General features: G+C 44.7%; 9 protein-coding genes across 16 annotated transcripts; 6 read left to right on the top strand and 3 right to left on the bottom strand.

The window, feature by feature from the left end:
- Positions 1-10,237: 10,237 nt before the first annotated feature.
- On the bottom strand, positions 10,238-27,428 carry BUB1 (BUB1 mitotic checkpoint serine/threonine kinase). Of its 2 annotated transcripts, none has more exons than XM_074578633.1 (25): positions 27,383-27,428; positions 27,075-27,134; positions 26,852-26,996; positions 26,293-26,489; positions 25,243-25,283; positions 24,872-24,978; positions 23,398-23,450; positions 23,103-23,293; positions 21,440-21,600; positions 20,755-21,089; positions 19,841-19,893; positions 19,189-19,326; positions 18,330-18,425; positions 17,566-17,656; positions 17,086-17,167; positions 16,226-16,406; positions 15,586-15,664; positions 14,856-15,064; positions 14,200-14,340; positions 13,423-13,538; positions 11,927-12,088; positions 11,568-11,725; positions 11,297-11,474; positions 10,946-11,052; positions 10,238-10,527 (listed from the first exon to the last, which is right to left on the bottom strand). In XM_074578633.1, exons 1-25 carry the CDS (start codon positions 27,397-27,399, stop codon positions 10,332-10,334), a joined length of 3,294 nt encoding a protein of 1,097 aa, XP_074434734.1. In that variant the 5' UTR covers positions 27,400-27,428; the 3' UTR covers positions 10,238-10,331. The 2 variants fall into 2 exon arrangements, with proteins under 2 accessions (XP_074434734.1, XP_074434735.1); XM_074578634.1 differs by having other exon boundaries at positions 10,395-10,527; positions 10,946-11,030; positions 27,383-27,411.
- Positions 27,429-27,887: 459 nt separating this feature from the next.
- Positions 27,888-44,215, bottom strand: LOC141740262 (uncharacterized). Of its 2 annotated transcripts, none has more exons than XM_074578638.1 (19): positions 44,006-44,215; positions 42,108-42,190; positions 40,056-40,170; positions 39,265-39,393; positions 38,895-39,011; positions 37,651-37,769; positions 37,369-37,470; positions 36,297-36,423; positions 35,043-35,244; positions 34,213-34,357; positions 32,443-32,628; positions 31,930-31,994; positions 31,537-31,624; positions 31,166-31,235; positions 30,386-30,605; positions 30,074-30,164; positions 29,660-29,773; positions 29,163-29,281; positions 27,888-28,403 (listed from the first exon to the last, which is right to left on the bottom strand). In XM_074578638.1, the coding sequence occupies exons 4-19, from the start codon at positions 39,277-39,279 to the stop codon at positions 28,258-28,260; spliced, it is 1,926 nt and encodes a 641-aa protein (XP_074434739.1). In that variant the 5' UTR covers positions 39,280-39,393; positions 40,056-40,170; positions 42,108-42,190; positions 44,006-44,215; the 3' UTR covers positions 27,888-28,257. The 2 variants fall into 2 exon arrangements, with proteins under 2 accessions (XP_074434739.1, XP_074434738.1); XM_074578637.1 differs by lacking the exon at positions 44,006-44,215 and adding an exon at positions 42,402-42,513.
- MTLN (mitoregulin) lies at positions 42,434-43,126 on the top strand. Its single transcript, XM_074578649.1, has 2 exons — positions 42,434-42,726; positions 42,826-43,126. The coding sequence occupies exon 1, from the start codon at positions 42,533-42,535 to the stop codon at positions 42,707-42,709; it is 177 nt and encodes a 58-aa protein (XP_074434750.1). The 5' UTR covers positions 42,434-42,532; the 3' UTR covers positions 42,710-42,726; positions 42,826-43,126.
- NPHP1 (nephrocystin 1) lies at positions 44,165-64,599 on the top strand. Of its 4 annotated transcripts, XR_012585936.1 has the most exons (21): positions 44,193-44,354; positions 44,450-44,514; positions 44,876-44,936; positions 45,358-45,494; positions 45,879-46,083; positions 46,401-46,502; positions 47,338-47,429; positions 47,903-47,945; positions 48,483-48,567; positions 49,209-49,303; positions 49,961-50,089; positions 51,305-51,379; positions 52,087-52,197; positions 53,908-53,990; positions 55,166-55,242; positions 56,081-56,180; positions 56,585-56,697; positions 58,973-59,046; positions 62,016-62,160; positions 62,403-62,447; positions 64,257-64,330. XR_012585936.1 is itself a non-coding variant. In XM_074578641.1 (20 exons), exons 1-20 carry the CDS (start codon positions 44,286-44,288, stop codon positions 64,533-64,535), a joined length of 2,040 nt encoding a protein of 679 aa, XP_074434742.1. In that variant the 5' UTR covers positions 44,165-44,285; the 3' UTR covers positions 64,536-64,599. The 4 variants fall into 4 exon arrangements, 3 of the variants coding, with proteins under 3 accessions (XP_074434742.1, XP_074434741.1, XP_074434740.1); XM_074578641.1 differs by lacking the exon at positions 62,016-62,160 and having other exon boundaries at positions 44,165-44,354; positions 64,257-64,599; XM_074578639.1 differs by lacking the exon at positions 62,016-62,160 and having other exon boundaries at positions 44,192-44,354; positions 56,084-56,180; positions 64,257-64,599.
- A 1,750-nt stretch (positions 64,600-66,349) lies between these two features.
- Positions 66,350-69,133, top strand: MALL (mal, T cell differentiation protein like). The gene is made up of 4 exons (XM_074578648.1): positions 66,350-66,594; positions 67,747-67,914; positions 68,276-68,404; positions 68,753-69,133. Exons 1-4 carry the CDS (start codon positions 66,493-66,495, stop codon positions 68,813-68,815), a joined length of 462 nt encoding a protein of 153 aa, XP_074434749.1. The 5' UTR covers positions 66,350-66,492; the 3' UTR covers positions 68,816-69,133.
- ASB3 (ankyrin repeat and SOCS box containing 3) lies at positions 69,130-102,615 on the bottom strand. Of its 3 annotated transcripts, none has more exons than XM_074578642.1 (10): positions 102,570-102,615; positions 82,355-82,568; positions 81,901-82,059; positions 80,269-80,381; positions 79,544-79,679; positions 78,586-78,763; positions 76,999-77,196; positions 73,663-73,914; positions 71,737-71,870; positions 69,130-69,854 (listed from the first exon to the last, which is right to left on the bottom strand). In XM_074578642.1, the coding sequence occupies exons 2-10, from the start codon at positions 82,551-82,553 to the stop codon at positions 69,571-69,573; spliced, it is 1,653 nt and encodes a 550-aa protein (XP_074434743.1). In that variant the 5' UTR covers positions 82,554-82,568; positions 102,570-102,615; the 3' UTR covers positions 69,130-69,570. The 3 variants fall into 3 exon arrangements, with proteins under 3 accessions (XP_074434743.1, XP_074434745.1, XP_074434744.1); XM_074578644.1 differs by having other exon boundaries at positions 79,628-79,679; XM_074578643.1 differs by lacking the exon at positions 102,570-102,615 and adding an exon at positions 82,907-83,334.
- CHAC2 (ChaC glutathione specific gamma-glutamylcyclotransferase 2) lies at positions 83,121-97,493 on the top strand. Its single transcript, XM_074578646.1, has 3 exons — positions 83,121-83,293; positions 89,426-89,461; positions 95,756-97,493. Exons 1-3 carry the CDS (start codon positions 83,159-83,161, stop codon positions 96,137-96,139), a joined length of 555 nt encoding a protein of 184 aa, XP_074434747.1. The 5' UTR covers positions 83,121-83,158; the 3' UTR covers positions 96,140-97,493.
- On the top strand, positions 102,603-116,677 carry ERLEC1 (endoplasmic reticulum lectin 1). The gene is made up of 14 exons (XM_074578645.1): positions 102,603-102,857; positions 103,491-103,595; positions 104,862-104,942; positions 105,829-105,906; positions 106,045-106,108; positions 108,148-108,188; positions 110,528-110,751; positions 113,172-113,301; positions 113,746-113,907; positions 114,595-114,654; positions 115,084-115,208; positions 115,632-115,709; positions 115,909-115,984; positions 116,390-116,677. Exons 1-14 carry the CDS (start codon positions 102,618-102,620, stop codon positions 116,459-116,461), a joined length of 1,536 nt encoding a protein of 511 aa, XP_074434746.1. The 5' UTR covers positions 102,603-102,617; the 3' UTR covers positions 116,462-116,677.
- An 8,128-nt stretch (positions 116,678-124,805) lies between these two features.
- Positions 124,806-127,430, top strand: LOC141740261 (toll-like receptor 2). Its single transcript, XM_074578636.1, has one exon. The coding sequence runs from the start codon at positions 124,806-124,808 to the stop codon at positions 127,428-127,430; it is 2,625 nt and encodes an 874-aa protein (XP_074434737.1).
- The last annotated feature ends 2,925 nt before the right edge of the window (positions 127,431-130,355 follow it).

Here is a 130,355-nt window from a genome sequence, read left to right as displayed (position 1 = left end):
CCCCACCGCGCCGTTGCACTGCGCGCCCCCATCTCTACACAACCCCCCTTGCGCTGGGGAACGCGCGCCTCGACACCCCTCTCGTCCACTCGCACCCCCCCCGCCTTGCACTGTGCACACGTACATCCAGGGACCCCCCCCGGCCTCGCACCGCGCGCTCGCAGCCCCTTGGCACGCGCCGTGTGCGCGCCCCTTACGCGGGCTCGCTCTGTACACACGCACCGCACGCGCCCCCAGGCGCGCCTTGTCGCGCACCCCCCCCGCTGCGTGTGCACACCCGGCGCCGCACGCTGTGTGCTCTGCACACACACCTGTACACGGCCCCCCCACACACCCCAGACACACACAGCCCCTTGCACGTACACGTTACACATGGCCGTCCACAGCCCCGTGCACGCACGCAGCCCAGGGCACACGCACGTCTTACGCATACCTGCCCGCAGCCCCTCGCACACACGCTGCCCGTGCACACACAAGCGTTACACACGCCTGCCCACAGCCCCTTGCACGCGCACACACACATTACACATGCCTGCCCACAGCCCCTTGCACACACACACATTACACACGCCTGCCCACAGCCCCTTGCACACACAGACACACACATTACACACGCCTGCCCACAGCCCCTTGCACACACACACACACACACATTACACACGCCTGCCCACAGCCCCTTGCACACACACACACACACACACATTACACACGCCTGCCCGCAGCCCTGTGCACACATGCGGCCCCTGGCATGCACATGCGTTACGCGTGCCTGTAGGCAGCTCCTTGAAGACACACAGCCCCGTGCACACACACATGTAACACCCGCACACAGCCCCACGCACGCACACAGCCCGTGGACGACTCCCCAGCACTGTGCACACACACAAACACATACACCCCCCCCCCGCACCCTTGAAGGTGTGCCCTTCTTGCACCCTGCAAACACCCAGCTCCGTACGCTGCCTGGTGCACCCCCTGCACCGCGCCCCCTTCCCACTGCCCCCCTTTGCACTGCGCGCACACACACACACACGGACGTGTGTGCACCCCCCTGCTCCCCACCTCGTCCAGGCTGTGGGCGCATGGCATCCGCCTCAGCTCCCACGCGGTGCCAGCGTTCCCGGGGCAGGAGGGAGGCCAGCAGCCCCGGCAATCAGTGTCACCCAGCGGAGCCTGATTTTACCGTGGAAGAAAAAAAAAAAAAAAATAGAAAGAAAAAAAAAAAAACACACAACAAACCACCACCACCCAGAAGCCTCATTTACGATATGTTTTGCATGAACAATCACAATATTATTTTGTGGTGACTAACTCAAACCTGCGCCCTGGCAGCCGGGAGCTACCGACCACAGCTTCCTCCAGCCCCATCGCCCGCGTCGGGAGGTGATCGGGGCCACGCCACTCCATCTTCTACCTCTCCTTCCGCGGGTCCATCACGCTGGCAGGTGGCATGGGACACGAGGCTTCAAATAAAGGCACTGGCTGGAGAGGGGGATGGTGCAGGGGTAGCACCCCGGAACACCCCAGCCTGGTGCGGGGATGGGAGCTGGGGCATCCTTCGAGCAGCAGCATCACCAGCTGGACCCACCGCAGCGCAGAGGAGGGGGACTGGGCACAGCCGCCCCGGGGACTGAGCTTTGCTGATGGAGTGGGTGCTGGGGGGACGACACATGGGCTCCCTCATCCCACCCAGCGTCCCCCTAACCAGGCAGCGGTGCCCGGTGCTTCACCAGCCCGAAACTATGGGGACTCTTCTCTGCGGCCACCACCTCACCTTTCAGCGCCTCGCCCCCAGCTACTGTGCAAATGTTGACTTGCGCGTGGAGCCCGAGGACGGCGGTGGCGTCTGCTTCGACACCCAGCCCTTGCCTGAGTCAATAAACACCCTTATAAAAACAGAGATGCCCGACACTTTTGCTAACGCCGGGTGCTGTTCACCTTCCTCCACTGCAAGGGAGGGAATTTCGTCGGGGAAATTAAAATAAACCCCCCAGGAGCCCTGGTGAAGCAACCTGGCTTGCGGCGGGCAAGCTGTGCCGGCTGAGATCTCGGCAAGCAGCCTGCAGCGCGTGGGGACATCTTGTCCCCCGGCTGCCGCCGCGAGGGTGTGCCTTTATCAGCCGAGGCCGGGGCTCCCCTGCCCTGCAACCACCACCGAGGCCACTGGCACCGAGACGGGCTGCAGGGGTTGACTTTGCTGCAAACCTTTGGGCAACTTGCTTCGGTCCCTGCTGGCCTCGTGAGGGCTCATTAGCCCAAGCGCCTCCTCCTCACTGCTGACAGGGTCGCACGCTGCTCAAGCGCCTGGATGATAAATGTGGTCCCAGCTTTCGGGGTGACCTTGCCCTCCATGATGGATGCTGCTCCGTCCGCTGGCACTGGCACCTCTGTCACCAGCGGGAGCTGGGGAGAGCACTGTACTTTCTCTAGATGGATCGCAAAACTGGATCGGAGAGAGACGGGAAGGTGGCCCCAGCCAGGTTCCAGGAGGTTCAGGGTGGAAATTGCCTTGTCCAGCCCCCAAAACAGCCCCACGTGCGCCAGATGTGCAAGACCCTGGGATAGTCTGACACGCTGATCTTGCCTGGAGCCAGGAGTGTCCCTGGCTGCCCTCCTGCCAACCGCCCCAGCTACAGCGGCTTCCATCCCCTTCATGCCGCTCTGACGGGATGGGAAGGAAAAGGACCTGCAGCGGGTGCTTGCGTGAGAAAAAAATATTTTGGGAAATTCATTAGGAAAACTCATTTGGGAAACAATTTGAAGTCGGGGACCAGCAACAGGAGGGAAAGGCTTGAGGGTCCCTCCTGCCAGCTTGGCAGTACCGTCGCCTTTCCACACTGGGGTCCCGCCAGCAAGGGAGAAGCAGGGCTGAAATTTAGGCTTGTGCCTCCTTTCCCGGCCCTCCAGCAGCGGTACCCGTGGCATAGAGCTGGTGTGGCTCTGTGAGGGACCACCTGCTTCCCGAGCGCTTCCCCTGGGATCTAGGAGCCGCCCAAGGCTTTGCCACTTCGTTGGGGACCGATGAGCATCCTGGGGAGCCCATGGTGTTGTGACAGAGTGATAGGGGGGGTCGCTTGCAGAGGCGCAAGGGCTGCCGGGGGCATGGGGCCAGCAGGCAGATGCTGCGTCTATTTTCTCCTCCTCGTTCATTTTGGTTTCTGTGTGGGTGGCTCATGTGAACAGAAAGGTGATGGGGAAAGCATTGTGCGAGAACAGCCTGTCCTTTCAAACACCTAAATTTAAGGCAGCGATTTTGGTGCCTTTGCAGGGCTCACCCGTGCCCACAGTTTTTTGGAAAGTCGCGACAGCCACCGGCTTCACCCCCTCTCTCTCCGAGTGCATTTTTCTCCCCTGAATCATGGCACCAGCCTCCTGGAACAAATCTGTTTCGACTTTGTCCTCGTTCCTATTGTTGTGAAGCATCTAAGAGGTATTTGCACCTAAGCCACATCCCAAAGGTCGTCTAATTTTCATCAGTCCGGCACGGCACTCGTCGGTGGACGTGGTTGGAGAGAGGTGGAGTTTGCAAACCTTCCTCTCGCCGCTGCCTCGGTCTCCACAGCATCTGTCCCCCAGCCCCCTGGGGACAGTGGGTCAGGGATGCCACGTCTCAGCCCTCATCCTGCACTAACAACCAATTAGCAAAGCTCCCCTTGGACGTGCTGGCATCTGTGTCGCAGAGATGCCACCAGCTGTAGGGCACTTTCTTGTCTCCCAGGTGGAAATTAGAAGGGAGAAATTAGAGGGGAGGTGGAGAAGGTTGAATAAAGAGGATGGTGGGGATCCCGTGCCATCGCAGCATCCCAGTCCCTCAGCGATGGCCGGCACTGGTCAGCTGCATCTCCCACCCAGCCCTCCCTCTGCACTCTCCCAGCAGGCTGTCACTGCCACCGGGAAGCGTGAGGGAAGGAGGGATGGAGGAAAGGAGACAGTGCCCTGCTGGGGTGGAAGGACCCCTGATGCTGCCAGCACAGCCCCAGTGAGCTGAAAACCCCCAGTATCGCAGAGAAAAACCACCCCTAAAACAACCCCCTCCCAACAAGCAGCTGCTCACCAAACCCATTTTTAACTATACAACACACCAACGGAAAAATGCAACTTCTTCTTCTTCTCCAGCCCGTTGCGATAAATGTTATTTCACTTGGCGCTGGCAGATAAAATCAAGTTTTAAGCCACATGCCTTAAGTATGAAGCTTTATCTGAGCTGGGTTTGGAGCCTGACCTTTACCGCGGCATAGTGCCGTGCTCTCTGCTGAGCACCGCCGGCTTTCAGCCCCGGGGAGCGCCGGGGCACATACAGCACCCGAGGCACCTCCAAGGGGCCAGGGAAGGAGAGAGAGGAGGGAGAGGAGGTTTTACTGGCCAGGGACGGGAGAGAGGGCTGGAGGGGCTCAGGGACGGACGAGTTGCCCGGCAGAACAGGAGGCACACGTGGGTTAGGGCAGCCAGCGCCAGGGCAGGCAGCTGGGCACAGATGTGGTGAGAGCAGCCGCGAGACATGCACAGAGCTGCCACCGGGCTCAGGCACCTGTAGGTGATGTCACCAGCACCGAAAAGCTCCAAAACCTGCCCACCCCCACCCAAAGGGTGACTCTGTTGGAATGACCGGGCGTCACCTTCCCCGCGCCTCAGGTCCACGTCCCCTGTGTCAGGCAGGGACCAAACCTGGGTCTTCCACATCCCAGGTGAGCATTGAGTCATTGAATTTAAAAAAAAAAACCCAAATCAAAACAGAACCATTACTCCCCCATCAGCTTGCTCCGCGTCCCTAGTGGCTACTGTGAGTATGCAAAAGTTATATATATAAAAATAGGGTTCTTTTAAATATATATTTTTTTTTTATTAAAGAAACATCTAAACCATCTCTATGTTGGATGTCATTATTCTTCACCCATCTGCAGTGGTGATAGTGACATGGTGATGGACCAAGAGGCTGTCAGCAGCAGCAGCCGCCTCTTCCAGAGGCAGGAGTGGCTGAGAACGGTCCCATTGTGACCTGAGTGGTCCCTGGGCTGGGGCATCACCTGGGGGGACGGTCGCTTTGATTCACTGCCGGCCCCAGGTAGTTTGTTACCTGGTTAATGGGCATTTCGAGCTCAGTGAAGTTATTTGTTGTCTCTAATGGTGCTGAGTGACGTTGCCTTGGGTGACATTAATGCCTCACCTGTACGTGAACCAGGACCACTGCTTCATTAGTGTACGTCTAACTAATTAGCGAAGCACCTGCAACTTTTAACAACTTCAAAATACCACAATTAAGAAATTTGGCTTCTGTGGAGTGATGGTAGAGAGATGCTGCCGGCAGCAAGGGCTTGACCAAGGGTACTCGGTCATGGGTTGCCACCAGCAAGAAATGGAGGACTGGGGAGAGAGGAAGCCCTAGACCCTGGCTGGGGACACTGGCTTGCCACTGAGGCACGTTACAATGGCAAAGGGTGAAAAAAGAGTAAACTTGGGTTTTCTGCAGAAGAAAAAGCAAACCACCCACGCGCCAGGAAATCTCTCCTCTCTGTGTGGGTGGTGGAGGCCCCAAGATGAGTTATCTCTAAAGGGCGACTCTGGGGATACCTAGAGATCTTCATCAGTGTGGATTCAGCGCGCGCCGAGGAGGAAATATCAGCGTCGCCAGCTGGGGCTTTGGGTTGTTGTGTTGTTTTTTTTCAAAGCTCTTTTTTAGCAGCTCGTTTTAAAATCGGTTAGAAAACAAGACCCTCCACCACCCCCCCCCCCAGTCAACTCTCCACGGACCCGATCCCACAGCCATCACGCCACTTGGCCCCTCCCAGGGTGGTTTTACCCTTTATCCCTCCTGCTTCCCCACGGGATGCTCATGCGAGGGAACAGCAGGAGCAGGTGCCTGGCGGGGGGGGGCTTCTCTTTAAGGCTGTTTAGCAGAAAATAATGGGGGCACGGGCAATCTGACCCTGACCCTGCACCAGCATGGGCAGGCAGCATCGCCTCAGCCATCTCCACCAGCTACCTCATCTCAGACCTCCGCTCCCCGCACCGGGGTTCAGCTATAACCGTTCATAGCAAAACTAAGAGCCCGGAATGATAAAATCAAGTTTATCGCAAGCAAAAATTCCATCCCCCCCCCGCCCCGGCCCCGACGCATCCCCGCAGGCATCCTCGGTGCTTAAACCCATGCCCGGCTTCCCTCGGATGCCCTTAGCCATTGAGCAGGAGCTGTGTGGGTGCTCGCCAAGCGAGGAGGGACGCGCGGCGAGTTGTAGCGAACACCTATCTACCATATATAACAATGTGAAACTTCTACACCCACGTGAGCTCCTGCTCCGCTCGCAGGGGGGGCTGACATTTAAGCTGTAGAGGCTCCCGCACAGCTGGCGGGGACACACCTGTAGCACAGCTGAAAAAAAGATCACTACCCTGGGGGGGGGCGAGCAGAAATGAGCATTAATTTGGGGCAAAAAAGCAAGTAAGCGCTCCACGGCCCTCATAACACAGGGTCATACACCGCTCCGAAAAGTATGTTACGTTATGAGACGAGAATCTAAATCCATATGTTTACTATATATATATAAAAACTTCAGCCTGGCAGAGATTTTTGCCTGGACAGAGCTCTGGCTCGTAAGAAAATTACACGAAGGAGGAAGGGGGCGGGGGGGGAAGACAGCCCCAGCGCCGAACGTTTATATTTCCATCGGCTACAAGGAGGTTTCTCCAGCTGATCTCCCTCACGGCGCAGCTCGCTACAGCTGCCTTGTTAACCAGCTGCTTCGTATCAAACCCAAAGGCTTTTCCGTAGGCCACAGAACGCCTAACAGGAGGCAAAGCAGGTTGCGTGAAAGGGTAACCTGAGGGCTGCTTGCCGCAAGGGCAGGCAGAGGAGCCTCAGCTTGCAGGGAAGGAGGTGCTCCCTGCTGCTGGAAGGAAACCACCTGTATTGCTGCGCGGCATGGGAAAAGTTTTCCCAAAGCGAGGAAGGAGCAGCGCTGCCGGATCTCCAGGAACCGCAGGCAGGTGGAGAGGCAGCCGCGAAGGCCAGGCCCGCAGCACTGCGTCCTACGGGGAGGCGTTGGAGCGGGGCGGGTTTGCTGCGGGCGGCAGGGAGAAGAGCAGGAGCGCAACAGGAGACCCGGGAAGAGCAGATAAACAGCCAAATAGTTGAATTACCCCAAATGACGCGTTTGCTGGGGGTGGACGCCCCTCCCACCCGATACAGGCTTTTCTACAGTGCAACTGGACGGGTGGAAAAAACAGGGCGAGCATTTCCAGCACCTCTGGCACTCGGAGCAGCCAGCGATTCCGCTTCCCCACACGGCTGCCTTCCCCTCCGCGCTCCCCAGGCCCGAACAGCAAACCCTGCGAAAACCAACCCATCGGTCCCTGCTCGCGGTGAGCACGGCATCCCTGCCCTTCCTCAGCATCCGGAGCCGTGTTGGATGGCCTGGGCTTAGCTCACCTACCCAGCCCCTGCCTGGTTTGTCAAGTTGAACGATTTAAGCGGAGGGGAAAAAAAAAAAAAAAAAAAAAAAAAAATCTATGAAACGTTAAGATTTATTGAAAGCCTGCTGTTTGTCTCCCTCCTGTGGATAGATGCACAAATGGAGTTAATGCCCTTGCCTTCCCCAGGGCTGTGTGGGGACCAGAGCACCTTTCAGAAAGAGCCGGTGGGACATCGGTCCCAAGAGGAAAAGAGGAAATCTGAACCCCCGCTTTTTAGGGTATGAGGCTCCGAAAGCAAACCTTGTAGTATAATTTCTGCATATAGGATAAAGAGCCGCTCCCATCCATCCGAAAGCTTTAAAAGAGCCTCCACCCTGCTGAGAAAATATCCTTTTTTTTAATCCTCTTCACAAGGTTATAAACTAGAACACTGGGATGCAGTGCGTGCAGTTATTCTGCATCCTGGGGGTTGCAGTGGTTCAGTGAACTCCTCCGGGGCCCCCCCAAAGCGTGCCCCACGCGGGTCCCACTGTGAGAGCACTCTCCAGCTTCTGCATGGGTTAAGCCCACACGTCACTCGTGTAGTTTGAGCAAGGAAGATTTGCAGGCCAGCAGTCAGGCTGACAAAGTCCAAATGCCACGTCTTTTGCATGCTGCGCCCATGTTGGGCGCTGATTTCCCCGCACGGCGCTGCTGGCTCTACTCTCCCCCATACGTTATCTTCCTCACCTATCGCTCCGGGTCCCCTAACTCCTGGTTACGGCTCCCCATTTTATCCACAGGTGGGAAGAAGGTCCTCAGTGAGAGAAGCATCTTGGTACTGGGATCATCCCGCAATCCTGGCTTCTCGGCCGGGCGCTGCACCGCCAGCCATTCACCATTTGTTAAGGCATCAACGCAGAGCACCGCCAGCCTGCGAGGAGCAAAGCCCTGTACAGGTTTATTCCCCAAGATCCAACGGCAGCCAGGGAGGCTCGAGCAAAGGCAGCAACAAGCCGTGGTGCAACTTGCCCAGGGCCAGTGCAGTTCGCTCCAAGATCAGGCAGCCAGGGAGGTTTTGCCACCACGTGGGAATCCCAGAAGAGGAGAAGCAAGACAGGGCAGGTTCAGCTCAGAAGCTCTCCAAAGTGATGGCAGTTGTGGTTCCAGAGGAGGGTCGTGCAGACTAGTTTTAGCAGCGAGTCTCAGCTTAGCAATGCTGAAAGATGCGGAGAAATGAAACGAAGAGTTGCTCCATGGTAAGGGGAGCTCGAGAGGTGCCGTCCGTCTTTCCCAGCACCTATATCGGCCACGTCTAGCTATTCCCAGCCTCCTTTTCGATGTTAGGCTGCAAGAAGGAATACAGAAGCTTTGAAGCAAGGCAAGCAGAGAAAACCTCCACCTGAGACGTTTGTTTGATGTGAGTCAATGCAGGGATGCTGCTCCAAAGAAGCAACGTCCATTCTCACCCTTTGCTCCCAGGCCAAGGAAGACAGCCCAGCGCGGATGCCACCGGGGAGCTGGTGTGCCTCCTAGATTTCTGTGGAGTTTGCGTAATCCTGGTAATTCAAGTTAATTTGACATTATAGCTGTTTTGTCAAATCTTTGAAGTCAAGCCAACCTCGTGCGAACTCAAGTGAGCGACTCGCGTAGGCAGCAACGATTCAGTGCGTAGGTGTACGGCAACTGTAGTTAAGAAACATAAAAATAGATAAAAAGGAATAGGGAGCACTTTTAAAGGAAAGTTTTCCTGGCATTTCCCCCAGGGTTTTTTCACAGTATTCTGCCACAATAAAGGAAAACAAAACCTCCTAACGAACCGAAAATAACCCTTTCAATTCCAGTAAGGAGAGGCATTTGCTTCTTGGTTTTCCCGGTCTCTAATAATTGTGTTATGGCCAGTCAGAAATGAATTTAACAAAAGTGGCAAGTGTGATATCAGTCCTACCTAATCTAAATTTGATCCGCAAACCTCGGTTTCTTCCAACCTAGAAGCTCCCGAGAGAAAGGGTAGAGCAGGAGGGTTGTGAATGTAGGAGCCCCAAACCTCTAAGAATTGCAATACCAGCACTCAGGGCGCTGTTGCTCATCTACCCATTGGTCTCATCACTGACTCAAAACAGCTGTTCCTCCTATTCATTCGTTACCTGCAACAGCTCTTCTGGAAGAAGAGAGACCTACAGAAAACCTGTCCACCTTCCGCCTACCAACCATGGGTTTTCCCCTGATCGGGTGTGGAAAGCCACACCAGTTCACGCTCTCATGTAGCCCGTGTTACATACATGCCGTTTCACTTCCAATCATTGTCTTCACTTCTCTTAGAAGAGATGCTGAAGACTTCCACGACGGCAGGGTCTCAGTCTGGAATTACATTCCCGTTTCCAACAATCTGCTCCTCCCCAAAGGCCTCACCATCCTCTTCATCATCCTCAAGACCTCGCCGTATGCTTTGCATTTCAAAGACCCAGCCTGCCCTTCACCTGGCCGAACTGCATTTATCACCCATACGCTTCCCGGCCTCTGTAGGAGAGCTAAGTGTTGCCAGCGTAGTTGGGTCTGAACTCGGCCTCAACCTTGCTTTCAGGTCAGAGCAGCTGACTTCCCAAGGTCCCTTCAATGGGAATGATTCCATGGTCTTTTTCAAAAATCCCGGGGGAGGTTGAAAGCAATTAGCTCACCTGTACAATACTTTTCACCAGCTTTCCCCGCACCCCCCGCCCCGAAATACACAATATTATGAGAACTGTCTACAGTCTCCAGCATGCCCACGCCTCCCAAACTGGACAAGTTAAATTAACGAGTAATTTTAATGTCATTTTTTTTTCCACAAAAGCACAGGAAGAGGCAAGTTATCAACCCCAAGAACGTTTATTTTTATAGCAAGTTATTACAAAAAGATTTCACGTCAATAAAATGCCAGTCCTCAGTAACTGCAAACTAAATGCTTATTTTCGTGACCGTTTGTGTTCTATGAGCAACACAACAAATCTGTTCCGAATTAACTTTATTTCCTTTGCGTATGACTTGCAAAATAAGTCTGTCAGCTTTTTGCGCAAAACTCCTAGAGAAGGCAGGCTGTGGCAATTGGGGATGTTTAACATGCTCTCAAAGAACTCTTTCCACAAGTCAGCATTGGCAAACCTGCAAAGGAACAAAAACGCATCAAAAAAATACTGTTTCCTGTATTTGCCCTGCTCCCTCCCCAGTTACAGGTTGGAGCAACTGCAGACATGGCTGTAACATAACGCAGCTCCTGTTGTGGCACGCTGCTTAATGAACCAGTGGGATTTTTCCTCGTTAGTCGTTTTTCCTCCTTCCAGGCAGCAAGGAGCCGAGGACGCTGTGCAATTTGCCACGTCCGCTGCTGAAACACTTCCTGTCCTTAAGTCAGTGAATTTTATGAAGCAGTTCCCATGCACCGAACCCACAGTTCACAGGGCATGAGGAAGTAATTGCAAGTAACGCCAAACGCTGCGCCAGAAACTAACCTCAGAGAAACCTGGTACTAACGCCACATCTTTCTAGACAAGGGAGGATTTTGAAAAGATTGGACACCAACCTTCTGAAGCTTCCCTCAGGCTTCCAGATACCGTTTTCGTTCTTCACTTGCATGTAGGTACCAAAGAGCATGCAGTAGATCGTTGCTGCAATGCCAAAGTAGTCAGTCTAAACAAAGTATAAACAAGTCTTATATTAAAAATGTATTGAGACCACTAAAAATCAGCTGAAAAACACTCTGTGGAGCCAACAGGGCAAGCTCTGTAAGAAGAGGGTTCAGGATTGTGTTTTTAAAGTAACAAGCTGAAGCTACAACTCTGGTGCAAAACCCTAACGTTTCTATACTCCATTTATTCACAACAGATGCATACAGTAAGCTCCAAACGTTCAGGCTGTCTATGCAACCTCATACCTGGTAGTTCCACGGTTTCTGCGTCAGCATTTCGATACACTGAAATCCAGATGTTTCACACTTCGCAGTGAACGCGGTTCCTTCAGGAAATAGTTTCATGTCTATACTCTGTCCCAAGTCAATGAGCGTCAAGCCATGAGAGAGACCATCTATGTCACATATATCGTTGTCCAGAAACCTTCAGTCACGATGACATGAAGTGATCATGTAAGTATCAAGGCCATGATATCATAGTATGTTGGCATCTCAGGTAGCAAAGGGAAATACTTGCCTTTCTCCAAGTATGAAATTGTCAGGCTTAATGTCACCATGAATGATTTGGCAGCTGTGGAGCTCTTCCACCATATAAAGAATTTTTACAGCAAAGTAGATTACGAGTGCTTGAGGCATCACCTTCTCAGGAAGCTTTTTGTAAATATTTATGGCATTCTGTAAACAAAAAAGATAGGGAAGAACCATCAGCTACACAGAAACAACTCTGTATGGATTACGCATCCATGTTGATAAACACAGAATAGGCTCAGAATGAAGGTCTATAAAGTGGAGAGTAGAGGAGACATCCGAATACTGTAATTAATAGGACGCCAAAAAGAATATACAAGTTCCAGAGCACAAGCTGATCACACTTACCAGCAATGTTCCATAGTTGTAGAGCTCACCAACCAAAATGCTTCCATTTTGAAAGAAATGAGCAGAATAAAAGTGGATGTAGAGATGGCGTATACTTGGATCGAGCCTTTCTACCAGTTGTGTTGCTATATAGAACTCCCAAGGGTTGGCAGGCTTCTGGACCTGTAACCAAAAAATTGATTTACTAGGAAAATCTATTAGCATTAAAGCAGAAGTTCTTCTCAGATTGGGGTTTTTTGTTTGTTTGTGGTTTTTTTAATGGCCGACTAGGCATTTTTCCTCTTGACCAAATAAAGCACTTATATCTACAGTAATTAACCTCAGGTCAATAGTCAATGATTAATCTTCTTGATTCAAGACTTCAATTACACGCCACAATTCCACGCTGGCTTACACAGTCTTTTGTGTTCTTTAAAACGTCAGTCTTTCTGCAACACTGATGTTTCTGCTGGCAACAGACATTTTGTGTAAGAGAAAAAGCTTTTTTAGTCAAAACAGGAAAACCCTTCCAATTCCTTCCCCTACTATTTCCCCCACTATGTTGAATAGCTGATGCTCAAAAAAACCTAAAGCTATCTTTACATGCTAGGAAGCTCTCAGGTAAGGTGTTAACACGAAAACTTCCCCCCTCCACCCCGAAAGATTAAATGTTGGAATGGAGATGCACAAAAAGGTTCCAAAGATAGATCTGATCTGGAGAGGCTAAGGGTGGGGGTGTGGGTGTCGACTCAATCACGTAACCACGTTTCAGCCAGGCTGTAGTAGCTGCACGCATGCCCTCCCAGCCAGCAGCGGAGGCAGGGTTGCGTGACCTAGTATAACCCTCTTGGACTAAGCTGACCCCGCGGTTGCACAGACTTTCCTCTTGGCAGCGGTTCTGCTGTAAACACATGCTGTCATCTGTTGCTCATTCCTGTACTGGAGCAGCGTGGAACAAGACGCAGCAGAGCAGCGAGGGAGCTGCTCAATCTACAATCGCCGTCAAGACAAGTGTATTTATTAATAAAACTATACCAGAGAGGTATCACCCAGCGAAGTCGACGTAACAGCCAGCTGCCACCAAACAGGCTGGCTGCACAAAGCGCAAAAATGCTTGTTGCAAACTAGCGAGCACGTATCTAGTAGCAAGAGGAATTTTATCATCAATCCACGCACATTTTCATTTACTGTGTACTAAGCGCACTTGCGTGAGTAGCTGCCTTTGTTCAGCTGAGAAAGATAGCCTGGCCGTAAGTCTTACTCCTTAGGATACTTGTGACTGCTTTATAATGAGGAGATGAAGAGGCAAGTTGACTCAAAAGGATAAATAACTTCCCCGTGTAGAATGAATCAGACACCACAGCACTCAATCTGAACAAGGCTTTGCAGACAGACCAATGCGCTTTACTTCTTATTTATAAATAAGAAAACTCATCAGAATCCACCTAGGGTAGGTGTCATTACTGTTAAGACTCATGAATTTTCCAGCAGAGCTATTCTGAATCAACACTATTTACCTTGAATATTACTTTCTGATTGTTTCTAGGGTTACTTGCATCCGGAATGGAAGCCTGATACACTTGAGCAAAAGCTCCCTCTCCAACCAAGCAGTCCACGTGGAATGAGCCGGAACCTTTAAGAGATTAACAACATTAAGTCCTGCTTGCAAACTTCAGAAGAGACATCACTGCTCAGAAAAATAAAATAGAAAAAAGAAAAAGCACCAGCCTATCTAAGTTACTGCTTTAACTCAAGTGCTAGTCTTTCTCTACAAGTCTTTTCTTGCTAGCCAGCCTTTCCATAGAAGAGAGACCGTACTCGGTCTTGAGAACAAGAGCGCTGCGTAGTGCCGCGCGCACATAAAAAAAAAACAACCAAAAAATAAAAATCAGTGCTTCTATTTTAGCCCGACTCCCTGGAAGTAATCAAATTCCAAAGTGCATTCCTTAAAAAGTAAACACTAGTGTTTAAGTCATACAAGCATGTTGCAATTACTGTCACACAGATTTTGTTGACACGGGACTGCTGCTCTATACAAAGTTGGAGAGTTGTGTCACAGATTACTGGGAAAGGAAAACTAGGAAAATTCCCCTACTCAGAATGCGTAATCAAAAACGCTTATGCTACAAAAGACAAACAGAAAAACAGGTATAATTTCAAATCCGAGTTTTAGATAATCTGGAAGCTATCTGGGTATATGTGCAAGTAAACTGAATTAAAAAAAAAAATACTTCAGAGGTTCCCAGACAAACTTCAGAAGTGCTTTAAAGTGAAATGTTTGAAGTAGCTCTTACCCAGTGGCAGTTCAGCCTTCAGTATGATGGACGGAAGAGTAGATTTCCATTCAAAGTAGTTGGCATAGGTGTGGAGTGGTTTAGGAATCTCCGATAGGAACTTGCAAATCAATTCCTTATCCCAAGGGTTTTCAACAAGGACTTCATGGAAAGAAGAAAAATGATTAAGGTATAAGAAAACTGTCATTTCAAAGGGGTAACACAAGCTGTACTTGAATGGGTATCACTGATTAGAACAAAACAAAAAGACACAACACAAAAATCAAAGAGGGATAAATTAAGCATTCCTTAATTTTGACAATCCAGATTTTATACCTATGCCTTCTGTTAAAGTTGCCCGGAAATATTTTTTATTGCAAGTTGAAAACAGGGGTTCTGAAGTATAGTATTTGAGCCTCAACTAGCAAAGAACCCTTAGGTACTCCTGAGTACTCCTTTACTTCACAATATCTTTGGCATCATGTAATACAGGTACGACCCACACTTGTCCTTCCTTACATCAGTTCTACATACGCAGCGACCTCCTTGCAGGAGCTGTGAGACAGTTCGCTCACTGCAGTGACTACCTTCATGTTGGAACAAAGCACTGCTGCAAGAACGTGACACCGCTCTGGTCTTGGACTCGATGGAAGAAAACTGTAGGCAATGCTCCGTACCTGCCGCTCTAACGCTCGGGACTGTCCTGTCCTGCCCGACTCCAGACAGCTTTTCGTGGGAAATTCTGTCCACCCCAACAGACAAGGAATATTCAGTTCTGCTCATGGCAGTCTGCTCATGTAATCTTTGAGAAGCAGCTGTAACGTTTCCTTGTTTCAAGACATTTTCTTGAAGCTCTCCATGTTCTGCAACGTGTTCAAGAGCAGGGCTACATATTTAAAACAAAATATTGTTAATTGACAGTACTGCCATGGTATTTTTGCATCTTCGGTAAGCAAAAATATGTCAAATGTCCGCACTTGCAACTTTGGCCATAACCAACATTAATAAAATGGATATTTCTTGAAAATAAGATCTGGTCATATTGTGCTATCCATAGTCTAACAACTTTCAAGTCCATTGGCCAATAAGTTCAGCCACTATTGATAAGAAAGCAGTAGTTTTGCATAAACAGCCAGTAAAACTTTCCGGACAGTTAACTTTTAATTTAGAAGTGTTGGAAAACTTAAATCTTCGGAGCATTTTCAGGGGCATTACCACCATACCCAGGTTCGCGTAACTCCGCAAAATGCTGAGATGCGTGCTAAGCAGAGTCAGTCTGACACAAATACATCAGCTCTAGACTACTTGGAAAACTTGATTCGAGAGCAGCGTAGCAGACCTGCCTGCTCTAGTATAGATTTGCCCAGCGCTCTCAAGCCTTGAAAATCTCAGCAAGTCACGACATACCTTAGCTTCTTAGTTTTTGTCTGCTTGTGTAGTTCTCCAGAAAACTCCAAATCCATTTGTGGCAAGCCATCCCCACAGGCTGAACAAAAGGAGTAGCAACAATAGCAAATGTTCATTTTCCACAAAGGCAAGCCCATTTAGAGTACTCTTACCAAGACAAGAAGGTTAAGTCACACTGCAACTCGGAAAGATGCTAAGGTATCACAAGAACTAGAACTGAACAAGCCTATTTTAAAATATATAAGGAAAGACAACAGCTTGATTTCTTTAGGGAGTGTATTGCAAGATTAAAGAGGGGCAGACAAACATAAAGGTGTCCCCAGAAGAAGGTGGTGCTGGGACTTCAGTCAATTTTTTGACTATTTACAACCCCTCGGAACGGTTCAGAAGAGTACTTCTACAGCACAAAGCCTCTCTTGTTCCTCGCCACCTTCTCCTATTCTCCCAATTAAAAATTCTTGGCCATTTTATGTGTTGGGCCAGCCCATGCTCCCAGCTGCTGTTCTGCAAGGAATGCATACTCAGAGGTGGCAGCAGTGGAAGTGGTATTCAGCAAGGGCTGTGAGGTAATCGGGGCACAGAAATGGAGTTACGCAGTATTGAATTAGATGCTCTCAACCTGAAGTATTCATTATTTTACCTTTGTCCTCCAAAGCTTGTCGGGAATGTGCCGACAGGTAATTAAATGGTGTTGATACAAGCTGGGCAGCTCGTGCAAAGTCTCTTGTGTTGTTTGGACTGGGAGCTAATGTTTTATTATTACTTGGTACATTCCACACTGTATAATCATCCCTCAAGAACTCCGGTGTCCCTGTTTCTTCCTAGACAGGAAAAAAATATAGATTTAAAACTAAGCCATCAAAACTGCCCTGCCAGAGCCCCACTGTAACCTACCAGCAGCCTCCGCAGTCAGTATCAATAATATTGAGTTTGCCCGTGTCAACTTACAGTATTAGAAAAATAATGCAATGGCAATATAACTGCAATCACAGGTTTACATAGTTTTGTATCAGACCTGAATGTTGGCAATAATCAGTATCACAGCAAAATTCTAGACCAAAAAAAAAAAAAAAAAAAGCTGTAGGAGTCCTAAAAAGCCTATTACTTAGTGATCACTTATATCCAAGCAGCCTTAAGTTTTATGCATCTCCTTGGCTATGAAAACTACTAGGTGGTTATTAGAACATTAAGTGCCTCTTGCCCCCTGTCCTTCCTCCCCCAAACAGACGCCAAACCTGCACATCAACTGCAGTCAGCTTTGTTCTAGGGATAGAGGTCTCCACTATTAAGCTCCTAGAAGTTTTGCAAAAATTAACAACGGAAAAAGTTCGTCCCATTGTCAGGAAATGGGAAAGAGCATCTAGACTTCAGCTAGGTATCATTCATAAGAATGTTGCAGGATTGGGGTAGAACAAATGTAAATACAACTGGCTCTGACCTCCCCTATAACTACATAATCCATTTTCAAGGCTAATTCTTGCAATAAGATCAAACACTCACTTCTGTACCCACTGTACAGTCAGTCAAGGGACGTTCTCCAACAGTTCTGGGCTCTTCTGGCTTGTTTTTATGCTGCGGGATCCTGACAAAACAGGTAGTTTAGAATAGCTTTCCCCCAGAAACTTTCCCAGGCAGACTGATCATAACAAAGACTTGTTGTTACATTTATTTATTTTTTTTAAAAAGAATCCCATTGGCGGATACTTAGAGAAGTTGCAGTAGCTTAAAGAAACAAGCTATCCAGTTATGGAGACAATTAAGCATCTCAAGCACACTGTCCAAACAGGAAAGTTGCACAATTCCACAGAGAAGCAACTACAGCTTTCTCATGCCACTTCCACGCAGCTGCTAGTGATCGTATTCAAGCCTACCCCAATACGGCAAATACAGTCACAACAAAATTACATGGAACAGAATCAATCCTATATGTAATTCTTAATAAACTGAACTCAGCTGTTTCGTTTTTTTTTTTCTCCTTACCCACTGTTCTCTTTTTCATTCTCATCTTCAAAGATAGCAAATGCAGGCATGACAGGGGTAGCAACATTAGCTTTCAGGCTTCCATCAGGCTCTTAAAAACAAACGATAACCAATATTATCTTCACCCAACAAAGGTTATATAAATTGTCACATTTTCACCCCTAACCAGGCAACTGATGGTCATGGCTACATCCAGCTAGACCAGAAGCATCCTCAGAATTGCCACACGACTCATCTCTCCTAAAAGCTCTTGGAAACGTGGAAGATTTTTCCATTCCAAAACCAAGACTGGCCAGAAGTACAGAAGCCTTCTTGGCTGCATCTGACTAGTTGCGAAATATCTCTGTGCTCACTCTTGTAAGCCACTGCTACTGCCTGGTTTTCAGACAATTTTAACTGTTACGATAAGATGGCGATTCAGATATTAACACCCAGCCTGCAAAATGTTTTAGAAAAAAGCTTTACTCATATGAAGTACCGGCTGACCCCTTTTCAAAGTTCCAGTTTAAACACCAGAGAAGTAATGTGTTTAATACACACATTAATAGGCTTGCTAACGGTGAAGTGCTTCTGCTGTTCTCAGACTGTGCATCAAAATTTAGAATCTGTCAATAAATTAAATTCGACATCAGGCAATAAGTGGCTTCTTCACTCCACACCTAATCAAAGAACTACTTATCTCAAAATGACGAGGACTGGTGGGAGCGGTAAACAGAAAATAAAGGAGTGAAACATCATGGACTGAAAAAATAAGTAGTACTTACCACTTTTTCTGCAAAAGACTTCAAATTGATCCTTGCTTTCTTTAAGAGAAGGCAGTTCAGGCAAGATGGGCGTTTGAAACATACCCATGAGTAATCCTAAAAAAGAAATAAAAAACCACAAGAATATAACCCCCAGTATAAGAAAAGAAATTTTCAGAGGTTTTTCCATTCTGTAGTAGTCAAGTCAAATGCTAATTAATTATTATCACTTGTCAAGTGCCAATATAACCAATTATTCCTTCGGATTGCGTTTAAACGCTCCAGACAACTGAAGAAACAGGAAGATCCAAGTTGTCCAATACATTGGCACCATGACTTTTTTTTTTTAACTTTCTTCTCCAAGAGGAGATTTCAAGTCCTCCCGAAGGAGCAAATTCTCCTTTATCTTCTTAGATATTAGATCCTAAATATTTGGAAGACTAATGAATATCATGAGCTTTTTTTTTTACTTATTATTTTTACAGATATATATTCAGCTGCAGCAGTTTGCTACATGGTAGCAGTTAACATTCTTCCACATCAGTCCATTGTAGGTCATCATCTCAGAAACAGGAGTCCCTGACAGTACTGACCAGAGCAGCTCAGAGAACACGCTGCCCAAAGAAGCCTGGCAGGTGTACCACCAGTGACTTATCCAGGAGTTTACAGGATGTGGCTGATGGGACGTTATTAAAGCATCCATTTCTGGTCAAAATCCAGACAATCACAAAAGAAGAGTACCAATTTAAATCTTCCTCTTTGATTGAGCGGTGGACACGCCCATCACTAGGTAGCCTCCTTATAGATTCAGCACCACTAAAATTACCAGGCAAGATCCCATTAATTCCAGCGGAACTCATATGTTATTCCGGATGCTTACCCAATGCTTCCTTCGTATGAACTGTAGGTGAAGGTTGCACTTTGAATGGTGTTGCCTGCATTGCTCCTCCCAGTGAGGTGTTTGGGGTAGCTTGAGAAGCGTTGACAGAAGCAAAGGAGGAATTTCCAACCCTCGGTGCTAGAAATGAGAACAGCAAGATCATTGATGAAGTAGCCTGGGATTGTTTATTAACATTTCAGGAGCTAGCAAAATGTTAATACGAGAAGTAAACAAGATAAGTAGCAGAATGACAACCCAGAATTTTGGGAGAGCAGATTTTGGCTTGTTCAGAGATCTGCTTGGCAGGTTCCCAATGCAGACTGCCCTGAAGAGCAAGAGGGACCTCGGACAGCTGGGTGGCCTCTGAGGACTCCAAACGATCCACTCTGACCCAGAAAGTCAAGCAGGCAGGAAGCCAACAAGGACAAATAGCAAACCCCCAGCTGAGCTCAAACAAAAAGGAGTTGCACAGAAGGTGGAAACGGGGACTGGCTCCATGGAAGGGATATACAGACATTGCCCAAGCAATGGGACGGAGATAGGAAAGTCAAAAAGCTTAGCTACAGTTGGAACTAGAAGCCACAGGCTATTGATCCCCAGACAGTAACAGTCTACCAAAAGCACCAGTCTTTATCAAAACTGGACTTAGTACCTTCTTTCGTGTCCACAGAAGTATTTTCTCCAGTGGATCGCTTGTTAGGGTGCCTTCAAAGGAAAGATTAATAACATTAGTTTGAAATAAAAGCTATTATTTGAATTCCAGCTTCAGTTCAGGACTCGAGAGTACTGCACCTTACGCAGTACGGAGGCCTTCCCCAGCCTAGAGCAAAAGAAACATCCCAGACAGACAGCAATTAGTGATCCTACTTTTTTCCCCCCAGGAATGACTCCAGTCACACAATGGAGTCAAAGACCCTTTAGAATATTGAGATTGCCCCCCAGGAAGTTTCTCATACAGTTGCCAATAGGTATAAAACCTGAAAGGCAGAGTCCTTTAAAAAGGTTAAAATGCTGGCATTACATTCTTGGATACAGTTTGCCTCCAAGTACCTCCATAATATAAGTGAATGACAATTGGTTCCATTTCCTCTTGTTGGCCAAGCCTACGCAGCCACGCTTGCTTTGCCAACCTAGGTTTCTCCCTCTGTCCCCAATCTCGTTTCCTGCATAAGTTGAGTCACACAAGCAAGAGTGCAGAAGATAAATACAAGCACTTTTTTTCTTCTCTGGAGGCCTTTGCGGCCAAGATGTAACACATGGGACCTGCACGAACTAAGCATAACCTGCTGTTTATTTCAGGCACGCCAGTGACAGCAATGCTGAATAATTACTTCAGTTACACACTAAATTTCCTCGTGGTCATTAAAATTAAAACACAACATTAAAGGAATTAAAACGTGAGATGAGGACTGTAAGTTCTATAAGTTTGATCCGTGTCTAAATATTGGTTTCTACAGGCTACTTCAGAAGAGAAATAAAGAAATTTTTTTAGTTAATTCTCAGCTGAAGTGTAGATACCGAAGACTGGACAATTTGCAGAGCAAGGATTAGCTTGTTTATACATACTGCTCTCCAGTGCTCCAATGAAGAGATGAGTCAGGATGTGCCCGTTCCTGAGATGAAACATTATTGAACGGAGGGCGTAACAAACTGGTCTGAAGTTCTCCAAGCTCTAGCTGAGCTTTGACTGCATCCTTCTTATATGTCGCTTCCCACAGGGAGGTTGATGTCATCTGGCAGCCAACAGGTTTCACTGACTGCAGTGTAGGAGCAGTGGATGATAGAGTACTTGATCGAGGCTGGCCTGGCACCAGACCTTGGGCATTTTGCAGATCTGAACTTTGACAAGATGTCATCCAGTTCTGCTGTAGAGCTGCACTGGGTGTCACACGCGGATGCACCTTTAGAGAAAAGAAATGTTCTTTTATGCTCAAAAATACACCTCAAGTATAGTCATTGCCATTTTCCCTTTTATTTCTGCATAACTAGAACAGTTTTTCATGCATCACAGAACTTTCATATGCAACTACAACTAAATCGCAGCGATGCAAAAACGAACTTTTGAGTTTAACAATTAAAATATATTTCACCAGGCATTTAAAATTATACCAGGTATCTGTACTAATCAAGTATTGCAGCCTTGACTTCCAGATTTGGTTAGAAAACTATTCTGATTACCGTCTAAAGCATGGTTAAATTTTATGAGATACATTCATGAAGACTGCCTCTATTGATCATAGTACGTACTTACCACTGTTTTATTTGGTTCACCTGACGTTGTAGATGCTGGTTCCAGTCTAGTTTCCTCCAAGCTTTTGGTGAGCTGGGTGAGCTGTTCCAGCTTCTGCTGCAGGGCTTGCAGTTCAAGGACAGCTGACTCTTTTTTCCTTATGGAATCTCTCTCTTCTTCTTCTAAGGATAAAACAACGATAGGAAGTGAAACAGTTAATCAGTATCCAAATGAGTTGCTCAACACTGACATTACAAGCTGCTTGAGTTTAGAATTCAGATATATATATAGTCTGTGCAACTGCAGGACAACACTCAGATCTAGAGGCATAAGTTTGAACGAAGCAGGTATTTCCCACAGGACTCAGTGTCTAACCTCTCACTCCTGACCCCTCAAGGGAAGGCTACACAGCACTATCTCAGCGCTGGCTGGGTAACCAGTGGCATCCCTAATGCTATTTAGCAGAGTTCACAGGCTAGCCTGCCTCTCACCTGGCGCGCGCTTGTGGTGCCAGGCTCCGTGCTGCTGCAAGCACGCTAGTGGCACCCATCCTCAGCACAAAAGGAAACCATATCTGAAAGATTCTACCAATATGACCCTTCGGTAAAATCTGGGTGGGGATGGAGCCTGCTGTCCCCAAAGGAAGAGCTGCCTCTGCTGGGAATCATCACACATAACTACTAGATTAAAAAAAAATAAAAAAAATCCAGACTCAAACACTTGTTTTAAAAATGCATTACCATCTTCCCTCCCACTGAATCTCTCCTTGTTCCACTGACAACAACTTATCCATTTCTTCCATTACCAAATGAGATAATTAATTCTTTCATCCAGCAACATCCGCCGGCAATGTTTCCCCCCACCATAAATGGTCAGATACACAACTAACTCCCTTCTGAGCAGCTGCTCTTTTATTTGCAGTCAGTTTTGGTTTTGCTTCTGTAAGACCTAATTCGTCTATTTGAAAGCCCACTGCTTTTTCTCCAAAACGTCATCATTCACCAGACAAAAGTATTACTTCAAATTACAAACTTTGCCTTGAGACCATCCCAGCTACGAGCATGCCATCGCTGACTATACAAGCGGCACCCCACAGCTACGTTTGCCAAGGCGGCCAAGTGAAGACAGAGTGCTGCTCTCTTTGCTGCAGCGTGCCCTTAATTGACTTGGGCAAATTGTGGCGTCATATGTAACCATAAGACAGTTTAAAGCACACTCTGGGCTCCTTCTGAACCAAGACACTCTTGATCTTGAATTACAAGCGTCAGAGAGCCACAGCTAGAGCTCCCATCAGGGTAACTAATACTGCTTACTGCAGGGAGCGTTGGACTAGATGACCTTTAGAGGTCCCTTCCAACCCAACACATTCTATGATTCTATGAATATGAAGCTGCTCACACATCCCTCCTGTTTCCACAGAAGGAGGGCCATTCTTTGTGACAACCCAGGTCTCAACAGACAAACCCAAGGGATGAGCAGTAAACACCCATGTCAGTTGTTTGGCATGTTACCCAATGCTTCCAAGCTCACCCCACCCTATTTCTGTACGGGGATGCTAGCTTGGGCTTTGGGAAAGTGTTCAGGCTTCAATAGAGAAGCTGAAAAGAAACGAATGCAGCAAAGTACTAGTTTTCCAAGAATATGAGCATGCTTATGAAACAGCTAGACGGAAAGAGAAGAATACCCCATTCTTGCTGTCTTCTGAGGCGCTCATATTTCTTGAAGTATCTCTTGGCTCTTAGCTCCTCAAATGAAAGTTCAGAGCCTTCACATATGAGCAGGTTTTTGTCATACATTGCAACCTGCTCACATTCGACGACAGTAGATGACGACTTAGGAAGAACTTCAGATTTGGAGATGTACGTAACATACTTTCTGCGAGGAAAAATAAGAAAAAGCTCTATCCAAGTTTATTGGATTTATTCTGGGAGCGTGTTAATTTTCCCACAGCATGACTTTAAAAAAATCCAAACACTTACACTTCTTCTCTTCCACCAGAAGACCAGGACTGAGCACCAGCAGAATCAGGACCCTAAAGCAGGGCAGGGGAAACAAAAACATAAAAGAAAGAATTCCAATATTATAGTTAATCATCCATTTTGACAAGACCAGCAACCAAGAAGGTCCTGATATTTAATTCTGATTGAAGAGATGACAATTCAGACCATGAGCATGGCAAGAATAGATTAGAAAGAGAACTCTACAAGTCATCAGGGCCTGAAGAAGTTTATCCTGAAGAATTAGCCATAGAACAGCTTGCTGTAATCTCTGAGAGCTTTTGAAAGACAAACGTGATCCCAGAGAACCAAGAGAGATGTAGCTCTGGAAACCGCAGTCCAGAAGGACACTGGAAATAGCTGAACAGGCAGTTACTATTTCAAAAAACAGGAATGTAAGCTATAGAACACTAGGGTTTGTTAAGAACAAACTGGGTAGCCTCATCCGATTTCTTTGACAAACTAACCAACCTCAGGGCTAAGGAACAGGCAGCAGACGTAATAAGTTTTAAGCTGTACTCCATCATCCAAGACGTTTTTTGGTATTTGCAGGCAATACCAAACTCAAAGTCACAAGCACTTTAGAAAACAGAACCAAGGTGAGAAAGGTTACATCAGCTTCCTACCCACAGTCTTTAATTTCGCTCCCCATTCACTTTTCATCTGACTGTGCCAGAAAGGCCGTGAAGAACTGCAATTAGCTTTGCCGGACCTCAGAAGAAAGAGCGCTGCATTCTGGTAGTCAGCTAAAATGAGTTACAAGTAGTAGGTGGGGGGTGCGTGCTCTTTTTTGGTTTTGGATTTTTTGCTTTGTTTTTGTTGTTTTATTGTGGGGAAGGGGTTGAAGGAAGGTGACTACAGGGTGACAGGATCTGGACTGTAAAGTCAATTCAAGATCTCCACAAGGTACAAACAGAACCTCAGCTGGAACTTTCGTTAAAGACTGACCTGGCAAGCTACAGAGGGACTCGTGAACGGTGACAAAGTCACCTCCTAGTCATTTCCTAGCTCAACAGACTGACTTCTACAAGAAGCCATCATCCCACTGAGGACCAGCCCGGAAACTTCTCTTCCTCTAACATTATTTTTTGTTTGTTCTTAAAGAGAGTATTTAAAGAAGTAACTTGAATTTCATGAGAATTCAGTGTAGACAATTTCCAAGAAGCATGACTGGCAGAGAATCTATTGAGATTATTCCTCCAAAGAATGCTAACCAGCTGGATGGATCACTCTTAATCTGTGATTCTGGAAATGTGTCAAGTGACAAAAAACTGGGTCCCAACGTTTCCTAATTGAGATATTTCCATGAAGACATGAAGCTTACAGCACAAAAAACACCAGATATAGTTCGTATATCTTATCTTTCTTATTGAGTTAAGCTCATCAATCCAAATTTTATGCGAGGGCTCCACATGCTTCCCCACAACATCTAAGGTGCTTATTAATAGTCATTTACCTGATTTTTGCAAGCAGACACTGAGTCATTAAGACTTGAAACATCTTTTCGAGGAGCCATTTGATTTGCAGCGTGTGAAGTCTGAAGTGGTTTTATAACAGCAGTACCTGGGACAGATAATACAGGTTTGCATTAATGGGTAGAAATAATTTTCTCATTTATGAGTTTCTATAAAATTTAAGCACTGGAAAACTAATACCTCATTTTGAATACACTCCCCTTATGAATCTTAAATACGGCCAGAAAAACGGGACACAAAAAAAATTAGTTTCTGCAGGAAATTTATTTTCTTCAGTGACAAAACTCACTGATCAAGGTAAAAGATTTGCCAAACTGAGCTACAGCTCACGAGCAGGTATCTTTAGCCTCACCTTGCAAAGGAGGATTCCGAGGATCATAATTCTGCAGCCAGCTAAATTGCAAGAAACTTCAGTTATTATCATTAAGTCACCTGTCCCTCATTCTCCCCACCTCCCAGAAAACTTTAATTTCCCTGTACAGTCATCATGTCTTGAAAAATAATGCTAAAATACTCAGGTGAGTTACAGGACACTTATTATTGCATATGGACATATCCTGTTAACTTCACATTCTCAAAAACACAAAAAAAGCCTGTAATAGGCAGCAGTATATGGAAATCGGGTTCTTGCTTTATCATCACCAGAGGGAACACATACCATTATGATAAGCACCAACTCTAGCGCTTTCAACAGCTAAATGCTAAACTCCGACAGGCACCCCCTCTCAGCTAAGTACTGTAGGATAAGCACAAGAAACTGGATATATGTATTATTGTCAATATATCCCCAAAGAGGGCTGAAAAAAATCAAGCTCAGATCAGGAATTTGATACCCGATCTCACTGCGTTTTCAGCTACGGCCACCAACCAAAATAAAAAGGGGTCCAAGTCAAGCAGCAGCTGAAGCATGCGTTCAACTGGCAGTGTCAAGAGAAGCACAGGCAGCTACAGGGTGAGCTACAGCCAATTAATGCACTCTGGAAAGCATGCAAATGTCCCTAACTTGAAAACGTCATTAGCATGGCCAACTTGCTTGAGCTTCCAAGTAATAAAGCTCACACACAGTACTTCCAAGGCACGCTGCCTGAAGCGGGACAGGCTATGCATCTTTATACTCCAGATTTACTTATCAGAGACTAAACAGAAAATGAATCCATTAATTAAGGGATTTTCTTTCTGGGCCCTACTTCACTGAAGACACGCTGTTTTTTCTCAATACACCCTCCAAAACACCCAACAAATATTGAACAGCAAAGAAGTATTGTTAAGCTTATATCTACCTTTCACAAAAATCATCATCGATCTACCTCTGCTACAGCACAGGGCATATGCACACAAGAAAAAAAAAATTAACCACAAGTTATCCGAATAGCTCAACAAGTAAAAGACATGTCAGAATTACCAATACAGCTGTTGCAAGTTCTCTCGTGGCTGTGCCTGGTTGTGAAGTCCTTTTTGAAGGACAGCTCCGGCATACTGCACGTTGCCTTCATTTACAAGCTGCTGAGCCCAAGCAACATAGAAGTTAGATGCCTTTGCACCAATTCCCTGTCCATACAGGTAATCAAAATACTGACAAGGAGAAGTGATGAACTCCGCCTGCAGAAGATGAAGATGCATAAGCACTTTCAAAAACATCCAAGGAAACTAAAAGCAAAAATTCCAATAACAATTTCTTTGTTACCATTATAAGAAGGCATTATTTTCTAAAGAGAAGACCTTTTGATAGATAAGACACCTTTCATGAACTCAACAGCTTAATAGTTTTAAAAAAAATATGCTATCCTTCAACAAGGCTGAAAAGTTCTCAGAGCTTGGAAAGAGCAATACATCTGAATTCCACACCACATCCCTGAGGACTCCTATTGCTCCCACAGCTCTTTGCAGTCACAGAACTACAGAACGGTGGGACAACTTTAGTTTTTCAAGAAAGCTTAATTCCTAAAAAAGCGTATACCTACCAGCTTAATACAGTAGCTAATAAATCTTGGATCTTGGTGGTACCTCTTCTCGCTTAGGAACACCTTCACAAGCTGCTCCAGGAGATTGGGCAAGCAGCTTTGCTTTTCTTGAAGGGGAAGACATCCTTCTACCCACTGCATGTACCTGAAACACACACGAGCAAGTTACAATTCTGTCGTGCACCAGCAGCTCTGCTAACAGCCGGGCCTGGGGTGCGCTGACCTGTCCCATGGGTCCAGCGGGTCGGTCCCCTGGTAGTTCCGTATCTGAGCCTCGTAGCTCCTGCAAGGCAACAGGGCAGGTCAGGCCAGGCTGAGGGGAGACCGCCACAGCCCTCACTGAGGGGAAGCGCCCTGGGGCACAGGCCGAGACCCGCACTCCCCCCTCCCCTAGGCACCCCCGGCTCCCCCCAGCACCCGCCCCTCCGCCTGAACGCGCCCCCGCGCAAGGGTCCAGGTGTCCCCGGCGCCCTCCCTGCAGGCAGCGACCCCCGGAGCCCCTCAGCCCTGAGATGGGGCGTCCCCGCTCACCGCGCGGCCGCCTCCATCCTGCGGCCGCCCCAACGGCTGCCGCCGCCGATTCAAACCCGCCGCGCAGGCGCGCCGCGGCCATCCGCCGCCTTCCATTGGCCGCCCCGCTCCGCCAATCCCGCCCGCTTCCGCCGGGAGACCACGCCTCCTCTGTCATCCCATTGGGTGGGCGCGGCCCCGCCCCCCGGGCGGAGGCTGCTCCCGCCATCCTGGGGCGCGCCCGGGACGGAGGCAGCAGGACGCAAGAAAACGGGGCGGGGGGGGAATAAGTCAATATATAAAATACTAAATTCCGATTTAGCAAAGCTAAAGCTCGCCTAGGGTAGGTCTAGACAGCGGCAGGCGCTGTGCCTCGGTCTTGGCGAGCAAGAGCTGCCCTCGGCTTTGCTCAGACTACAAACAAACATGGAAGTCCCGTCCCTGTTCCAGGTTCAGGACTTTATGCCTGAATCGGGCATATGATACAGCACCATTATCAATCCTGGGACAATTAGTATTTTTTTTTCAGACTGCCGAATTTAATGTACTAAAGAGCTGTTTAATTGTGCTTACATCGGTCCATACAGGCATATAAAAGTGCTGTAATACAAGATTCCAGTTACAAGAAATAGGTATTTCATAACATACTGAATACGGCACCGTTACTTGACTGGCACAGTCAGATACATCACTCTCCATCTACTTCCCATGAAAGTAGTTCCAGTTCCAACATTTATACTGGACTTTCCATGGGATAAAACTCCTTTACATTACTTTCTGGCATCAGCTGCCCCTTCCACTAAGTAACCCGGCCCCAGACGCGGGAAGGCAGCCAGCGAGGGAGCACTTGAGATCCAGGCAGTGGAGAATTAGCTTCTCCTTGGCGACTGCCCCCATTACGCTGCACGCTCAGAAGTCAGATCACTGGGTACAGCTGGGGCGGGCGACAAGTTTAAGATCTCTTCAAATGAAGGGCCTTCATCCTCAAGGGGGATCTCTGCCTCAAACATACGCTGGAGCAGAGCATCAACCGTCCTGTACCCTGCAAGTGCCAAAAAAAAAAAAAAAAAAAAAAAAAAAGCGCTGTAAGCATCCATTCCTGTTCCTCATCAGAAAGCGGCTACCTTAAGATAGCTCTTGCTCAAAGACCGCTTCCCATGTTTTACACTAAACAGGCAAGAAAAAAAATGCCCCAAATTATGTTCCCTGGTATTTTACCCCATATACTTTTAAGCACTGCGAGCGCTTGCAAAGAAGACGACCTTTATTTTAAGATTTTAAGCACTTCTATTGCTGTGTGTCCTTCAGGGGATTTGTGATCCCAAAGAGCTGCCATGCTGAGAAGCACAAGACTGGGGAACTGCTAAGGTATAGCAAGAAATCCAGAAGAAAAAGTAGTCATTAAGCTAGAGAAAAGGAGCATATAGTCACCCCATGATCCAAGCCAGGAGGAACAGAGAGTGCATATAGGAAGGAGAAAAGCAGAAGACGAGTTTTCTTGGCAACAACAGGACCTCAGCCACCAAGGCAGCATCTTCATAGACTGGCTACTGAAGATAAGTGTGTGTAGGAGGGTCTAGGCAGGAAAGAGGAAAAGGAGGTGCCACAAAAATAGAAAAAACAGCAAACATTGAGTGTCCACGGTTCTCTAAAAATCTCCAGCTGGGGTTTAGTGGCTTTTATAACCCAAGGAAAGCAGAAGCGCATGGGAGCTTCCCCAGAGAGAGTGCTATGATCAGGGACAGTTCAGAGTGTTAGCCTCTTAAACCAAAGACTGGGCACGCTGTAGGGCTGCACTTACGTTTGGAGGCAATTTTAAACACCAGCCCTTTAGACTGTGGCTTTGTTCCACCTTCCCCCTCGAGGTCATGCTCGGCACTCTCCATGTTATCAAGGAGCTGTTCATCCTGGAACTCATCCCTACACATGAGGGACAAGCAGTTACACCAGGGGGACACATCTTACCTCAGGGGCCCACATGTACCCAGCAGCAATGGATTCTCTGGGGCAGGGCAAGCACCAGTCATCGTCTTAGTCTCCAGCATCTCTCCTGTCCTCTGGGCAACAACCCTGGGCTAGAAGAGCTCAGCAAGGCAGACAAGGCCAACGTGAGTAGCCTTCTGCTAACATCTAGACCAAGCCTACATGGTCACGATAGATTAGCAAGGATGTTGTGACAAGGAAGAGGAGTCTCAGCTCACACCTCGGGGCAGAGGGTGGCATTTTCCTGCAGTCCCACAGCCCTCATCGGATGTGCCAATCTGGCCACATCCACCATAACCCTTTCTGGAGGCTTACTCTTGAACTCCCATTCCCAGCTCCTGGATTTTCTGCTCAATGGCTGTTTCTACTTCACTCTTCTCTAGGGAGTACTCCACAAAGAAAGCTTCCAAAATGAATGACACAAAGATGCTGAAAGAAATGATGAGCAGAATTACACAGCAGCATTTCCTTACTGGCATCCCCCCTCCTTTTGGGCATCAGCTACTGTCTTAGTATTCCCAGGCCCGTTCACCAGCCCTCCATCCCCTCCTCTGCTGGAAATGGAGAGGTCTAAGGCAGAGCAGCACTCACTGGAGATAAGGACAGATGCAGCAGATTCTTCTATGACACATGTCCCGCCTGTCTCTAAGTGTCACACCGTGTGTCACCCTAGGACCCGCAGCAGAGCCCACTTTCCTCCAAAATGGATGAGAGCAACCCAAAACTTACTTGACAATAATTATCACCATCACAATGTGAAAGGCAATGAAATACAGCTTTGCAGGCTGAACCGTCACGTTGGCAAATCCATTGGCAAAGAGTATAATGGGAGTTAAGGGAAAGAGTGCTGAAGGAGGAGAACATCTTGCTGTAAAGTAGCACTACAGGAGGAACCAGATAACACTGCCCAGAAATGACTTTCTGAACAAAACCCTCTGCAGGGACCGTTTCTCTCTTGTCTGGCACTATGTGCATGGGCGTGTGCGATACAAGGGGAAGGGTGTGGATCACCAAGCTCGGACTTTCCACCACAAAGGATATCATGCCACTGATTGACTACAGTGAGCTCCATCAGGACAATGAAGGATGACACAAAGTTGTTGAAGTTGTTCTTGCAGTATTTCCCACGGGCAAACAGAGAATCCTTGAGAGCTGGGTTCCCACATTCCAGTGCATAAGGAGCATTCGAATTTGCAGGGAAGAACTGGATTTTCCCATGGAATAACTCCATGCCAATGATAGCAAATACACAGTACACAACCTGGGAAAAGAAACCCCATCGCCTGCTTTTCCAGCAAGCAGCAAGACCCATGGCAAGTTTAGAGTTCTAACAGTTTTTCCATTTTCTACCAACATGACAAGCTGTTGAGGAGCAGCATAGAGTCCAAGAGACCCACTCAAGAGCAATTACCAGTCAGAATAATAAGCCAAGAACTACAGCCCAAATACATGGAAATGAAGTATTCTCAAATCATAAGAGGAAAACCTATTTTTAGGAAATTATTTGAGAAACAGGTTTCTCATTCAGCTTCTTGCCCAAACCATAGTTTGAATCCTTACAGAGTGAAGCCCAGACTGCACAGAACATCTTCACTGCCCTGTGGAGCAAAGAAGGATGTCCTGACCTGGAAACCAGCAGGAACCCAACCCCTTTGCAGATGTCTACATGTGCAATGACCAAGAATCAAATGGACACTTACAGTTTCAAAGGCCTGCCATCCAGAGATTTACATTTATCCTCTTGGAAACAGCACGAGCACAAGACTTAAAACATTCCTGTAAAACTGGAGCGCTTTGAGCTAAGATACCAGGATTTCTTACCAGAGTCAGCCCACCAAATGTCAACATTGTCGGTACGATGTTTATCAGCGTATTCATGATGACCCGGAACCTACAGCAAATGATTCATGACAACACCTGCTATGGGGAGGCTCTTTTAAAGCCCACGCTTGCTTTTTGTCACATCCCATCCAGCCTGTGGTCCCCACGTGCCCTTAAAAATAAGTAAGTCTCCACAGAGGATGCAGCAACTGAGCTCCTCCCAGGCACACTGAGACCAGGCCTTGGGATGCTTTGTTGAGTGGCAGGGTCAGTCCAAAACAGCCATACAGAGCAACTCAAGGCACTGTCTCAGCCAGCCTCTGACACAGCCTGCCCCAAAAACCATACCCCTATCCCATTCTCTTCATTACCTTTGAATGCTGTCAACGATCCTTATTAGCCTGAGGACCCTTAAGATGAAGACAATGTCCAGGATCTGTTGGCTGTTGTACTTCGTGGCTGAGAAAGCAAGAGGGTTTTTGGTTTTGTTTTTTTTTTGTTATGGAGAAAACCAAGGAAGTGTAGAAATAAAAAAATATTCTTACATTTGTTATGATTACGTCCTTGTTAAATGCTGTTTATAACAACAGGTATTTATTTAAAAAAAAAAGAAAAAAGAAAAAAAGACTGGGTTAGTTCTTAGAAACCCTATAGGAAAATTTATTGTCCTGTCAAAAAGCCTCCCAAGCCCAAGGTGATGGCAAAAGACAACTCAAGACCACCGAGTTTCCCAGATGCATGCAGACTGCTTACGCTGCACTTACTCGATTTCAGGGTGGTATTAAGTATCGTTGCAGTCAAAGCAGCGAAGATGATGAGGGTATCAAACCTAGCACGAGGGAAGGCAGTGCTGTTAGATTTGTGGCAACAGAGAATAGGTGCTTAAGCTGCCACACGACACATGAAAGTGGTAAGCCCTCTTCCTCACATCTATGCCAGGCAGCCCTGCACCATCTCAAACTAGCTGCAGTGTGAGAAGATGGGAAAGCTTTGTTTAGCAAAACTCTTTCCTCTGCCCAGCCACTATCTTCACATGCTGCAGAGTTGCCTTTGACTGAGGCAGCAGAGCAGGGCAGAGAACAATAGCCTCTGTCAGAGCCAGGTTTGAGCCAGGAAAGAGCACAATGTCCTCTGATGCATACAATCATTTTAATTACACCCTGGCACATGAGTTAGGCAGCCCATCTCTCCAAGAGACTTTCAGTTCTTGAGAGACTGAACACAAAGATCTCGCCACATTTCACACTACCGTTAACACAAACATTCATCCCACTCACCAGTTCCAGAACTGATTTTTGCCAAAGAACGCCCTCGGTTCGTAAGTGTACACTTTCAGGAGTATCTCAATTATATACAAAGCAAGGAAGACCCACTCTGCATAGGAAATATAGGGGGTTGCCTCATCCAGAGCAATGAAGATAGCATTTATTAGAATGATCACATCGTAAGTCCAAACAAATCCCCTGCAAGAGGAAAAAGAAAAATCAGTGTGTCACCCCCAAGAATGTAGAAGTTACACAGTTATTTCAGGAGTTCTTTGTCCCCTGCCTTTGCCCACCAGTTCTCTCCAAACCTGAGAGTTTAGGAAAGTTACTACAGAGTTTAGCTTTGCCCTTGAAGTCCAACACAAAGCAGAGCACAAACCTTCAAGGTACACCACTGCCAATGCTCTCAGTGCTAAACAAACTCTTAGAGACTGACAGCAACTGTGTTTCTAACAAGTCAAGCAGCATTTCTCAAGCAGAAAGACTGGATGAGTAAAACAAAAGACAAAACTAGAAGTGACTGCTATACCAGATGGGCGTGCTGCAGTAAGAGAAACCTGGACAGGCTGAGGAAGTGGGCAGAGAGGAATCCCACCATGTTCAAAGGGAAATGCTCGTAGGGAGGAATAACCTCAGGCACCAGTGCAGGCTGGGGGTCAACCATCTGAAAAGCAGCTCTGCAGAGGATCTAGGGGGTGCAATGGGGTCTTGGTTGTCAAGTTGAACACGAGCCAACAATGCACCCTGGTGGCCAAGAAGGCCAACAGCAACATCCTCAGCTACATTAGCAAGAGTGCCATGAACAGGTTGAGGGGAGTAATTTTTCCCATTTGCTCAGACTGGTGAGGCTGCATCTGCAGTGCTGTGTCCACATCTGGGCTCCCCAGTACAAAAGAGACACGAACATACTACAGCAAGTGCAGCAAAGGGCCACAAAAGCGATTACAGGTTAGTCAGACAAATTGTTCAGCCTGAAGGGGAGAAGGGCCAGGGGCACCTCAATATGTATGTATAAATACCTGCTGGGAAGGTGTAGAGAAGATGGAGCCAGACTCTTCTCCAGTGGTATCCAGTGAATGCACAAGAGGCAAGGGGCACAAGTTGAAATACTGGATTTTCCATTTAAGCAGAAAGCTTTTTTTATTTTTTTTAAACCAAGGGTGGTCAAACACTGGAACAGGTTGCAGAGAGGTTATGGAATCTCCATCCTTGGAGAAACCTGAAACCCAAGTGGACATAGCCCCGAGTAGCCTACTCTAGCTGACCCTGCTTTGAGCAGGGGGCTTATACTAGACCATCTCTAGATGTTCCTTCCAGCCTCAGTGATTCTTCAGTTCTGGGAAGGCTCGGATGAGAAACAGAATACTAGGAGCTCATAGTACCAACTTGGAAAGAGCTGATGAAGCAGCAATATGCAGCTTTGCAGCAGAGACTGCTGACATAAGATCACCTTTAAGTGAAGCATTTAGTCTGATCCTTCAAGGCAGGCCACAAAGCACTTCTTGCTTTCAGTAAAAAATACTTATAGTCAGCACCTATAGAAGATCTGAACAAGTAGGACTGGAAGAGGTATGGACTCACTATTAGCCAAGTCTAGTTTCTTCACACCACTGAAGGTAGGCTAAGAGCAGAGCTGGTCCACAGAACGCTTTTAAAAACAGAACCCTCAATGTTTGCCTAAATGCAGTTTGCGCTTTCCAGCATGACACACAGCTGAGCATTTGCTTGCAACACCACTGCTCTGAACGTTAAGAGCTGCTTGCTCCACCAGTAGAGGCTTACCTGTGCCTTACCATCCTGCGCAGGAATTGACTCACTGCTGACTTGTATACACGAGGCATCCATTGCCTCAGCGGATGGCTGCGTATTTTCAGGGTAATCACCTGGATGTTGAGGAGATCTGCCAGTTGTACAAAGGACTTCTTGTCTGCAGTAGGGGAGAGCAGTACACGTCAGTCTGCTGTCATTAAAAAAAAGACAACGTCTGGCAAATACAAACCTATATGGACAGGAGTTGCAGAAATGTGGACTCAATATCTGTTCACTGCAGCAGGCAAAGCACATGCTCTAAGTGGTATTCAACACAGAATAGCCTGAACTCAGTACTCAAGCAGCTCCTCTGCCCCATTCATGGACGACTGGCTCAAGCCATAGGCCAACAACCAACACAAACCTTTAATGATCAGGATGGGCATGACCTAGCATGAGGAGACTGACCCATCTCTCCTGATAGCCTGTCTCCAGCAGGAACAGAGTGAGAGGCTCCAGAGGAATGTGTGAGAAGCCACATTGCTTGGAGGAATCTGATAACAAGGGAGGCTTTCCTTGTCCTGTGCGGAGAACAGGAGGTCCCATTCTCCATGGCGAGCTTGCCCTGATGTCAAATGGCCATGAAGAGCTGCCCACAGCATACATGACACGGGCTACAGCACAGGCAGAAAGAACAACCTTTCAGGATTTAAGCAATCTGGAGGGAAGCAGGAAGAGGGGCCTAGTGTCCCTCTGGGTCCATTAGAGACCACAAATCCCAATGCCAAAACACTTGAAGCATCAGGCTCCTGACCCCAGGTGCCTCCCCAGTCCCTTGAGCATAGCAGTGCCCCACTGCTCACCTATGAAACCCTTCTGCTCATCATCTGAGATGCGTAGCAGCAGCTCTCGGTGGGAGTTGCTGATATCAGGAGCCACCAGCTTGACAAGCTGCTTCCACCGGGCTTCTCTAACCACAAACTGTGCTCCTTCCTCTTCCTTCAGAAGGTTGAAGGCCTCTATCATCTTGCGGTGCTTCATGTAAGCAAGCTTACGGATCTCATTCTAGACAGAGTATCAGGATTCAGGCAGCTTCAGTCACCTTTCCCCCCACTTTTTTTTTTTTAATAAAAAAAAAAATCTTATTTTCCATGGCACAGGGATGCAAGAAGAGACTTAGAGGAACACACTTGAAGTGATATTAGACATAAAGTACAGCACAGTCAATGGGAGTGATGAGAAATACTATTTAACAGGCAACCAAAGGCCCTCTGGACAGCACCCTGGAAGGATCACTAGACTGTTTTTTGCTGGGAGATGCACTGAAAAAACAGAAGAAAAGACAAAAGGACACTGCCTAAGAGGAAGGAGATGGGGGGGATATCTTTCAAAGATCATTGAATCTGCATGCCCACAGGTCAAAGAGGGTGTGTCCACACATGCTTTCCATCCTTAAGTGAATACTGCTGAGATCAGGGGTAGAGATCCTCTCCTGCACATGGTTACAAGCAGGCTAAAGAACCTTATACCTTTGGGAGACTGCAGCCTCTGTGAAGACCTAGCAGCCTGCTTACTGAGAAAGAGCCAGTCCCCTCACAGAAGTGCCCAGGAACTTCCAGCTCTCACCCTTTGATCACAAGTACTGAACTGCACCTAGTCAGTTTGGGTGGAAGAAGCAAGAGTTCTGATTTACTTAGACCTCCCTTTACATTCCCTTTGCTTTAAGAGCACATGCAGTGGCAGAAAGTGTGCTGTGCGCTTATAACCAACTGAAAACAGTTTCCTGCATAGAGACATCGTTTTTGAGCTAGGACTAAATCTCTAACAGCAATAATGCAGAAACAATGGCATCCTATCTGTTGCAGCTTCTTGGGTCCACAGCACCATAGAATATTTCACTGTTAAATACTAAAAGCAGAACTTGCAACAATTCCCATGATATGAAAGGTGGACCTGTGCTTGTTACTTGCAGAGCATCAGCAAAGGCAAGATGCTGTATCCCCTTCTCCACACCTTCCAGAAGCAGAAGCTTTCCAAGGGAAAGCCAGATGCCTCCTTACAAGGTTATACAGAACAACAGGCAGTCACCGATCACAATTCATTTCTCCAAACATTACCTTCAGGTGTTTTTTGTAGTTGTTGTACACAACAGCCAGGAAGAGCGACATGAAGATATACGTGTTGACGATGACAAAGGCAATGAAGAACAGGGCATACCATGAGCTGAAGTCAAATGCTGGCATCCTAAAGAATGGGAGAGAGACTGCTAATTGCTAGGCAGACAAACAAGGGAACTAGACAAACCAGTCTTCCAGATGGATTTTTAAGTACTGTTTTGGATATCCAGATAAAACTTGCCAGATAATACCCCAGCTAAAAACTGCATTAATTCAGTTAGAGAATGGTTTTCTTCCATTAGGTTTTCATCCTAGTTTACCAGGCCCCAGCTGAAGGGATGCAGAAGAGAGAGAGAGCAGAGATTAAGCTTCTACCAACGAGGGTAAGTGCAGAGTCTTGAGGTGATGTCTCAGTCATAAGCTCAGTGCACTCAGACTTCCCCTTCCACTTAAGAGGACTAGCAGCATTTCTCAGTCTAAATGTCCAGGGTCCCTGTAACTGTTCCGTCCCCGTTCTGTTCAGTACATCTCCAGCACACAAATGAGTGTGCCATTCCACCCTGCCCCTCTCTTTGATGGCACCTTCACAGTACAAACTGAAATGGGAACGCAGTTAGAACAAATGAGGCTGGAGAGCCCAACCCGCCCCGCATATGACTTTAACACAGCTGCGCAAATTAAGAAGGCCTGCATGGAAAGCCCTGCAAATATTATGAGAGAATAAGGTATCTGGTCACTAGAGGACACACTTCCTTTTCAGAAAAGGGTTTTAATCAAAGAGTGTGTGTGTGTGTGTATCCCTCAGGTTTAAGCCTTCATCAGCTACTGGGTAGCTGTATTTTTAATGCATCTAATCTAAAAGTCTTCCTAAACTCAGATTCTGGTTCAGAGCCATTTAAAAAACAAATGGCTGGCAATTCATGAAGCCCCTGCAGGCTGGAAGAGTAAGAGCCCTGTTGCTACTCTGAAATACCTTGTTGTGCAAAATAGTATTGTTCTAACCAGAGATCCTGCCACTAGGAGCAGGACACCAGCATTCACAACAGAAAGACTGCAAGCTCAGCATACATACATGACATCCGGGCTGTTTGCTGTTGTCACCAGCACATAGAGGTCAAACACAATTTCTAGGTAGTTTTTGAAATATGGCAAGCCTTCTGCTGTCTGGAGATTCCTAGGAGAAAAAGAACAATCTGAAGTTAAGCACAGAGATCACGTGGGCCACCACAGGAACTGCACATATCAGCAGTGCTTGTATTCACTAGTAATCATTTAGAGCTGCCAGATTCCCTCCCGCCCCAAAGTATCACACACATTCTTCCCACTGAGCTCTGAGCAAAAGTAGTATTCACACCTCTCACCAAACAGCTTCAAGGCCATGAGGGAGAACATGAGAAGGCTAAACATGAAAAGCAAGAAGACATAGGTGATCTCTGGCAGTGTGTTGCGGATGCTGCGGAAGGCCCTCCGAATCTGTCAGGGAGAAGGGAAGCATTTAGAGGCAAGATGGTAACTTTTCCCCCTCACCATCCCATCTGGATCAAACACCTACACAGGGATAGGCAAGCAAAGTGGGACGTAGGTACTCTTTGTCACCCAACAGGAGGGATTCTGACCCAGATGTGACAGCTCTGTCCTGCTAAAACCTGTGCAAGAATACCAGACCTTTCCTCCTCATTCCCCAGAGGAGATGCTAGAAGGAGAGACCGTATCTAAATGCCATCATGAACTCAGCTAGTCAAGGGACAGAGGACATCTCTGTGGCACTGCTGAGATGCTCTTGCTCCAGGGAAATTGCCAGGGACAGAAGCCCATTGCTCCAGTGTTCTGCAGTTATACGTGCTCTTAGCCTGCGAGTTGGACTGCTCCCTCCCCCAGGCCTCTGCACCACAGCAGTTTATTCATTTTTAAGTCAGGAGCAGAACAGTCTCAGGCAGCAGGGCAAAGATCTTGTGACAAGAGGAATCAGAGTCCAAATCACCCATCTGGACTACAAGTTCAGTTTCCAGGAACAGCATGACACTTGTGCTTGCTTCCCTAGAAGAATTCCAGAAATAAGTAACCTGGTCCCTGACCCAGGGAGAAACAGTTTTCTTGTCTGCGGTGCTTCCTCCTTCTGAGGAGGCCATCTAGCTCTGCTTGCAAACAGAGGCTGCGCCTCCACACAGACTGGACTAAGCATAGCCCATGGGCTGACCTTACAAGAATGACTTTTTCTTCTCCATGCAGTTTTGCCCTTTGTTAAGCATGACCTTCCCTAAATCATCACAGCACTGGGTTTGGTGAGAAGCTCTAGTTCCAGTCCCAAGCATGCTCAGGGCTCTGGACAGCAACAACCCAGCCCATAGGCACAGGGAAAAGCCTTTTGGTATTTTGCACAGCACCCAAGCAGCACCAGTTAGAATGGACCCTTTTCTCCATCTCAAATTATTGCTTCAGGCCCCACCCTCTGAAAGAAACCTTAACTCACAAGAACCTAAATTCTGCCATTTCTGCCCCAAAACCATTCTACTAAATCCCCTGGATCTCAGAAAGCAGCAGGCTGTCCAAAAATAGGACCCTGCACCAGAGGTCCATCCCACCAGACCTCTTCCCTACCTGGCGACTCTCTGCAAAGTTGATGAGGAAGATGGGCCTCACAATTCTTGACCATCTAATGCTGCTCACGTTGTATATCTTGAGGACCCCATATATGGCCAAGTCTGTTAGGGATAACTGTAGAGAAGGAAAATTCCCAGAAGTAATGTTGGAAACGTGTCTAGATTGTGAAGACCATAGGGTTAGCTGATACAAGACAGATGCACGCACGACAGGTTTGTAAGAACAGGCCCAACTGTTGGTTTATTTGGCCAAGGCTCTTGTAGAGCCCTTGTGTATCAGGCCTATGTTACTAGGAAAGAAACAGGAGGAAAAAGCCACCTCCACATTGGCCACTTCAACCTTGGAGACTCCTCTAGACCTAACTCACCAGGATTGCAACCATGATGCAGATGTTCTTGGTATCCTTCCAGAATACATTGCGAAGAGTGACTTTTGCAAAATGCGTCAGTCGGCCAAAGAACACCAGAAGGCACAATACCTCAACCAGAGAAGTGACCTGCAGAGAGAGAAGGGGTCCAAGTCAGGAAAATCAAGGGCAGGGCTAGCCTTTTTCACATGGATGAAGATGTTCAGGCTGGAGTACAGACAAGGCAAAACCAGGAAGAATCAGCATAAAAGTTTTTCCAGTGGGTTTTTGCCAACAACTGTTTTACAGGTTCACGGATCTAGCACTGAGCAATATTTTTAGGCTTCCTTTTGCAAAATTCCCTGCCACAGGCAGGTTAGAGACAGTAAATTTGGATTTGCTTAGGATTCAAGGAGTACATCTCCCAAACACACTAGTGCAGAACAAATAAAGGCTGCAGAAAAATCAGCCCTAAGGGCAACATTCCAATTCTGCTTTCAGACGTGAGGACTGGACTTGAGTCATACAGAAGGCTGGAATTGTTCTTAGAGATGCTAAAAAGCAACATGACTTTGTCCACAGTCACATCAGCAATGCATTTCTGACAGCCATGGTGGCTCCCTGTCTAGTCCCCATCTAGCTCCCATGCCCCTTTTTCGTCCCCATTTCAGTAGATAAAAGATATCAGCAGAAATAACAGCATCAGTTATCTCTTGACACCTTTGACAAATAGTTTCAAGCAATAAACCCTTTCTTGCTCTACCAAGCAATGCAATACTAGTTGCATTGCTGCTTCTACACTGAAAACTTACCAGGAAGGGGAGTGGATACACAGCAGGTTCTTCAAACACTGCAAGGGACAGGTTGAGAAAGATGAAGAAGTAGGTGACTGTTCGTATAATCCAGTGGTTATAGAGATAATAAAGCCTGTAGGAAGAAGGTTGTGGCACCATAAATAACGGCTTCAGTGCACATACCCATGGGCTCACCAAACACATCTTGGAAGAGCAGCACATGCTGTCCCAAACAGTCAGAGAGGAAGAGGGGTAAGAGTAGCACAATTTTTGACAGGCAGGGATTTGGCAATTTGTTTCCTGGCCCTTCCTTATAGTCTTATAGATGATGGGCACTATACTCCCTTTCAGGGAGAGAAAAAACCCAGGAAGGTGGAACACAGACATTCTTCAATTCAGTTTAAGACTGCAACATACAGAATTGGTAAAGCTGCTTACTTTTTGTAATTATCTTGTTCCTAATTTGAATGCAAACTTCTGCTAAGCTCAGGTATCCACACAACACGCAAACAAAGTCTGATTAGTTATCTAACACCCCTTCTTTGCAGGTTAAAAAGCAAAGAGATAAGAAAAGCCACCAGAGAGAAGTATGAAGTTGCATGGTAAACTGTTTTTTGTACAGAGCTTAAGCAGTATTCTGTCCCTCATGGCGGCAAAACCTCTGGGGAATGCTAGCAATAACCATGAACGCATCCAGCTCTAAGCCTCCCACAGGAGGTTTCACACAGTAGCATGCAACGGTGGCTCCTTTGGGAAGACGCAGAGCAGATCTGCGGAGCATATAGTTTCTCTGCCAATAAAAAAAGCTGCCAACATTGCCAATCATCTCATCTGCCCAATAACCACCTATGTAACAGCCACGAGGGCAGGTGATTATACAGGTGACATGGTATCATACCCTTAATAACACCATCAAGACATGGCCACATAAATAAAACCTGCTCATTTCTACTATTTATACTAAGCATACTTGGTCAGGACAAAACTATATGCACGCAGTCTGTCTTGTTACAAAGCAGACAGACATTACCCCTACAAAACAGCGTACACCTGCTCAAAACCTTTCTAACAAACATACTTAACCTTACTTGTGTCTCCAGGATACACAAAAAAAGCTTCATTAGCTAAGACATAAGAACTAAGTAAAAGGAAGGGTTTTGCGGGGAAGGCTACAGGAGTCATTGAAGCTCATACACTGTTTTGCTGGCTGTACATTGCCTTTCCCTTCTACACTAGCCACCTTCTCTCAAGTTTTACATCAGAAAATAGTTTGCCTAAAGGAGTCCAAAACTGAGGGAAAAAGTCACCTCTGACTGAAATTGCTGGGCCTCTTATCAGCACCTAAAAGGGAAGAGAATCACCTTTGCAGGCAAAACACTCTTGATTTGGGGAGCTTCACTTATCTTACTGCTAATTGACATAAGCTTTTAATTACTCCTGCCCCTAGCACCTACCACCCTTTCTGAAGTACACCTGAGCAGATGTGCCATATACTCCTTTGATTAGCTGAAGTTTTGGTGTGCAGTGGGTTGGTGTCACCCACTGCCAAGCTAACTGGTAACAGCTGTGACCACCTGGCACAGGACTGTTCTCCCACACAGGCCAACCGTGCAGCCCCCTGCTACCAAAATCCTGCCGCTCACAGCCAGTACAGCCACACGCCAGCACACCTTGCCACACACGTGATAGCTGACCAAGCTTCCCAAACTCTTCATCCCCACAGAGCACTACAGCTTCAGTCTTGAAAGATTTTATTATTTTTTTTGGTCGAGCAAAAGACAAGGTTTTGTTTCCCATCCTCCACATACAGATGCACTAAGCCCCATTCAGCGTATGCATTTCAGCTTAAAGCCAGTTCTTTGCATCTCACCCACCCAACCTTCTCAGCGTTCAGCTGGTGAACCTGAGGTTCCCAGCCTTTGCTGGCTACTATCTTTGGACACAGTTGTGGTCGGTTCTCCCCGTCTCAGCTTGAGTACCCCACAGCATTGCACGCTGCCTGTGAAACCAGTGCAGAGCTCTGCTCCAGTGCAACGGTGCGGGTGTTTGCAGAGACACAGACCTCCTTACCTGACTGCCTCCGGGGAGGTCTTAAAAGGAATATTTCTGTTGTATTGTGCATCAGAGACAAATGCTGCTGCCAGCAGGAGATCCTGTGGAAAGGGGAAAAACACAGAGAGCTGGTCAGTAAGTGTTAGAGCTTGAAATAAACTCGAAGTAGACGTTCAAAGCAGGTCCCTTTCACCGCAGGGCACAGTTATAGAGTCAAGAAGTGGTACAGGGGGTGCCGCACACCCGCACCCCTCTTCTGCTAGAGAGGACCCCTGTCCTCCCTGGCGGGACCCCGCCGAGCCCCTCCGCTACCTGCGAGGCCGCCTCCGCCATGGTGCAGGCAGACGCTGCGCCTCCCCGTCCACCGCCGCCTTTACCGGGTCCCGCCCCCGCCCCGGCGGAAGCGGGAGGCGCCGCCGAGCCCGACGGGAGCCGGAGCGGGGATGGTTCTGGAGTTGCTGCGGCCGCGGGTGGTTCGCTGGGCGCTACTGGCCGCCTTCGCTGCCGGCGTGCTGGTGGGCTGGCAGGCCAGCCGTGCCCGCCGCCGGTTCCTCCGCTGGCGCCAGCGCCGCCTCCAGCGCCGCCTCGACGCCGCCCGGGAGCAGCTGGAGGCGACCTGAGCTGCAGAGAGCCCTCGGTACGCTCCCCCCCCCCGGCGCGGGAGTCGGGCTCCCTTCCCTGCCCCGGTAACAGGTTTGGGAGGTCACCGCGACGCTCCGTTTGTCTCCCCCAGCAGCCTCGCCTCGGTGGGCGCTGCGTGAGCAGAACCGGATTCGCCCCACGCCGTTGTTGGAGCCGGTGACAACCGCATCAGAGCGCTGCTGGAAACGGAGAGTATCCGTGGAACACGAGGGCCTGTCTTCTGTCCTTCAGAACCGCATCAGACTGACCTAACGAACTATTGAGGGTGTAGGAACAACGACACCAAATGTATTTTCTTGTTTGTATTTGTCCTGCTTTTAAGTCTGCTACTGATGTCTGCTGCTCTGCCCTCGCCAAGAAGCGCTGCTGATACATTAAACTAGCAAAAATCATGACGTGATGTTCCTAGATGTGCTTATTTATCTGATAAGTGAAAACATACCTTACAGGCACTTGTAATGAGCAATGAATCCCATTATGAAAGTACGCACATGAAAAAAACCTGCGGGGACAATTAAGCAGTGAAATAGCTGCATGTGTTTGTGGGATGAATGAGGAAATTAAATGAAGGATGCTTGTGCTTTGGATTCTGAATTTCTTCCTGCGCTTTGGACAAGGAATTGTGGAGATGGCTGTAGCATGTTCCTTCTTCCCCTCCCATCGCTAGCGCATTCCAGAAGAGTATTTCCCCAAGTCTGAGAGAGGGGTGCTCCTGCGTTTCACTGGATGCTTTACTGCACACTGTGCAGGCTGATGGTTTTCAACTATAGTACCGAACGGTAAAAGTTTCACAAGTTTTTGGGGAAAAAAACCAAACAACTCTTTAGCATCCCTTAAGATGACGAAATGCTGATTTGTAGCCAGGTAAGCAGCCCTGTGTCTTTTTGGTAGAAACAAGGTTTCAGACCTTTGGAAGTTCCTTCAATGCAAACAGCAGGGTGTGTGGTACAGTGTGGAATCAATCGCCGGTGCTCAGTAGAGCTGCTGTTCACAGGAGCACGTGGTTCAAACCACAGTTGCTGTCTAAGTTCTACCTACTTAACCAGCATTGTACTTTTCCACGTGTGTTTTTGACCTTGAGACAGGCAGAGGCTTGGAAGCAGGGGTGTCCATACTGCTGCCGATGCCACATCGTGGCCTTATCTATGTGCCATTTGTCGGGGCGAGGGGAGCCCGGAAGTGCGAACCGTGCGCCTCGGGCACGGTTTCCACCACAAGCTGGAAAGTGACTGCAGTCTTACAGGGTGCCCCGGGGAGGGCAGGAAGAGATTTACCTGCGGCGGGCTGCAGGCTGTCTGTCTGTCTGTCAGTCCCCAGGCCAGGCCTGCCCGAGCAGTGGGTCAGGGCCGGGTGAGGCCCTTCTGGCTCCGACCCGCAGCCAAAAGCGGAGTGTGGCGGGTGGCCCTGGCGGCGGGGCCAGCCCGGACCGGCGATCCCCGGGGACGGAGGCTGCGCAACCCTCGCTTCTCCCTCAGGCGGGCGGCATACAGCTTCCGGTGTGCCGCGCGCCCCGGAAGTGACGACATCACGCGACGCCGCCGTTGCCTAGCGACCATGTCGGGGCGGCGGGCGCGGGGCCCGTTGCAGCGGGTGCAGCGCCGGAGCCGGGAGCTGCAGGCCCAGGTACCAGGGGCAGACGGGCCGGCTCAGCCCGGCTTGGGGCGCGGGGCGGCGGGGCTCTGCCGGTGCCGGCTGACGGCGCCTGTCCTGTGTTGCAGGTGGAGGCGCTGCGGGCGGAGAGCGCGGCCCCGGCCCCCGGGCAGCGGAAGGCTCTTTCGCAGAGGTGAGGAGAAGAGGAAGGAGCAGACGGTTCCCTGTACGACTTTCCATATTTCTCCTAATTGTACAGATCTCTCACCTGCCCCTTCTCACCTGCCTGTTTCCCAGACGGAAGCAACAGGCTAGCGGCTTCCCAAGCCCTTAAGGGCTGAAGCACTTTTAAGTGGGAACCTGCCCATCGTAGGGAATAACCGGCTAAACTATCGTTTGAGCTTGTATCCGTATTTGTCAAGCAGTATGCACACAGAGCCGGGTGAAGGTCTGAGTATCTAAATTTGCACATTTCAGTAAGCATGCATGATTTGGGTCACCCACCTACCAGAATTTTAAGGTAATGCTATCTATCTGTCCTGCTTTCAATGCAGATGTATACAGCTGAAGAAATTGGTGGATGAGAATACAAATGCCCTTCATGATTTGAAAAAAGTAAGTGTGGAGACAAATTCGTGAATTATTTTCTTCAAAATGCATCCCAGAGAGCGCCTCCTTCGATTTTAGATGCCTCGGGACAAGAGCAACGCCTAGCACTGCGCAACCCCTGATTGGGATCTCTGAGATCCATTTATATTATTTTAAAGCATATTTTTAGTGCTTTATTGTGTACAAGTTCTGTGCTTAAAATGTTTATCAACCCAATGCAGTGCATTGGAAGCAGAGAATGCAGATTTGAAATTTAACACAAAATTTCATTTTGGCAGAGTAAAAGGGCAAAAAAGATATCACTAATCAGGGAGTGACAGCAGCCCAGGAAGGTGAAAGCTCATAAGATGTGTGGAAAACTAACCTTATAGGGGAACTTTAAGTTCCTTTGATTCTTCGAGCAATTTGTTGTGTTCTTCCTTCTCAGGCTGATGAGCCCGCACCTGTGGGGAATTATAATCAGAGGAAAGAAGAAGAAGAAAAGCTACTGCTAAAACTCTCTCAGCAACTGCAGAAACTTGTTCTTGTCTTGGATCAGGATAATGTGACTACGAATTATGCAGTGTAAGTAGCTTAAAGAAACAAATACAGTCTGCACTTTTATAGAATTGTACATGTACGGTTGGAAAGTACCCTGAAAAAATTTTTGGTCAATCCCCTTTATTATCTTAGCATACATTTTAAAAAGAAGTACTGAAGGGTCAGCTCTTATGGGGCTTGTTTTCTTGATGCAATCGTGAACGACTGGCTCGAATTTTCTGCAGGTGTTGGTTAATGGGAGAGGATGCAATGTGGTCTGTAGGCTTAGGGAGGAAACATCATTGGGATTTTGGAGTTTTTTCAGATCATGACAGAGAGTAAAACACAGGAATGAAAATTCTGTATCTGGGTAACGTCCTTGCAGAGAAGCCCATATTGCAAGGCTTTACAGTGATTTATTTTGGGTAGGGATGAGGAACATCAGAAAGATCCTCAAACAGAAGATGAAAATGAAGAAGAGGATGAGAGTGAAGATGAAGAAAGTAGTGAGGAGGAAGACAGTGAAGAAGCAGATGATGATGAGGAGGATAAATTGTTGGATGATCCAAATGTTAAAGAATGTATTGCAGTTGGAAATTTTAATGCCCAGCAGGAAGGGGATCTCACATTTATGGTAAATATGTCTCTATAAAAGTTTTTTTGGCTGCAAATCATTCTGTATTAAGCAATAACTATAATTAAATCCTATGCTTCTGGGATTCCTTGAGGGATTTAGGGAGAAATGGCTTTTCCCGATGTACATTTGGCTTGGTGGAGTCCAGTGTCCTTTTGCCAACTTCAGTTGTGGCACGGTCTGTTGCGGTAGTTTGTGATCTCCGTTGTGGGAAAAATTAAGCTTTTGTGGTTTTTTTTTTAAATTGTGCCTGGAGCCGTTTTGAAATATTTGGTTGTCTTTTGTCTCTCTCTCTCTCTCTCCTTCTAATGGCAAAGAAAGGTGAAGTCCTACTCATCCATGACAAGAAAGCGGATGGCTGGTGGGTAGCTGAAAACTCAAAAGGGGAGAGAGGCCTCGTTCCTAGAACCTATCTTGTGGTTAGTGTGCTGCAACCTTCTTCTGTCCTTGTCTCGACTCTGATATTTTATGTATATTAATGATAATACAGCTGCATAAAATTGATTGTAATACTTACATGGGGGGACACAGTGGTGTTTTGCGTTATTTGGAAATAACACTGTGTTTGTATACATGTATATGGAGATAGCTAGCAAAAGCAGTGTTTTTGTGCCTTGTGAAGATGCGACATATAAATGCAGAGAAGTTTCTTGAATATGAAAGTCATAATCTTTGTCACTAAAGGTCAGCTCTGAAGACTCCAAGCTGCTATGGACTAATTCAGGCTTTTCATAGTTTATATGAAATGTGAGTCCATGTAAATGTTGGAGTATTTTGTAATTTGACATGGAAGAACTTTTTAAAAAAGGGATTTTAAAGCTTTGTAACTCTTTTTTTCATTTTTAGAGTTGCTTACACATGTTAGTTCATGTACTTGTGCACAATTGTGGTGAACATATGTGGGTACGCAGTTTGGATTGAGTGATCAGATGGAACAGAGCTTTTCACAACATAGCTAAAGACCATGCTGAGTAGACAGCTTTTTACTTCATGATGCTGACGTATTTGTCTTTTTAAAGAATCCGCTTTGCAAATGCATTCTCTTGCTTACTTGTAGGAATACTCCAATCCCTTGCTATATCTGCAGAACTAAGGGCAGCGTTCTGCAGTTACAGTGCTCTGGAGTGATAGGTCATTACAGACAGAAAACTTCCTCTTCTAAACTTCTAACATGTGCTATGGTTGGAGGAAGCATTTTTAAGAACAGAACTGTGAAGAAATCAAGCACTTTCCCTTTTTGAATCTGAATGACAGGTCCGTAATGAAGAAGAAGAAAACCAAGAGGAAAGTGGAGAACACATAGAAGTGGTGGATGAAACAGCAGATGGAACTGAAATTAAAAAAAGGTAAATGGAGTGATGGGAAAGCAAATAAGTATGAAATTATTATTCCCTCTCCTCCTTAAATCTGATCCTAAAATTATTTCTTGCTGTGAGAATACCTTACAAGGGTATTTGGTCCTTTGTGACTGCATTTTTCTTTTCAGTACACCAGACACTTGCGGTGGTTTTTTTCAGCTTGCAGATGTATTTTTACCTGTGCATGTTTGTTGGGGAGTTTTGCTTTGGTTTGTTGTTTGTTTGTTTGTTTGTTTTTCCTGTCATAAAATCGAAGAACGACTGAGTCATGTCAAATTATGTGCCAGCTCATGAGACAGTCTATCAGGTAGTCTTAGTGGCTAGAAATATGCCTTTATTAGTATTTCACATACATATGGTTATTAAGCTGCTGGTATTCAAAGACAAACCTGTATTTAGTGTTTAAATTTTTGTCCACACAAGGATGATATTTTATAAAAAATACATTATTTTTCTTCCAGAAAAGGCTCTCACTGGAGTGCTGTAAGAAGAGCTATCACAGAGGTAGGTGTATCTCTTACATAGCAAATTCATCTACCGTAATGTTAATTTTTTTTTGTAGACAAGGTTTGCCTTTTACCAAACACTGTATGTCATAGTACAAACCAATGTTTTTAATTAACATCTCTATCTTGTTTTTTGTAGCAAGAAATGCTACAGAAATGTCCTCTAATGCTTTAGAAATAGGCTACAGCCCAGCCCGTGTGTCTGAATGAAGATGTAAATGAGATGTCTTTTGCTGTTTTGCCACAGTAGTACTACACCATTTCTTTCAAGGGTGTGATTTTGTTCTGTAACTGGCCGCTCTGCTGCTGCTTTGAAGTGGAAGGGGGATTTAACAAAATGGGAGCCTGGCTGGGTCCGTACATGAAACAGAGTAAAAGTAGTTCCTGGAGATGGGCCTAAATGGCTTCAGGTTAGAAGAGGTGACTGATGCCCCAGTTCTCTGATATTGGTTGCGTGAGAGTTCTAAATTAGGATAGGATTAGATTTTCAATAGCAGGAATGCTAATCTCTGGTTGGTTGGTTGGTTTTTAATAGAATGACAAAGTGGAAGTATTGGCAACCATAGGAGCGGTTCCTGCAGGATTCCGTCCATCCACACTTTTCCAGCTCTTAGAAGAAGGTAAGGTTTTCTCATAACTGCAGTGCAGGATTCTCAAGTGTCCGTGGTGAGTCTCTTATCCTGATTACTAGCCTATTGGACTAAAATCAGTATTGCTTAATTTTAATTGGTAATCTGTACAGGCTCTATTTGACCCGTCAAATAATGTATAAAAGGCTTTTTTTTCTTCTTCAATTAAGTTTTAAATTATCTGTGTGAAATCCTGGCCACACGAAGGCAGTGACAAATTTTCTATTGATTTCAAAGATTTTCCTCTTTGGAAGATACTTACTGTTGACATTGTAGAAAATGATGATTTTTTTAATCTTCCCTTTTTCTCGGAGATCTTTTGGGTGTCTCTTCATCAAATATATTAGACATCTCATATTTTCTTAGCCTTTCTGTTTAAAACCATTTCAAGTCAATAGCTCTTTTTATTAGTAAAATTACTGTGCTTCCGGAGTGAAATACTGCAGAACACTTAGAAATAGTAAAAGTACCCTTTTTAAAAGAGTCCTTGTAGAAGATAACTCCATAGTTTTCTTTGGACCAGTCAAATATTCAAATGGACTTTAGTCACATCTGAATTTTGGGTGTCATTTGTTTTGTGGCAATAAAGATCATAAAAGTTTTAAGCATTTTTAAAATTACTCTTGTTGTAGGCAATCAGTTTCGAGCAAGTTACTTTTTGCAGCCTGAATTTACTCCATCGCAGTTGGCTTTCAAAGACTTGGTGTGGAACTCGGAAAAAAATACTGTGAGTATTACTGGTAAGAAAGCTGTGATGCTTTTGGTTTGAGAGAAATTGCAGAATCTCTAGATGTGAATTTCTAGCAATATTTCATAGTGGTGGGTAAATGTGGCTGTGAAACAGATGATAGATTTCGAGGTTAATCCAGACTCCTTAGGGAGTAGATGTTATTGCATCCTACTATCTAATAGGCAAAAAATTGGTACAAATTGTCACATTGGGTACATTTGAAAAGTTGTGTTTCGGCTTAAGTTTGTGTGTTCCTTCCCTGTCTGGGTTAAAGCAGATGTGCATAGGTGACTAGTCTGAATTTTAAAGCCATGAACTTCTGCTAGGCACTGTGAAATCACCAATTTTGTGTTCTTTCACTTTGGCTAATGATTATGTTTTGATTTGCACCATTTGTAGAATATTTCTTTCTTCTCAAACTTTGATAGGACCTTCTATCTGTCACACTAAGAATATTTGTAGTAATTTTCTTAGAAGAGAGTTAAGTTTCTCCCTTATGAAGAAACTTCGCTGCTGCTAATACTACACAAGCTTTGTTGTTAGAAGAATCCAGTCTAGCAAACACTAGACTTGATCATGTCAGTAAATAAACACAAATTGGTACCACATGCCGGAGGGGCCTGTAGATTTAATTCTTCTTTTGTTGTATTTCAGATCTATCCTAGACCGACTCGAGTATCCCTGATTGTAACTTTATGTAGCTGTAAAATGATTCCTCTCCCAGGAGCCAGTATACAGGTTCTCAGTAGACATGTTCGACTCTGTCTGTTTGATGGCAATCGCGTAAGTTTGTTTGGCTATCAAAAGAAGTCTTGAGGTGTGTATGTTTCAGGATCTTTCAGGCTCTAGTCCCTCCAGCATCCAGCTCCTCCAGTTGTTTCACTCATAGAGAGAGACACGCGCACACGCAAACAGTCTGCCTCCCAAGCTGCTTAACTTACTCTCCAATCAGTCTGACTTGATGCTCTCCCGTGATCACACACTGACATACGTACCCTCACTCTCCCACTTGCAGTCACCACAGACACATAGGCGCCCGGTGACCTGTGGTCTGGCTAGTTGCTGGCACCTAGGCATGTACATACACTTGCATGTAGAATAGAGAGCCCGTTCACCCAGAAAAATAGTTATGAATGAGGCTTAATGAGAAAACAGGACAGACTGCATTGATCAGGCACTGGGCTTGGCCAGACGTGCCTACTTATCCCTCTCTTTTCCCACCCTTGTTATTCCACAAAGCATCTTTATCCCTCCCTTTTTCTGCCTTTGGTTCCTCCCATGAACATCCTGTAGTAAGTCATGTGCAGTCCCAAAATGCCCTTCCCCTGCACACCAGTGTCTCATACCGCTGGGCAGTAACCCCGTTCAGTCTGTAAGGTGATCCAGGGAGCCGCTCCTGGTGACTCACCATGACAGTAGTCACACCCAGCCCCTGGGGCTGATGGCTGTCCCGGGCAGCGCTGGGAGGGGCTGGGGCGGGAGCTCCATTTCTCTGAGTCCATAATTTCGGTTCCCCCACCTGCCATTGTGCCTCTTTGCTCCTTCCTATTTGTGGAGATGAGCCTTTTCTGGGCTGATCTTTCTCCTGTTACAGGCCTGGGAACAGCTGGGTCAGGGTTGTATTCAGATTCCCCCACCTGCCGTCGATCTTCTGTGCTCCTTTGTGTGTATGTGTAAAGCAGCTTTTTATAACAGAACCTAATGCTGATGGTGTGGTGATTTCTTCCTGCTGCACTGAACGCTCTTGGAGGCAAAGGGACTATTACTGGTGTATATGAAGCAAGGACGGTTGGAAAGGGCTCTGTGGCTTGAGAGAAAATTTCCTCTGTAGTCCTTTAAACTGAAACCATCTGATAAAGTTGAAGAGAAAGCATTAATTTTACCTTTGTTGTGTGCACTGTTGGATTAATCTGGGATAATGCTGCATTTTCTTAAAGCTGCATAGCTTTCCGGAAAAAAAACTTGTCTTAGCTTTTTTCACCACTTACAATATTTTAGGTGCTGAGTAACATTCACACAGTGAGAGCCACGTGGCAACCTAAAAATCCTCAATCGTGGACCTTTTCTCCAAGGGTAGGTGTCTCACTCGGAGAGTGATATAGCCAGTAACTAGCTATTTACAGCTTCTTATTTAGTTACATCTATTACTTCTGGTATTCATGTTGAAATAAAACATACTGCAATCAAAATGAACATGCAGAAAAGACAAGACTTGCTGAAGTGCCTGAATTCAAACTAAACCAAGTGTTTTAGCAAAAACACTTTGGAGAAGAGAGTTGAGGGCAAGAAGTAGCAGGAGGGACTGGTGATCCAGCCGCTGGCACTGGTTAACTTTGAATTGATATCAGGTGCATGCTTGATGGTGTTCATGGAGAAGTGAAGAGATGAGCCACTTTTGCTTTGATTTCATTAAAGAGCACATGCTTCCATGTTTCAGGTGCCATGCACAGCCACACTAACAGCAGTGTTGTCATGTTTTACCCTAGTTGTTGCTGTGTTCTTGGAGGGAATTAAGTGCTTTTTGACATCTAAAGTTCTTTAATAGCTTGTCATGACACACAAATAATATGCTATGGTAGCACACTGTGTTTCATGGCAAGATAAAGTATAAGGGGAGCAAGGCTTCAATTGAAATTGGTTCTCTGCTGATAATTTTCTTTTATATGCTATGGGATTGGGTCTGAGTTCTTACGTGAATGAGTGATGTGTTTGATGGCCTTTAAACAAAGTTTTTCTTAAAACGTACATTGACTTTTTTTTCCCCCCACTCTCTGTATTAGGTAACGGGCATTTTACCCAGCTTGCTGGATGGTGACTGTTTTGTCAGGTCCAACTCCCTGTATTCAGACGTTGGTATATTATTTGAACTTGGCATCACTTATATTCGCAATGTAAGTGTGTAAAGTTTCAGTATAAATTGTTCCAGGCAGAGGTTTATAAAGCGAACCATATTTGATGTTAAGCTCCAGTATCCCAGCAGTGAACTGAGAGATCCAAATGGAAATTTAGCTGAACTTTTTCTAGGTTATATCTTATAAGATTGTCTTTCTTTTGGCTTCTTGGAGGGAGGGGAGAGATGTTGGGTTTTGGAACTGTTAGTTCTAGTCAATATTTAGAGAGTAAAAGACTTTCTGACTGGTGGACATGAATGTACCTTTACTCACCCTGAAATAATTTTTGTTAGTCTGCCAAAGATCTTATGTTATGTGACTGCAGAGGACCAATTCTCTCTTCATTCCTACATTGTTTTTTCTGTCTTTGTGATTCATTTCAGACTACCGGGCTATAAACCAAAATTTTAACTGTTTAAGTAGTGAGGACACTGGTTTCTAGCTGTGATTGATACAGATATATTCTATCCGTCTAGGATGCGCTTCTGAAAAGTACAGCGGATAGTGATGCAATAGATGGTACAGCCCACAAGAACTGTTGTAGTAGAAGGTAGATACATGCAGGAGCATAAGAAACAGTAATATTTGGAAGGTGCAGTGGCTTTTTGGAAGATCTTAGCCATTTTGTCTACAAGACTGACTCGCACCTTGCTGCCTCTTTGTCAACACTTACATTTTCATTATGGTTGCAGTCTTTCTCAGGTGAATCTTGGCAATCAAGTAAATAGTGGGTGAAAGATGGAAAGGGGAGTAACCACAACAGTTAGCAAGCAGGGTATTAAATGGTGGGCAACAGAATTCTGAAAAGATGGCTAGAGAAGTTGCAAAGGGGACTGTTGCTGTATTTTCTCTTTCACTAAGACCTGTATGAATTTAGGGCGCAAGAGTGCAGTGCCTGTGGAGTTGTGGAGGACAGGCATGCTGATAGCGTGGTGGGGATACAGAACTGTTGTGCAGAGGGATAAAGAGAGTGTACATCTGTAGGGAACTGGACTATATAAGTCCTGATGACGAAGAGCATGTTGGTGAGTGATGGTTCGCAGATACCCAATGGGGCATAATGGCCCTCCTCATGCTAGTTGGAGTAGTCAAGATTATGCAAAGTTGTCTGCTTCTGTTTACAGAGTAAGTTTAAATGAAAGGTGGAGTGCTTACAAGTTCCTACCTGTTACAAGTGCTTTTGGGGTCTGGAAACAGATGGGCTGGCACGCAGGATCAGCTCCTTTTCCCAGAGTCTGTCTCTGGTACTATGAATAAAGCTGTCTGATGCACAGGGTCACTGGCTTGGAAACCATTGTCTCTGGAATCAGATGGGTAAATCCTTTGGGTATATTTTTTTCCCCGTCCTCCTTTCTGTCCTGCATTCTTTAGAGCATAGTGCAGGTTTGGGGGGGTGGGGTTAACTTTGTGTCTGTGCATTTCTTCTTTTTCAGGAGCTTGATATACTTAGATTTCCCTTAAATGTGTATTTCTTGGCTTTATAAATCCTCATCTCTTAAATATGCTCCTGGATGATCAACTTCAGCAAAACTGTGTGTGCTGTTTGGTAAACATCTTCAAACACCTGTGAATGTGACATAGTCAGTGTTCGCTTAACACGTATCTGGGGCTTTTACAATTTTAATGTGATTATTCTAAATAATTGTTTGTGGTTCAGTTACTTATTCTGTTTTAGCTGCTTGAGTTATTTACGTTTCTCTCTTTTTCTAGTCAACAGGTGAAAGAGGAGAGCTAAGCTGTGGCTGGGCATTTCTGAAGCTCTTTACTTCTGATGGAATACCTGTTCCTTCCAAGTAAGTTTATTATGTTTTCCTTCTCTCTTTCCTCTCTCTCTGTATTTATATATGTTTGTATATACCTATATTTTAGGCTAGGAGTAAAGTTCATATTTCATACTCACACACTGATAGGGGCAGGTGTAATCCAGACTAATGTGCAAGTTGTACTGGGTCTTTTAGTGAGAATGCTGGTCCTTCTCCCACACCCAGTGTTATGTTCGACTAAGTTTGTGTGGGAAAAGTGCTCCCTGGACCCAACGTTCAGGTTTGAAATGTTGCAAGCTAGTATGTGTTTAAAAATATTCTTCAGTGGAATTTTAAAACTATGGAAATGTCTGAGTTAATAGGGAGCGACAACGTCCTTTTTAATTCTGGCTCTTCTTTATGTACGTTTTGCTGTATATCCCTTTCTCATGTAAAAATTAGGAGATTGGTGTCTACGACTTGGAAGCACGTAAGAGTTGTTGTAAATGAATCTCTTACCATTCACTTGGAGAGTGTGAATGGGCTTATATTTTTGCAGCTGATTTGTGATTACTTCATGGGTCCAGCAATCTTAAATAACGATAAAATGTGCGTATTTATATTTTATTAAATGTAGGAAAGCTTTCTGTTAATTTACAGAAATGATTCAGGGGGAAAAAAATGGATTACAGGGGAAAAAAAAAATACCCACGGGAGACCTCTTCTGTTCTCTCTCTTCTAAATCTGATATCAAACATAGTTTTGCTATTTCATTAAGTTAAACATGGTATCTACAAAGTGAAGTTGCATGCTTGCTTCAACAGTGACTTACTCTTGACAGAACTGGGATTACATTATTCTTCAACATTTTAAATCTTCCATATCTAAAATTTGCTACATAAGTGATGACTCCGCAGAAACATTTTAGTGAAACAATTGCTAAGCTTCGTATAAGAAAAATATTGGAGTCATGTGGAAAACAACGTTGCTAATTTATTTTAAAATAATGAACTAGTTTCCCAATATAATACAACTTTCAAATGTATCATTTGAGGTTTTGTTACTTAATTAGGTGTAGCCGTTTCGTGTAAAATACTAGTGATAACATCAAGGACCATGTCAGCTTTTATTTGAGATAGCTGGCTTCTTTTTTTCTCAGACAGCAGTTGTGCTGTTCTCATATCCTTAGATCTTTTTATTTTAACAACACTGCTCTTCTTTCACAGGATGTATGAGCTGCTATTAAATGGTGGTACTCCCTATGAGAGAGGCATTGAGGTTGACCCATCGATATCAAGAAGAGGTATGGTCTCTCCTAAACGTTATATAAATTAAATGATACAAATGCTACACCTATTTTACAATGTGCAGGGCTCAGCCAGGGCTCTTATTAGCATTCAGTCACCACGGCCTGGGTTTCTTTTGTGTGTTCTCATTTTGCATAAGAGAGACCTTATTGTTAGGGCCAGTGGGATTCAGAACTATCTGCTAGTGCGAATGTTTCTGTAATTTCCTGTGTCTGCAGGTTGAGGATTATTTCTGATGCATTCAATTTTTTCGTTAACTGCACTTAACACTTATTGGCTATGGGGTGATGGTACAAGGCTTAGCAGTAACACTGGTCTAAAGAGTCCCCAAGCCAGGCTGTTGAAGTCCCATATCATCAATCCCATGTAACTTATGTGCATAAATGTGCTACAGAACATCTGTACTGGTTCTTCCCTGTGGGGCTGAATAAAGCTTCACTAAGAGTCGGTTCAGACAGTAGACCGCTTGTGTTTTAAATAAGGGTGGCCATGGCTTTCCTCTGGAGGCTGTAATAACATCCATTTGCCAGTGACACGTGCTGCAAGCCATAGAAGGCCGTTACCTTTGGGGTTTGGATACTTACTTCCACATTACTCCACACATATTATGAATCCACCATCCTAGAGAGAGGTAACAGCTTTTGTTAAACAAAATGTTGATACAGCTGATATGTTGATGTATTTTCAGATGTTTAATTCCTCCTGGTTTTAGACCGTCCTTAAACTAGTTTTAGCAAAACATCTCTTGCCAAATTATAAGCGTCCATTCTTGTAGTATAATTTTTAATGTTCTTTCAGAATGACAGATTTCATATCGGGTATTTATTTCTAAAGCAGGTAGTGGTGTTTTTCATCAGTTTATAACGCTCAAGAAACAGCCTGTGCTTGTAGTGAAACTGAGGTCTTTAAGTGCGCAGTCAAAAGACATCCTGAAGTAAGTATTTGTGTGTACTGACATAAAATTAAAAAGTATTTCAGATGGCCCAGAACGGTCCCAGAGATCTGAAGTGTTCCCCTTCCCTGGACCACTGTGCAAAAATCTGAGGGTCGCATTACCTGCATATTGTACTCGATCTCTGTTTGACACTTAGAGCTAGTTTGTTGAAAACAAAAAGTCTTTAAGTTTAGATAAGGTTGAAAGCTGAGCAGCAGGAGTCTGTCTGTTGTGGCTGTAGCAATGGACACCTTCAAAAGCTTTGACAGATTCATGGAGATGCCAATATGAGCTAATAATTTGCTCTGTGAAGCTGTCATTACCCTCAAGTATTGCTGAACAATGCTTCGTAGGAGCAGTTTTGAATAAAATTCTCAACTGCATGTTGTTTGTTTTCCCAATAGTTTGCTACCAGAAACGTTAATTGGCAGTATGTGCTGCATCCATCTCTTGATATTTTATCGACAAATACTTGGTGATGTGCTCCTGAAAGACAGAATAAGCATGCAAAGTACAGGTAAGAATTGCTGTTGTGGAGAAGAACTCAGTAATGGAGGGTGTGCTGGAGAAAGATCAGATTCCTAAAGAGAATGACTCTCTCCAGAGTCTCCCATTTATAAGAGAAGGCAGGAGTCTGCAGGAGCAACTCGCTGATACAGGGTACTACAGAATTTGGTTCCCTGATATTGCTGGCACTGACCTACCACCTCACAAGGTTAGGAAGTCACGCTCCCTGTGCACAGGATTTCAGTGCTTTAACTTTCAGTGTGTAGGTGGTGTGGGGACAAACAGAAAGCTGTTGTCCCTGTTGATAAAAGAGAACAGCCTCTTGCTGTGAACACCACCACTCGATGTGTTTGCATTTCAAACTAGTAATATTTCAGCTCGTACCTAATGTGTTGCCCTGTTTGACATCGGTTCGCCTTGCAGAGTGCAAAACCCACAAGAATGGTTTTGGTTTCTGTGAAGTATGAATGAAGTTATTTCAGTGAAATTCTCATTAAAAAAGCCTATGTGGATAGGTAATGGGTTATTTCTAACTGAATAAAAATAAATAAAAAGCAAATAAAGATAAAGGATTATGTGGAAGAGAAATGTTTTGGTTTCACCTCCCATGCAATGAGAGATTAGACACACACACACAGGTTTACTCATTCATTTCTAGTGTCTGCATGTTCTCTGAGTTATAGAAGAGATTAGGCAGATGTTTTTGTCATTGAGGCTGTCATCCTCTTTATTTTTTTTTAATTATTATTTACTTATTGGCTAATGCAGCAGGGAGAGACGGAAGTGGAAGAGTTCTGGTTTTAGAACTCAGCATCTTGCTCTGGTTTTGCAATTCCGTATCTTTCCTGTTTCTTTACACATCTTTCCTTCAATGGAACTGTAATAGTTTATAGTCTTCTCCATTTTAAAATCAATTTGAAATATGGAAAAATTACATTTCTCAACTGTACTACCGGTGAATTTATATTGCTACTGCAAAGTGATTTTCGTGTATTTTCTCCCATCTGTTCTCCAGACTGAATTATGTATCATCTGTTCCTATGGCACATAAATCTGCTTGTGCACTTATTAACGTTTTTAACTTAGTCTTTAGCCATGCTTGGGCATCTGAATTACAGGTTCCTCTTTCAAAGGTGCTCAGAATTTAATTCCCTTCCTGATTTTCTTGAACTTCAATATACATTCTGGGTATACTGATTTCAGTATCTGAAAGTCTGACCCTTTCATAAATTAATGCTTTCTGTAATAAACTTATCATAGGGAAACTGAAAGTGCTTAGTTATTAAAGGTCAGTTGAGAACTGCCGTACTTACTTGATTTGATCATTATAATGTAGGACACCAGTGACCTCTCCTGAAGTTAAACTGCATCCATTTGGATTCAGATTTCATTTGGAATGATTTAAAGGCTTTACCCCAGCATTTCAGCAGTTGTTCTGGTAGCCATTTTCTACTTTTTTTTTAGTGTAACAAAAGAAGATTTCTCTTATTTCAAAATCAACTATCACTTTAGAAATAGGCAACTTAAAATGTCTGGTCTATTTCACAAAAATTATCAGTTCTGGCTTGCTTCTGTTAAATGTTTTGTTACTAGTAAATGGTTAGTGTTTACTAAACTTTCCATCAACTTCAGCATGAAGAAACAACAGTGTACATTAAATATTTAAAATCACAAGAGAAAGAAAACACTTCAACCAAAATTCTTCTACGTGTCACTTGTAGCACTCTTGTAATCTTAGCCACAACCTCATTAATTAAAATAACGACAGGACCCCTACCCCACTGGGGCTCAAGATTTGCTGTGCTTTCTAACAGAGCGCGTTGATTCCTGCCACTTGCCCCGTTATCTTAAAATCACGCCTAACACAAGCCAGATTAAGGTACAATGAAAATGTGTTTAGTCACAACATACACATCAGGCAGCACAATTTCAGATGTTTATAAAAAATACAGGTGTAGAAATGAGGAAAAACACCTCAGTCTACCCTTAGATTAAATCAGTAAGGTCTCTTGCTTGCTGGCTCTTCCTAATAAACCTGCAATGGGTTTTTGCCTGTCTCTCCTCTCTCAGGTTAACTGTTGCTCAGCCACTGAGAGTTTGCCACAGTCGGAGAATGCAGGAGCTAGATTTCGACCTTCCCTGCTGCTCTGGAGTACTATTACAGCTCATTTTCCCTTTGAAATATTCTGAGGGGAGGGGATGTGCTGAATACCTTGATGTGTTGATACCTTGAAAACCATCCATTTTTTTATCTTAGCCTTGAATGTGTTTGTTTTCTGTTTCAGATTTAATCTGTAATCCTATTTTAGCAACTTTCCCTCAACTCATGGATCAACCAGACCTGATGGATGCACTTCGGGTATGTTACCTAGATCACTGAGTTGGGACCTGCTGGTCAAACTAAAAGGCAAGAAGGAACTGCACGGGCAGTTCAAGAAGGATCAGGTATCCTGGGAACAGTATAGGGATGCTGCCCCGTTACGTAGGGATGAGGTTGAGAAGGCCAAGGCGCTGGACTTGGCAAGGGATGCTAAGAATAACAAGAAGGGCTTCTACAGGTATGTCAACCAGAAAAGGAAGCTTAAAGAAAGTGTACCCCCCCGATGAGCAAGAATGGCAAACTGGTAACAGATGAGGAGAAGGCTGAGGTTCTCAACAACTTTTTTGCCTCAGTCTTCACTGCCAGCCTCTCTCCTCATGCCTCATGAGTTGAAAGACTGCAAGACAGGGACCTGCAGGACAAAGTCCCTCCCACTGTAAGTGAAGACTAGGTTTGTGACCACCTGAGGAACCTGAACATACACAAGTCCGTGGGACCTGATGAGATGCACCTCAGAGTCCTGATGTAGTTGCCAAGCCACTCTCCATGATATCTGAAAAGTCATGGCAGTCAGGTGAAGTCCCTGGTGACTGGAAGAAGGGAAACATTACATCCATTTTTAAAAAGGGTAGAAAGGAGGACCCTGGGAACTACTGACCTGTCAGCCTCACCTCTTTGCCTGGGATGATCATGGAACAGATCCTCCTAGAAGCTATGCTAAGGCACATGGAGGACAGGGAGGTGATTCGAGACAGCCAGCATGGCTTCACAAGGGGCAAGTCCTGCCTGACCAACCTAGTGGCTTTATACAATGGAGTGACTACATCAGTGGACAAGGGGAGAGCTATGGATGCCATCTGTCTGGACTTCTGCAAGGCCTTTGGCACGGTCCCCCACAACATCCTTCTCTCTAAGTTGGAGAGATACGGATGGTGGATAAGGAAGTGGCTGGATGGTCGCATCCAGAGGGTAGTGGTCAATGGCTTGATGTCCAGATGGAGAGGGGTGACAAGTGGTGTCCCTCAGGGGTCCGTACTGGGACCGGTGCTGTTTAATATCTTCATCAGTGACACAGACAGTGGGATCAAGTGCACCCTCAGCAAGTTTGCCGATGACACCAAGCTGAGTGGTGCGGTTGATGTGCCAGAGGGACGGGATGTCATCCAGAGGGACCTGGACGAGATGGAGAGGTGGGCGCGAGCAGACCTCATGAAGTTCAACCAGGCCAAGTGCAAGGTCCTACACTTGGGTCAGGACAACCCTCGTTATCAATACAGGCTGGGGGATGATGTGATAGAGAGCAGCCCTGCAGAAAAGGACTTGGGGGTACTGGTGCGTGAAAGGCTGGACATGAGCCAACAATGTGCGCTTGCAGCCCAGAAGGCCAATTGCATCCTGGGCTGCATCAAAAGAAGCGTGGCCAGCAGGTCCAGGGAGGTGATTCTCCCCCTCTGCTCTGCTCTCGTGAGACCCCACCTGGAGTCCTGTGTCCAGCTCTGGAGCCCTCAGCACAAGGAGGACATGGACCTGTCGGAGCGGGTCCAGAGGAGGGCCACGATGGTCAGAGGACTGGAGCACCTCTGCTGTGAAGATAGGCTGAGAGAGTTGGGGTTGTTCAGCCTGGAGAAGAGAAGGCTCCGGGGAGACCTTATAGCAGCCTTCCAGTACCTGGAGGGGGCCTACAAGAAAGCTGGGGAGGGGCTGTTTGCAAGGGCATGTAGCGATAGGACGAGGGGCAATGGCTTTAAACTAGAGCAGGGCAGGTTTAGATTAGACATTCGGAAGAAGTTCTTTACAGTGAGGGTGGTGAGGCACTGGAACAGGTTGCCCAGAGAGGTGGTGGAGGCCCCATCCCTGGAGACATTCAAGGCCAGGCTTGATGAGGCTCTGAGCAACCTGATCTATTCCCTGCTTACTGCCGGGGGGTTGGACTAGATGACCCTCAAAGGTCCCTTCCAACCCAACACATTCTATGATTCTATGACATTTAATTCCATCTGACGTGTCAGGATTTCCAAATACTTTGCAAAATTTGAGCTTTTTTTTTTTTTATCTTGTGAAAAGATAAATGGAAGAGCCAAGCATCAGAAAAGTTATATCTGTTTCAAGTATGTCCAGATCTCTTGTGTCTTAGTGCCTTCAAAATAGCAAGAGAATGCTTGAATACACAGAGAAGGGATGCAAAGACATAAATGGGATAGTGTGAGCGCTGCTAGCCACAGGAAGAAAGTGCTCCGGTGGATTAGCTGTCTCAGTCTTTGTCTGGCTTCTTGGACGGCGCTGCTTTTGTGACAGGCAGGAGCTGACCTTAGCTTCCAACTGGCAGGACAGTGCTCACCATATTTACACTGCGGTCCCTCACAGGTGTCGAAGTACCAGACGACAACGGCTGAGTTACTTGTGCCTGAAGGACACTACTGTTAGAACTGTCAGGCTTTGGGGTTAGGCTGTATTTCTCCATGCTTTTAGGGTGGAAAAAAATCAGCCTCGGTTGTGATTGATTATTTTTTTTCCTGAAAAGTGTATCCCCTTGATTTCATTTATATGGCTCTGATAATTGCAAGTCTCTAAAGCCTTGCATCTATAAATCTGTTAAATCAACTAAAACTGGCACAAGGGAGCGTGAGGAAAGTGGGACTGCACGAGGAGCTTAAACTACTGTGGGATTTCAGCAAGAGAAATGTTTTGCACCTAAAAATGTAATTATAGAGTCATAGAGTGATAGAATCATAGAATAGTTTGGGTTGGAAGGGACCTTTGAAGGCCCCCCCCTGCAATGAGCAGGGACATCTTCAACTAGATCAGGTTGCTCAAAGCCCCGTCCAACCTGACCTTGAATGCTTCCAGGGATGGGGCCTCCACCACCTCTCTGGGCAACCTGTTCCGGTGTTTCACCACCCTCTATCCTTCTATCTAGTCTAAATCCTTCCCTCTTTCAGTTTAAAGCCATTACCCTTGTTCTATTGCAACAGGCCCTGCTAAAAAGTTTGTCCCCATCTTTCCTGTAGGTCCCTTTTAAATACTGAATGGCGTCCCTGGAGCCTTCTCTTCTCCAGGCTGAACAATCCCAACTCTCTCAGCCTGTCCTCGTTAGGAGAGGTGCTCCAGCCCTCTCATCGTTTTTGTGGTCCTCCTCTGGACTTGCTCCAACAGGTAGGTCCATGTCCTTCTTACGTTGGGGGCTCCAGAGCTGGACACGGGACCCCAGCTGGGGTCTCACCGGAGCAGAGGGGCAGAATCACCTCCCTTGACCTACTGGCCACGCTTCTTTGGATGCAGCTCAGGATGTGGTTGGCCTTCTGGGCTGCGAGTGCACGTTGCCAGCTCATGTCCAGCTTTTCGTTGGTTTAGATCTCCCTGATCTCAGTTTGACTTTGCATTTCATTTCATTTTAGAGCGCTTGGGCAGATAGAGAAAGAACGTTGAAGAGATCTGAGAAGGTAATAAATCACAGGTTTTTCTTTAACATGTATTCAATCTAATTCAAACGAGCAGCTTTCTGTCAGCGTTACTGGTAATTAACTTTTCTTCTCACCATACATTTATTTGGAAAATTGTAAATATGCTAAACGCAGTTCTTAACATTTCTTACCCATATTTATAACAGTAAACTAGAAGAAGAAGGAATGTGAAAATAACTTGTAACTTTTTGCGTCGGTGTTTGTATACAGTTGTTAGAGGGGAAGCTATTACAGGCTCATACCCAGAGCGTGTCTCCCTTTCATGAGGCGTTTCCAATACTTGACTGGTAAAAGCTTTCCACTGGTACAAAACGGGCTGTGTATGTCCACAAAATAATCTTTTCTCTTCCGACCTCTGAGCTCCAGTCCTCCCACAGTCTGCCAGGAAAAAGACGCCCAAATTCCGCAAATCTTCCTGTGTCAGACAGTTGTTATCTCCCATTTTGGCGTGTAGACAGCTGGAGGAAGAACCAGATTGGCCGTGTCACCAGGCTTACCTGTACCTTGTCCTACCTCCTGTCCTCTGGACAAAAAGAAGCTGGAGGTAACTGAATGAGGAAGGCGTTGGCTCTTGATCCAAGACACTTCACTTGGGAGCAGGAGCAGGATGCCTCATTCGTTGTGTGTGCTGCTCAATAGATACATGAGATCTCCTCATTTATGCAAAGAAAACATAATGCTGTTGAGTCAGAAGCGCTCTTTCAAGGCCATTCATCCAAAATGAAAGCGGATCTGCTCAAAGAATTAGTAACTCCTCAGTATCCCAGAACCATCCGGTTTTACCTGATTTTTGTCATGTGCCACTCCCATGGTAGGATTGCCGCCTGGTGAATTCTTACTCCTTCTTGCATGGTTATATGACACTTAGCTGCTAAATCTCCTGCTGAGATGTACTGTTCGATGCCGGTCGTAGCGCTCTCGTGTCGGGAGCGTTTCTGGAAGAGTCTCGGTGGTCAGTGTGTTTTCCAGGAGGCGGTGCTCTCCGCGTTTCCTTGCACGAAGGGGGTTTTCTACGTGCGTGCGGAAAACGAGGCGCACAAATCTCGTCGAGTTAAAGTGGTTGGGATCTTTCAGCGTTCCATAATTATACCAGGCTGATTCTCGATCTCTGGGGTTCGCCAACTGGCCTTTACAGGGGAGGGCGTAATTCTCGCCACGCACAGAATGTCCTGTCAAGGTGTGAACTAACAGTACTTACAGTGTGGCCTTACCTCCTGCTAAAAGCCACGTGCCGTGAGGAGCGTCGGATTGTTGCAACGCTCCGCCTAGGGCAGTGGAGAAACGAGTGGAGTTTGGGCTTCCAAGGCGGGGAGGATGTGGCGCTTCCTGGCAGCTGCGACAAGCAGTCTCAGTCTGTACCTGCAGAGGCTGCATGGACCAGTTGTCGCACGCTGGCGCTTTGAGGAAGAAATAGAAATAGCCTGTGAGCAAAGGGCTGTCGGTGACCATTGTACGGATTGCCGTTCTGTGGCAACGCCGGCAGTGTTTGGCTGCATGTCGCCGCTCTTTGTCGTTTCGAAAAGTAGGTGGGTTGGAGAGCAGATTAGTTGGTGTGTAGTTTATATAGTGTACTTCTTGGCAGGGAGTTTGAGGGTCACGCGAGCTAACAGATGTTTGTTTAGGAAGGTCAGATCTCTTCCTGTTGTTATCCCGGGAACTGGGGGTTAGCTGAAGGTTTTCTTGTTTGGTTTCTGGTTATTTTTTTTCCTGTGTATAATACTTCTGTAGATGTGCTTGGCAACCCCGCCTAGTTTGCACTGAAGTATTTTCAAATACTCTTCTCTGCAGAGAGATGGAGAATTTCTGAAGTCTCTGTTTGTCCTGGTGTACCACGACTCTGTCTTCCCTCTCCTCCGGTCCACTCTCCTACCCGACTACAAGTGGGCTGAGGAAGAGCCTGAAGCATCTCGCTGGAAGGTGATTGCTGACTTCTTGAAAAAGAGCCGAGAGAATGACGGTGCGCTTCAGTATCTGCTGTCGTCAGAAAACACTCATAAGCCCTTTGATATCTCAGAGCTGGCTTATGATTTCTTAGGAGAAGTGAGGGAAAACAATCCTGGAGTATGAATGGATTATGGAAGAACAATTCAGGCTACGTAAGAATGCGGTAACGATCTAAATAAATTCTTACAAAAAAGAAACTGCGTGCTATTTGAATTCTAATGAATATTAACATGTTAACATTCTGAGGGACTAAAATTATTTTATCAGTTTAACTAATGGAAATTACGTTTTAAATTTTCCCTTTTGCAAGGCCATGGTTGCCTGTTGCTACAGGTACCTGTTGTAGCCACATCGAGTGTTGTATTTTGCCGAAGCTGGGCAAATGCTGAGGCAGTGCTTTCCTCCTCTCACACGGCTTCCAATTAATTTCCAGTTTTGTTTTAATCAGGGTGAATAAAAGACTCTTTGTCACAGTTTACCAGTAGACTGGGAACAGGCAAGCGCAATAGCAAGGATCTTTAAGAATGCTGCCGAGCAAGGTCAGCCAGGTTAGGAAAAAAGGACTGTCTCTTGTCCAACCGGTGGACAGCGGGTTGCTCTGTATTTAGACTGTTTTACTGTTTTTTCTTTCCCACTCAGGAAAAGGCTGGGTTATTCATAGGAATGTGCTTGACCCACCTAGTACAAATAAAAGCTTGTGAGAAGGTAGGGCAGGCCGCGTTTGCCACAGGGCAGCTCCCCCTGTGCTGACTTTCTAGGGCAGGCTCACGAGCTGTGGGCTATTCCTCGGGTGGACCAGGATGTTAAAGGCTTCTTTTCCCTGAGCAGTTTGTGACCACAGGCCCTCAGTGCTGCCTGCTCCCAGGGGGAAGTTATTCATCTGATTTCTCTTTGGCACTGGAGTCTCTGGATGCTTTCTGCGGGGCGGCGGGTATGTTGCCACCGTGTCCGAGGAGGTAGGCAGGCACCAAGTCACACGTGGATTTAAGTCTGAGCCAGGCACTAGTTCTGTCCGGTGTGACGTGTTTTAAAACAAGACCTTTCAAAGACCACGGCGTGTTGCACGGAGCCTGAAGCCAGCTCCCGCTGACAGCGTTTGTAAGCTGGAGCCTCCAGAAATGCCTCAAAGCGCTTCCCCCTGGCCAAGGAGGGGCTCAAACAATGAGATACATCATGGATTTGATCTTTGCTCTGCGTTGCCCAAGAGCTTGGCATAGAAGCCACATTCCTAGGGCATCACTTGGCACTCCTAACAGAGAGATATGATATCTCACTGGGATAATGTCCTCCTCCTGCTGCAGACTATTGCCTGACTTAGGATGACTTCACTAGGCCGTGAGGCAGAAATGCCACCTTCAGCCTTTTATGCCTCCAGTTATGGGTGACTTATGGGGTGAGGCAGAGGCCTCTGGAAAATACAGCGTGTGCTTCTCGAATTGGAAGTGCACGTGCCAGCAGGCAGAAATTAAAGCTGTCCCAGTAGCTGTTCTTTAGACCTTTATGGGTGCCTGGGAGCACGCGGGCAAGCCCTCCCGTCTTTTCCCAGTGCGTTGACTTGCTGTAAAAAACGTTTGGCTGCAAGTTTTTGAAGGCTGGACGTGCCCAGTGGGCGTGGGGGAGTCTGATGTGAACATGGAGCAGAAACCTGAACAGAAAAGGGAGGAGGCAACAACAACAGTGGAAGTGAAAATATTTCAGGCTTGAAAGAGTGCCAAGGACAAAAACTGATTGCAGGTAACATTTCTGCCCCAGTGTGGTATAGGATTTTTTTTTATTATTTTTTTTATTTTTTCTTTCCCCTTTCATTAAAGACCTTGAGTTGATTGCGTGCCAGTGGCGGGGCCGGGGTCGCGTTGCTCTCCCGTCGCAGTGTTGTCAGCAGGGTGTGTAAAGCCAGCCGCAATAACCAGCGAGCTGCTGAGGGCTCCTTCGTCGGGAGGAAGCGGTGTGGTGCCAGCCTGGGCTGGTTTCTGTGATTACGTCCCCGCGGGCGTGTCGGTTAAAACCCCACACAGGAGCAGTGCAGGACGATGCGAGTAGAGCTGAGCCGGACGGAGCAGTCACGGTGTCGGCTGAGGAGATGGCCTCGGCGGGTATTCCTGCAGCCCCGACGCAGCCTGCCTTGCCCTCTGGACCTGCCGTCTTCAAAACCATCCCCTATGCATTCATCCTACCAGAGATAGTGAGTATGCCGCCATTTATTGCGTTACAGCACTCCGCTAATGTTTCTAGTGAATCTAAAAATCAGGGAGCAGCCCCCCAAAACAACTCTGAAGACAGCGTTAATGGGGGGAAAAAAAAAAACCAACTTTTTTTTTTTTTTTTTTTTTTTTTTTTTTTTTTAAAGCTTATACTGAATGCACAAAGGTGGTCTTCGTGATGTAATTTTTTTGGAACAGCTTGAGGACAAGATATGGTCCAGCTCCATCCCAGAGCCCACTGGGGGGTTGCCTTCTGCTGTAGGGTTGGGAGAGCCTGAAGAGCTGCCATTGCCTCTGGGGCAGGAGCAGCTCTAGTTATTGCATAGAAATTGCTTGAAAAATCAAGGGAATTTTGTACACTGTATTACGCCTTTCCAGGGGCTTGAAGGCAATTGGGTGTCTTGTAGTGTGTGACATTCCAGGAATCTTTCAATTGCTTCTGGGTCCAGAGAGCACCCGGTGGGACTGGCTGAGATAACTGCTGGTGTACTTTGACGCATGACACAGCATCGACGACCCATGGTCCGTGGATGCAATCCCGGCAGCCGTGCGCCACCTGGGCTGGTGGGCTCAGATCCCCACTGCAAACCTGGAGGGGTTTCATCCGCCTGCGCTGGAGTGGCACGGGGCTTATCCAGATAACCCCGGGTGTTCTTTGAGCACGGTAAATATTTTAGGTGGACCCAGAGCGAGCGACTCACTCTGGGCTGGTGCGTGGAGTCAGGAGGAGACTTTCTTGTGCCATGATTTCAAGCCCAGGAGATTAACAGGTGGGCAGGGCTGGGCTGACACGGCCGTTCACCTTTCCCAGGTAAAAGCACATTTTCTGGCTTTTCCGGCAAAGCCTTCAGGGTGAGATGGTTCCTCATGTTGAACACAGCAGCAAACTTTTCCCCCTGTTGTAAGAAACGTTTTGAAGGATCTCCCAAGAGCGTTCAGGGAAACTCGTGCCAGCTTGTGGTGCTGCTGTTGTGCCAGGATGCTCCAGGAGGCTGCTCCCCGCTGCCTGAAGACGCGGGGCTTTCCACGGCTGCCCAGGCCAGCCCAGGAGGGAGGCGAGGAGGAACTCGGGGAGGAGAAGGGGCTTTCCCCATCCCATGCTCATCAAAGGCACCTGTGTTTGTCACTGGCAGCTCTGTGGGACCTGGGTGTGGATCCTTGTCGCTGCTACCTCCGTCTCCCTCCCGCTGCTGCAGGGATGGGTGATGTACGTGTCCCTCAGCTCCTGCCTCATCTCCCTGCTGCTCCTCATAAGCTACATCTTCGGCTTTCACAAAAACAGCGAGAACTGGAAAGTGCTGGTAAGGAGGGGCTGGGATGCTGGCAGATGTTGGCGGCAGGAGCAGTGTGGGCACGAGACCACCAGAGCTGGTGCTGGGTTAGCTGGCCAGCCGCCAGCCCTCCTCCAACCACCCACCCCTTTCCTTCTTTTCGCCTTGGTTGGAATTGCCAAGGGAGGCTGTGCTGTGCCGTGGGTGCTGCCTGGGAACAGGGGAGGGTTCGGCGTGGTACAAGTGTTTGGTCCCAGCCCCTGTCTGGGCGTGCGCTGCGCGTCCAGTTTGAGGGCTTGTAAGCACAGAGGATGGACCTCGTCCTCGGGGCAAATTGAGGGGAGGACAGTCCCAGGCGGGCTTTGATTCTCACCGCTCCCTCGTTCTGCAGGACAGTTTGTACCACGGCGCCACGGCCATTCTGTACCTGAGCGCGGCTGTCTTGCAAGCCAACGCAACCATCACGTCTGAGTCCGGCCCCAACTCGCCGCTTTACTACCAGCTCAACAGCGCCGCCTCGGTGAGTCTGCCCAGGAAGCCCAGCAGGCCAGAGCACCCGCCATTCCCCTGGGGGAGACGCCCAGCAGAGCTATCCCAAGCCCAGCAGCGTCACACTGGTCAGAGCTTCAGCTCCTCTGTTGTGTTGTGCAGCCAGCATGGGCTTCTCAGGGTCCATCGGCTCGTGGACAGCCTTGCGTGGCTGCCTCCTGGGCAAGGTGGGAGATTTTGCTTCTTTGAGGCTGGAGAGAGGTCTAGGCTGGAGAGAGGTCTAGGCTGGGAGGTTTCCCCAAGGTTGAGAGCACCGAGAGGAGATGGGGTGAAACTGTGCCAGCTGACCCCAGCTTTTGCTCTTCTTCCTCTTGTGCAGTTCTTCGCCTTCATCACGACCTTCCTGTACGTCCTCCATGCCTTCAGCATCTACTACCAGTGAGCCCGGCGGTGCCAGCTTGGCCTCTGCAGGAGAGAGCTTCCCCAGCAGGAGGGATGCAGCTGTCTTCCACGAAGATGGCCCTGGCCCGGCCCTGTCACTAACCCCGCGGGGAGGGCAGTTGCTTTTTCACTTCATTAAAAGAGGGATTTTTGTTCAGCGGTGTCGGGTCAGTGCGCTCGCTGGGGACGTTTTGCACGTGGCCCATGGGCTACACAAAGGGGAGGGACTGGGTGCAGCTCCAAGCCAGCCTCCCGCTCTGACCAAGCAAAGGGGGGAAATAAATAAATAAATAAATTAAAAAATCACTGTTTTTTCAGCAAACAATGCCTTTCTTTTATTATTTTCATATCTCTGGTTTGGCTAGATCACTCCCCAACGCAGACATTCGTAACAACAATATAATATTGTGTTCCTTGACTTTCAGATAATTTCGTTTGGTATATGCAGTACTTACTTAGAATAAAGCATCTACTAACAGTGTCTGACCAAACAGATTTCGACGACTATTTAAAGCTATGTTCATTGAACAAGCTAATTTTACTCCGTAAGAGTTAAAAATTTCCTTTCAAAAACCAGAAAGTGTTCACAGACTTAGAAAGCTACAACAGACTTTTTAAACAAGGAAATGATAGAACTTCTAACAAACTTCTAGATATAGTATAAAACTACAGCTGGAAAAGACTTATTCCTACAGTTATTTACACTAGTTCTCTGGTGTCTGCTAATTGCCGTTACAAAATCTGCAGCCACGGAGTTCAATCCCTGGCGGCACCATCACCTAGCACCGGAGTTACAGACATCCTCTCGCCATCCTCAGCGCTGGAGTGACTGGGAGAGGGAGCTCCCTCCTCTCTCTGTGCCAGATAATCCTCCACTTCTGGGATAGCGTAGACCCGCAATACATCTAAGTAGAGAAGGTAGTCCTGGAGACAGGCTGGCAATGGCAATTCCCGGATAAATCGGTCCGATCGCAGGCGTTCACTCGTTAAAATGGACCGGATCTCAAGACGACAAAGATGTGACAGGGAAGGAATAGAGGCTGAAAAATTAAAAAAAAACAAGTCAAACAATGAACAGGACACCATGGAATCACAGCACTTGCCTACAGTTACCTGGTTCAGCTGGATCCCATCGGAACCCCCCCCAGCGGCTGGCAGATAACGAGGCAGAGCTCTCCAAAGCAAAGGGCTGTTGCCTGCTAGAATGAGCATCTTTGGAATTTCCCTCTAGGAGCTGGAAAAGCTACCTTAAACTTCTAGACACAAAGTATCAAAGAACTATTCTATCCTTAATCAGGAAGTTTCATCTAACGAGCCTAGAACAGCTGGAAACAGAGGCCCATGCCGCCTTACAATAAATGAAAAGTTAAGCCTAGAAGCAAATCAAGCAACAAAACAGCACAAAGGAAAATACAGGATAAGCACTAAGTGAGAGCATGACTCAGTTGGCATATGATGCCAAATGTTCTACCGCATCGCTACGTCACTTGACTTCGGACAAGCCAAAAGATTCACAAACCCGTCTGTAAACGTACATTCACCCCAACACAAACTTTCCCGTTATAGATCACCTTATCTCGATACAGAACTCTCACGCCTCCAAACTCTCTCCATTGATTTTATTCACAAGGAATCTGTAGTATCCACTGCACTGAGCGTCAGTGCAGAAGGGTAAGTACGGCAGGTTGTGTAACTCCGCGGGACCGTACGTTTTGCAAGCCTTCAGCTGGAGGTATGAACACCCGTTCTTGAACTTTTCTGCACAAACCCTTCATTTTTGATTTCCTGCGCTCACTGACATGACCAACTTATCTCAGTTCGAGCGCCTGGTGCTTCCCGAGCTGGGAAGCGTGTCTCTCAGCACTGCAGCTGGCCTTCTTGCCCTGACTGCTCTTGGCTGAAAGAACGAAGAAGTGAAAACTTTCAAACTTCCCCCCCCCTGCTTTTTCCTCTCTGCTTTCTCTCTTCCGCTTTAGTTACGGGATACTATTACAACACAAATATATTTACTAATAGCAAAGGAAACAAAGAACGAACTTTATCTAAATTTTAACACCCTCCTTTTTTTTTTTTTTTTAAATTTCCAGAAATATATCCTAATTAGCTTCAAATAGTCCAAAGGAAGTATTATTTAATAACATTATTACTTAGACATTTTAAAAATTATTAGACCTTTTTAAAGAAGAATTTGCTTTTAAATGAGTCACTAACAAAGACGCCTGAGCGCATTTTTTTTTGAGCGTGCACCACGCATAGTTCACAGAGCGTGACCTGTACGGTAAAGCTGCTTTTCTAAAGGGTGAATGCAGGGAGCACTGGTGTTTTCCTGGACAATCAATTATTGAATCTTCTTGGCTGACCATATTTTGATTACAGGAGTGAAAACGAACAGCTAGATTTGTAGATATTTAATCTGATGTCTTGTATGATTTGTGTTTTAATCCCCGTCAAAATGCTTACAGAACAGGATAGACAACTCGTTGGAAATACAAATCAAAATGAAAAAAAAAATATCAGTGGGATATTGTCTAGAAAACATAACCAAATAATATTGGTTATCTTCCCTTAAACCTTCCAAGAGACAAATCACTTCAGGAAGGTGTAATACTAATTTACATTCATGATCTATATTTTACAGCACACGCACGAACTTGAAACGGACAAGACAGCCTAAACTGAGAATATCTACTTGAAACACGGTAGCTCTGAACCGAACAACGTTAACGAGTAAAATTCATTCCAATATTTTTTACTTGCTTGTTTGTTTCGGGTAACTGCTATTTCTGATCCCCGTTTTCTGGACAAGCAGTGTCCATTGAGCCTTCTTTGCCATCGTGCATTAGCACACGGAGCTGTGTCCCACTTCCAGCTTGGCAGCTGGCATACATGGGGACTTTTTTTTCCCCTAACTGTATCGCTTACCAAAATAGCTCTTGGGAGTCCAAGTTAGCTTCTCTTTGCAATATGAAAGGTCTTGCTCTACAGCTGGAGGAAGTCTCTTCCAGTTCGTGAACTCCAGGGTGAAATTAAAGGCATCGTCGCTCACAGAGAAAATCCTGCGTAATGAAAACTCCCGTAAAATATCATTTAACACAACAGCATAAATATAATAATGGGAACAACACATAGAAAGCTTTGCTATTTTCTAACAAATTCTTAACAACCTACATCCTAAGCCCAGAAACAGAAAATCATTAAAGAGAAATCCAAAGTAATTTTGACAGCACAAGCTTTTACTAATGTAATTCTATCTTCCTCCTTAGAGGAATTATATCTTCCTTCCTTAGACTGTAAGAGAAAAATATTTTCTCTGAAATTTAAATGCCTCAGGAGTGGGCAGCATTCTGCTCTGCACGAATTGTCTTACTCCATTTCCACCTAAACTTTAATAAGGGGTTAAGGCACCAGAGCATTAGAAGCATTACCATCGCTTTGGCGGAAAAACCCACATATATTCAGCTACTTAAAGAAAACAAACCCAACCAAACCAATGTACAAAACCCAACAACAAAAAAGCCCCTCAGATTTGCACGCGTTCCGAACTCTCCTTCTACCAGAGATCACGTTTACATATAGTCAGAAACCAATATGATTTACCTTTCAAATCTTTAGCACGTGTAAAGACCTTTTAACGATGGTTTAATTGAATAATGTGTATAGGGAGGTTTAAGTAAGAGCAGGTAAAACAACTGTTTTAGTATTACATACGATAAGAGCCAGGCAATTTCACAGAACGGCTTCTCAGCTAGATATACAGAACCCTGAATCTTCACCTGAATGGAAAGCTTAATGCTCTAGACACAAAAAAATACCAGACTAAAAAATTTTAATACACTTGCTTTTTACAAGCGATTCATGTCAAAGTTATTTTAGGTCCTTTCTACTTTTTGTTATTTGATTTTTCATATTTGACTGAACTTCCGTACATTCACCGAAAACCATACAGGGGAGAGATCTCCTTGCCTACCTTTCTTTAAGAGAACGGTGATTTTACTTTTTCCACGGGTAATTAAAATTGTCAGTGCTCTAGACTGACCAGTTTATGATTGATTATACACGTGTTTTACACAAGGAGCCAGATTAAATAAATCAAGATTTAAGTAAACCTTAAAACCCTACTCCTTTTATACAGCCAAGTAATGCGCGTAACGAGTTTATGCGTCTCACGTTGTATTTTAACAGCTGAGGCATATGGTAGTAAAGTCTAAATGTCATCTTCACAGACAAGAAAAAACCTGAATACAAATACTTCGTAATTTTTAATATAAGTTTAATTCTATACGCCTAATTAAATACAAAACATCACCAAGCAGTTGTTTGTATGTGGAAGAATTTAAAAAAAAAAAAAAAAATCAGACTGGAATTTTGGCCACATTATTTTCTTTAATACAATCTCTAACTGCATCCGTTTCCTCCCCTTCCAGCCTTGGCCCGGCTTCACCTCACATTTGTTTCCCGTCCCTCCTGACCTCTTTCTCAGCATTTGAAGCTCTTCTGACCATTACCGTATTATACATACACACACAATTTGCAACTAAAAGGGGGGGCTAATAAGAGATGCTCGATATAAAAATTGTGAAATGATGCCTTTCTCCAGGGTAGTGATAAAACAATCTCCATTCTGGCTTTCTTCCGGGAAAAAAAAAAAACAAAACCAACTCGTTTTACAGAATCCAGACATTACCTGGGAATGACTTCTTTCAGCCTTTCCCTAAGCCTCGCCATTCCTGATGATGGCAACCGATTATCAAGTACTATCCTCTGAAAGCATGCCTTAAATAACGTTGGCAACAGCTTTGCAGATTAGCATGCAATATCTAAGTAAACGAGATAACGTTATCTCCTTACCAGAATCTGTGCATTAAATTCACTGGATTAAAACCAGCCAAGAGCAGATAAGGCAGCCATTCCTTGTACTCGGCGTGCACTTTAATCGTGTAACTTATGAACTCCGACAACTGGTCCCCAGAAGGCAGCGAGCAGCCCAGCTTCAAGAAGCGTTGAAACAAAGTAAACTTTTCATGGAACAGGCAATATCCCAAATTAATCCCAAGTAAGGTGATCCCATATTTCAGGAATATATCAATGAAATCAAAAAGCCTGCGAAAAGCACACAAGGAACAGGACATCCTGTTAGTTTTTCCCCAGAAAGCATCTACCATTTTACCTCTTACCTCCAATAAAGCAAATTTCTTCTACCAAAAACCCCCCTCAAATGAAAAAAAAACCCAAAAAACAAAAACAAAAACCAAAACCCTGCGTGCCCATCTGATTGCAGTTCTTTCTGCAAAGCATCAGTTTAAGCCACAGAACTACTTCAGGAGACCCCAGCCCTTACGTTGAACGCATTTGCTCTTTTTGTCCTGAAAAACTTAGCGTTCCAACCAGCCTCCAGCCCTTCAAAGCAAACCTTTTGATCAGAAAAGCAACAGCCCCAAAAGCCGTCACACACTGCTGTGTGAAAGCATCGCCGAAGCATCGCCACGCTGCTGATCCTGCCGGCTGTAAGCAGCGAGCACCGTGTCCGCTTGATCTGGTTTCACCTTAAAAGCACGCCACATGCCAACAGATGGACAAGTATGTGAAAACATCAAATGATCGCGCCCCGGAACCCAGGGACCAGCCTAACGCTCAGACTTGTTATGGGTTTAATTTACAGCCAGCTGTATTACAACTTTGTTATTACTAAAACCATTTTCTCACTATCAATTATGGTATGGTAACATGACAATGAATGAGATTATGACTGATAATTAGCGTTGCTTTTTTTAGTTAGTAACTAGACTGCACATTACTTCACAGAAGTGGTTCTGAAGTGCTGATATGTTACCTGCATCATTTACAGTGTATTTGAGTAGTTACCCGGCCTTCAACCCTTCCTAAATTATTTGTTATACACTAAGAATAGGACAGAAGCGGAAAAAAACTACATCCGTGGATTTTTAAAGGCCACATCCTAGGAGCGTGTCATGAAAATTAGTAATAACAAACCCTAGGTGCTGCTTCACTGCGCACCTTAGGCATCATTTACGGAGACACAGGAAAGAAAACACATCCTGCCTTGCACCCTGACGCGTGATTCCACACGCGCTGTTTTGGATCTGGACGAGCTCCTGCCTCAAGCAATTCAGTATCACCTGCAGCCTGGCCAGAGACACAAGAGGCTGTTACAGGCGCAGTCACTGGGATGTACTTCCACTATTAAATAATTCTGTTCTTGATTTTCCTCCCTGAAACAAGCCCTTTTAGTTCAAGTAGTATGAACTCAGGCAGAATATCACTGTAGTATTTTCCCTTCAGGAACATTACGAATGACTGGCAAGTTAATTATTACAGTTTTGGCACTGTAGATTGATGGCATATATTTGGTAAAGTTTTTAAAAAATTTTCTAAGACAATTGTAAGAACGTGTGATCATACTAATTAATAGCATGCAACTAGCGTGCACTTTACAAACACAAATATTCAAACATATTCAGCAAAGAGTACCCCAGCAAAGCTAATTCTTTCAACAGCTTTATCCAGGGGAAAAAAAAAAAAAGTACAGCACCTCAAGACCATCATTTGTAATTATAACACGCTTATCTCGTAAAAAATAATCTCTCAAATAGCCTGAACACATCTGGGTACGAGTCTCAGTTGTTTATAAGATTCAGGGCACTAAGGCACATCATCTAAATGTTAGTATTTGGGCTAAAAATGTTTGCAGGTGACAAACTTCCGGAATCTAAGAACTGTTAAAATATTGTATATTTTGATTTTTCTTCCTTAAATAAAAGAAATCAGAGCAGGTCCCATGTGGAAGATAAGAAGCAAGAATGACAAACTGAGATAATGATTCCAAAATGTAAGCCAGCCCCAAAAGCTATGGTTTTGCATCTGCTGAATAAACTGCTTTTTAATGGCAGTGATCTAAGTCCACCACTACCAAAACCTCAGTAACTTAAATGGCAGCACATAAGCAACAAATTTTGATCCACGCACATGAAATGACCTGTTAGAATCTGAGTTTTAAGAAGACTTAAGAGCCTTTATTGAAGATATTTGCCTTAATGCAGCACACTAACTATATAACATTACTTTGCATTAATATTCCTGAGGAGGAGCGTCTGCAAAGGGTGAACTAACTAGAATTCTGGCAAAATATTAAATGATAGACAGCAATCAGCTGAAGGAAAAAAAAAAAAAAGTTTTCAAATGTATTCTCTACCACGTGAAATTTCTCTGTTGTTCTAAACCATAAAGCAGCATCGGGTAACTGCCCTCAAGCCTCAGCTAAAACATAAACCACGATGACATTACAGCTCTATAACAAAGCTCAGAACTGCCGAGAGGTGACTGAGATCTGATTCACCATTTTGATTTGATTTTATATATTGAATTAGTTTGGGAGGAGCACAAGGCGAGCTTGGGGACAGCAACGTCTAGATCTTTCACAGTAATAGCCGACTCCTCCATGAATTAATTTCCCACAGAAAAAGGAAGAAGAAACTTCTGTACTAAAGGGAAAAAAAAAAATCAACAATAAAGACATGGAGAGCACCTCACTGACATTCCACATATATACGTAGGAGTAAGGCTTTTTATACCTTATTATTTTTCCTCCAAAATTATGGCCTTTGCATTATGAAGCAGTATTTTATTTCTTGTTGAATAACAGGGGTGCACATCACTCATCAGGCATAAAAAGAAATGGGTCATGATCTAAAAGAATGTATCGTTCAGCTTCCCAGTCCTCCTTACAGCTAGAGTATTGAGCTGATTAGTTCTGCTTGTCTTATGCATGAGACTGGCACACAGGAAAGGAAAACACTATTTTCCAGTAACTCATCCTTAATGAAAAGGATCTGGCTACTTAAGAGTCTTTTTGATCCAATTACAGCATCAAGTCACATTTCCAGAAGACAGAGACGTGTCGATAAGGCCTTCTGAAAGCATGAGAACTGCAATTATGTTCTACAGGACTCTTCTTCAAAGAGCCGAGCTTCCCCTTGGAGAATTCAGCGAGGTTCTTCCGTTCACACGTGCAATCCAAGCCCAGCGCACCGTTCGGATGCTTACAGTTTAACTCCGGTGGTTCAAGAATTGAGGAAGGAGGGCAGGATAACCGCACATTTCAAAAAAAGGTTAAATAAAGGCTAGCATAATTATGAAGAGTTTCAAAATGTTAAGAGGTAAACTTACTCTTTTTGGAAGACCATACACATGGGTGATCTGCAGTCGAAGTTAAGGCACTCTTGAGCATCTGGACTGTAGCCTTCTTTAAGTAAGATTTCCAGACATTCTTTATTACCACCATATACTGCTGAATATACGGGGCTCACTTTGCCTTTGCCTTTATCACAAATCCGATCGGTAACTGGTATTAGCAACTCTAGTATCCTGCAAATACACAAAATCACTATTCATTTGTGATCTTACGCAATCATTTATTTCAAATGTATTGCCATTTTTCATATGGTCGTTACAACTTAAGAAGAAAATCCCACCTGTTTTTCCACTACTGAGTTTGTATAAAAGAACAATCTTTATCATTTCATACATAGACCCATAACAAACATTGTGCTTTGGCACGGATTTAGGCTGGCGATAAATATTTTCATCCGAAACAGGGACAGATATCTCCTATTATCCGACAATCCTTTTTACAGCAATAGAGTACCACTGCATATTAAATCCAGACTTCTATGAAGTCCGGAAGCAAACTGAAAACGTGAGTTGCAAATGAAATGAATATTTACTTCTGTCCAACAACACACACAGAGATACCGAAACAGAAAAATCATTCTGTTTCATAGGTCACGCCTCCCGTCCACGTCCTTTCTAGCTAACAAGGATTAGTGACAAACGCCAATTCCTTTGCTACTGGAACTTACTGGTGCTGCTCAGAGGTCACCAGTCACCTATTGTTGCAAAAGCTGTGAAGGTTTAAAGACATTTCTAGTACTGATAACTTTGCTAGCCCATCTTCTGTTTATGAGAAAATGAACAAAACCCAGCTTCCTCAGTATTTGCTACTGTTTGCCCTCCTCATCAGTTTGAGGAGAGGCTCCAATTTGATGCACAAACTTTAATGACAGCTCAGCTGATGACCACCTTCTGCTAGGGGTTAAGATCAAGCACCTACTAGTAATTTCGCAGCTAGTAACATCATTAATGTATTTGACTTTAAATGCTGTCACACACGGGCAAGCCACGGGGTTCCTGAGAGATGCTTCTCTGCAATGGCCTGCTACTCTGGGAACTTCCTTCTACTCCGAGTTTTCTGTTACAAAAGTGACTTATCACCACTGGGATCACGCAAAGGTAAAAATGCAATTCTGGAAGGATTAAATGAACTGGTTTATGGCTTTGATTTTTTTGGATGGTTCAGCTAATTCATTAATTGTATGTGATTACTTCTGCTACTTGGTCAGGACTATAGCTCCAGTTAAAAGCTGTTCAATTCATGTACAAAGCATATGTTATTGCTATTTATATTTTAAAATGTGAAAGTATTACGGCTATTGAGTGAATTGGTATCTGGTTCGGTACCGTGGAAACCTCTCTAAACTCATTAGGATGTCGATCAGACCCGGATTAGGCACTGAATTTCAAAATGGTCATTCGCTTTACTGGGACTGCTAACAGACATTTAAAATATGAGGAGAGTCAGGAATTCTAAACTACAAATCAGCTTGAGAACTTGTTTTTCTTTCTTTTTCTTTCTCCTTGTCGATTAGATTTTTATTAACCGGAATCTTTTGGCTGAATGCCTTTTTAATCACCTACTTTTTATGGCCCATTTCAGCTGCTGCGTGAATAGGTAACTGCCAGTTATCCTCATTGCAGTAGAGATTTGGATCTGCCCCTTTTGATAACAGCAGTTCCACACACTCGGCGTGGCCCTCCTGTGCAGCAATCAGCAGGGGAGTGGCTCTGTCCTTAGCTTGACAGTTTACGTCTGCACCTGGAAAAGAAAAAAAAAAAAGCCAATACTTTACACTACCACCACACAAAATAACCAACAAATTAAAGTTAATCGGTAACTGGTTCTCACAGAGTGACTTCACAACACAACAAGCTTTCCACAGCAATAAGGAAACATTTACTAGCTTGTTGCTAACTTCTTAAACAGTCAGTGCTTTAACATTCACTCTGTCAAAGATCAGCACGACGTGAGACAAACACGCTGGAGGCAAGGCAATGCGCTAGGCAATCTTTTGATTGCAATTATTTTTTAAGATTCTCCCCCTGTTTGGTTAGTAGTATCTATCTGGTCAGGTACTCCCTCAGGCTTAATAGTTAGGGCAATTAACTTCAGTTGTAAGGACACGCGCACTTAGACACAGAAAACTTGTTCATTATGTGAATGAAACTGTTGCTGTCTTTTTATGACCAGAGAGAGGTATCTTCACTTGGCTTGAACAATATCCTATTACAAGAGCAATGTCATGAAAATCAGACCACTAATGTAGTACTATTGAGGGCTTCTAGAAGACTCCGATGAACTTTAATCTTTTCATGGTCTTGACTCATTATTTCCTACCATCACTTGCTGAAAACTACATTAAATTGCTGAAACAAGATTTAAACAATTAAGATGGTTTTGCATACGAATCTGCTACAAAAATTACATTAAACCCACTAGAATTTGAAGTTATCAAGTGCAAAAGTAGAACCTGTCACTGTGTCTGGTGACACGCTGATGCAAGTTTAAGAACAATTAAGCTAAATGAATAACTATTACCATGGGACACAAGCAGTCTTAAACTCTCCAGCTTTCCATACTGAGCAGCGACAAACAAAGGCGTAATTCCAAAGTCATCCTTACATTCCGTGCTCGCCCCTTCCTCCATAAGTAGTTTCATTACCTCAGTGCATCCCTGAAATAAATATTTTCATTCTTAACCAACAGAAAAGTGGGGAATTGACATAATCTGTTTTCCCCGCACATTTCAAACAGAAATAAGAAAAAACACAGTAAATTCAATAGTCTAAAAACGTACCAAAAAAATAATGGCAGAAAAAAATAGACAAGTTGAATTTAATTTTTCACATTTGCTCATTTACACAATACATGCAAATGGAAACTACATTAGTTTATTAGAGCCATTAAGCTAACATATTTCTATTCTGGAAATAGGTCATACATCTCACTGACGATGAGATAACTAAACAGAACTGTTTCTCAAAAAATCTTGTAAGAGATTCACTTCCCAAATACAACACATGAGCTTATGAGTACGTACAATACTTACAATACCTAAACAATTATTGCTTCCCAACACCAACATCTCATGTAGTTTCTGATAAACTCTTCAGTGCATTGCAAGCCCTTCAGCATTTTAGGCAACCTTATGACTGCTAGGGTAGGTTAGGAAAAATTACCCGATAAAATGGCAAAAAAATAGGCAAATTACCACTCAGAATACACCAGTTACATGGAAATTACGTTATACACTTTCAGGTTACCTGAAAAGATGCTTGGTGCAAAGAATTCCATCCAGACCAAGAATGAGGTCCTTTAACATTTGCTCCGTGTTGGAGCAGAAACTTTACTATGTCTGCATGCTCATTCTCAACAGCTTCAAATAGAACAGTAAAAAAAAAAAGAAGAAAAAAACCAAACTTATTAACTGGATTTAAAGAACTCATTAAAAAACTCAAATGGTCTCATAGCTAACTTCTTGACACAATAATCATAATTCTTTTAAACTTGCTTACCGGCCTTTTAGATTTACACCCTCAAAACAGACTTGGAGAATGAAAACGTATCCACAAAAATTTCAGTTGCACTTGTTAAAATTCCACCTACTCCGTGCTAACACAGGTAACAAAACCAAGCTTCTCTCATCCCTCCCTCCTGTGGAGCATGGAGACAATTGTGCGGCAGGCACCTCAGTGCACGACAGTTGCAACGGCCTCCCGAACTCGTGAAGCCCAGTGGCTCTCTTCCAGTAAATTCCCCCAAACTTAAACTTTTTTTAAAAATGTTTAAAACTCTCTTAAACACCTATATAAAATTAACTTATAACACGTACATTTAATTTATACTAATGTACTCATTGACAAAGCCTCCTTTAGCATCCTGGTTCATCCTCAAGTTTTTGCCACTGACAATTCCACCAAGGCACGTTTTCTGTGTAACCGTAAAAGCTTGATATGGTGATAAATAACGTGCGAATAGTTGCTACTGATTGACTAATTTTTAGAGTGTTAGTGCGCTACCTGGCCAAGGAGTGCCTCTGGCTTGTAGTACTCAATGTCTGACACAGAGCTGTGCCAAACCCCCGTTCCATATTCTAGACTAACCTGACCAGCAACTTTTTCCTTTTTAAAAATCTCTTGGACACACAACCCCAGCGCTATTCCTTGGCCCTGTATAATCTACGTAAGCACTTATACGTAGTGTTAATTATCACCATCCAGTGCGATTTAATGATGATTTCCCCACAATGATTTCCCCACAATTCCCCTACCTGTTACCCATTGTTTTAAGCAAATAAACTATTTAGTTGCTTAAAAATAAAATGTGAATAGACTTATAAACAAAGGTAACATGGCAGCCGTGATGTTTGCCTGGGTACAGAGGTGAGTAAAACAATAAGCACATTTAATCAGATGATTTAGACTCTGAAGCTCCACTATAGCTGAAGTTTCAAGCATTTAATGATGTCAAACATAAATCATAGGAAAATACCCTAAAATAATGGACCTTAATTGCTAAACTAGGAATTGCAAAAGGAATAAGAGGTCTTTTCACGCAAGAAGTAGAGAGGAATTAAAAAAAAAAGACTTGAAACACCCTCAAACAGATGTAATCTTACACCTCCTCGATCTTTTCTGTGCTAGAATGAAAGAAAAGGCAATAAAAAAATATTTAGCTTTACAATTTTGTTTTTAAAACACAGTCTGGAGCAGGTTTATCCACGAATAAACAGTAATCTCTAGAATCACTCCATCTTTGAGTCTAAAGCCTAGTATTTAGGCTACAAAAATATGAAACATGGCAGGCGGTGACTGAACTCTGGTGAGTTTAAACTTAGTGAGTAAGCTTTTCCCCACTCGTTAGCTGTTCTGAGATTTCAAGAAAGCTCATGTCACCTAGGAACAGTGCGGTGGTTGCTTCAGTGGTAACTTCATTGGGGTCAGCCCCAGCTTCCAGAAGAACGCGAACGCTTTCCAAAGACCCGTGGCGTGCCGAAAGGTGCAGCGCGCACATCCCTTCAAACGTCTTTGAATTTATGCAGTCATTTGATTGAGCTACAAATGAGAATAATGGAAAAAGTTGGACCTGGCAATAAATTACAAGACACGGTTATTTTCTTAAAATAATTAAGTTGTTTGAGATGCGTGGCCTACAGCATATCCACGAATGTGCCGTTAGGCTCTTTAGAACAGCAGCGTCAGTTATTGCTGGCCCTACACAGACACCTGCCTTAGACAGACAAGGTTAAAGCAAAATCAATTGTCATTCAAGAAACCTATTTAATTTATATTTTATATGACAAGGTAATTTAGCAGAAAATCGCACGATTTCATGCTGAATTTTCCTTACCTGCGTGAATGAGCAGCCTCAGACACTCACTCGAATTGTGAGCTGCCGCTTCGTGGATTGGCACCCACCCCCTGTTATCTGCAACGTCGATGCTGTATCCCTGCTTAATCAGTTTCCTCAGCATCTTAACGTTTCCTTCTCTGGCTGCAAGCCCCACGGCGGAGCATCGGTCAGAATAGGCCTCTGTGAAATCCATCATTACCTACGGCAAACTCTGCGGGGGAGAGAGAGGAAAAAAGGGAAGGAGCGGGGGGGGGGGGGGGGGCGAAAAAAAAGAAAAAAGAAAAAGAGAGATGCCTGTTAGTACAGAAATGGTTAGTACAGAATTTGGTTTGGTTTTTTTTGGGTAAGTTTTTGTTTGGTTTGGGTGGGTTTTTTTGGAGGGGAGGGTGTTCGTGGGGTTTTGGGGGGAGCAATAGCTCCACTGCTGCTCCCTTGGGAATCATAGAATCTTCATGGTTGGAAAGGGCCTTTGAGATCACCGAGGGCAGCGGTCGCGGAGGGCTGGGGATATCTTTTCCTGGGCCAACCGACACGGCCGTAACGGCGAACCTCTGTGCACACGACGGGCTCCCGCAGACGCCCCGCAGACGCCCCGCAGAACCACGTCGCCGCTCCGCCCCAACACCGGCAGGAGCCCTCTCGGTTCAGAAAGCCCCGAGGCCAGCGCCACCCCCGGGGCAGGAGCCGCTGCCCCCGCTGGCGGCCGGCGAACGGGAAGGCCACTGGCTTTTCCTCGCCGCCGACCGGGGGCCGCCCCGCCCGGCAGTGCGCAGGCCCGCGGCAGCCGGCAGTCGGTTAGCCATGTGGGTGTTCGGCTACGGCTCCCTCATCTGGAAGGTGGATTTCCCCTACGAGGAGAAGATGGTGGGACGCATCCTAGGCTACAGCCGCCGCTTCTGGCAGGGCAGCACCGACCACCGCGGCGTGCCGGGCAAGGTGAGGCGAGGCGAGGCGGGGCGCTCGCCGGGCCTGGCGGAGGAGGCGGGCGGGCCCGGCCCGGCAGCGCGGCCCCACACAGCGGCGGCGGCGGGACGGGCGGGCCTCGGCTCCAGCCCCGCTGTGACAGACGTTAATCCGAGCAACTAGGGATATAATCCGAGCAACTAAAATACCCTCAGCGTGGGTGGCAGGCTTTGAAGAGAAAGGCCGGTTAATAAGTTAAGGCCGGAGCGCTGATCCGAGTCACGACCTCGCTGGTTTTCAGCTTTTTTTTTTTTTTTTTACTTTCAGATGAAAACTCACAGAGGGGAAAATATTTACTGTTTGGAAAAAGGGGAAAAAAACCCAAACAAACCAAAAAAAAACCCACCACCAAGAAAAATAAACTAGAATTCCAGAGGCGAGCATTCCCAATTTCATGCCAACATATATCTATATATATATTTAAGCCACAGGAGTGGGGAAAAAATAGAGTCTTACTCTGCTTTGGAAGCCTGTACTACCCTCCCCACAGAAAGGCTATCGCTCTTACACGTACCTCAACAAATGTTAAAGAAACAGTAGGTTACAGAAGCACCCAGCGAGTGAGAAGAATGACTTCGATGTGGCAGGGCTGTTATTTACGGCTGCAGATGTCGCTTAGGATTTAGTCACTATCAGAAACACAAACTGGTCATAAACGTATAGAAACCGATATTTGCATACAGCTCTCTAACAATTTACCTACTTCACATGCTGGTTTTGGATCACGAAAGTTTGTTTTCCTGATGCTCCCTAAAGCAGTGGTCTCACCTGCACCCTGGTAACTCCAGTCAAACTGGAATACAGCTTAAAAAGAGCTCCTCCAGAAAAGGCATAAGGATTCTTTTTAAAAAGTAAAACACAGCATGCTCCATGTAGCATGGAAGACATTTTCATCTAGTTCTAAATAGCATCAGTGAGAACCTCAAACACCTATAACTTGCACAGTACTTAAAGATAATACAACTTCCCCCTTGCATTTACTTTTCTTCAAGGCAAATTACCACGCTTCAGGCACTAGCACAAGTTGTGCATCTAGTATTTAAAAAAGAATAAAAAGGTTTATTGCCAAAAAACAAATTACATGCAAGTTTTCAGGCTGTCTTTCGGGTTGGAGCAGTGCTGTGCAAATGCAGCTGTCCCAGTTCTAAGCCCCAAAATGCTCTGCCATGTTGCTTTTAAGACCGAATGGAAAGCCTGGCTTCGTCACCCGGCTTTATGTGCTGTCGCAGCTCCTGTCTCCAAACCTGCGCCGCTCTCAGCCACCACCTCACCTGGCTGGAGAGGTGCAGCACGCGCAGCAGCTGGGTCGGTCGGGTCTGCAGTCTGGACAGCTATCGTTCGCTTTCTTAGTGAGAACGCTCACTTCTCCTCTACCAGTCATCCCTTTTCAAAGATTAGGTTTGTGCAAGCATTGGGAAATTTCTATTCTTCTCTTGAATTCGGATGAATCAAAAAGCACGTGCAAAAGTTGTTAGGGTGAGGCATAAAAGAGTGCGATCCCATCAGCCTCCCCTACTTCAGAAATCAGGCTTTTTAAAAAAAAATAAATTAACACTCCCTAAACAGTCAACAGAGAAAGTCTTATTCTTGGGGCTTCAGAAAGGAATAAAACCCACACCAGCCATCTTTTCTCCCTTTTTGCCAGTATTCTTGGTGACCGCATTGCATTATCTTCTGTTGGGCTAGACTGAAATTCAGGGGAATGTTCAGAGTGACCGTCTTTGTGCGGATATTGGAAATACTGCAAAATGGTCACGCTAGGTTATTATTCACTAGCATATACTTGGTTCCAGGAAGCTTAGACTTTTGCATTTCTGCCCCAGTCGAGATCATACCCAGAACCATCATCTGCAGGCATACAGCGTCTTAAAACAACCACCACCCCCCTGCCCCAAGCCCGTGCTTTGTTCTACTTCTGACTGAGGGCACAGGTGATTAATGTAAACTAGTTAATGCATTTTATTTTATGTTTTATGTAAAACATTCGGCATTAACAAAACACACCTTTTCTCAGCATCAGCAAGTTAATGCCTTTTTGTATTCCTGCAAATCACGAGTTGCTACTCCTGCTTGCAAGGCAAAAAGGCTCCCTCAGCGTATGCTGAGAAAACGCAGCAGGGACCTTCCATTTCACCAGGACAAATGCTCTCTGCTATAAAATCTTTACAATCCTTGACATCGGAGACTAATTACGTCTCTTGTGGGTGACCTACAAGCAAAACTGGTCCTTCAGCACTAACGCATTTTAAAGAGCAGCAGTAAAACAGCAGCTGACAAGTTAGAAAAACCTATCCTGAAAACACGCTTTGCGCCAACGTTCCACGGTCAGCGCAACAAAAACATACAGAGCACTTTTACGTACAGTGGCTGCAAGCTGTTAGTACAAAACTCAGTTGACCTTGTGATTGTACTTTGAACTGCTCAACTCCTACATTGGTAAGATGGTTAACTAGTTACAAAATTATATTTAATCATGGGGACGTAGTTTATATTGTAAAAAGTTTTGTTAGAATAGATCAAGAATGCAAAAAAAGGAATAAACATTTATTGAAAAGTATACAGCAACTTACAAAATAGCTGCATTTAAAAATAAGGCTTTCAGAGGATTATTCCGAATAGTACATTAAAGCAGCTTGAATTTTATCAGGCAATAACAGTGTTCCCTGAAAAAAGTGCTATTGGCTAAGTAACAAAAATGTTTTCATAAATGGTGAATTCAAATTTCTTAGTGCAAGCTTCATAAAAAACAGCATCTCCATGCTGTTCTCCAATGCAAAATGCAAATCTCCATGATTCACATACACCTTCTACAACATTAAAAGTCTGGGGGTTTGGTTTTGCACGGAACGGCACGGAAGTGTAAATGCATTCAAGGGTTGAAGCCATTATTATCACAAGGTGGCCTGAACCAAACTAATAGCTTGCTGCTGCCAAAACAGTGAAGTCTGGCTTCCTCTCCTTACAATCCCCATCCCTCCCAGCTTCAGACCGCTTGCTTTAGCCGGGGAAACTTGGTGCCGTGGTTAATCTAGCCCCAGCTGTCTGCTGCCACTGTCCCAACAGCGACCAAACAGAAAACTCTTGAGTTTCTGCTTGAAGTGTTTTAAGATAATGAGGGGCTTTATAGTGAAATTGAGAAAAAAAGGAGGTTGGACTAAACGATCTCCAGAGGTGCCTTCCCTCCTTTGTGATTCCCTCATTTACCCTGGCAGTTTCTTCCCGTTTGATGGCTCCCAGCAAGAGGGCTATGGCGGAAAGGATGGATGGATAGGCTCCTGTTACACCATAATGAGCCACAGGAAAGGGAAGTCGAAAAGGCTACGCTTCGTTTAAATAAGCTTGTGCTTTTAAGGAAACCATTTAAAATTATTACATTCCTACTTACTAGCAAGCTTACACCTCCCCTTCTGAAAAAATTTAGGAGGTAGTCAAGCTAAAATTATTTCTACGGTCATATTTCCTTTTATTCCATCTTACTTTTGTATCCAGATGCAAAAATGTTTTGATTCCTCTATCAGTGAGTATATAGTAATTTTAGCAGCTGAGCAGTTTGTGGCACCACTGAAAGCAATCTAACAGTGAAAGATCATATTTCAGTTTACCCTACTGTTTCATAGCACACATCAGCTAGACCTCAGGACTGTCCTGAGGAGCTTTATCTCCAAGCAGATGGACAAAGCCTCTATGCCAGGAGAATGGCCACAGTCTCTAGCGCAGGCTCTGCGTCATGCTAATGCTATTTTCTCTTTTTACTGAACCCAGGTTGGTAAAGCCTGTAAGAATCTCCTGTCACCTGCACTCTAAGACAGGAGTACATTTGGGAGCTCTAATGTACAGTACGATTGAGCCCCTGAAGGGAAATACAACACTAAGAGCTAAAACAAGGTGTTCAAATTTTCCACAATGATTTCCCTTCTGATCCAGACAGGTGATGCCCCTTAGCGCTGCAGATGCCTTAGAAAATGCCCGCACAGCCGCAGACCACGGGGCTGCTCCAGAGCGGTCCAATGCAAGGTTGCCTTCATCAGCCTTGTGTCAGTACGCAGCACAGAACTGACACAGATCCCTCAAAGACATCTGATTTTTTAGGTGATCATTCAGGTTCGTCCTTGCCAGTACTCCCTGGGCAAGGCAAAAATGGCTTTGGTTTGTATTATATAGCTGGTCATTTATAGATCTGTTATTTTCTTTACATAGCTAGCAGAGGTAACACCCCTGGTTCCTCAATGGTGTTTGTTTTTAGGTGGTTCTGTGCAGGACGAAGACTCTGCAAACCAATACTATAAATACCCTGTCCTTCCCTACACAAACAGATTGTTCTTTCATCACACAACTAGTCTGAAGATTAAGTACTCCTCAGTACTTTACTTTCATTTAATATTTGGGCTTCAGATACAGACATTCCTGGTGTTAAAGGGAAAGCTGTTTCCCACCACAGAATGTCTCTTTAATCCATAATTTACAAAATCTTAGTGTCCAATACTAAGTACACAAGTCGGAAGTATGAATGGCTACGGATAAAACTCCCCAAAAGGAACACCTAAGTTATCTTGATTAATCAGGTAACAGACCTGGTAATCATTTAGCATTCGTTTAGTTTTGTTACCTTACTCTGTCAATCAGATAAGGAATCAATGGCTGATGCTGGGAGAGAACTGGCATACAAATGAAAAAATGCAGCACCTCAGAGCTTATAAATAGCCTTTAAGATTATAAAAGATCTGACGCTAAGTAAACAATATCTACACTTGATGGTATCTACTAAATGCTCTGCATAAACTAGATTTCATATTTAGCTTGTTACCAAAGAATCATGGCTTGCCGGTGACTCAGTGCAGGAGAAAACTCAACGCTGTTTCTGTGTGAGACAAATAGAAGTACAGACTTATCAAAGAGAAAAGCATGGACATGTCAATGAAGCTATTAGTGATGAATCATAAAAATACTGAAAGGTAGTAGCCCAAGACTGGAAATTAGCCAAGACTAAATGAAGGGCATGCATCCAAGTACATCAAATTCAGATTATCTTTGCGACTCCTAAGAGAATGAATTTCTGTTCTACACTAGAATTGAATTAATGCTAGTACCTCTGCTTTCCCTTACCTCTAATCAGATGCTCATATACTAATTTAATGCCAAAATTAGCAATTTTAAACTACAGATGTAGTTCTCCATAGGGTTTTATGTTTTAAAATTTTATTCTCCAGGCTGTGCAACACATTTTAACAATTTTATTTTCAGTATTTAAAAACTGGTTTCTTAAAAATAAGCCATGACTAAGGTACCGTCCCTCAGCCCAGTAAGGAAGAATGAGCTGGGAGGGGGAAAAGAAGGGGAAAATAGTCTTTTGCACAGTAAACTTCTTTTTCAACTTTGAATAACACAGTGCGTACTAGGGTTTTTTGCTATATGTTTTCAAAAACATCTAATTAGGTAGGAGCTTTTAAACCTAGGAGTTGCCGTGTGTCATAGTGTGTAATTAACATTATCTAAAATCCAGTTGTGCAAACCAAGCCAGAAGTGGTAATATCTTGCCTGATTCTACGCAAGCTAGATTTTTGTGTTACACTGTTTTCTGTGCCTGCATATAAACCTTTTGAATACAAGTGAGAAGTTTCACCTCACTGTCATTTTGTAGATAAAAAACAAAACAAAACAAAACAAAAAAACAGTACTGTGGAAAAGCAACATTACTGAGGAAGGTGCACTGAGAATAGTTTTACATTAATGAATTATTACCACCATTTTAAACAAATAGAATTGAGTCTGGACAGCACATACAAAGCAAGGACATTCAACACCTCCCCATTTATGACTGCCCTTAATCTAACTTCTGTGTTGCATTCAGTTTCCACTCAGAATTTAACTTTTTGTTTATCACAGTTTATCTAATACACATCAAAAGCAATTCTCAAAAAATATTTATACTGGATCTCAAAGAAATAGAGCTTATTGAGATTGTCCTGGATTAGTTCTCTGACCTTTTCATTTATTGTAATTGTGGGGTTTTTTCTTTTCTTTTTTTTTTTTTTTTGTTTTGCTCGTGATGTAGGATAAAAGCCTCTAACTGAACTATGATTTTTTTTTTTTTTTTTTTAATTTTAGCCTGGAAGAGTTGTGACTCTGGTTGAAGATCCTGAGGTATAGTACTCCTCTTATGTCTCTGTAGTGTACAGAATGTCCTGTTGCATTTCCAGCCTGTGTAGTAAGTCTCTCTTAATTTTTGCTTCTCTACAAGCAAATAATTGAGTTACCTTTAGTGCAATGAAAAGTTCTCTGAAAATTTCTTGTAATTACACCAATGACACTGATTGTTTCAAATCGATCAGTCAATCAAAACTAAAAAACTGGAAGTAGCTTGGGTCTGTTATTACCAAAGTTGTATTTGAAAGTATTTTCTGGAATAGTCACTTCAGCTATCCTGTTATAACATGCAGAATTTTACTTTACTTATACATGTAGTGCTGATGATACCCCAGTAATAATCGCCAGATGTTGTGTCAGAACTGTAATGTTGCCCTCCCAAAATAAAAACTGAAACAAATCAAGATTACATGGCAGTGATAAAAAAGAAGATATCCTTGCTTTATTTTTTGCTACACAGATAAAATGCTTAAGGAATTAAGCGCCACAACTGTGCTTTTGGTTTCTATGTAATACTGTGAAATTAGCTCCTGTTTAGAGAAAATGGTCATTGGCCCGAGTCTACCATTCTTGCTTATCTTTCGACCTTTTTCCTAGGTCTCACTTTGCCAGTGCAAGGGAGGTGTTTGCAAGGGGAGTGCCCGGGCAGGGGATGGAGGAGAGAGGAGGCAAGACTTGGGCTTACAGTCATGTAAGCTGTAGGAAAAATCAAGATTTTTCTGCTTAAAAAAGTCTCTAGAATTACATTTTACCCTTTTTGAATTCTGATCCGACAGTAAAGAAGCTAGTCTTTACAACAACCCGCAATTTTTTTAGGGCTCTGGCCCACAAGGGAGCACTCGTTTGGACTGCTCACCAGCTAGGACAGAAGCACTGAGTCAGGCTGGGGAAGCCCAGAGGAGCCTATTGCAGGGTACACGTTGGATGGGATTGCTTTCCCCCTCCTGCTGATCCTCCGGGCCCCCCACATCCAGCACTGCTGCTCTATTCTGGCACCTTGCTGGGGACAGCTGCGATGGTCATGTCCGTCTAGCTTCACACTGCTCCAGGAAAGGGAACCCCTGCACATACTAGTGCCTCCAAAAGCAGGAGGGAAAGAAGGATGGCACGGAAGCAGGGGGAGAGCAAGGCCACACGACACCACGCCGTAAGACATGAAGAATGGGTATTTTGGTAGTAGTCAGTTTTTATTCACAATTGCTTATCTAGACAGTTATGATATTGCTGTCTTACCCATCTATTTCCCTGAAATAGCAGCTACAAAGAGAGGTAAGTTTAGTGGTAACTTCAACTGGTTTTTGCAGTTATCAAAACCAGCAAAATGCAATGCACTGCTTCTCACTGTGATTTTCTGTACCTTTCTAGTAAGGTTTTTTTTTCACATTACTGTACTGCTGGGTACCATTACGTTACCAGACACCTATATAGGCAAAGAATGCTTATATTTGTTGTCACTCACTTTGTATTGTTAAGCAAACTTATTGGTTACCACAGAAACACTTTTTCCCTTAACAAACCAGCTTTATTTGGTTGGGTTTTTTTTCCCTTTCCTCCAGAATCTGGTGTGACCAGATAATCACACTTTACACATAATCATCAAATGGTGTGACGAGTCATTTGCTTTAATTTCCATTACTCATTCTGCAGTTGAAAAAGGTAACCTTATTTTGAAGGTATCTTAGCAGACTAAGCAATTATTCCCCTGTATGCGGACACCAAATACTGTAGTGACAGCAGCAGTGGTACTTTTGCTGGCAATGCCAGCTCTCAGCTCTGTGCTGGCCCGTGTGTCCTTTTTCACTCATGATACACATAGTGCAGCTTGGAAACATGTGGTTTAGAGAGTGATTTTAACTTGCTCCATCTGAGTTTCTTTGCCAGTTAAGAGGAAACCACACAGAAAGAGAACATCACACTCCTTGTCAGATTTCTGGATTATAATTTTCCATCATAGAATCGCCTAGGTTGGAAGGGACCTTTCAGATCATCGAGTCCAACCATCAATCTAACTCTGCCAAAAACCATCACTAAACCATATCTCTAAGCACTATGTCTACCCGTCTTTTAAATACCTACAGGGATGGTGCCGCAACTACTTCCCTGGGCAGCCTGTTCCAATGCTTTCAGTGTAAAAATTTTTCCTGATATCCAGTCTAAATCTCCCCTGGCGCCAACTTGAAGCCATTTCCTCTTGTCCTATTGACTGTCACTTGTCTCATATTCAGCCAGCTGTCCACCAACACCCCCAGGTCCTTTTCTGCCAAGCCACTTCTTCTAGCCACCCCTCCCCAGGCTTGTACCGCTGCATGGGGTGGTTGTGACCCAAGGGCAGGACCCGACACTTGACCTTGGCCCATGGATCCAGCCTGGCCAGAGCCCTCTGCAAGGCCTTTCTACCCTCAAGCAGGTCGACACTCCCACCTAACTTGGGGTTGTCTGCAAACTTACTGAGGGGGCACTCAATCCCCTCGTCCAGATCATTGATAAAGATATTAAAGAGAACTGGCCCCAGTACTGAGCCCTGTGGAACACCACTGGTGACCGGCCACCAACTGAATTTAACTCCATCCACCACCACTCTCTGGGCCCGGCCCTCCAGCCAGATTTTTACCCAGAGAAGAGTACTCCCATCCAAGCCATGGGCAGCCAGTTTCTCCAGGAGAATACTGTGGGGAAACTGCATCAAAGGCCTTACTAAAGTCCAGGTAAACAACATCTACAGCCTTTCCCTCATCCACCAAGCGGGTCACTTTGTCATAGAAGGAGATCAGGTTCATCAAGCAGGACCTGCCTTTCATGAACGCATGCTCACTGGACCTGATCCACCTGGTTGTCCTTCATGTGCTGCATAATGGCACTCAGGATGATCTGTTCCACAACCTTCCCAGGCACTGAGGTCAGACTGACAGGTTTGTAGTTCCCCGGATCATCCTTCCATCCCTTCTTGTGGATGGGCATCACATTTGGTAGCCTCCAGTCCACTGTGACCTGGGACCTCCCCGGTTTGCCAGGACTGCTGGTAAATGATGGAAAGTGGCTTGGTGAGCACTTTTGCTAGGTCTCTCAGTACCCTCAAGTGGATCCCATGTGGCCCCAGAGACTTGTGTACATCCAGGTGCTGGAGCAGGTCCCTCACTATCTCCCTTTGGATAACAGGGGCTTCATTCTGCTCCCTGTCCCTATCTGCTAGCTCAGGGGTCTGGGTACTCAGGGAACAACCGACTCTACTACTAAAGACTGAGGCAAAGAAGGCATTAAGTACCTCAGCCTTCTCCTCATCCTTTGTCACTATGTTACCACCTTCATCTGATAAAGGATGGAGATACTCCCTAGTCCTCCTTTTCTTACTAATGTATTTATAGAAACTTTTATTGTTCTTAACATCCAAAGACAGGTTAAGTTCTAGTTGGGCTTTGGCCTTTCTAATTTTCTCCCTACATAGCATCACAACATCTTTGTATCCTTCCTGAGTGGCCTGCCCCTTTTTCCAAAGGCCATAAACTCTCCTTTTTTCACTGAGTTGTATCCATGTATCTCTGTTCAGGCAGGCCAGTCTTTTCCCCCAGTGGCTCATTTTACAGCACATAGGGACACCCTGCTCCTGCGCTTTTAAGACTTCCTTCTTGAAAAACATCCACCCTTCCTGGACTCCTTTGCCCTTCAAGACTGCCTCACAAGGGATTCTGTCAAACAGGCTCCCGAAAAGACCAAAGTCTGCCCTCCGGAAGTCCACGGTGGCAGTTCTGCTGACTCCCCTCCTTGCTTCTCTGAGAATCGAATCATCTGAAATAGAAATTTCCTATACTGAAAACTAAATGAATTAAGCAGTGGTACTACCTGCTTTAAATCCTTATCCCCACTGCACCCATATGTATTTTGCTGTCAACACCAAAGTAGGTCTGAATGGCAGATGTAACTCAACATGTGCAGAAGAGGCTGTTTTTTAAAACTAATATGTTTCCTGCAGACAGCTGGAATGAACCAGCATCCCCGACGGCTGAAGGAAAGCAAGCCATTTTGGTACTCATTAGCGCTGTTCCTGGCCACAGCACATCAAATGCTGTAACCATCTACAAAGGATGCAATAGAAAATTACTCCTAATTTTTTTTTAATAAAATGTCTTTGACCAGCATATAGTCTGACTGCAAAATTCAATGCTCGTGAGTTAACACCACCACCCCAGCATTGTCTGATATCACTACTAAATGCCAAGATCCAGATTTAGGGGGAAAAACCACCAAAACGTTAATTACTTTGTCATCATAACTGTACCACTGATATGGATACCTACTTAGCTGCAGGAAAAATCGACATTTGACACTGCCAGCAGACAAAACAGACTACCAAAACAGCACTCATAAGAAACAATATGTAGCCATTAGCGGAGAACAGACCATGACCATTTTTCTACGGTATGTCAAAACAAAACCCCGTGCAAATCAGTCCCTACACGGATCTCACTGATTTGTTTATATAAAACTTGGTAAAGGAGCATAACTAATTCGCACCATAGTTAAATACTTTTTCAGGTTCTCACAGATGGTAATGAAATTTATCCTACCAGTTTTTGCTAAGGTGCTGGATATGCCACATTTATTTGTGCAAAATGAAGGTTTATCTCTCAGCTTTTTCCTCTCCAATTCAGTTTCAGTGCAGTAGTGTTACAACACTCATCCCTCCAAGTATGTGTAACAGATGTAAGGTGACACTTCGGGCCCTAGAAATGAAACTGCAACCAAACAGAGAAAGGACCTGATCATAATTTCTTTGAATTTGGCACTATTTACAAGTTTAATTTTCACATACAAATTTTGTGACGTCAAGAAGATACTTTGTGTCCTTTTTGCCAGCTCCTTAGAAGCCCACACCACGGCTATTTACCACTTCAAATTTAATTGTAACAATAAATTGTTTTCCAAGAAAGGCCTATGCATTAGCAAGAAAGTGGATGATCAATCTGCATAATTACCATTTTGACTGAAGACTTCCTAAATAAAACAGCCCTTTCTTTTAATTTGGGGCTCCTTCTACAAACAGCATTCTCCTGGAGAAACTGGCTGCTCATGGCCTGGACAGGTGTACTCTTCGCTGGGTAAAAAACTGGCTGGATGGCCGTGCCCAGAGAGTGGTGGTAAATGGAGTTAAATCCAGTTGGTGTCCAGTCACAAGTGGTGTCCCCCAGGGCTCGGTGCTGGGGCCGGTTCTCTTTAATATCTTTATCAATGATCTGGATGAAGGGATTGAATGCACCCTCAGTAAGTTCGCAGATGACACTAAGCTGGGCGGGCGTGTTGATCTGCTTGAGGGTAGGTTGGCTCTGCAGAGGGATCTGGACAGGCTGGACCGATGGGCTGAGACCAATGGTATGAGGTTCAACAAGGCCAAGTGCCGGGTCCTGCACTTGGGTCACAACAACCCCATGCAGCGCTACAGGATTGGGGCTGAGTGGCTGGAAAGCAGCTCGACAGAAAAGGACTTGGGAGTGTTGGTTGACAGCCGGCTGAATATGAGCCAGCAGTGTGCCCAGGTGGCCAAGAAGGCCAACAGCATCCTAGCCTGTATCAGGAATAGTGTGGTGAGCCGGACTAGGGAAGTGATCATCCCCCTGTACTCGGCCCTGGTGAGGCCTCACCTCGAGTACTGCGTTCAGTTTTGGGCCCCTCGCTACAAGAGGGACATTGAGGTGTTGGAGCGTGTCCAGAGAAGGGCTACAAAGCTGGTGAGGGGCCTGGAGGACAAACCTTATGAAGAACGACTGAGGGAGCTGGGGTTGTTTAGCCTGGAGAAGAGGAGGCTGAGGGGAGACCTTATCACCCTCTACAACTACCTGAAAGGAGGTTGTAGAGAGATGGGGGCTGACCTCTTCTCCCTGGTGACAAGTGATAGGACGAGGGGAAACGGGTTCAAGTTACGTCAGGGGAGGTTTAGATTAGATATTAGGAGACATTTTTTCACTGAAAGGGTTATTAAACATTGGAATAGGCTGCCCAGGGAGGTGGTGGATTCACCATCCCTGGAGGTGTTTAAAAAAAGGGTAGATGGGGCACTTAGGGACATGGTTTAGAAGTGGCTCTTGTCAGGGTAGGCTAAAGGTTGGACTCGATGATCTTAAAGGTCCCTTCCAACCTCAACAATTCTATGATTCTAAACAATGTGAGAAATAGCTACAAAAAGACTGAAACTGAAGAATATTTTTTTAAGAGAGTTTTGCCTAAATACAATGGAAATACATTAATTTGTGAGTATCTTTGAGCACTGTTTGGATTTTCTTTTCTTATGTCCTTCAACAGGGGTGTGTATGGGGTGTTGCTTACAGATTGCCAGCTGGACAAGAATGTGAAGTAAAGGCATACCTGGACTTCAGAGAGAAGGGAGGCTACAGGACTACAACTGTCATTTTCTACCCAAAAGACTCATCAGTAAAACCGTTTGACGTATTGTTATACATTGGCACTTGTGACAACCCTAACTACCTTGGTCCAGCACCTCTAGAAGAAATTGCTGAACAGATTTTTAACGCCGTTGGTCCTAGCGGAAGAAACACAGAATACCTATTTGAACTTGCTGATTCTATCAGAAATCTTGTACCAGAAGATGTAGATGAGCATCTCTTCTCCTTAGAGAAACTAGTAAAGGAACTCTTGGAAAAGCATCAAAACCTAAATTGTCTATAAAATAACTTGCTACCTTTAATGGTCTTGGTTCATCTTCAGAGGAATGGTTTCCTTGCACAATGGGTATATGATTTGGAGATGTGCTTCTCTGTACTAAGTGGTCTTATTTATTTTAATATTGCATTCAAAATACTTGGCCATTAAAACATACTGTTACAAAAAACGTTCTTTCAGGAGTCTACAGAAAGGAGAGCAGGGGAAGTGTTTTAGGTTTGAATTTGGTATACTGGGTTTTTATCCAAAGACTACATCTTTATGAAAATCTCAAAAGAACCACTTAACTCCTCTTTGTTTGAAGATTTTTTTTTATTATTATTATTTCAGGTGTAAAATAAATCTTAATATTTTTAAGATCAAAATCTGTATTCAGATAGATACAAGTCCCATTGATTTAAGTGATAGTTCTTTCTGATTCAAGACCACAGGCATGGAGCGCAGCGCAGCTAAAGAGATAAACGTTAAGTAGTTGTAAATTGCATGGTAAATGCACAGTAGAACATTTATATCATCAATGTTCAACTTCACTGAAATTAAGTTATTCCACTGAATTAGTCATCTTACCCTTTATCTATTAGTTTGTCCTTAAACACAGAGGATAAATGCTCCATTGTCAAGGAAATAATTATTTCCCTTGGCTCATTATGTCAAGGCCCTGAAAACCAAAGTACAGGGTACTTTGACACAAACAAGCCATAACATATCAGTGCCTCATTTTATTTTTTAAGACTAATATAAAGAATAAAGCCAAAATTTTGAAGTTAATTGAGTATGACTTGATGTCACAATGCAGCAAGAATGTTCAGAAACTTTCATCTTTGTTATTTGCCTTTAGATGCTGTTGTAACTTCATCTCTTAAAAAAAACACTCACCAATCCCTAAGGATAGGTTTTAAGCCAGTAATTTTCAACCACTGTTTTAGGGATTCACAGAAAACAGGTAATTAAGAAAGGAACCCTCTTTTCGGTAACCTTACATGTGTTGCATGGATGTCCAAATAAAAAGAGTTGGAAAGCCACCGGTTTAGGCTAGCAGGCTTACTTTATGCAAAACATAAGCAAATGGAGTTTCCATCCCAACAAGGACTTGTCTTGCTTCTCAAAAATTTAAGTTATTTTTGTTAACTTTTAACAAAGTATATTTTTGTATGTTAATATAGGAAAGGTCCTATTTTAAACACCATGTAATGTCACATTTTCTCGTACAGAGAATGTATAAGTGTTTAGTGGCTTGGAAGCCCATATTTTGCATCAGTAATTGCATAAACCATGTGTTTCTACTATGCAGGTTGTCCCTTTCTCTTCTTTACATTTTCCTGTTTTGTATTTGTAATTGCTTGAAAATATTGGTGTTCTCAAAATAACAAGCTGCTATTATTTTGCTTGGCCACCTACAAGCCAAGAAGAACATAAATGAATAACAGGAGACATTTCAGAAAGGCAGCTAGATGAGAAAATAGGATATTAAAATTCAAAACTAAATTCAAGATAATTAGACCACTTAAAATATTTAACCAAGAAAGATGTATTTTTTACATACCAGATTATAGTTTTAGCGTGCCTCTGGCATCTCTCAAGCATTGATTCATTGAGGGGAAAAAAAAAAAGAAGTGCGTTGGTTTTTAGAAGCTACTGTTTATTAGTACCAGTTGAATGCCAGTATTTTAAGAGTACCTGATGGGGTATCACTTGCTGGACTACTCTAAACTGCATAAGCAAATCTTCTGATCATATTAGCAAAATAATCATATGTATTAAGGCCCCATTTTTCCATTAGTACACATGAATTACTTGCAAACTGATGGAATAGCCTTCAAAGGTCTTCATTCTCCACTGCACTATGCTGCTTTGAGATTGACATAACTGAGCAAAGTAGCGACCCCAACTAATTCATCCGTACAGCAGGAGAGGAGCATGATCCGAACTTCCAGGTGTCTGTGCATAACGACAGTCATTAAGATGCCCATAGCTGGGGCTGAGTGACTTCACACACCAAAGATGGACAGTGATAACCATCAACCAAATCAACATTAATGAACATGCATTTATTCACCTTGACTTAAAATCACTGGATACTAGATAACTGTTACTAGAAGTGTTATGTATAATTTAATTCAAGAATATTTAAGTGTTGAAAAGAATAGCACCCTCAAGAAAAACCCCAACTAACAGCAGCACTTCTTTTCTTGTGCTCACTTCATATTTAAGCAAGCTGTAGTAAAGTTAAAACACGTACAGTGGCATGCCCGGTCTATGAATTTTTAAAAATTCTTTCCTTAATACTTATCCTTGTTCCTTAAAACAGGGAAGGGGATGCTTACACTCACTAATGATCCAAAAACATCAGTGATAATTCCCTCATTAAAACTCTAATGATTTAAGCACTGTGTTGGGGTATTGTAATTATCTATAGCTCTGCATTTTGTATCTTTAAATATATTCAGGACACTGGTAGTTCATTTACTTTCCAGATTCATAAAACTTGCAATAATATCCGTAACAATACATTCCAGTTTGTGCATACAACTTCAATATAATAAAAATGCATCACATTTACTAATGGTGTTAGAGAAAGAAATTTCCTGAAATGTTATGTTTATTTAAATTGTATCCATATTAGGATGGACATCAATGTGTGTCTTAACTGCATCTTCTTATAAAATGCTGTTAGAGCTAATGATGAAAAACAATATACAAGAGCTAGCTATACTATGCAGTCTTAAACTGTGTCAACATTAGGAATGAATTAAAGCACTGGAAATATACCTTTGTTCTTGCTGTACAGGATTTGAGCCACAACTCTTCCTACAGCTTCAATCACCAACAAAAGTTCAGTATTCTTTCAGATTTGTTACTCACCATAAAAAAATTAACATACACTTTTTTTATAGGCCATTTATGCTTAATTTTTTGTTTCCCCGCTGGTTAGAACTAAATCTAAATTTGTGACAAGTTACAGATATTTTAGATATGGTTTTATTATACAACCACACACAGTGGTTTCCAAAACAGCGTTTGAAGAAACACTAGTCATATCTATGTTGTCAGTTTTACTCCCTGGGATCCACAGACTCAAATCACCAAGCATTCAGCATGGACCTCTGCCCTTCCATCCATGAAGGAAGCAGCATATAGTAATATGCAGTGATGGTCTTCCCTGGTGTGACCGCACAGTAAAAATTTCTAACACCATTTGTCGGAAGAGGAACTTGCCCAGCAGTTGGTCACACTCACACTATGATGCTCACACTCCCTATGATGCTGAAAGGGATTACCATTGAGCAGTACACAAACCGATATATCTGTAAATTATTTTGGAATCTCCCGAATAAAAGTCCTATATTAATTTAAGTTACAGGAAAAAAATGTAAGGTTTGTACAAAGACTGCAATAAGACAGTTTAATTTGATTGTGCTATAATGTGAATTAAAATAAAAACACAGATACTAAAAAGTAGCTTATGTAATAATATCTGATATCATGTAGTATCATCAATTAACTATTTGAGAGCAAGTCATTAAATATGCAGTCATCTTCTGTGAATATATGAATCTATAACCTGAATATGCAACATTTTATTTAATTTTTTTGTCTAGCTTTTGATAATAAGCACACTCCATACTCATTTTGACTGCCACTGACAAAATTAATGTGTCATCTGACTTAATCATAAAACTTCAATAAACAGATTTGCATTTCTTAATGCAAGAAAACTCATGGACAAGGGAAATCAAGTCATTCTGTAATTACCAGATTCTTTGTAGGATTCCCAATAATAATTTCTGTCTTTCCTTCTTCAGCCATTTATGTGCTCCGTATTTCCCATAGATGGGCAAAGATGAGATCAGATGGGACTGGCCTAACCTGTTCTAATTTGGGAACTGTGCTGGACCATTCGGGTATTCAGGCGTATGTGTATATGTGTGTATGTGTGTGTGTGTATATATATATAGAGAGAGAGAGAGAGAGACGGAGACAGAGAACTCCTAGAGTTCTTTTTTATACACATAAACCTTGATTTGCTTTTATCCATTGGTTGCGTTCAACAGTTTTGTACATAGACGTAATTACCAAAGTTTGGAGGGTCGAAACAAAACGAAGCTAATTGTCGTGCCCTCACTACACACAAAGAGGAATTGCTAACCATTTCCTTATTGTTGTATGACTACATCTTTATCCCCACTTTCATGCTCTAAAATTTCTTTTTTTCACAAGGGTACATAAAGACGAGACTCCTTCTAGACTAGACTGCTTTCTAGAAACTAAAATTTGATGAAAATCCTTTGCAAAGATAACTAGAGTGCAGTTCAGTCATGCAGAAGAATGCAGTGTTTGGTAGTTCTTAAAATAACTCTAACACATTCAGTAAAACAATTTTTACCACAAATGCAAGAATAACATTGTGTCATACTGCAGTTCCTTAACAACTGACAGAAAAAGGAAGACATACAGTCTTAACAGAAGCTCTGTAAGTCTGAATATTTCAGGTAATTTTGCTAAGAAGCATAACAAAAAAAAAAGTTAGCTCGAAGTATCATGCGTAACTTACCCCTTAACAAGCAGAAAAAAACCCCCGAAAACAAATCACATTTTGAACACCATTAACTCATAAAAGCTAAAACAACAAAGTTACAAAATTGATTGCAGCATCCCCCATCCGTATAATATCACTAATTTATATCATTTCCTGAATTCGTCAGCCATCCCTTCTTTCTGGTATGCGTGTGGATACAGGCTTTACTCAAACTGAGAAGCTGAGGATGTTGGAAAAACCTGACTACAGCTCCCCCATCCGATCTATTTCTGTATGTCTGTTCTGTGTAACAAACGAAGCTCTTACAAGATGATTTTTCACTCTGTTCAGACAAGCTACTGACTGGCAGAGGGGATGCAAACAGACATCAGGATAACAAGCCCCCAACAGGGCCCTGTATCTTGACTTTCTACCGTGCAAGTATATAGCTGTTGCAAGGTGAGAAAGAAGCTGTTTTTCAAAAAATTATTATTCTCTAACAGTCTTCTGCAAAAGCTGGATGTGGGCTATACACTCACTTAGATTACCACCTACAGTACAGCCCTGATTACTCCAGCTTCACACTCCCTCAGTATTCTTACATTAATTTCCTTGCTCCTCCTGCTTTCTATTGAAGTAACTTCCTTTTAATTGTTGCCCTCCTTTGTCTCAAACAGATGTCTTGTCTGCATCTTTCTGGCCTTTTGCAACTTGGGTCTCTTCTCTGTGGGTGTTCTGGCACTTCCCTCTCATTGTGCACGTGCTTGAACTAGAAGAAGAATTCTTCTCCCAGTACAGCTATACCTGCTTTGCCAGCAATTTAACAGGAAAAAAATTACACTCTTATTAAACAAGAAAATTATGGTAGCAAAGCTTGAAAGCATTGATTAGACCCGAGGCAGCCATTTAGTAAAGTTTCAAGCTATTTTAAGTTATATTATTACGAACCACTTACTCAAAACAGTTCAAAGAGACTCCGCCAGTTTTGCCCAATGTAAATGTGAAAGCGTGCACACACACCACTCTTCGTGGCAAAACAGCGATGAAGAACATCCTGAAACAAAGCGTCTTAAACCAAACCACCTGAGCTGACGACGCATCACCCATCTTTCTCCATCACCACTGGGCTTTTTCCTCGTATCATCTGCTTCCTTTGCCTTCGTATACTTCTCTCAGTAAACATTTTAGTCCCCACTAAATTAGGGTTCATTAGGGTTTATTAAGAATCACTATATGTTGCCAAAACGTTCCTGCTATCCCCATACGTCACCCCATCGCCGATTGCAGAGCAGGCAGTAAGTTACCCCACTTTTCTCCTTCCTCCAGAGTCTCCACTTCATTCCAGCTGTGTCTTATAGTTCAGTCTTAACTGGAGATAAATTTACGAAGAGGGGGGTGAAACACCGGAACAGGCTGCCCAGAGAGGCGGTGGAGGCCCCATCCCTGGAGACGCTCAAGTTCAGGTTGGACGGGGCCCCGAGCGCCCTGATCTAGTTGAAGATGTCCCTGCTCACTGCAGGGGGGCCACGCTGCGTCGCCTTCAAAGGTCCCTCCTAACCCAAACCATTCTGTGATTCTACAAACCCGAAAGTATGCACGCACGTCGCCCTGCGGGCAAACGAGCGATGAAGAACGACCTGAAAAAAACCATCCAGTACCTTTCTGCGATACTAACTAGCAGAACTTAGCACGACTGCAGCTGTTACCTCCCCCCCGAGAGACTTCTCCTTAGCCAGCCGAAGGCGAACGCGCAACACCGGCCGGGCGGCGGGGTGGTCCCTTAAAGCGCTCCCCGACACCCTCCCACTCCCGCCCCGCAGCCGCTAACGAGCCCGGCGCCACCGCCACCCCCCCGCTTTGCGCGGGTTTCCACACAGAAACGGCCACTCTCCGCACGCTCCCGCCCCTCAGCTCACTCACCGACCGCCTCCCGCCAACGGCCCGGGCGGAGCGTGGCGGCTGCCCCGGATGTTGATGGGCCCCGGCGGAAGCAGACGTGGCGGCGGCGGCGCCCGCCCTCCCTCCCCTGAGCCGCCGGCCGGCATGAGGGGCTGCCGGCACCGGGCGCCCACCCCGCGGGCGCTGCTCTGTGGGCTGCTGGCGACGGCGGCGGCGGCGGTGGCGGCGGCGGAGGGTGGCCGCGCTCTGCCTCAGCTCAACGACGATATCCCCTTCAGGGTGAACTGGCCCGGCACTGAGTTCAGCCTGGTCGGTACCGGCGGCGGGGGGGGGGGCGTCTCGCTCCTACCGAGCTGGGCGGTTATAACCGTGACAGGGTGGCCTCGGCGGCGGGCGTTGGGTCGTTTGTGACCCCCTCCTCCCCCCCCAGCGGCACCGGGGTGGGGGGTGTCTCGGTTCGGGGTGCTCTCAGCACGGCCGCGCCTCAGACATCGCCCCCGGGTTTGGCAGGGCTGGCGAGCAGCCGGTACAGCGGGCCGGGGGGCGAGGTTAAGTCCTGGCAGCTGGGGGAAATCCCAGGGAAATCTGTCCTAAAAGCCAACGCGGGAACGGCCGGTTGCAAACGTAGTGGTTGGGGAGGCTGTTGCTTTATTAAAGGTCCTTCGTCAGAACTGGGAATGTGTAAGCAGGAGTAAGCTGAGCGTGGAGGAGAGCAGGAAGGTGGCTGGGAGTAGAAGGATCGAAGCAAAGGAGAAGGCAAGCGAACGCTGGCAAGTGTAGATGCCAAAGCCCAGTCCTGTGATTTATCCAGGAAATACTCTGGACCACCTGCCTTGTGAATTAACTGTACCGGTCGTGAATTCAGGAATAGTTCTAGCAAGTAACGTTAAAAAAAACCCAAAACCACCACCTGACTAATTCATAGGTTGGTTGTTTTCGTAGCCTACAACTGGTGTCCTGTACAAAGAGGATAACTACATTATAATGACCACTGTGGATAAAGAAAAATATAAATGTATACTTCCACTGATAGCAAGTGGCAATGAGGTAAGTTCAGTCAAGTCTTTTTTGTAATTATAAGCTGTAGACAAATCTTTATTTCTTTTCAGTATCTTTTCAGTTGCTTTTCTTTTTTTTCCAAAATAAAGACTTTTTTCTTTTCCTGTAAAAGGAAAATCATCTTTAGAACGCTTCTCATTTTCACGGTTTATAGTAGATGCCTTCACTTTGTGTTACATACTTGCTCTATACTAAGTGGGGCCAGTTTGAACAATCTTGAAGTCCTTATTTGGCAACAAACAATTGCTCAAATTCTGTTCTGTTCTGTTTATTGCTGGGTCTATCACTGCTTGGGAAATTCTTGTATTTTCAGTAGCATTGTCAAATTCTAGGCCGGTTAACAACTATAAAGGTTGTTAACGCTGCTGTCATGATCACTGTATCTGAGAATACTATCCCAGTAGTGGTTTTCTACCACCAGTAATTTTTATTCTCCCTCATCGCTTCCTCAATCGGAAATCTGAATGTACAACGTTTAAATGAAGAAAATGGAAAAAATGAAGGCAAAAAAAAGTATATAAATACGTTTGTTTGTATAAGAGAAGATAGATTGAGGAGGCCTTTGGTGCAGTTTATTATTGGTCATTTGTTCCTCCAACAGTTAATTTTTTTCACAGTGTGAGAACTTGCACAGCCAAGCTCTGCTCCTGTGTTGGGGACCTCCGTTTTGACATAGCTCTCATCCTTTATGTGACTGACAGTACGGAGTGCTTCAGTACTAAATATTTTCTCACCTACACTGAAGAACTCTGTGTGGAAATCTCTTCAATGGCATGCATGTTTATAGAGCAAAAGATACACGGAAATAAACTTCCACAGTATTATGTATGCTTTTTTTGATCCATTTTTTTTGTAATTGTGTAAAAGCTGGGTGGTATTCCAATTATAGTGCACCAGTGCAGCATCAGCATTGACTAACAAATGAAGAGACTGTTGGTGCTGTTTTCCTGTTCACACCCCAAGCTGCCACGCTGGATGTGAGCAGCTGAGAGCTCCTACTCTTGCCACTTGTGTATTTTTTTTAAACCACAAAACTTTTCTGACTACTTTATTTGTGACTTTTATTTGTTTCTTCTCACTAAACTGAATTATCTTTTTTTTTTTTCTAATCACCACACAGATCCTTCAGAGCAGGAATTAATGAGGTTTTGTACTGCTTAATTTTGCAATACTTTTTTTTTTAATATTGAACATTAATATTAACGAACCAAGCCACTATTAATTTTAATGTAACGAAATATCCTTCTATTCTAGGAAGAAGAAAAGGACTATAAAGGTCCTACTCCAGGAGAATTGCTGGAACCTCTTTTTAAGCAAAGCAGCTGTTCATATAGAGTATGTTACTTCTGTGTTGATAATTTAAATGCTAATCAAAAGTTTACAATCCAGTTCATTTCAAGGTTTAGTGTAGTGAACTGTTTGGATAAACGTGTCTCAGACTTCAGGTACTAATTCAATCCAAAAATAAGGTCTCCACAACCTAATAACTGTATCTTAATATTGCTGATAAAATTATGTATAATTGAAGATGTCAGGGTTCATTGGGATAAATTGGGTTGCTATAGTAGCAATTTAAAAATGTGGATTTAAAATATTTATTTCGAGGAGTCAAGTCATAATGTGTCACAGTCTAATGAAAAGCATTTCTCAGGAAGCATCAGAAGACCAAAACAAACATAGTTCTAGATATTCTGAAAGTTTTACAGGTTTTCGTCAACTGTTGTCCCAGTTCAGACTTACATCTTACATTACAAGAACAAGCCTAATACCGAACCAGAGAGAGCAAAAGTGGCCCAGTATTATACCTATGCAACATGCCACTCAAGTCCTTGAGGAAGGAAGAGTGGGTAAAGCACAACTGGTAAATGGCCTGTGCCCATGGCAGTTGCCAAAACCAGGCTGTGGTGAGTCACTACAGCTTAGCCTCAGTGGTTTGGGAGCAAATTTACTCTTTACATCTTACTTATCTTATTTCATTTTTTTCCTTTGTTTTATCTGTGTGAAAGTTAAGGAAACTGCCTGTTCTGTTTATTTGGAACATCGTCAAAATGCTTGGGGAACACTGAGACCATTCCCTGTGCTATTGTTTTTGAGGGTGCCCAAGCCCACCTGCTTGGGCTGTGCTTCATTGCTGCAAAACCCAAAATTTTCAGGGAATTATTTTTTTGGGGGGGTGCGTAATGTATCCAAACAGATTTATTTAGTTATTTATTTCTTTAAGATTGAATCTTACTGGACTTATGAGGTCTGCCACGGAAAACACATCCGTCAGTATCATGAGGAGAAGGAAACAGGACAGGTAAGCTTCTTAGATTTGCAACGCCCTTTTCCACTGGCATGTTCATGCCTAACTCCTCTAGAGGACTTGAATGCCTGTACGCTTGAAAAAGTATGGAAAAAGGTAACTGAAATTTGTTTTAACTTCTTTTCATTGTAGAAAATTAACATCCAGGAATACTATCTGGGGAATATGATGATAAAGAACCCATTATCAGAACCAGGTTTGTCTTAGATTATTTTATTTTGCTGATGCTCATTTAATTACTTGGTTTTTAATTATTACTGTCTGAGAAATATGCTGTAGAAAACGGATTCCCAGTGCAATAGAATACAATTTTGTAGATTACTTTTTTTTTACAAGGTGTATTTTTCCAATGAATTCCTTTTCAGCACCTTACACTGCATCCATCCTGTCAATTTTGCCGTGCTGTCTAATTGAGTAGAGTAATTAATCTGCCATAATTAGTGTCAGGGGAAGAAAACACTTAGTATGAGAAATAGAACCGATATATGCCAGATCAAACTGCGATAAGGTAGCCTGTTGCCACTCTCTTTCTGGGTGGGGAGAAATATCTTTCAAACTCTGAGCAGAGGGCAGAGCGTGTAGCACATCTTGGGCTCTGCTATTCTGTAATAAAATGTACCCTGCAAACCCAAATACTTATAGCCTTTGCAGGTAAATTTGACCCTTGGAACTGTTTGAAAGTCTTTTTTGGGGATCCTGGCACAGATCTTCAGAAATATTGAAGAGCCTAAAGCAGGACTTCGTTGGAAATCAGGTAGCTGAGCCACAAACTCAAACTGCAATTTAGAAGAACAAATTTTCTGGGCACTTGAATTTTTTGCACGTAAATTATTGTAGATGCTGGAGGTTCTGTGGTTGTACCTGTCAAAATCTGCTTCCCTGGGTCGGCACTCTGGCAGTATATTAGTCCAAAGAACTCCAAAAATCCACAGACTAAGTGTTCATTCATCAGAGTTGATAGAAACAATAGAAAAAACATAATCTAGTTTGTTTTGTTTTGTTATTTGTGTTTTTTTTTTTAATAGGCTAGTAAGTAAAAGATGGGCACCACCATTTTTCTCTTCCTAAAAGTGATTAACTCAAACGGCTCAGTCTTGGAGGGCATTTAGCGCTATTAATCCTATTCCTCTGAATTCCTAGCTGTAGCCTTCAGTTAGGTATCTCAGTTCTGAAAAGAAACATGGCTTCAGAAACTGCATTGTTGGGCATGTCTTTATTAGTGAGTTACAGTGCTTGTTTGTGCTGTCGTCAGTCCTGTGCAGAGATGCCTAATTCTCCCTAGATGCTGCTGTACAGAAAACAAAATGTTTAATTTGAGTGACCAATTCTTTTGTGGGCCTAGATGCTGAAGTTACACATGATGATACTTCAGATCGTCATACCTGAGTCTTTTAGGATGTTGACGCTCTGTCCTTTCTGCTTAGGTGGCAGACTGTATTCTTTCTGTGCTTCCTATATAGCAATTCATGCTGCTACTTTGAAAAAATAACATAGATGGTTTCTCAAACCACTGTGAGCTGAATCCACAAGTGTGATATATTAAACTTGGAACAGTTGAATGGGCGACAGCAAAGCAGAGTGGCCTTTTGCTCACCTAATGCTGAGTGGAGTCCAGACTACCTCCTGAAGCAGTTGGGAAGGCTACCTGTGACAGCTTGAAACCCCTGCCCTGTCACAGTGTTTACTCTGGTGATCACTAGTATGGTATCCAGTCTGGCCTCACTTCTTCCTACAACAAGCATACCCTCTGGGGCTGGCTAGGGCGTGGGCTGAAGTACTTGCCTGTTGACTGTCCCAGCCTGTTGACTGTCCCAGCCTGTTGACTGTCCCAGCCTGTTGACTGTCCCAGCCTGTTGACTGTCCCAGCCTGCAATTTGCTCACTTCGGAAAAAAAAAATAGTCAGCTACCTCTCGAAGAACAGCAGTAGTGACATGTTCCTCTGCCCTGAGCTGCCCTGAGGGCCTTCCTGTGGTGCTAGGGATGGATTTGGCCTGTCCTACCAATTCCAATTTGTTTTGAGACAATGCTAACTCATACTTTATTCTGTTTGCTCTGGACCCCAGATATTGCCTGCCTTTCCTCTTTTGCACCTGCTAGTTCATGAAATTGACTCTTGGGAGTTTACACGTAAAGTACTAGCAAACACACAAAACATACAAACTTCTCTGTATATAATTTCATTTTATTTCAAGTTCACAGACTTTATGCTTACCTCATTCTTAATTATTCCCTAGATCAAGAAGAGAAGGAAAATCCAAAAGAAAGTGCAAAAGAGGCAAGTGAAAAACATCTATTTTAACTTTTGCCATTGATAGCGGAGGCAATTTATATATGATGAGACTATGTAATTAGTCCCCTACCAAAATGAGTATCAAAAAATGAAGCTCTGTTCCTGAGCTGCACTCTTCTCGCTTTTGATTTCAGTCCCAGCTCAGAAAGCTTATTTAGTCTAGCTAGTCAAATTTCTTGCCCTTCTACTTATTTACATTAGTTCACTAATCTTAAATGAGATGAATTATAGACTCTTCTTCTATGAAGACAATACAAATAACCATAAAGTCACATTATGGTCTAGCGACAGTTATTTTTCCGGCTACGTCAGAGATCCCAATTCCCTTAGTGACACTTCCATGCGTTTTGGGTAGGGAGAAATGCTTAACAAAATCACTGAAAGATTTCTTAGCTGACTTGATGGCCTGGCCCATAACACTCTGTGCCTTTCCATTAGAGAACTCTTCCATTTGTTGAGGCCCCAAAACTCAATTCTGAATTATGAACTTTATAGCAAAACAATGGAAGTACCCAAAGCACGCTGGAGTTTGCAGTTAGCAGTAGAATTAGCGTATTTGACCTGTGGACAGACGTGCCTACCTTATTTCCAGTTATCCTTCATTTTAATTCTGAAATGAAATTTTTGTCTCCCAAGTTCTTTGTACTGCTGATTTACATAGCACAGAGTGGTTCTTCTGTGGTGGATCTCAGAAGATATACATACCTGATAAGCATTTGGGAGGTAGCTGGGGGAGCAGACCCAAGTCAGAATGTGGCCCATTCTAAGGGCAGTGGCAGTTATGCCTCTTGGAAATTAAAGACAACTATGTTCTTTATAATGTAACTTTTTTTTTTTTTTTTTTAATTTCAGAGGAAGTTAAGTCTTTTACTGACTCTTTTTTTTACAGTATTTTTGATGTACGCACGCTGTCTTGGTTTCAGTCTGTAGAGAATTTAGACTTGCAATTTGTGTGGAATCTCTAGTCGTGACAGGGAAAGAATACACCACGCAGCTAGGTGGTGCTTAAAGTAGCCAAAAACTGCTGCAACTAGAGATTTATCTTCAGTCTTACTGGGGTGCCTTTCAGTTGTATGCAGACAACAGCTATCTCCGTTTAGATTTCTTGAATAGTTACGTTCAAGGAAATGCGTAGGCATAATTTTTCAATTTTTAAGGAAAAATCAGTTGTTTCATTCAGAAAGATAGAAAGGAAGTACCCTTTTTGTCAGCTTTTTTGTACACAACCAGAATATATCTTCATTTCCGACCTTTGAATATTGAAGTATAGTATTGAAGCCAAGGAGCGCCCAAGCGATTAAGTTGCCAGTGTGTTCATTCTTTAACTTCATGAAGGTCTCATCATTTCATTCATGATGGAACGGTTTTCAGGTGGAGAGGGTCAGTGGCCTGTGACAGGGTAACATGGTTTGAAAGCCAAAGTAGGTGAGATATAGAAGGGTCTCAGGTCCCCAGGTTAGTGTCCCGACCACAGAAGGCACCACTACCTTTTAGAACAGAACCTGATTTGTTGTGCACCAAAAACCTTTACTAGCTCAAGCAACAGAAGCAGAAAAAAGTCTAGTTTGTGGGTTCCAGCATGACTGTTGTACAACCAGAACTTTTGGTACCCAGGAACTTTAGCGGCTGCCAAGATAGGAGTCGGGAGAGGAACTTTTACCAGTTTGGGAAATTAATTTCTTAAAGCTGGATGAAACATATGAAGGAACAAGTCTGAAGTGTGTTCTGTACACACTTAAAGTGTGTACAAAAGTGGGATTTACTTTGTATATATCATTAACTTTGTTAGCCACAATAACAGGTGGTGCAGGATACTCTGGATAAGGAACAGCCCAGGCTGGGGATGCTGAGAGGTGTAACACAGGTCTCAGGATGACTTTGCTGGGGCCTTTTTAGATTCTTCATGGCCTGGCACTGAAGTGAAGACCTGAGCTGAGTCTGGCAGAGCTACTCGCATCACTCTGTCTCCTAGACTACAGGGTGAACGCAGCTGGCTTGGTGCTCTTCCAAAACACTGCACCCGGCTGGCAAGCTTTCTTAGAACTGAAATATCAGGCAGCCTGTGCAGAGAAACCAGCTGCTTTTGCAGTCAGATACAGCTGGGCTTTGTAGCCAGACCTCGTGTGGCTCAGTGTATTTGTGCAGTGCTGCGCTGGGGGTAATAAACCAGAGTGTGCTTGGATGTTGCAGAAACACCAAGTAACTACACAGGAGCTGGTTTCAATCCAGCACTGCTGGCTCTGCACCATGTAATAGCTTTTTGTGTTTCAGAAGAGTCGAATGAACTTTACTGTGATTCTTAACTTTTACTTTCTCTCACCTAGATACCTACAAAAAATATAGAAGGGCAGATGACCCCATACTATCCTGTAGAAATGGGAAATGGCACACCTTGTAGCCTAAGACAAAACCTACCCAGGTCGAGTACAATGATGTACATCTGTCATCCAGAAGCTAAACATGAGATTCTTTCAGTAGCAGAAGTGACAACCTGTGAATATGAAGTGGTTATATTGACACCTCTGTTATGCAACCATCCTAAATACAGGTAAGGAACTCAAATTTTGGCTAACGTTATGGCTTCAAGTTTTTATCAATTTCTGTGCATGTGTATGTTTCTGTGGTTTCTGGTACTGAGCTGTGACACTTGCATTTACTTACTTTGGCACGTGCAGTTTTGCCATGTTTTAAGTTTTCTTGTTAAGTTGCACAATATTTGCATTTTTTAAGTCTCTAATAATTGATCCCATGTGAGAAGCAGATGGGAAACGTAACTTGATTTTCAACAGGTAAGTTTCTAGCCCTGTCATTCTGGAGAAACACAAAGTAGGGCATTAAGGCTGCAGGCAGGTTAAGAACACCCTCTGTCCTCATAGTTTATGATTTCAATGTCTTTGGGGATCATCTTAATGGTATTCAAAGACTGCAGATTGCATATGTGCTTTATATGTGTGCATAGACGTCTCTAATTTCAGAATTTTCAGAAAACAAAAGTATAGTTTTCAGCCATGACCTTAAAATTTATTTTAGCAGTACTCCCAGCTTAAGGAGCTCTTATCTGTCCATTTTATTGCCTTACCTTCAGCTGTGTAAGTCATTTTCATATGAAGAATTTGGAGAATTCACAAATTCAGTGTTATTTTCCAAAAATCGTGTTTAGGATTCCTTCCCTGCCCCCCCTCCCTGACCTGTACCATGCATCTAAGCGATACCCTTAGTCTCCATAGTACAGAATTTTGACCTTTCAAGGGGTGTAAACAGAATTGCAAAGTGAACATGACATACAAATGAAGGGGGAAATAATGAACAGGAGTTCTGAATTTCCCATGTACGCAGACATCAGAACAAGTGAGTATTTAATCACTGTTCTGAAATAGGCAACAAAGTTTAAAGGACAAAATCCTCAATGGTGCATTTAATAAACACTTGCCAGTTAGAGTAAATAAGTTATGCTATTATTAAATACTTAGTATCAATTATAAATTTTCTCATGTAGAAGGGGTTGGTAATGCTATGTTATCTGTTGCACTTATCTATTGCACTATTATCTGTTTACTACATGAGCCTTTTAAGCCTCTGTATCAGTAGAAAAACAGAATGTGCCCAGGCAAATCGTTGTGTCATTTGATAAGAATAAAACCTCAAGCTGCTGCCTCCTTCCAAAGGAGGAAGCATGGGAGGCTTCACGGCTACTAGCAGGAAATACTTAAAATAAACATACAAGATCTTTATTCTCCCACTTACGTCATCTCAGTAAATAAAGATAGGTGGAGATAGCAGGCTGGAAACACTGTTTAGTGTCAGCGGAGGTAACAACAAACCAACCTCATTGTAAGTTAAACGCGCTTTTCCTCTCATACTTCACCCACCAAGCCGTACTTCACCCACCATTATCTTATCCAATAACACACTTTGTATTAACTTAGCAAAAGTATAGCCGTTAGTTCTAGTTGTCGTTCTTATTTGGGTACAATTTGACTTTTTTTAAACCAGCGGGAATTGGGAACAGGGAAGGCAGGCAGTGAAAAGTAATATTTGTCTACTGTAACAGTTAGTCTTAATGTTGTTTAACTAAAAGTCAGATAAAACTAGGCTTCTTTGGTACAGGGCTTATTTAATCTAGAGTGCAGCTACAATTTGGGAAGCGTTTTCAGATTGTTTTAACTCCGGTGGTGATGATTATACAACTGCTGCTGTGTATTACAGACTCCTCCTAGGAGGACATCACAAAAAGCCACCTTGCCTCTGAAGCAGAATCTGCCTATTTGTTTTGTAAATAAGCTTTGTCTAAAGAGGACCTTTGCAATGAGACGGGCATGGGAAACGGAACAAATGCTTCATTTGTCAGTAGGACTTGCATTTTGATATTCGCTTTCCTTCACTGTTTTCTGTTACAGCTTATTTGGTGTTTTAATGAGGCCTTCATTTGTGTAAACTAAGGAGAAAGCTGCGCTAACTCCCGCTTCATCTCTTTGCTTTTTCTTTCCTGAAATAAGACGGGTTTTGCAGGCATAGCTCATGAAGAGAGCAATAAAGGAATAATGGGTACATATGCACTATGAAAAGCCATACGTGTCAGATAATATAAGAATGTATTCTTTTAATTATATAGGAACTGCATCTGTCAGGTTTAACCTTTGCCGTTTCCTAGCTTCTGAGAGAGTTTTGTGGAGCTATGACACTACATTCATGGTATGCATACAGTGCAATTTGCCTTTTAATAGGCAGCTTTTTCCTTTTGATGAAGAGGGGTCAGATGGCACTGCCAGTGGTCTGGCAGCGTTAGGAGTGAGACTATGCTGGGCAAAAAGTGTATTTACATCAGCTGTAAGAACAGTGTAACTTTGGCTGAGACAATACGAGAAAAAAAATAACACACTTCAGCCCAGCTCAGTCAGAAACTTAGAGCAACAAAAAAGTACGTCTTTAAGGTGTAGTAAGTGATGTATTGTTAACTCGTTTGGACAGGTTCAGGGCTTCCCCTGTGAATGACATCTTTTGCCAGTCTCTGCCAGGATCCCCACTTAAACCCCATAATCTGGAACAGCTGGAGAAACAGCAAGAAATGATGAAGATGCCTTTTAGAAGGGTTAAGGAGGTAGGAATTGTTTAATTTTACATAGAAAAATATTTCTTTTCCATGATGTAACACATACAACTTTCAGTTCTGTGGAATAAGTTCTCTCGCACAACTTTCTAAGACCATGTCAGTCTTTCAGATGGTCTTTAAGCTTGTTGAAGTCATCTGTAACTTGCTTTGTTTGTAAGGAAAACAAAGGAAGTTAAGTTTGGGCTACTAATTTAAAACTTTTGTAGCCTTCATAGCCTACAGTTTACAAACATGTGAAATTTTTGACTTTTGATTCTTTTTTTTTTTTTTTTTTTAGCTATGCTGAAGACAGTGAAAACAATGACAAGATGCTTTCATGCTTTTTCCTGCAGCCTATGTCACTTAATACTAAGTAATGTCGTATAATTTATAAGACTTTGCAAGGGACATATGAAATCTAAATGGGTGTATTTGTATATACGTTCATTTCAGGAAGAAATGCATTCAACAAAAGAAGAGAAATTTTCTTCCATTCATAAGCCTGTTGCTGTTGGAAGCCATCAACTGTTAACTGTGGGAACAACACACATCTCCAAACTGACCGATGACCAACTTATAAAGGAATTTCTTAGTGGTTCCTACTGTTTCCATGGGGTGAGAAATAAAGCTATGCATAATAAAATAGCTACCCCTTAATTGCACGTACCGGTTTATGTATTGTATTTATGTATTTGTATATGTATTATGTATTTGTGTAGTTTTTCAATGAACTCTGATAGTTGCTTTCTTACATGCATGATAATTGCCTTTCCCTGCATTGATATCGGGAAGGCTTATATATACCAAAGGCTATGCCAGAAAGGTATCGTTAGTCTTTCCATTGGAAATCAATTTATTTGAGCAGACAGTGAAATGAAAGGAGATCATGAGAATTTTTCAGTGCTAATTTTGGTAATGAGAAGACAAAAAAAATCTGATAAAACTTATTGAGAGCCAGCAGAAAAAAAAAGCATCTGAAATTTTCCTTGTCTTTGAAGGAGGAAAGTGTTTCTTTAAAGATGCAAATAGTATACAAATAGTTTAAGGAATTTAGTCCTATGCAGCTCTTCCAAGAGTCGTTGCTTAAGCTCATTAATTCCATCTCTTGCCTACATCAATTAGTCTAATAAGAGATTCTCTCTCAGTGCGAACCTTGAATTAACATATCTAATTAATAAGTATGGAGTTTTGCAGCTAAAATAGCCAGTGGTTTAGGTTCTGGAAGGAAATGGATGTGGTGGTTTTGGGGTGTTTTATTTTGTTTGGGGGTTTTGTTTTAACGCTGGTTATACCTCTCCCTAGGGTGTTGGTTGGTGGAAGTACGAATTCTGCTATGGCAAATACGTTCATCAGTATCATGAGGTATGGTTAAATAGTTTTATGTTCTGCCACTAGGTGGCTGGGGGGGGGGAAAGGGTTAGAGAATCTGTCTACAGTCTGCAAAAAGAAAAGAAGCGTCCCTTTCTTGGCTAACCAACGTCTTGGGTTTAAGAATTTCAGAATTTAAATCCTCCATATGATGCCTAAGGTTATGCGGTGAGATGTAGGTACCACATCAGGTAGAGCACGGTGATAATCAAAGCTGAAAAAATGTGGGTCTGCGTGTGGGAATGCTCTTCTGGTCATTGAAACGCTGTTATTAGCTCACGCCTCACGCCGGCTGGGTGGCTGTTTTGAAGAGACCATCAGCTTGACTCTTGACTCCAATACAAGATCAGTCACAGTTTTTCCCAAATGCGAGAACATGCTATGTTGACAGCAGTTAAAAATTACTAGTTTTTCCTTTTTTAGGATAAGGAAAGTGGCAAGACTTCCGTGGTTGTGGGTACCTGGAGCAAAGAGGAACACATTGAATGGTCCAGGAAGAATGCTGCTAGAACCTACTATCTGAGAGAAGATGGCACACAGACAGTTAGGTACGGTTACAGTCCCCACGGTTACTGCTCTCGCTGTCTGCTCCCGAATTGGTCTCATACTTGCGAGGGGGAAGAATAAATGCCACGGCCCACTTCTGAATATTCACACACTGCAGTTTATGAATAGATACAATAAACTGTCAAGAGCAGTATGTATAGATTTATTCCCCGCCCCCCCAATCAACGTGCAACATCGGAAAAGGGAATTCAATGCTCTGGATGTAATGCAGAGAAAAAAACCTTCCGATAGGGAATAACTACTTCCTTCTGCAATAACTGAAATACAGCATGGTACTTCTTGGTTTTGTGTATTACAGTTAAATATTTGAAGAATGACGAGATACTGTACCACACAAGTTAGCTGTGTGCTTGAGAATGGTGTTTAATATTTCCAGACTTTTTCTTTCCAATCTTTTGTGGCAGGATGGTGTCTCATTTCTATGGAAATGGAGATGTTTGCGACTTAACGGACAAGCCGAGGCAGGTGACTGTGAAATTGAAGTAAGTTAATTTTTTTAGTAAACTGGTGTTTTGTGCCTCTGCTTCCTAGGGCAGAGGGGAAAGCCTCTGTTCTCTTTGTAAAGCTCAGAAAGCAATGATTGTTAGCTTAGTAAAAATGCTACAGATACTAGGGAAATGCATGTTTTAGTTTTGTGCTTATTACGTGCTAAACACTACAAAACCTCTCTTCCGTTTTCAGATGTAAAGAATCGGATTCCCCTCATGCTGTGACCATATACATGCTAGAGCCTCATTCTTGCCAGTATGTCCTTGGGGTACGTAAAGACAAACTTGAATTCTGTGAGATCAGGGGCCACCTAGTAGAGGGCGTCTCCAGGCGCACGTTTAAAGTAGCCCCTTCCTTCCAGTGACTCGTCACAAGAGATTCCTGTGGTGTACTTCAGCCCGTAAACGTAGCTGCTAACCAAACGCTGCTTTTTGTGCAATGGCATTTGCTTAGAGAAAGGACGGTCATTGTTAATTACGGTAGTTCCATTGTTAATAAGCTACAGAGGTCGTACCCAAAAGTAAAAAGCACCTCCTAAATTTTACAAAGCGATGCTGGAGGACTGTGCCTCTTGCAATCTGTTGTCATTAAGCTCAGGATCTTCGTTGCAATCCCTTGTAAAAGTTTATCGATGATTTCGTAGTCTTTAATGGTTTGATCTCTTGTGTTTAAGGTGGAGTCTCCGGTCATCTGTAAAATTCTGGATACAGCAGATGAGTATGGGCTCCTTTCAGTGCCCAGCTAAAGCCCGTGAAGCAAGCCATACCTGGCGACAGCCCCGCTGGCGTTTGCCGCATTAACTTCCCCTCTATGAGATGACAAAGGCAGAGAGAAGCTTTCAGCCACCCAACCTCACCAGCGGAACTCAACAAGATGAGGGACTCATGAACCACGTTGTGTATAACTATGTGTATATAAGAGATTATCGATGAACTTTTAATGATTAAAATCTTGTCTTGCACTTCCTGTTTGACCTTGGGTATGACACGTTCCGCAATCGGCGTTGTCATCGTTAAGGTATGAATTATCAACCTTAAAAAAGGCAAAATAAACACCTCTCAGCTTCGAGTGAGGAGTTTAGCTGCCAAGAGAATGAAAAAAGTGAACCAACACTTCTTGCTCAGGAGCTTTCAGCAGCCACCGCAACACCAATTGTGTTGTAATAATTGTTCTACTGCTGGAACTTACTTTGTCCAAACGCAACTGTTACCTCTGTTTGATTGCTTGGAACTATATTAATATCACAGTCCTCCCTCCTCTTACCTTACCTTCCTTCAACTGATATTTCTTCTCCCAGCCTGGGCTGCTTTCCAGGACGGTTTTTGGGTGTGTTTGGTTTTGTTTGTTTGTTTTTTATATTAACACCACAGGGTTCGTCTTAATATATTTATTTTGCTAAACATTCTTACTGACATCAGTCAGGTTTGCTGGTTTGCGTCTAAGGATGCCAAGGTATGATACTAGCGATCTGCAATCGGCATTTTTTGTGGCGGAGTTGTTGGTATTAGTCAGACCTCTAGACTCCCGCTCGTCTGTATTCAGCCACGCGTGTTGTATGCGTGCCCGAGTGCTTTCCTTTTCGGTGACAAAGACTCGGGACACCCACCTGCCTCTTGATGGCCAGGGCCAGGCTGGAGGTTCTGTTTTCTGGGGCCATGCCTACCTCGCAGATAAGATTTTTGGTGCAGGCACACGAAGCTTTAGCCTGCCGGCAATATACGTTCCTAGAAGATAATTGAAATATTACTTGACAGCAGTATCTCAAGTAGATTTCTATTATACTTCTAAAATAGCCGTTTCTCAAAGAGGTGAGAGAAAAGGGTTGCAAGTTACTGGTTTGCAGCCAACAGCCACTGTACCCTCGAGGATTTCCTTCCCTCAGGAGAAGATTGTAGGGCCGTTGCAGTGCTTTTACCAGGTGTGATGTTGATCACTTGTTTTGGGGCCGAGTTACTCCAAATCGCAGACGAGAGTACGTGCGTGTGTCCTTCATGGGCCGAGCATGCAGTGGAAGGAGTCCAGAAATAGCGAGAAAAGCTTAGCCGGTGCTGTCTCTTAGCTAGGTTACACCATGGTGAGCCCAAGGGTGTTGTGTAGGGTCTGTAGTGATGCGTGTGCTAGAAGCAGCAAAAGCTGGGCAGCGTTTCAGTCCATAGCGACAGTGTACATGTAGCGCCTTGGTCGTGTGTGAATTCACTATGTTTCCTCTTTTCTCAAGCTGTTGTGCAAAAGGTAGAGGAATTTCCTAACTCTGTCTAATGGAAATCTGCCAACCATTTGGCATATGACTTGTTGCATACTACCCAAAATGCCAAATTAAGCGGCTGGACTGTTGCAATGTAAGAACCCAGTTTATTGTCTCGTATAGTAGAATACCAAAAGGGCAGCAGGAGGATGATACAGCATGTAAAGTCAAAGTCATCGCTCCTGATCATATCCTTGTTTCTGAGGGCTTAGCCACATGTCAGAGGAAACTGAAAAAGGACGAGAGACTTAGATTTTTTTTTTTTTTTTTTTTTTCCCCCCTGGAGGAGAGTATTCTACCCCCATTTCCCTCCCCCAATCTTCTGGGGAAGCATTAGATAAATAAGCAAAAAGTGTTAAGTTTTAATCCTGTGTTTAGCCAGTAGCTTTTAGAAGAGAGAAGACATTAAAAGCTGTATTCTCCTGACGTCAGATCTTTAACTTGGTTTCCTCAAAGTTCTTTTACTTGCCTCAACGGTCACCTGGACCAATCTTCTCGTTAAGGGTCCGGTATGAATCTGAGCCCCATAGCGACCAAAGTTTGCTTTTGGCCACACACAAGCAACTGGTCGCACAATCTGCAAAGTTTTTGGAAGGGCTCACCTCCTCACTGCTTACCCAGCTTCACGTCAGTGGTTCAGCAGCAGCTCCTCCAGCTGCAGCCTCATGCCTTAGCTGCCTTAATCCCAGTTCCGGACACTGCCACAGGCATCACTCGCTCAGGTCCACCGTGGCGAAGGTGCGTCCCAAGTCAACACGCAGTAAGAAAAAAGAAACACACGTTTATCCTTTGCGTCTCTAAAGTGTCTTTGCAAGGGGCTGGATGAATCCTCTCGTTAGGGCTCTGGCAGTAGGCGGAAGCGTGAGGCTTGTGCAGTCCCTGGGGGTAGTTTTAGCTGCTCCGCGTCTGCTTGGCTGCTCTCAGGAAAGGCGATACGGACACGGGCTGAGCACCCAAGGCCCAGGTTTGGTGTGGACGTATGCGCCATGGCACCCCGCTGCAGAAGGCAGGCAGGCGGCATGGCTTGGGGCAGTGTCAGACTTCCTCAGCGTCTCTCGGGCCAGGTCACATCAAAGGCAAGGGAAACCACAATGCGCTAAGCCCCTCAGTTGTGGCTATTAATTAGATCAGAGGAAAAGATAAGAATAGTTATTTTGCAGAATGTGAAGAATTCCACTTCCCCACGGAGGAGGGAAGTTGCCGGCGCGATGGGGAAGCACAAACTCTGTGGCTAAGCAGGCACAGCATCCCAGTGCCCCACTAATGCCAACTTTGGCCAGCTGAGCAAACCACGCTGCTGCCAAACCCATGACATCTGTACCCGCTTCTCCATATTCCTCAGCCTCTACTTCCCCTTGCACAGGAAGCAACGCGCTCACAGACGTTCCGGCCCTGCGGCTGAATTACACATGAGCGACCAAATCCACAAAGGTAAAGAACACGCTTTTCTCTTCTGCCCTCGCCCATCTCGCCCGGACCAACTTCTGCCTTGGGAGAGAACCACGAAGGTGGGAGTGAAGGGAGCGGGAAAGATGCACACAAAAACCTCAAAGGGTACGGCAGGCCATGAGTTGATACTGCTAGAAATAATTAAATGATACATAATTTTATGTTCTAACACATTTCAATCTAGAAGAAATGTGCAATTGGGAGTAACTTGCGGCTTCAACCCTCTCCCAGACGAGCCCTGGCGTGCGGGAACCTGCCAAAACCAGGGAAAAAACAAGACTCTTCTGGTAAGCGTAAAGCACAGAGCAGAGCTGGAGGGCTGCGGGTTTCTCTGCTCGTCTGCTTAGATTTACGCCCGAGATCTATTATTGCAGGTTTGCTTCTCAGCCTGAGCGGCAGAGTTGTCTCCATGCTCATTTAAGAAACCAGCAACGTTGGAAAATAACGTGACCGGCGGACAGCAAATCTGCAGCAACGGTACCGCTATCACCTGCCATTAGCTGGAGGCAATTCCATTAAAGGAAAGCAGATTTGGGAAAGTGAAACGTGCCACTTCTTTTAGGTATTTGCTGCTACGAGGAGAGTTCAAAGGCTAAGCTGGTTTGGGTGCCAAAGCACAGGATTTATCCGCACAGAAAGAACAAACATCAGTAACCAGCACATAAGAAAGCCGCCCCACGCCCCCACCCGCTTTACTTCCTCGGACAGGAATGCCTAAAGCCCACTTGTGGGCTCCACCTACGCAGCCCAAACCAGTGGAAGAACAGCAGCGCTCACTCCCTGCCAAGACCTGCTGACTGAACATCGGGAAATTAAATCAGAATTGTCTACCAAAGATGAGAGTCGTGTCTTTATCGCTATGTCTTTATCCGCGTTTCCGCTCCAAGACGCGCCTCAAACAGAGCAGCCATTAGACCTCAGACGACAGGGATTCACTCTGGAGCTCATTCTTAATCGTCATTTCAATGCGCAAATTATTAATTCATTGCAAGGCCCACCAAAAAAAGCAGAGAGAATATTTATGCAAGACATGGGCACAGCTGATAGGGGTGGCTGAGAGGAGTCAGTGGCTCAACCTGCGAGGCAAGGCGCTCCCTGGGAAGTTTCACATCGCCGAAGGGGGTGAAATAAGACGATCAGTCTCAGAAAGATTTTTCTCAAGTGGTAAAGAAACGCGGGGTATTATTCCCTCTCTCTGCGCAGAGGCAGACAAGTGCACTCCCAGGTCGGAAATGTTTTATTCGTACAGCTACACGGATCGGACTTTGAGTTTCCACCCAGCCCCCAAGTCTAAGCCCACCTTAAGCTCATCTGAGGTCTGGTCTCCCGAGGGCTGGTGCTCATTCTGGCTGGATTTGAGCAAATCTTGCCCAGGTTCAGCTCTGCTCCCTCAAATGCCACTTCTAGCGCAAAACCCCCTATCCCCTGCAGAGAGACGGCGAACAAATGGAAGAAGAGCTGTTTTGGGAACGAAATCTCTTGATTGAGTCCTTGTGGGGAACCACAACCCTGCCTTGGTTCTGCTCTCAGCCACGTTGCCTGTGCTTTGCCCGCTCACTCGCACAGTCCTTTTTTCTGGTGGGCTGCTCTTCCCTCCACGATCTCCAAAATAAGAGGTTGCCTTCAAAAAAGGGGAAAAAAAAAAAAAAAAAAAAGAGAATAAAGGAACGCACAGAATGTGCGCTGGATGAAACGAGTTAGGATAATGCCAGCACAGCACGTCGGCAGAATAACCACCCCTGTATCGAAAAATACTCTTTCTTTCACTTTGTCGCTTTATTTGTCACGTTATTTACTCTCACGGCCAGCCGGAGAGATGGGATTTGGTGGGGCCTGTGCTGGAACAGAGCTGCTCCACCTTCCCGAAGAGCGGAACTACAGACTGAGGTTCAAGAGCGGCACAGCTGTATGGAGATGAAGGTGGGCAGACTCCGCAGGGAGAAATGGCTGTCTACGGCGGGGGGCGGGTCGCTCCACGTTGAAAGCAGGAACAAGATATGTCCAAAAGCTCTTAATTTCCTGTCTCTTCTCCTAAAACAAGTTATGATCTGTCCGAAGAACGGATGACTTCAGGGCAACTCCCAGAACCTGCCAGGGCAGGAAAGTGCCTGGTCAGAGTAGAAAGGAACCACAAAAAACCTCGGGGTTTTCCAGCCCCCCAGGACTGAAGAGGGGAGCCTCTGGGCCGCTGCAGGAGTTTCCAGTCACTGGCAGTTACAAAAGAGTGGAAAAAAACCTCATCGATAGCGGAAAAAAGCAGAGCAGATGACAGAGCTCTACACCTTGTGCAATCTGTTGACTCCCCTTCTGTTGGCACCACGAATCCAACGAGTTGCAAACAAAGAGCCCACCTTTCACGGCAGCACCACACACACCAAGAAAATCTCTCGTTACTTTTTTCCCCAGTTAAAGTGCACAAAAGGCACAATTGCTCACTTTGGGCACACACGGCCTCGTATTCACACAGAAGAGAGCCCAATACAAAACCCTCCCCATCTTAGGAAACACACCCCACAACACCTCACATCACAGCAGTAAATCGGTTCTATAACCCCGTGGTCACGCTTGGTGCTTCCAGACCTTCCCTGCGATGCTCAGGTATCACAGAACCATAGAATGTGTTGGGTTGGAAGGGACCTTTGAAGGTCATCTAGTCCAACCCCCCAGCAGTAAGCAGGGACATCTCCAACTAGATCAGGTTGCTCAGAGCCTCATCAAGCCTGGCCTTGAATGTCTCCAGGGATGGGGCCTCCACCACCTCTCTGGGCAACCTGTTCCAGTGCCTCACCACCCTCACTGTAAAGAACTTCTTCCGAATGTCTAATCTAAACCTGCCCTGCTCTAGTTTAAAGCCATTGCCCCTCGTCCTATCGCTACATGCCCTTGCAAACAGCCCCTCCCCATCTCTCCTGTAGGCCCCCTTCAGGTACTGGAAGGCTGCTATAAAGTCTCCCTGGAGCCTTCTCTTCTCCAGGCTGAACAACCCCAACTCTCTCAGCCTGTCCTCACAGCAGAGGTGCTCCAGCCCTCGCATCATCTTCATGGCCCTCCTCTGGACCCGCTCCAACAGGTCCATGTCCTTCTTGTGCTGAGGGCTCCAGAGCTGGACACAGGACTCCAGGTGGGGTCTCACAAGAGCAGAGCAGAGGGGGAGAATCACCTCCCTGGACCTGCTGGCCACGCTTCTTTTGATGCAGCCCAGGATGCAATTGGCCTTCTGGGCTGCAAGCACACATTGCTGGCTCATGTCCAGCCTTTCACGCACCAGTACCCCCAAGTCCTTTTCTGCAGGGCTGCTCTCTATCACATCATCCCCCAGCCTGTATTGATAACAAGGGTTGTCCTGACCCAAGTGTAGGACCTTGGACTTGGCCTGGTTGAACTTCATGAGGTCTGCTCGCGCCCACCTCTCCATCTCGTCCAGGTCCCTCTGGATGACATCCCGTCCCTCTGGCACATCGACCGCTCCACTCAGCTTGGTGTCATTGGCAAACTTGCTGAGGGTGCACTTGATCCCACTGTCTATGTCACTGATGAAGATATTAAACAGCACCGGTCCCAGTACGGACCCCTGAAGGACAACACTTGTCACCCCTCTCCATCTGGACATCAAGCCATTGACCACTACCCTCTGGATGCGACCATCCAGCCACTTCCTTATCCACCATCCGTATCTCTCCAACTTAGAGAGAAGGATGTTGTGGGGGACCGTGCCAAAGGCCTTGCAGAAGTCCAGACAGATGGTATCCGTAGCTCTCCCCTTGTCCACTGATGTAGTCACTCCATTGTAGAAAGCCACTAGGTTGGTCAGGCAGGACTCACCCCTGGTGAAGCCATGCTGGCTGTCTCGAATCACCTCCCTGTCCTCCTCCATGTGCCTTAGCATAGCTTCTAGGAGGATCTGTTCCATGATCATCCCACGCACAGAGGTGAGGCTGACAGGTCAGTAGTTCCCAGGGTCCTCCTTTCTACCCTTTTTTGAAAATTTTTAAGGCAGGAGCGAAGCCAGCGGGTACCTTGGGACGACATTGTTCACAGCATCTAAGCCTTAAATCAAGCAACTTCCACCCTCGATTTTCTCCTGGACAAGCGGCTGAGCAGCTGCTCGTACCGGCGCGACAGGGAAAACTTTAGAGAGATGTCACTGGGGAGAAGCGCCTCCGGCACAAGCCCCCTCCACCAGCCTGGGGAAGGGGAGCGGAGCTGCAGAAGCTGCTGGTCCCGGCGAGGCCGGATGGCTCCCGTCCCGCCCTGCTCCTGAGGCTACAAAAGGCGTTGGCGGCGGCAGCGGGTACCGGCGGCAGGGGAGCGACGCCGAGGAGAGCGGGTGAAAGAGAGGTAAGAGGGACGGGGAAGGAACGCTGGAAGTACAAGGGTGCTCTCGCCCTTAAATCTGCAACGCTTGCTTTTAACACCCCGGGGTGTTGCTTACCCCCGTGGTGCGGCGGCGGCAGGTTATCCCCGCTCAGGGAGGATGCGGCGTGGTCTGGTGGTGGGGTCCCGCTGGCAGCGGAGGGCCCCGGGGGGGATGCAGCTGGCAAGTTGTTGGGGTCCCTTCTCTTCAGCTAAACTCAATGGTCCGAGTCTGGTGGGCAGCAAAGGGGAGTATGGTAACACTAGGTTGCTCACCTGAAGGTCTGCACCTGCGTTTTCAGGCGGATAAATACAAGCCACGGACTGTGGGTGTCAGGAAACTGGTGACAGGCAGAGCCGGGACAGGAGAGGAGCTGGGCAGTTGTGCTACCAGACAAAGGGAAGTCTCCAAAGATGAACGATGCGCAGGCAGTGACCTCTCCTGGTGCAGGCTCTCTCATACAAGCCTCCGATATCCTACTTCAAAGCAAACTTTTCCTTACTCTGACAGCTAAGGCTAAATAAACGGTCACTAGTAGATTCTTGGCAGAGGGCAAACCTCCAAGGGGATGGGATCACAAGCAGATATGTGGTCACACAGTTACACGGAGCTCCCTGACGCGTTACTCTTGAAAACGCTACTGAAGTGCCCGAACAGGTTTTGGATGGGTCAGACTTACCTGGTTGTTGGGTGCCGGGACGAGAGACGTAAAACCCCCGTCCCCGCCAGCGGTTATGAAAGTGCATTTCGGATTATGCAACGGAGAGATGCTATCACAAAGGCTGCTCGACTTTATCTCCGATTATCTGAAATTAATAGCGCTCTCCCTCAAATCGTTCTCCGACACCATCTTCTATTGTTGCCTCTGGAAAATAATAATGAAGCAAGACGTATTTTTCTACGTAGATAAAAAGGGATTCACAAGGGATACAACGAATGAAACAATTTCTGTACTTGCAAGTAAACTACAATATTTTTTTAAGGGTATTCACTAACATAGAGCATATTATAATGATGGAGTTTACATTTCTTTTTTACAGGATGAGGATCCTTATTGGAAGCCTTCATTTGTACTTCATTTCTATCTTATTCAGTAGGGCAAATGGATTCCTAATTCTGAGAACGCCTACAGCCTACGCCTTCCCATTTTATAACTACTCCTATTTAAACCTCTCTTCTGTATCAGAAGCACGAGCTCCAAAAATGGCAAGAGCTCTCAACTTCTCACATAACGTAATTGAAAAAATAACCAAGAGAGACTTGGAAGGTTTTGAGGCACTGCAAGTTTTAGACCTTTCCTACAATCAGATTAAGGACGTTGAACCCGGCGCGTTTGAGAGTCTGCTCAGCCTTGTTTCTCTGAATTTATCATTTAATGATAAGAGACTTCTTATATCGGGTCTTCCACCCCATCTGAAGCTCTCGCCCACTGGCAAAGACACAGGGTCTTTGCGGCTTTATAAGTATTTTGACAAACCCTCAGAAGGTGCTCCGGAGCCTTCTGCATCTGCTGAGGAGCTGCCACACGCAGGAGGTCCCTCTGTCCTGCAAAATGTTAATGCGAGGCTCAGACGAAGCACAGAGAGTCTTCTTCGGAGAGCAGAGAAAAACGCAACGGTCTTCCCAACAGCCACGTTAAGGCCTAATTTCTGCGCAGCACCAATAAATGGGATACTCAATCTGTCAAACAGCAAACTCTCCGAGGAAGAGCTGACAGCAAAACTGGATGAGGATCTCTGCCAAGCTCAGCTGGACAGTATTTTGGAGCTTGACATTAGTCACAGTGACCTGGAAATGGATCTTCTGTTGCTGTTCATCCTGGTTTTGCCAATTAAAAACGTGCAGTCCATTGATGCCAGTTACAACAAGTTAACAATTAACATTCCAGATGTTGAGGCGTTCTGCAACTTCCCATTCAGCAAGCTTTTGTTTCTAAATATCAGCAACAATCCCATAAACAGCTTGGATACACTGTGTCTCCCTTCAACCATCAAGGTAATCGACTTGTCCTTCACCAACATAAGTCAAATACCCCAAAATTTTGCTAAAAAAATGATTAACTTAGAAAACATGTACGTTCAAGGAAATCACTTCATATATACTGTACATCCAGAAATGACTAACGCAGCGACAAGATTTCCCCCCGGCACCGTACATATTAACGCTATTTCATTTGTCAGAAACGAGGCTGGTACACCCATCGAAAGCCTTCCAAACAAAGTGAAACATCTGAAAATGTCCAACTGCTCCATCGTAGAACTGCCAGAGTGGTTTGCTGACACAATGGAAGAATTATTGGTTTTGGATCTCAGCAGCAACCGGATTTCCGTGCTCCCTGACTTACCGATCTCCCTGAAGCACCTTGACATAAGCAACAGTGATATTAAAATAATACCCCCCAGTCTCAAATCCGTCTTCAACTTAACAGTATTTAATATTCAAAATAATAAAATTACAGACATGCATCCCGAGTATTTCCCGTTGACTTTAACGAAATGTGACATCAGTAAAAATAAGTTGAACACGCTGTTACTAACTGATGCCCTGGAGAAACTTGAGTATCTTAATGCTTCTGGAAACCTGATCACCAGACTGGAAGCCACCAGCCACCTTTCTGCCCTTGCTAACCTGGACAGCAGTCACAATCTAATTTCGGAACTCCCTGATCACTTTGGCAAATCTCTTCCAATGCTGAAATATTTTAATTTGTCAGGGAACAAGATCTCCTTCCTACAGCGTGGCGCTCTCCCAGCTTCTCTGATTGAGTTAGACATTAGCGACAATGCCATTACGACCATCGTGGAGGACACTTTTGGCCAGTTAACCAGTTTGAGTGTTTTGACTGTTCAAGGTAAACATTTTTTTTGTAACTGTGACTTGTACTGGTTCGTGAACGTCTACGTCCACCACCCCCATTTGCAGATAAACGGCAGAGGAGAACTCAGGTGCAGCTTTCCACCAGACAGAAGGGGCTTGTTGGTGGACAGCAGTAACCTCACGCTCCTGCAGTGTTCCCTGGGCATCCAGATGGCTATTACAGCTTGCGTTGCCGTCCTGGTTGTTTTGGTGTTAACGGGCGTATGCTGGTGGTTCGATGGGCTGTGGTACGTGCGAATGGGTTGGTACTGGTGTATGGCCAAGAGGAGGCAGTATGAGAAGAGGCCAGAAAACAAGCCCTTCGATGCCTTTGTTTCATACAGCGAACAAGATGCAAACTGGACGAAAGAGAATCTACTGGAGAAATTGGAAACTGATGGATTCAAGATATGTTACCACGAGAGGGATTTCAAACCGGGGCATCCCGTACTTGGTAACATTTTTTACTGCATAGAGAACAGCCATAAGGTCCTTTTTGTTCTCTCTCCCAGTTTTGTAAACAGCTGCTGGTGCCAGTATGAACTGTATTTTGCCGAACACCGGGTCCTGAATGAAAATCAGGATTCCCTCATCATGATTGTGCTGGAAGACCTCCCGCCTGACAGCCTGCCACAGAAGTTCAGCAAACTCAGGAAACTGCTGAAAAGAAAAACCTACTTGAAGTGGAGCCCCGAGGAACACAAACAAAAAGTGTTCTGGCACCAGCTAGCAGCCGTCTTAAAAACAACCAACGAACCGCTTGTGAGAGCAGAGAATGGATCTGCTCAGGAGACGTATGAGATGGAATGAGACACAAGGACGTGTAAAGATTGTGCCTGAAAGGTCTGCGGTCAAATAAAAGCGTTTCTGTGTTTACCTTCCGCAACGGCTGCTGTGTTGCAACGGGGTTTGTCTTGGGCCGGTCCCAGGCGAGGTTACTCATGGGTTTGCAGCGCCCGCGTCACTCCCTCTGAAAAAAGGAATCCCTTCTCCAAAGGGCTGAGACCCAAACACCGATAAACAGCCTTTTCTTCCTGGGTGCTTGATTTTTCTTCAGCTATTTCCAGCATTTCTTAAAATGCCGCGGATGTCACCTGAAAGGAGGAACAGCTCAAGTCACGCTGCATGTCCTAATTGTCTTTTTGAGATTATTGCAGTGAAAAGCGATGTCATTCAAAGGTAAGGTTGTAGTTCAGATTCTCAACTCTAGCGCAGCTTAAGACGGGAACACGCACTGTGTACACGTAAGAAAAACGCCAACCCTGTCAGTACACAGGTGACAGCTTCTTTCTATGTTTTAGTGGGAAAAGATTAAAGATTTACTTAATGTGGCCATCCGAGAGACGCAACTGCAAATCCATGCTGCGACATAATTTGGTCTAAGTAACAGGTGGAAGAGACCAGACTTTAAAATCTTTTATAATTACAGATTAACATATACAACCAGACAATCAAAAAAGAGCCAGCTGAGTGTGTCGGTCTCTACTGTTAAATAATTCGTGTGAGCTCTATTTAAATGCTGTTATCATAAATCTCTGAAGATTAAGCAAAAAATGTCTGTATATTATTATTTAGACTTCGGAAAGTTTCACTTGACACCATCAGCCTGACCCATTTTGACTCAATTCGGCGCTACCTCTGCATAGCCCTTGTCATCACCTAGTGCCACTTCTTAATTTTATTTATCGTATTTGAAAAAATAAAAAAAATTCAGCTGATGTAGTTTTCACGTTAGAGGAAAATCCACAGAGAGTGACGGGAAATAAGCACCAGGTGAGGACAAACCATTTAGCGTGGCACAATCTGGACTCGCTCATCAGATGAGCAAACCCAAGTGACTTAGCCGGAGCAGACCAGCTAGCCAGGAATGCAGAGTGTCTACGCACAACATACGCACGCTTGGAGCTCAGGCTCTGAGAAGGAATTAGCTCTGCTGTGACAAAATAAGGCTAACACCACCCTACCTGACGCCAAAAGAGGAAACACGAAACAAACATAAGGAGATGTCAGCAAGTACAACTCTTCTGCAATGCGTCTGGAAAAGGAAAAGATCCAGCTGGAGCAGTGCAGGGTCTTCACGGTGTGCTGCTCCTAGAAAAAGGGAAAACCCCACACCGCGGCACGTAGAATGTTGGACTCCCGGAACCAAGGTTCAAGGACAGCTTTTGTAATGAATGAAAGTATTTTTCTAATACTAAATGTAAACCCATTTTAAATAGGATTTGACAATGACCTGTTGTCAGCATTTATTAGCACATAATAAATGATATTTTAAAGTCAATTTGCCAGAACTCATTAAACTTATGGATACGGTACTTGGTATAGCCATGAAGTGCGGTGCTTGAAGTTGACAATAACCAAAGAGCCGTTCGAATCAACGCAACCCGCATCAATTGCACCACAGGACAGACCCAGTGCTTGCAGACCCCAGAAGCACTTTGAAATCGCATCCTCTCCCTTTGTTCCACGGTGCTGGCTCTCCAGTTTTCCACCGGTGCGAACAATGAGAAGCAGAGTAGGACTTACCCTCCCCTACCATCTCCATTTACAGAGAGATCTCTTCGCACGCTGTGCAAACCCACCTTTCCTCAGCGAGCATGAGGAGTCACGCATGCTGACTGTCATGCAAACAATTACTTTCCCGTTCTTCAAGCGGCTGGCAGCCAGCTAACCGGTGAAAGGGAGAGCTGGGACTGTTTTTTTCCTGGCATGTGGAGCACGAGCAGAATTGCTTACCAGCAGCCAGCGGCAGGACCGTTTACGTAATCCTCCATCCACCTGTGGCATCAGTGCAAATACACTCCTCTTAAATACTTAAAAAAAGTTTAAAAAAACCCATTCAAAACAGACAGAAGGCAAATCTAGAAAATGTCCATAGGACTCCACCTTAATCCTTGCAAGACTGTTCTATCATTTTAAGGTATTGCACTGTCTGCCTTCTCTGTTTCCATCACGAACATCTCCCGCTGTAGCCCTGCTTTGCTACCTTGTGGAAGAAGGTGAAGAGATGATGATGCGGGTAAGCTCAGTCCTTGGAGTTTTTACTTTTTATTCCCTGTGCCGCAGGTGGAGAGGTGCTGAAGATTATATAGGGGATAACTTTCCCAGCTTTCCTGACAAGTGATAAATTATATATCTGAACCACACATACCATAAAATACTACAAGATACCACAGAATTATTAGGCACTGATCCTTCTTGACTATCGTCTGACTTCTCATCTCACCCTCCCCAGCTTGTTGAAGCTTTACTGATAAGGCAGACTGGCTTCTGTGACTTAAAAAAAAAAACAAATGTATACCACCACACAGAAATCTCTCCAATCTCTAGTCTAAAAAGTTCTGAGGTGGTGCCCAACTGTCGAACATTCTTTAGAAACTTTTTGGGGTTGTGTAGATATGTTTTGAAGTTATTTGGCATTATGAGCTTTCAGTTTTTATATGTAAAGGACAAAAAAAAAATACAATACTGCGGGCCAACAGCTGAAAGTCAACTCTATCACCATAAAGCAAGATCTATGACTTAAAAAAACCTTGTGAATTATAAAAACCTTTCAAGCACGTTGAACAACAAACATAAGTCACTTGTTAGTGAGACCCATGCATTCATCAGTTGTTTTTCTAATAAGCTTCTTTATGCTTTCTTTGAGGCTGCTTCTTATTTCTTAAGATACCCTGGTCAAACTGTCAGTAGTACACCTAACGCCACCAATGGAGGTTTTCAATAATAAAGCAG

This window comes from Larus michahellis, chromosome 3, assembly GCF_964199755.1.
Source record: "Larus michahellis chromosome 3, bLarMic1.1, whole genome shotgun sequence".
NCBI classification, from domain to species: Eukaryota; Metazoa; Chordata; class Aves; order Charadriiformes; family Laridae; genus Larus; species Larus michahellis.
The sequence above is the reverse complement of the archived record's forward strand: the minus strand, read 5'-3'. Positions and strand labels throughout refer to the sequence as shown.

Excerpts from the sequence above, each read along its gene's own strand:
- MTLN (XM_074578649.1), top strand. The coding sequence starts at position 42,533 with ATGGTTCTGGAGTTGCTGCGGCCGCGGGTGGTTCGCTGGGCGCTACTG.
- MALL (XM_074578648.1), top strand. The coding sequence starts at position 66,493 with ATGGCCTCGGCGGGTATTCCTGCAGCCCCGACGCAGCCTGCCTTGCCC. Across the intron at positions 67,915-68,275 it reads GCGAGAACTGGAAAGTGCTG|GACAGTTTGTACCACGGCGC; the intron begins GTAAGGAGGGGC and ends CTCGTTCTGCAG. Across the intron at positions 68,405-68,752 it reads AGCTCAACAGCGCCGCCTCG|TTCTTCGCCTTCATCACGAC; the intron begins GTGAGTCTGCCC and ends CCTCTTGTGCAG.
- ERLEC1 (XM_074578645.1), top strand. The coding sequence starts at position 102,618 with ATGTTGATGGGCCCCGGCGGAAGCAGACGTGGCGGCGGCGGCGCCCGC. Across the intron at positions 103,596-104,861 it reads TGATAGCAAGTGGCAATGAG|GAAGAAGAAAAGGACTATAA; the intron begins GTAAGTTCAGTC and ends CTTCTATTCTAG. Across the intron at positions 105,907-106,044 it reads AGGAGAAGGAAACAGGACAG|AAAATTAACATCCAGGAATA; the intron begins GTAAGCTTCTTA and ends TTTTCATTGTAG.
- LOC141740262 (XM_074578637.1), bottom strand. The coding sequence starts at position 42,422 with ATGGCGGAGGCGGCCTCGCAG. Across the intron at positions 30,165-30,385 it reads TGTAGTCAATCAGTGGCATG|TCTTTGCCAATGGATTTGCC; the intron begins ATATCCTTTGTG and ends CTCCCATTATAC. Across the intron at positions 28,404-29,162 it reads GTTTAAAATTGCCTCCAAAC|GGTACAGGACGGTTGATGCT; the intron begins GTAAGTGCAGCC and ends TGGCACTTGCAG.
- NPHP1 (XM_074578641.1), top strand. The coding sequence starts at position 44,286 with ATGTCGGGGCGGCGGGCGCGGGGCCCGTTGCAGCGGGTGCAGCGCCGG. Across the intron at positions 59,047-62,402 it reads ACCTGATGGATGCACTTCGG|AGCGCTTGGGCAGATAGAGA; the intron begins GTATGTTACCTA and ends ATTTCATTTTAG. Across the intron at positions 62,448-64,256 it reads CGTTGAAGAGATCTGAGAAG|AGAGATGGAGAATTTCTGAA; the intron begins GTAATAAATCAC and ends TCTTCTCTGCAG.
- CHAC2 (XM_074578646.1), top strand. The coding sequence starts at position 83,159 with ATGTGGGTGTTCGGCTACGGCTCCCTCATCTGGAAGGTGGATTTCCCC. Across the intron at positions 83,294-89,425 it reads ACCGCGGCGTGCCGGGCAAG|CCTGGAAGAGTTGTGACTCT; the intron begins GTGAGGCGAGGC and ends TTTTAATTTTAG. Across the intron at positions 89,462-95,755 it reads CTCTGGTTGAAGATCCTGAG|GGGTGTGTATGGGGTGTTGC; the intron begins GTATAGTACTCC and ends GTCCTTCAACAG.
- ASB3 (XM_074578642.1), bottom strand. The coding sequence starts at position 82,553 with ATGATGGATTTCACAGAGGCCTATTCTGACCGATGCTCCGCCGTGGGG. Across the intron at positions 79,680-80,268 it reads TGCACCAAGCATCTTTTCAG|GGATGCACTGAGGTAATGAA; the intron begins GTAACCTGAAAG and ends TATTTATTTCAG. Across the intron at positions 77,197-78,585 it reads GCTGAAATGGGCCATAAAAA|GATACTAGAGTTGCTAATAC; the intron begins GTAGGTGATTAA and ends GTGTATTTGCAG.
- LOC141740261 (XM_074578636.1), top strand. The coding sequence starts at position 124,806 with ATGAGGATCCTTATTGGAAGCCTTCATTTGTACTTCATTTCTATCTTA.
- BUB1 (XM_074578633.1), bottom strand. Across the intron at positions 21,601-23,102 it reads CAGAAGACAGCAAGAATGGG|AAGAAGAAGAGAGAGATTCC; the intron begins GTATTCTTCTCT and ends TTTTATCCTTAG. Across the intron at positions 15,065-15,585 it reads ACAAAAACTAAGAAGCTAAG|CCCTGCTCTTGAACACGTTG; the intron begins GTATGTCGTGAC and ends TTAAATATGTAG.